This window comes from Phaethon aethereus (assembly GCF_964289735.1).
Source record: "Phaethon aethereus genome assembly, chromosome: 18".
Lineage (NCBI taxonomy): Eukaryota > Metazoa > Chordata > Aves > Phaethontiformes > Phaethontidae > Phaethon > Phaethon aethereus.
In genome coordinates, this window is record NC_138594.1 from 1,173,142 (window position 1) to 1,315,536 (window position 142,395).

The 142,395-nt window shown below is 45.5% G+C and overlaps 5 protein-coding genes across 7 annotated transcripts; 1 reads left to right on the forward strand and 4 right to left on the reverse strand.

Annotated features, from left to right (window-relative positions):
- Positions 1-5,070: 5,070 nt before the first annotated feature.
- Positions 5,071-22,094, reverse strand: LOC309411532 (myosin heavy chain, skeletal muscle, adult-like; the record flags this gene model as incomplete). Its single annotated transcript, XM_082008193.1, has 38 exons — positions 5,071-5,226; positions 6,443-6,538; positions 6,682-6,786; positions 6,875-7,045; positions 7,141-7,266; positions 7,560-7,763; positions 7,864-8,172; positions 8,368-8,492; positions 8,665-8,830; positions 8,917-9,100; positions 9,415-9,611; positions 10,166-10,284; positions 10,454-10,580; positions 10,746-11,135; positions 11,225-11,315; positions 11,401-11,546; positions 11,635-11,811; positions 11,921-12,163; positions 14,321-14,576; positions 14,678-14,814; positions 14,900-15,023; positions 15,198-15,315; positions 15,410-15,497; positions 16,179-16,249; positions 16,404-16,713; positions 17,200-17,370; positions 17,764-17,913; positions 18,011-18,129; positions 18,850-18,988; positions 19,069-19,172; positions 19,273-19,371; positions 19,463-19,526; positions 19,652-19,744; positions 19,831-19,948; positions 20,047-20,074; positions 21,407-21,563; positions 21,656-21,799; positions 21,888-22,094. The coding sequence occupies 38 exons, from the start codon at positions 22,092-22,094 to the stop codon at positions 5,071-5,073; spliced, it is 5,829 nt and encodes a 1,942-aa protein (XP_081864319.1).
- A 19,714-nt stretch (positions 22,095-41,808) lies between these two features.
- LOC309411533 (myosin heavy chain, skeletal muscle, adult-like) lies at positions 41,809-62,651 on the reverse strand (the record flags this gene model as incomplete). 3 transcript variants are annotated; one of them, XM_082008194.1, is made up of 38 exons in its annotated part: positions 41,809-41,961; positions 43,083-43,178; positions 43,322-43,426; positions 43,515-43,685; positions 43,781-43,906; positions 44,200-44,403; positions 44,504-44,812; positions 45,008-45,132; positions 45,305-45,470; positions 45,557-45,740; positions 46,106-46,302; positions 46,604-46,722; positions 46,817-46,943; positions 47,177-47,566; positions 47,652-47,742; positions 47,825-47,970; positions 48,059-48,235; positions 48,343-48,585; positions 52,539-52,794; positions 52,885-53,021; positions 53,481-53,604; positions 53,860-53,977; positions 54,072-54,159; positions 55,687-55,757; positions 55,866-56,175; positions 58,140-58,310; positions 58,857-59,006; positions 59,104-59,222; positions 60,181-60,319; positions 60,406-60,509; positions 60,611-60,709; positions 60,801-60,864; positions 60,990-61,082; positions 61,176-61,287; positions 61,386-61,413; positions 61,964-62,120; positions 62,213-62,356; positions 62,445-62,651. In XM_082008194.1, 38 exons carry the CDS (start codon positions 62,649-62,651, stop codon positions 41,809-41,811), a joined length of 5,820 nt encoding a protein of 1,939 aa, XP_081864320.1. The 3 variants fall into 3 exon arrangements, with proteins under 3 accessions (XP_081864320.1, XP_081864321.1, XP_081864322.1); XM_082008195.1 differs by having other exon boundaries at positions 55,687-55,750; positions 55,862-56,175; XM_082008196.1 differs by having other exon boundaries at positions 55,881-56,175; positions 62,445-62,630.
- A 24,442-nt stretch (positions 62,652-87,093) lies between these two features.
- On the reverse strand, positions 87,094-114,519 carry LOC309411588 (myosin-3-like; the record flags this gene model as incomplete). The annotated part of the gene is made up of 39 exons (XM_082008260.1): positions 87,094-87,108; positions 88,430-88,567; positions 88,657-88,752; positions 88,829-88,933; positions 89,024-89,194; positions 90,558-90,683; positions 90,821-91,024; positions 91,110-91,418; positions 91,617-91,741; positions 92,361-92,526; positions 92,766-92,949; positions 93,159-93,355; positions 93,858-93,976; positions 97,065-97,191; positions 97,283-97,672; positions 98,115-98,205; positions 98,297-98,442; positions 98,523-98,699; positions 99,079-99,321; positions 99,502-99,757; positions 99,834-99,970; positions 100,062-100,185; positions 101,924-102,041; positions 102,133-102,220; positions 103,230-103,306; positions 103,465-103,774; positions 104,400-104,570; positions 105,014-105,163; positions 105,364-105,482; positions 106,029-106,167; positions 106,248-106,351; positions 107,909-108,007; positions 108,082-108,145; positions 109,649-109,741; positions 110,289-110,397; positions 110,479-110,506; positions 111,276-111,432; positions 111,519-111,662; positions 114,316-114,519. The coding sequence occupies 39 exons, from the start codon at positions 114,517-114,519 to the stop codon at positions 87,094-87,096; spliced, it is 5,820 nt and encodes a 1,939-aa protein (XP_081864386.1).
- Positions 114,520-133,246: 18,727 nt separating this feature from the next.
- Positions 133,247-139,954, reverse strand: SCO1 (synthesis of cytochrome C oxidase 1; the record flags this gene model as incomplete). Its single annotated transcript, XM_082008047.1, has 6 exons — positions 133,247-133,375; positions 136,958-137,073; positions 137,187-137,279; positions 138,217-138,414; positions 139,280-139,370; positions 139,928-139,954. 6 exons carry the CDS (start codon positions 139,952-139,954, stop codon positions 133,247-133,249), a joined length of 654 nt encoding a protein of 217 aa, XP_081864173.1.
- Positions 139,725-141,954, forward strand: ADPRM (ADP-ribose/CDP-alcohol diphosphatase, manganese dependent). The gene is made up of 3 exons (XM_082008048.1): positions 139,725-140,307; positions 140,860-140,976; positions 141,235-141,954. Exons 1-3 carry the CDS (start codon positions 139,758-139,760, stop codon positions 141,519-141,521), a joined length of 954 nt encoding a protein of 317 aa, XP_081864174.1. The 5' UTR covers positions 139,725-139,757; the 3' UTR covers positions 141,522-141,954.
- Positions 141,955-142,395: the final 441 nt, after the last annotated feature.

Consider the following 142,395-nt stretch of genomic DNA (forward strand, 5'->3'; position numbering starts at 1 on the left):
AGGCAGAGCTGGGTCTCCATACCCATCACATGATAGCCACAGACCGGCCAGGGATTCACCCACGGCCCTGATACTCCAGTGGCCCTTGAGGGATCTCTGGTGTGCAGCCCTACTACCTTCCCTCAGCGAGTGCTGTGAAAGCGCAGCCTGAGCAAAGGGACGTGGCCTTCTACAAGGCTCTGAACCTCGGAGCAAGACCTGCCTCTGTCTTCATCCTCACCCAGACAGCGACACGGGGAGGCAGTTGTAAAATCGTGCACTTTCAAGAGCCACAGCCCAGCCCACCTTTTTCATTTGTCGGTTTACAAGAGAAGTGACACCCCCATCCACCCCAATCTGAGCCCCAACTGACCACTGGAAGTACCTGGGCAGCTGCTGTGTTCCCCACGGGACAGCACGTCCCAGGAGGGCAAGGCAAGCACCCAGGCACTGGGGTGGCACACCATCATTGCATGGACCTCAAAGGGTCCACGCCTGATTGATCCTCTTACCAGGGAGAGCACGCTCGGGCCTGCCTCTGATTTTTAACATTTCAGCTGAGAAAGGAGCTGTGCCAGAGCAAGTCTCCCTGGGGCAAGAATAGCATCTGCCGTCTTAGGACACAACACAGTTGTCCAGCCCCTACATGGCAGCACGTTGTGCTGAGATTTAGAAGGCAACCTACCCGCTGAGGAATGTCTTCGAGAGCTATTAGTGGAAGCGTATCATCCACACAAACAGGCGTGACCCCGTGCAGGAGTCTTGCAAGAGCAGGGCTATTTTGAGCTTTTGGCGTTGAGGATGAAGGGAGACAAATGACGGGCTGATCCTCCTGGCACGGGCAACCTCCAAAGCTCTCTGCGGCCTTGTCTCCTCCTCTGGGAATGACTCTCGTGAAGGCCGCTGGGCAACTTGGTGGGACCTCAGAGTGCAGGAGGCGAGGGCCGGGAGGGAGATGTGAATTTGCCAGGGACACAAGGCCGGACTCCAGAACCATCAGCGCCGCCCAGCCCTCCTTATGGCAAGTCCTACCTGAGGGCGAGCACCTGTCCCTGAGCTTAGGGCACGCAGCTGCCTGCTTTGTTTTCAACCACTTCCCTGAGAGCTAGAGAGATACCAGAGGGGATGTCACTGCGTGCAAGTGAAAACACGCAGGAGGCTAGAGGAAGAAACAGGTGGCTTTGCAACCCGGAGTCTAAAGAAGGCTACAGTAGGTCAGAACAGACACAGTTCTGCCAGTGGTGCAAGAGCTGCTTCTTCAGTGACTTGCCTGTTCTTTCCCACCATTGCCCTTTGTGACAGTTCTTTTGCACAAAGTCATCAAAAAAACTATCTCCAGGTGACACACTTACCAGTGCAGCCAGGAGCCATCAGCCTGCTCACTCCTCCTCACGCCTGCTGCCTTCACTCTCCCCTATGCCTGGCTTTGCTGGCTGCGTCGCTTCATTCTGCTGACACATCCTCAAGCTTCCACGGTGGAGGCAATGTGAAGCAAAGGATGGTGCAGGGTCTGTAAAGCAGGATTTCAGAGAGTCTCAGAAGTTTATGCCTGTAAAGCCATTACAGCTAACAGGCATACTCATGGATGTTGTGTGTCACCTAGACTCTACACAGCCCCACCTGAAGCCTTGGAGAAGCCTGCAGGTGTGGCCAGAGATTCTCGAGCCACCCAAGAGGAACAGTCAGCTCATAGGTGGGTTTAGGCAGGCAAGGCTCACCACAAGAGACCCCGGCTGTGGTGACACACCAATGCATGCTGTCAGGCAAGGAGAAAGACTGCAGGGGATGAGGAGAGATGAACACGGCTGGGAGGGAGCCCAACCTAGGGAGCCATGGGGAAAAGTTGTGCAGTGTCATGAGTCGGGAGGACTAGTCTGGCATCTCTGCAAGGTGTTGGGTGGCTTTCTTAAGGTCCTCGCGATTGAAAACCGAGGTCTGCTCCTGAAGAACCATCTCTATTGCTCTCTCCCGACAGCTCTGACAAAGATTCTGCTTACCAATGCTCGCTAGTGATGCCGGAAGCCGGCTGGACTTCCTTGTGAGAGCTGGCATGCTGGTGAGGCTGTACTTGGAGCCAGGTAAGGTGAGAACCCTTTGGATATTGCTGTCAGGGAGCTGTCGGTTGCAACTTCCCAGCGGTGTGAGGAGACAAAGCCACTGGCATTGACTTCTACAAGATTAAATGAAGCAGACAGTGTCAGTCCTTACCACTTCCCATCACCCCAAGGAGCTCCACTGGCAATCTCTCCCTTGAAAACATTGTAAGCAAACCAAGGTGGAAAGCATTCAGGGGCTACCTGCCTCCGGCTTGGGCACAATCATTTTCCACACAGCCTGCGTCCCTTCAGCCCACAACAGCCCCACTCCCACCCTTGTGGCCCTGCTAGGCTCAATGCTCCGTGGAGCACCCACCTCTGCTTCTGAACACTAGCGCTTGTTCAGTGTAGGCAGAGGTGGAAAGCTGTGGACTGTCACAAGCTTTCAACATCAACACGTACCCTGGCCTCTGCTCCCGAGTCTCCTGGTTTCCTTTTTGTGCCAGCTGCACCTCACTCACTGGCTGCTAATGCGTTCCTCATTCACTCCACATCGGTCTGCATCAAGCACTCCCGTAGCCTGGAGTCAGCTGGGGTGACTGGCTGTGCACGCTTCAGTCAGGCAGTGCTGCAACAGCGGCTGCAACTAAGCTGATGTTGCTGAAAGGATTTCCAAATTAACTTAATAGCCCTGAGTTACCGCTAACCTGTGTTTGATTCACTGTATGCACGGCCCTGCAGTCTTTGAGGTTTCTGAGAAAATCCTCCAAGGCTGTGTGGTCTCCCTGAAAATAAGGGACAGAAGTTACTTGGAAGCCGAGAGCTGACGGTTCTGTGAAAACATCAGCTTAGGCAGGCATCTGTGGGCGTGTCTTCAACATACCTGGGCACTGCCCGTGTGCCTTTCACCCAAGCTAGAGGCAAGGTGTAATGCGTCGGAATAATCCAGCTGAGGTGGCTGATAGAGTACATGAGACTTCACAGTTGTACATGCCCACTGTGCCTCTGCTGTTCAGATCAGGGTCTGAATGAAGGAAAAAGTGACAATCTCCTCCTTCCCTTCTTCCCTCATCCCCTTCCCTTCTTCCCAAAAAGATACTGTCTGTTTAGCCTGTAGGTAGGCCAAAAGCGACATACAGGTATGTGAGGAAGGAATGGAGGAGTACACCCATCCGTTTTCTTGTTTTCTCTTGCCCAAGGCAATGACATGTGCAGCCTGTTGTGTGAGAGGTGACAAGGCTGACCTTTGAGGTGATGTGTTAAGGGGGCGTGTTGGTGCCATGCAGTATGCGAAAAATGGGCCCTAAGGGGCAGTCCTTCCAGCATGTTTTGTTCAGCGTGTTGTCCGCTGCAGACAACCTAGGAGCAGGGGATGGCAGTAGCTGAGGGAATCTAGGGTAAGAGAGATGGCACAATTTAGGGCTACTGTCGATGTGTCGTAACAGTGTTCTGTGTGCCGAAAATTGTCTCTGCCAAGGAACTCTTGGTCCTTCACGGTGCAGTGCACTGTGACTTCTGATAACTCAGTGAATGATGTTTAGCGTTTGTGACTGCCAGGATCACAAACAAAAGCAGGGAAAGGAAAAGGGAAAGGGATCACCCTCTCTTGTCTCTCACATGGGAAGGAAGCTGTGCTGAAAGGACAGTGGGAGAAGCATTAAGAGCATGCGAGGGCAGGAGCAGGGCAAGGAGCTGCTGGAGATGGAAGAGAGCACAGGGTGCACTATCAGTAGTCTCCACAGTAATGGCCAGCCTCTAGCTTTGCAGGTCCTTTGTCCAGGGTTTGCATCCACTTGGTGGATATGTAATTGACTTGATGGTCACACTTAAAGTGTTGCAGTCAATGGCTTGATGTCCAGGTGGAGACCAGTGATGAGTGGTGTTCCTCAGGGATTGGTACTGGGACTGGTGCTGTTTAACGTCTTTGCTGGCAACATGAACAGTGGGATTGAGTGCACCCTCAGCAAATTTGCAGATGACAGGAAGGGAAGGGATGCCATTCACAGGGACCTTGACAAGCATGAGAGGTGGGCCCCTGCAAACCTCATGAAGTTCAACAAGGCCAAGTGCAAAGTCCAGCACATGTGTCGGGGCAATCCCAAGCACAAATACAGGCTGGGCAGACAACTGGACTGAAAGCAGCCCTGAGGAGGACTTGGGGGTGTTGATTGATGAGAAGCTCAACATGTTCTGGCAATGTGTGCTCGCAGTCCAGAAGGCCAACTGTATCCTGGGCTGCACCAAAAGCAGCATGACCAGGAGGTTGGGGGAGGTGATTCTGCCCCTCTACTCCACTCTCATGAGTCCCCACCTGGAGTACTGTATCCAGCTCGGGGGGCCCCAGTACCAGAGAGATGCATCTGCTTGAGCAGATGCAGAGGAGGGACATAAAAATGATCCAAGGACTGGAACACCTCTTCTATAAAGAAAGGCTGAGAGAGTTGGGGTTATTCTGCGTGGAGAAGACAAGGCTCTGGGAAGCAGCCTTCCAGTACCTGAAGGGGGCCTACAAGAAAGCTGGAGAGGGACTTTTTACCAAGGCCTGCAGTGATTGGTCAAGGGGCAATGGCTTTAAACTAAAAGGGGGTTGATTTAGATTAGCTATAAGGAAGAAATTCTTTACTATGAGGGTGGTGAGACACTGGAACAGGTTGCCCAGAGAAGTTGTGGATGGTTCGCCCCCGGAAGTGCTCAAGGCCAGGTTGGATGGGGCTTTGAGCAACCTGGTCTAGTGGAAGGTGTCCCTGCCCATGGCAGGGATGTTGGAACTAGATGATTTTTAAGGTCCCTTCTAACCCAAACCATTCTATGATTCTGTGATTGGCTTCTGCCTTCCCCAAGCCAGGAAAAGCAAGAAAACTTGTGCTGCAATGCAATATCCCAGGCTTGATCAGGAAAAAAAAAGGTGTCACTGTTCATAGAGTGTATGCAAAGGAATCTACAGTCTTTATTCTCTAGACATTGACGTGGTTACAAAGACTAATTACATAAGAAAGTGACAGAGGTGTTCACATTTTGTGCACCCCTCGGGTCACTTTGCTGCCTCATGACATCCTCACTCTTCCTCTCCTATCTTCTTGCTGTGAAACTCCCGGCTCTTTGCTCGGAGCTTGTTGACCTGTGACTCCGCAATGTCAGCCCGCTCCTCGGCTTCCTCCAGCTCGTGCTGGATCTTGCGGAACTTGGAGAGGTTGACATTGGACAACTCCTCCTGTGCGGGGATAGGGAGTCGGTGGTGAGAGTTGGCAGGGGTTTCACTCCTCCTGCACCTCGGCCTTGCAGTCTAGTAGCTGTTCCCCAGGGGAAAGCACAGACCTCCGATCTCCCATGTACCACTGTTTACACATAAGCCTCATACAGACCTCATCCTCCCTTTTTAGAATATCCCATTCAAACCAACTAAACCACGTTTGAATTGCTATCGCAGTTCTGACCTCTGGAATGTGCAAAGGGGATGGACAGTATAGCAGTATCTGGTTTTAGCCGTTGAGAAAAAGCTGTTTGGGCTGCATTCTTTACACACAAAGGTTAGGGCTAAGAAAGACCTGCAGCACCAAGAAAGAACATGTATACTCATCAGAAGTGAGTTTATACTCATGGAGTAGTATAAACTCAGGGAGGAAGTACCCGCCCCCTCCTGCCACTCCTCGCTAGTTGAGTATAGCTTTTCCTTCTTTCTCCATGTCTGCTGTGGCAGCACAGCCAGGTACCTGCACATCTCCTTCTTCTTCCATAACCATACAACACCCCCCACAATCCACCCTCCTCTTCCAGCCGCTGTCTGCAGTCAAATATCTTGTCACTTTGTCTTACAAAGAACATTGCTTTTCAGCAGATATTGAAATTTATTTCAAGTTCAGCAGATCAGCTAAGCTCTCTATCTCCTGTTCTGGCTCAGTGTCCTGCGTCTGCACTCTCAGATATAAGATGAAGAACTTAGAGGAGATGAGTCAATTAGAACCCATCCATGTCCCTCTCACAAATCATTCACTCACCATATGACAGAAAAACCTGTCTACACAGGCCTATGCAGGAAGGAACCTGACACAAAAAATTATCAGCTGGGAAGCTGATAGTGAGCCATGCCTGTCAGTTTGTCCTCCTATATAAAACAGATTGTAGGACCTCTCTTAGTTTATCCCTGACAAGACCATGGCCAAAAGCAAGCAATGTCACCATACCCTAAAGATTATGTTCCTACAGTTAAATTTTTCATGGGTAACCACTCCTTACAAGCTTTACAAGGAGGAGTTTCTTGTAGGCCCAGACTAAACCATTCCAAAACAACTGACCATTATTTCACTGCACTTGAAGTCCATCATTCTTCACCAGTTTCTATGCTTTCCAAAAAATTCATATTCATTTCCCGTATGATTTGTGTTCCTCCTCAGAGGGTGATGTTTATTACGACTACAAACAATACTTACAGCCTCCTCAGCTTGTCTCTTGTAGGATTTCACCTTCATTTGCAGCTTGTCCACCAGGTCCTGGAGCCTGAGAATATTCTTCCGGTCTTCCTCAGACTAGGGTGGTTGGTAAGCAGGAAGGAGAGTGAATTATTGGTTTCCCAACACGTGAGGTTAACAATTCCCCTTGGGGGTGGTGTCTGCAAAGTCTGACTTGCTGTGAGAAAACTCCGTCAGCCCAAGGAGGCCTCCTGCCTTACCTGGTAGGTCAGCTCCTTCACCCTCCTCTCGTACTTGCGCACACCCTTCACGGCTTCGGCGCTGCGCTTCTGCTCAGCATCAACCTCCCCCTCCAACTCCCGCACCTGCAATGAGAAGCCCATCTTTGGAGCTTCCCCGGTACCTCTGCAAGGGACGTGCTCACTCACATGCACAAATACCAGCCCTACGCACTCTGGCCTCCAGCTTCTGGATTTGCTTCTTGCCTCCCTTCAGAGCCAACTGTTCGGCTTCATCCAGACGAAGCTGCAGGTCCTTCACCGTCTGGTCCAGGTTCTTCTTCATCCTCTCCAGGTGGGCGCTGGTGTCCTGCTCCTTCTTCAGCTCTTCTGCCATCATGGCTGCCTGGAGAGAGCAAGGGGCCAAAGCCATTTTGGGGCTGGAGGCAGTTTGGGGGAGAATACATCCACCATCAGCAGCAAAAGGAGCCCCCGACTCACATCTGTGATGGCCTTCTTGGCCTTCTCTTCAGCATTGCGGGCTTCCTGGATCGTATCTTCCATCTCACTCTGAATTTGGGCAATGTCTGTTTCCAGCTTCTTCTTGGTGTTGATCAAGCTGGTGTTCTGTACAAAGAGAGAGTGCAAGACTTGTATTCTGAGGCCTGCAATTCCAAACCTACAGTGTGAGCCAAGTCTTTTCTCTTTAAGCTTGCAATTCAAAATCAGGAATTCTTTTTAAAATGATTGTTTACAAAATGTGAGTGGTGGGCCCAGGTGATGGGTGCTGAGCATGCCTTTCCTTGTGGACAGCAGTAGAGAGGCCTATCTAGACCGCTGTCCTGACCTATCCTCTCGTATACAGCAGCCCTCTGTGTTTGTTTAGTGTCAACACAACTGCTTTTGCACCATGACCTTACCTGGGTATGGAGGAGCTGCACACGTTCAGTGGCATCCAGAAGCTCCTGCTCAGCCACTTTCCTCGAACGCTCCGTCTGCTCCAGGGCTGCCCGTAGCTCCTCAATTTCAGCCTGCAGCAGGTTTGCTCTGCGCTCCACCATGGCCACCTGCTCCTTCAGGTCCTCCTGTGTCCTGAGAGCATCGTCCAAGTGTATCTGGGTATCCTGTGAAAGAGACAAGTGAAATTGCAAGGCCGCCGTGTGCGCTTGGGTGCCAAAAATGTCAGGGAAATCTTTTCCCTTTCTGTAGCTTTGCTGAACAGACCTTGAGCACTGCCTGTGTGTTTCTCAGGTTCTTTTGTGCCTCTGCCGCCACGCGGTTGGCATGGCTCAGCTGGATCTCCATTTCATTCAGGTCTCCCTCCATCTTCTTCTTCAGCCGCAGGGCTTCATTCCTGCTCCTGATCTCAGCATCCAGGCTGCTCTGCAAGGACTCCACGACTCGGAGGTGGTTTCTCTTCATCTGATCAATCTCCTCATCTTTCTCTGCTATCTTCCTGTCAATCTCAGACTTCACCTGGTTCAGCTCAAGCTGGAGGCGCAGGATCTTCCCCTCTTCATGTTCCAGGGAGGCCTGGGCAAGTGGACACAAACATTAGTAACATCGATAGGGCTACTGCTCGCTTCCTAGGTGATCACAGACTATTTCAGGAAATCTCAGCTGGCTGTGCTCCCCGGATAGAACAGAGGGGGAACAAGCATTTTTTAGCCACATTTCCCCATTCCCCTCAAATTTTTAGTGCAGACACCAGTGATTATGGGCATGTACCTCAGCTTCTTCCAGAGCAGCCTGGATTTCAGATTTCTCCTGCTCGATCTGCTTCTTGACTTTCTCCAGCTCGTGAATTGCTTTTCCTCCCTCGGCTACCTGCTCCGTAAGGTCAGAAATCTCCTCTGTGGGAACAAAGGGCAATGGCATGGTCAGGCACAGAGCAGAACGGGAAGGGCTCTGCCGCACCAGGTTGACGAGCATCTTTGCCGACCTGCAGGCACAGACCCACGTGGAGCGGTACGTAGTGGCGGATAGTGAGAAAGCCCAGCCAGTAGCAGAGGGCCAGGCACTTACGCTGCAGGTTCTTGTTCTCGCGCTTCAGTGTTTCCAGGTGGTCCAGGGACTCCTCATAGGCGTTCTTCATCTTAAACAGCTCCGTGCTGAGAGAGCGAGACTCCTTCTGGGACGCTTCCAGCTCAGCCTGCGTTTCCTCGTACTTCTGCTTCCACTCTGCCAGGATCTGAAGACAAACAGGACCTCAGCATGCATGTGGCAAGCAGGAGGGCACACTCTGCCCAGGAACCCCAGGGCTGCAGCCCAAAAGACCTTGTCAAAGTTCTTCTGCTTCTTATCCAGAGCTGCGCAGGCAGCATTCGATCGCTCCACGTCAATCATCAGGTCCTCCACTTCATTCTGCAGCCTCTGCTTTGTCTTTTCCAGGGAAGCACATTTGGCATTGACGGCTTCAACGTGTTCCTCTGCATCCTGCAGCCGCTGTGCCAGCTTCTTCCTGTAAGCACAGCTCACAGTTATCACAGAGGAACCATTGTTCTTTCTCTTTTTCCTATAGCATGCTTAATCATTTTGCAGTCTGCAGTCACACAGACTGAAGGGCTTAATTTATGCTGTTCTTAGCCTTTCACTTTACTAAACCACTAAACTGCTAAACCTTCTATAAGATAAAGATTCCCACTTTCTGTTACCCTTCCCCAAAGCAAACACATGACTTATTCCTTAGAATGTCTTGGTGTGTCTCTTCTAATGTTGCCTTTGAACTTTCAGCCTTCCTTGTCTTCTTCACATACATATCCTATCTCCACATACTTGGCCTCCTCCAGCTCCTCCGTGCGCTGAATAGCGTCCGTCTCGTATTTGGTTCTCCACTGGGCCACTTCGCTGTTGGCCTTGGACAGGGCACGCTGCAGCTCCCCCTTGGCTTCCTGCTCCTCCTCGTATTGTTCCCGGAGCAAGTCACAGTCGTGGCGAGCAGACTGCAAGGCATGGGCCAGGGCATTCTTGGCCTGGGGAGACAATGGGATTGGGACAATGAATTGCCTGTGAGACAAAAGAATGTTAACTTAGGGAAAGTTGTTGAAAACTCTTTCAACCTGACATTTGAAGTCAGCCCAAGGAAAAAATGTACCTTGATTCCATGTTCTGAGAAGCTTCTGATTGGAATCTAGAATGTTACCTCAGGAGAGATGATAGGTAATCTCTAAATGACAACTACAAAGCTGAGAGTTGTTGAATCCTTTTCAATATGTTCTAAATTTTCAGTTTCCATTATGGAAAAGTAGATTAAGAAATGCAGCTTTTTTGATATATCTCAACTTTTTTCATCTGCCATCATTACTAAGGTTGTCCTTCCCTGTCTCAGTATCCAGGTTGGAGGCAATGTCCTCCTCAACCTTTCTTCCCACACAAGAGAGGGAGTTGGCAAAATTGTCTAGTTTGAGAGCTCCCAAATTAAAATGGCATGGCTAACATATGCTGATTTTACATGAGAGTAGGAAATATCCTGAAAGAAAATGCAATGTGATTCTAAAGTCAAACCCCCTACAGGAAGTACCTTTACCTTTATTTCTTCCTCTAAATGTCTCTTTAGTTCCTCGATCTGTTGAGTAAATGCCTGTTTGCCTCTGGATAGCTGAGATATCAAAGCATCTTTTTCTTCCACCTGGCGTGAATATTCACCTGAGAAATTTTACAGATAGACCGTAATTTAAAAAGCAATACTAAGCCAATGTGTCTTTAAAGCACTGTATACCAGCTTACAGACTATAGACCAATTTGAATAAAACATCACTCATTTTCTTGTCATTATTGGCAACAGCCATTCAAGTGGGGTGTGAGAATGTGTTACCAGCTTCTGTCTGCAGACGAGCTCTTTGAGTATTGAGGTCATTGATCATGCGCTGATGCTCCTCTTCTTTTGACTTAATCTCACTTAGCTGATCTTCCAGAGTGCGACACATTTTCTCCAGGTTTGCCTATATGACAAATACATGTAAAGAGTATGATCACTAAATTCTAGCTTGTTGATCTCATGATGAAAAACAACACAACTGTGTGTGATAGCAAAATGTAACCAGAAGGTTCAAAATCATATATCAGGTCATGTATCACAGGGCAGTAACCTGACAGAAAATCTGTACCTTGGCTTTGGAGACAGACTCCATGTTACTGGCCAAGTCGTCAATCTCCATCTTCAGCTCACTCTTCTCCTTCTCCAGCTTCTGCTTCACTCGCTGCAGGTTGTCGATCTGCTCCCCAAGCTCAGCTGTGCTGTCCGCATGCTTCTTCCGCAGGGCGGCAGCCGTGGCTTCGTGCTGCAGCGTGGCCTCTTCGAGGTCGCGGCGCATCTTCTGAAATTCTGCCTCACGCTTCTTGTTCATCTCAATCTGAGCCGCGGTAGCCCCTCCGGCTTCCTCCAGGCGCTCGCTGATCTCCTCTAGCTCCCTCGAGAGGTCGGCCCGATGCTTCTCTGCTTTTGCCCGAGAGGTTCGCTCTGCCTCAATTTCCTCCTCCAGCTCCTCAATACGAGCCTGGGGAACATCAGGGACCCTTCACACCCATGCCCTCCTCCTACCTGACCTTGTGTGTGGGTGAAAGAGGGGAAGGAACAGAGACTTGCCTGCAGCTCCTTGATCTTCTTCTGTAATTGCATGCCCAGAAGTTGCTCATCCTCGATTTTGCTCTGGATCTGGCTGATTTCAAAGTCTTTCCTTTGGGCAAAGCAAACCGTGTTAGAGCTCAAAGAAGAAGGAATTGCACCAGCCCAGCACTCCAGTGCCCCACAGCCACGCTTACTTCTTCAGTTTCTCATCCAGCTGCTGCTTATCATTTTCCAAATCCATTATGCTGTCATGGGCCAGCTTCAGGTCTCCTTCGAGTTTCCTCTTAGCTCGCTCAAGGTCCATGCGTAGCTTCTTCTCTTGCTCCAGGGACCCTTCCAGCTAAAAAGAGCAAGACCATCAGAGCTCTACCAGCCGGGTCTAACTCCATACTTGCCCGTATGTTCTTGCTGTATGCCCGTGTGCTTACATCGTCCACTTGCTGCTCCAGCTTGATCTTAGCTTTGGTCAGCGTATTGACTTTGTCCTCTTCTGCCTGCAGGTCATCCAGGGTCTGCTGATGGGCCTCCTGGAGGGCTTTCTTCTCTTTTGTCAGCTTGGCAATGGTCTCGTCCAGGGCTGCCATCTCCTCTGTGAGGTTTTTCACCTTTAGGAAGAAAGGAGCAAGTGCAGATAAAAAAAAAGTTGCTTAAAACTTTATACCCTACAGCAAAACAGAAGTCTTTTCTGTGAGAGTGACATCTTCTGCCTCATACCTTGTTTTCAGTGGCATGCTTTTCCTTCTCCACTTTGGCCAATGTTAACTCGAGGTCATCAATATCTTTCTTCAGCTCTGAACATTCGTCCTCCAGTTTCCTCTTCTTGGCTGTCAGCTCGGCATTAATTTCCTCCTCATCCTCAGCCCTTTCAGTCACCTCTTTAACTTTAGCTTCCAGCTGGATTTTGGTTTTGATGAGCTGGTCACATCTTTCCTCAGCATCAGCCAAGCTATCTGCTTCCTGGTGGGGAGACATAGATTTTCCTGGGGTTTTTTCTAATCTTTTCTATGTAAGCATGTGTTAAAATATGGCCTGAATTTGGCTTCTCCTCTGCCTTTTTTTTGTCTTTTTTTTTTTTTTCTGGAGTGCATTATACAATTCCTAAACTTTTTCGAGGTCCTAAACAATTCCTGAACTTTTTCCTGTCTCCTAAAAATGTCTCACAGATGTTGTAAGTGTAGGTGTGAGAATTCTTCAATTACCTAGAGGGAATGGACTTGGAGACATTTCTCTTTACAAACACAGTATTCAATACCTTTTCTTTTGTAATTGAATCCTTCTGAGCCCATTATTATGTTGAGAGTGAAGGCTCTGGTTCTCTCAACAATAATTTAATAGAAAAAATATTATTCTTTCTAAATGTATTAAGACTGCTGCTTGTGCAAGTGGGATCTTACCCTTGTAAATCAGCTACCTATGTGTTGTCCTTCCATACTGTGTCTGGAGTTGCATATGCTGGTTTCAGTTGATAACACATCACCTTACTCTTTGGTAGGCTTTTTGAATAATACATTTGAAAGGCAAATATCTTATAAGAAAGTTCAATGGGATATTTATATTTCTCCATTATACTAGGGAAAACAGGTAACACAGGGTTCCCATTTTCTATGGGAATGTTCAAATAACTGGGTAATTAAATACAGTGATCCATTTTTAATTGGTAATTTAAGTAATTTAATGAATAGATTAAAGTGACTTTGTAAAGTGACATTTGAATATCAAATATTTTTGTGTATATTTCTAAGCAATATTTTATTTTGCAAAGTGTTGTGTGTCTACAAGGTTCATAGGACTGTGGTGGTAAAATTATTAATATTTAAGATTCTGGCTATGAAGTTATCTTTACTAAAAGAATATTCCTTTCAACTGAAAGCTAACAGTCCAGGATTGCTTCCAACACCTTACTTCTGAGCTAAGATAATACCAGGTGTGCCACTCCTATAACCTCCACCAACAGCCTGTTTCTCCATATTCTCATGTTATTTACTGTTTGATTCATTAGAATTGTTGCAATTAGCAAGCGATTTAAAGTAGAATATCCTTTCCAAGGATGGATACCTGGCTTTCTTAACATTGAAATTATAATTTTTTTCTTTCCATTTTCTTTTTTTCTGATACAGTATATAGGCTGGGTCTCTGCAATCAATTGGCAAAGAACAGGGGAGCAGAGGGGGAGAAGCTGTGCAAATGTTCTCTCACTGTGTTTATAATTAATAAAGCTCCCTAATTGACCTGTTCTAAATTGTGTCCTCCAGACTGGGTACCCCAACACAAGTACATTATGGAAAGATGGCTTTTAGTGGAAAGGAATGTTCTTTTAATAACAATAACTTCTTAGACCTCTCGATCTTAAATACTATTAATTTTACCACCATCAGATGTTGTTTGTAGTGGAACTACCATAGAAAATCCAGATTAGAGATGCAAAAACCTACAATGTTCAAAAAAACCGAACACTGCTCCTTCATTATACATTTAGTTTATGACCTTGATACATACCAGTTAAGTCTAAAGCATACAGAGCTCTTCTGTGTAATTAACAACTGAGGGAAGAAGAACCGCCCCCCGGATGGTGTGACTTTTTCTCAAAAACAGGAACTCTGTCTATATATTCTTAGACTAAGGAGAAATTTGAAGCTGTATTTCCCGCTTACTGAGTGAATGATTAACCGCTAGATATTGAGCAAAGGGTGGATGGCTTCTCCTGCACCTGAATTCACAAGTACCACTTTCAGCTCTGGCTTGCATTTACACTCCAAAATTAATTAATTGTTCTACATCCTGGTGAGATGGAGATACCCCCTACAGGACTCATCTGCTCAGAGGTACTTGGGGGTTCAGGCAAAACTTTGCTCTGAGTAGCTCATGTTGGCTAGCTATATTTGCCTTCTTCCTCTGAAGGCAAAAGCACAAAAGCACCGACTACCACTTGGAACTCCATATTTCTTTGCACTGGCTGTCAGAGCCACTGCCAGCCATTTGTTTCCTCAACTTTACATACATATGATGGGTAATTCACCAAATATCTGACTTTTGGTCTCCTGTAGCCTGACCTAAAGAACCGTTTGAATGCATAGACTCCTTTTCTGAGTGATATGTTAACAGCAATAAACTCACAGCCTGCACTTGGAGCTGCAGGTCATTTTTCTCCTGCAGCAAGGCCACCATTTTCTCCTCCAGCTCCTTCCTCTTTGCCTCAGACTTTGCAAGCTCTTCCTTGATTTTCTCAAACTCTTGTTTCATGTTGGCCATCTCCTTCTCAGATTCTGCACTCTTCAGCAAGGGCTTGATCTTGAAGAACAGCTTCATCCAGGACCAGTGCTTCACGTTCATGAATGCACGAATATTGTACTGGATGCAGAAGATGGACTCCCTGAAGCATAATTAAAATGTACATTGAATATTTTCAGTATGACAAGTGCCAACACTTTCCCCCAAGTACAGTGGCTGTAACAGAAGGTGAGGAATGTCTACCTCCTCTCCACCATCCTCTGGTACTCCACTCTCATCAGGAAGCCCCTGCACCTGGCCTGTGTGCGAGTGATGAGCTGTGCCAGCTTCTCATCCCTCATCTCCTCCAGAAGTCCCAGCAGCCCAGCTTTGAAGAACACCTTGAGAAAGGGAACGTTGCCACACATCACTGTCAGGTAGAGCAAAGCACAGGCACACAGTGAGTGAGTCAAGGAGGGCTTGTACCTTGGTGTGACCAAATTTGTACTGGGTATGGTCCACATCGATTGATGCAAGAAGCTTCTCAGAAGCCTTCTTGCTATCAATGAACTGTCCCTCTGGGATAGCACTGGCATTAAGTACCTTGTATCTGTGAAAAGAGAAAGAGGAAGATAAGGCTGTTTGTTCCTAACCAACAAACACTAGCTACTGAAACCCACCAGCTAATATATAGCTATTCTTGTCAACAGAGCCCAGCCTGAATGAACCTGTACAAATGAACCAACATTGCTTTTAATGATGCTGAGAAGTGCAGTGCTCTTACCTCTGTTTGAAGTCAGCATAGAGGACTCTGCTGGGGAAACCTTTCCTGCAAATTCTGATGCCTTCCAGCACACCATTACACCGCAGCTGGTGAAGTACAAGTTCATGCTCCATGGCACCTAGCGATTCAGAGCAGAAATGAATGCCACAGTTGCCAGTGCAGAGGGGAATGGCTGTATCAGAGGAAGTTGTCTTTCTGCTTGAGCATCTTACCAGGTGTTTTTGTTTCATTAGGGATGATGCAACGGACAAAATGGGGGTGAGTGCTCCGTAGATTGGTCATCAGCTTGTTTAAGTTCTCCTAGAGGGACCAGTTACTAATGTGAGTTTTCTATGTGCAGTGTTTAATGCATCAAGCCCATGGTAATGACTTTATGACTTCTCAGAACTAGTTGGGTTTCAGAACACTTATGTAAAGCCACAGAAACTAAATATTTATTCTATCTGAAGATATTGAACACCATTTTTTAGAGACTGAAATACTGCTATGTTGCTATTGATCCAATGGAGACTAATCTACAATTTCACACTTTCACAGGAAGTAATTAACTTTCAGGTTTTTCATGTTCTGCTTTCTAAAGTCAATCTACTTAAGTTTAAAAAAAAAAGTGGCTTTATTTTCAAATAAGATACCTAAGAAGGTTTATGAGGAGACTCTCAATTACCCAACACAGCAATCTCACAGAAATGCAGGAATGCTAAAATTATAGTTTTAGATCTTACCAAAGATCTCAATAATATCCTCTCCAAACAAAACAAAGCAAACAAAAAAAAGGATTAGATTTTCACTATCTTTGAAGACTGAATGCTTATTTTTGCACATGACATATTAGCAATACTGAAATTGATCCTGGAAAACCTGATGAGGAGTTTCCAAATAATTTCACCATCATTACAGCAATGCAAGATGGCCCTTTCAAATTTAATATTAGCTTGCCTCCTCTCCTCATACTACAAAGAGATAACAAATGCAGTGCTGTACCCGGAAAAGAGCTGAGACAGTCTGGAAAGAAGAACCCTTCTTCTTGCCACCCTTTTTGCCACCACCAGCCTCTGCAAATTGAAGAAAAGAAAAAAAATATTAAAATATAGATGTTGCACATTGGAGACCACAAAATACAAAATAACTTTAAATATTTACTTTTTACAGCTTTAATTTTGTGTCAACATTGTCCCACACTGAAAATACAATTTTCACAGAGCTGACCTGCATCTGCTCCACCATAGTTGGCAAAGAGTAAAGCCAGTGTCTTCACAGATGATTTCTGGTACAACCCGATGACAGTTTCATTCAGGGGGTCTTTGTTCTTTTCCAGCCAGCCAGTGATGTTGTAGTCCACTGTACCAGCATAGTGCACCAAAGAGAAGTGGGCCTCAGCTTTCCCTTTGGCAGGTTTGGGTTTCTGGAAGTTACTGGATTTGCCGAGATGCTGGTCATAGAGCTTGTTCTTGAAAGAGGTGTCAGTTGCCTTGGGGAACATGCACTCCTCTTCCAGGATGGAGAAAATGCCCATGGGCTGGCAGAGATTACAAGAAGCGGGAGAAACAGGTTAGAAAAGAGACATTCCTTGGTTGGAGTGTTGCTGGAGTCAGAAGAGAAAGCTGTTCCTGTGCATTTCCTTACAATAAGTCAGAGAAAATTAACTAGAGCTCAACTTTTTTTCATGTTGCTGTTTCATTTGAACCTACGTAAATGCCTTTGCTGATGAAAAAACTACAAATATGACATCATGAAATACTATCCTTTCCATAAAACGTCTTTACTGATAGGTGCTTACAGAACATGACAGTCTTTTATATAACTTCATTTTGTAATATGAAAATGAATACCCTCACCAAAAGTCCTGATATCTGAGTATGACCTCCAAAAAAAATTCCACCCTGTTGCCACTTTCACAGGGTATATATTTGGAAAAGGTGGAATATCGTCACATGATTCTTAAGTATGTCTCTTGGCAAGTATGGAAGATCCAACATATAATACACCTGAACAAGAAGGATACCTTCTCAATGAGCTCAATGCAGGCAGCCAGGTCCATCCCAAAGTCAATGAATGTCCATTCAATTCCTTCCTTCTTGTACTCCTCTTGCTCCAGCACGAACATGTGGTGGTTGAAGAACTGTTGCAGTTTCTCATTGGTGAAGTTGATGCACAGCTGCTCAAAGCTATTGAACTGCCAGACATAAAAAGACATGCAACATTTTCAAAGTTCAGCAATAATAGTAAGATGTTTTCTTGTGCAATCCTGCTTCATCATGGGTGATACTTTAAATACAAGGCCTCTTCCTGTGTAGTTTTCTATTTATTTCTCTAGGATAGACTTTGCATTTAGAACAGAGAGAAGGTTTCAATTTCAATGTAATTAGGAGATTAGTTTAATAATAGCAATAGCAATAGTAATAATAATAATAATTATTGTTGTTGTTATTATTATAATTATTTTGCTGGATTAAACCCCTGCAAATAAGTGTAGGAATATACTAACTTCTATTAAAAATGTGTCTCAAAATTCCCTTTAATCTCAATTTTCCTTCTATAAAAATGCTAGGAAAACTGTGTTCCTTACATCAAAGATCTCAAAGCCAGCTATGTCCAGGACACCAATGAAGTACTGTCTGGGCTGCTTGGTATCCAGCTGTTGGTTGATACGAACAACCATCCACAGGAACATCTTCTCATAGACAGCTTTTGCCAGAGCACCCACTGAATTGTTCACCTAAAGCAAGGAGAAAGGTCTGAAGGTTACAACACAGAGCAGAGCAGAATCAATGGGAACCATCAAAGCATGTTCCAGGTTACCACATTTTTCCTACCTGCTGCACAGTTTGACCCTTGGTCACATATTCATTCCCAACCTTGACTCGGGGATAACACAGGGCTTTGAGCAGGTCAGCTGAGTTAAGGCCCATTAGGTAGGCAGCCTTGTCAGCCACTAAAGAGGGAGGGAGAGAACTAAATATTGGACAATTCCTAAAATTTGGTCCTGTCTCAAAAGTAACAGCCATGTTCACTGTTACAGAGTTGCACAGAAATATCTGAGTCAAAGCTACAAAGCTAATTTCTCTGTTGTCTTCAGGATTTAGATTCTACAACACTTTCTGTGCTTTGGTTTCTACAAATGATCTTTGAGAGAACTCATTGCTTTCAGTCTTTTTCAGGCATGACTATGGGACTTCGCACTTTCTTTCTAGTCATGTAGCAGAAGGATTCATCACTCAGAGAGCATGGATTATACTTTCTACTGTGACAGAGACTGATTAAATACACATCTCACATCAGAGTTCCCCTCAATAAGCGAGAGTGCAGAGGAGCACAGTCTCCCATCCTGTTAGGGATGAACCACTACGGTACTCCACAACCGAGCAGCTATTGCAAGGTGTATTCCAACAAAAGTATGACTAAAAATCTTATAGGAATTGACATCCATGCATCCTGGCTTCCTGGCAGTGTACACCAGAACTCTAATTTATTAAGTAGTCACAGAATAAAGTTACAGGTATCATTAGATTAGATAGATAGATGTCTCAGCTGTCATCTTAGCCATTGAACAAATATTTTTTTAGTTTATACTTTTGCATATCCAAAGCCTGAAATCAGCCTGACTTCTTTTGGTGACAATCTCTTTTGGAAAGTTTGATGAATCTGCTGATACCTTCTGTGCCATCCGGCTCTGCCTGCTCTTCTCTTTGTTTCTGCTTGAACTTCAAGTTCCCATAGTGCATGACAGCCCCTGTCAGCTTGTAGATGGCTGTCTTCTCATCAGCAGTGAAGCCCAGGATGTCAATGGCACTCTGGTAACAGAAACAGTAAAGTAAATGTATATGTACCAGGACTCCTATCCACCAGATCACCTGTTTGGTCAGTTACTTACATCTGTAGCCATCAGTTCCTCCTGGTCATCAATGCTTGGAACAGTGATTTCACCTTGACTCACAAAGTGGAAATCATAAGGGTTGGTGGTAATAAGGAGCATGTCTGAAAGCAGGAAGAGGGAAAAAGCAAGCTTACTTTAGCTTTCTGGATGACACAATGAGCTCACAGACCTTCCTTCAAAAAAAGTTAGTGATCTTCCTACCAATTAGTTCTGGCTTCTTGTTGGAGGTGATCTGATAAAATATGTGGTAGCTTCTTTCTGCCTTGAGCTGGAAAGTGACTCTGGACTTCTCCAGAAGATCTGGCAAGCAAGGTAGGAGAGTCAGGCACAAGATCACACATAGAGGTGGAAATTTGGGAAAGAATGGGATCAGGCCAGGGGAGTCTCTTACAAGTTTCAATGTCGGCAGAAGCCAGTTTGCCTGTGGCTCCAAAGTGGATTCTGATGAATTTGCCCTGTTAAGGAGAAGCAGCAGCATTCCAGCCTAGATGCATTTCATTGCCATCTCCTTATGTGAGAATACCACTAGCCCATCACTACTATTATATGAGGAAGGATTTTGTCCAAAGCAACAACTTACAAAGCGTGAGGAGTTGTCGTTCCTCACGGTCTTGGCATTTCCAAAGGCCTCTAGCAGTGGGTTGGCGCTGATGATTTGATCCTCAAGCGTTCCCTGCAGGATGATAATTATACAGTTACAGTGTTTATTTGGCATGGCAATTACATGTCAAGCATTCAAGACTGTTCTTCCTGAATCACCTGCATTTTGCCTGACTGCTGCTCCTCCTTCTTCTTCTCCCCTCCACTGGCTGCAATTGTTGCAAAGTACTGGATGACACGCTTTGTGTTCACAGTCTTCCCTGCACCAGATTCTCCGCTGTCAAAGCAAAGAGAGAAGCAGAGAGCGTGTGGTCAGGCAGGAGGTCCCCTGGTACCTGGCAGTCGGGCAGGGACCTGAGCAGGGAGTGTACATACGTGATCAGGATCGACTGGTTCTCACGATCTGTGAAAAGACAGAGATAAGAAAGCTTTTCCTAATGCTGATGAATAACAAAACACCTCAAAAACTAGGAGAAAAATATGAACTGAAACTTCCAGAAGATGCAGGGACAAAAGACAGTGAAAATCCCTGGGAAGTCTAGAAGATAATTCTGATGCTCCCAGCAGTATTTCAGGTATTATCAACTGGATAAGTAAAAAGACATCACTTCAGAGTAGCTTTTGTAGTCTTATGCCTTTCAAGATAATGTCTTCTCATCAGGCTACTTTTTTCTCTCTTATTAAGTAAGTACATGTAACAAAAATATTGAGGTTGGGCTTTGATAGCACGAACCTTATGGAAATTTGGAGATGTCATGAACAACAGAAATGTGTGACCAAGCTCTTTTAGTATTTTTCATCTCTTCTTTTTTTGAACCACTATATATACAGAAATTATGTATTTCTGTGATCATACATAGACAAAGTTAATTTTTCATTTTTCTATTCTGGATCTACTTTTCAACTTGTAAAAAAAGAACAGGATCCTGCACATCTTTGATTTCAATGCACACATAGGGAAGAGAAAGTAAGTGGTGGAAGGAAGAGAAGGAAGCAGAAAGAACTTTTTTAAGCCATTCGATTAAATGCTAAAAGCTTTCTATTTCCTTGCCATTGTTTTCTGAGGTTTACTTTTCACTATAAGGTGCAATTGAATTACAGTTGCACAGATCAGTGTTGGGGTTGCATAGATCATTAAAGGGTCTATGTACTTTGCACCACCTGGTCATGTTTTCCATCATCAATTCCATTTGCATAATAATCAAGTGAAGCTTATGTACGTGTTCAGAGATACTCTGTTTTACGTATTAGCACTGATGCTTGCAAATTTGAGTTGACTGTACACACATTTATAGGGTATGTGTGACAATATTGTACTCTGTACTCTTCGTCTGAGACTAGTGATTAAGTTACATAAATCTATGCATATATGTAAGATCCCATCACAGTCAGTAAAGTATACACCAGAAAATAGGTGTCTTCTTTCCAGTGAATTTGCTCCTTCTAGATTATTTTCATTAGGTCCAGGTCTTTATTTATTCTAATTGGAACAGACACTCAACTCACACAGACCATTACAGTTAAGTGCATTAATCTTCCATTAATTTCACATGCACAATATTTTAAGTGTTGCACCATATCTCCAGAGAATACCCTACATTTCCCTCTACAGATAGTTCATTGCAAGAGCAGTTCAAAGGAAAACACTTACCAGTCAGCAGTGAACCGATAGGCATTGTCAGAGATGTCAGTTCAAAGGAAATCACTCACCAGTGTCTCCAAAAAAAGCACTCACCAGTCAGCATGAACTGATAGGCATTGTCAGAGATGGAGAAGATGTGTGGAGGGGCCTCCTGGCGCTTCTTGCCTCGGTAGGCCAACACCACCTCCGGGTTGTACACCGGCAGCCACTTGTAGGGGTTGACAGTGACGCAGAAGAGACCTGAGTAGGTCTGCGAGGAAGGGAGACAGCACGTTGGCTTCCACTTAGCCTGGCAGAGCAGTTCCTCCCAGCTGCCCAAAGGAAGATGCTGCTGGTACTTACGTAGATCATCCAGGCTGCATAACGCTCTTTGAGGTTGTACAGCACAGCGGGTTCATGGAGGTGGGTCATCATGGCCATGTCCTCGATTTTATCGTACTTGGGAGGGTTCATGGAGAAGATCTGGTCTTCCTTCACGGTCAGGGTCTGCCAGGGAAATGAAGGATCCATGTATGTCAGCTAAAAGCTCAGAGTGGGAATCAAATGGTGTCCTTCAGCCTGGTTTTTTGCTCACCTCTCCAGCTTCAGTCTTGACAGTGACCTTCCCCGATTCCTTGCTCTGGATTGTCCCTTTCACAAAGGATTCTTTAGGATGAGCCACAAAGACAGACGACTTTGCATCGAAAGGCTTGTTCTGGGCTTCAATTCTCTCCTTTTCTGACTTTCGGAGGTAAGGAGCTGCCTCCCCAAAAACAGCCATCTCAGAGTCTGCAGAGGCCATGTCTGCACTTTATTGAAGGTCCGTCAGCAGAGGGACTGCTGGGGAAAAAAGGGTTATGGATCACTGAGAAGAATAATATAATCTATATCAGTGAGAAAACTGCTTGCTCTTTAGCTAATAAATTGCTAGCTAGTCACCCAGAAAATTTCTTAAAAGCAACCACTGAAAGCTACTTTGATTTGAGCTTAAAAGTACATACGTCCCACTCAAGAGTGAGACTTAGTCTTCTAAAATACATACACCTTGTAACAGTAAATAGAACATCTTCTGAATATTGACTAAAGTTTGGTAACTCACCTTGATGAATTCTAACCAGATTTGAGGCCTTTACATAAAAGAATCTACAGCCAGAGAAAATCACTTTCTCTGTTCTGGTCCTTAATTATGACTGATGAATCTTCAAGAGAGTACTTTCTTTTTAAAAGTATTTACTTGTGTACTAAAAATGAAAAATTACTTCATTCTTTAGATCTTCCCCATTTTCAAAAGTCTAGCCTAAGCAAAAGTAGGCAGAAATATAAGGGGATTTACAAAGAGAACTCACGCCGCTGTATAAACATCCTGTCTCAGACTGGAGTCTAGGAGTTCATTATTCAGAGTATTACCTTTGAGACAGGCTTGTATCCTGGAAACTGGCCAACCCTGTAAAATTGGAATGGCAGTCATTTCTTATTGCTGCATGGAATTCCAGAGGCAAATTATAGATTGAAGATACAGACATGCATTGAAATTATATTGAAAATATTTGTTCACATGGGCACTCCCTCATGGAAATGGTTGCCAGAGACAGGAGAAATGGAATGGGATACTGCAAGGACATTGTCCTTTTTCTTCAAGCTCACAAAATGCATGCACTTACCTTGAAGCCTTCCGTGGAGACAGGCCAGACTTGTCCCTGGGAGATTTTATAGTGTCTCGTCTGCAAATGTTGCAGATGCTCCCCCTTTCTTCGGTCAAAACATTTCTGGCAAACCTTCTTTGGCAAAGTATTGTCTGGCAAACTAAGAGCATAATTTGATTTGAATGATATAATTAGAACATTCTTATATCTTACTGACTATGTGAATACATCTATAAATAATTTGTCAAGAGTCTTAAGGAGAGAATCTGGACTACTCAAGGCACTTAGAGAACTTGGATGCAGGGACTTATGGTTCCTATTGCTGGCTTTCTCAGTGGTTTGCTGCTTGACCCATGGTAGTTTCCTTGGTATGTTTATACCACAACTTTTCAATCATGCAATGGGCATGATAACATCTACGATGCTTTACAAACACATGCACTGAGAGGAACAGGAAAAGTATGTCAAATAACAGCAGATAATTGTTAAGAGCCACTTTTCAGTGGTATTTTCTAAAAATCAGAAAGCCAAAATGTATTACAGCTGAAGTTTCTGTATAGGATGCTCTGAATAGCTGAGATGTTTGAAATACAGTGAGTTGGGAGCCTGAACCCAAGTAATGGGAGACTCTACTTTGAAATGGAGCTCTTGAGTAGATTTCTGAGATTACTTTTGAGGTACCAAATTAAAATATATACTTGTGCATGCATGGATAATATATGGTTTTGTGCATATTTAATTTGAAAAGTGGTTCCTCAAGAAACTCTGCTTTCTCACTGTTCAGTCCCCTACACTTCTTACTTGCATTTGATGTATGCTTGCTCCTATTATTGTCTGCATAAACCAGTTCTGTCTGTCAAATCTGAAGTTCCAGAGGCTCCCATAGCCTCTATCTACCTACCTACAACTCCCCAAAACAACATGCTTTACCCTGACATGCTTATACACACAGTCACATATATCACCTCAGCATAGAGTTCTTGATACTCTGCATTCTGATAAACCCTCAATCTAGCCCTGTCATGCCATCAAAATATGCATGTTTATACATTTACAGTCCCAGAAAAATCTAACATAGTATTGCCTGTACCAGAGCATTAGAGGTAGCAGCCAGTCTTGCATAATGCTGATGGTATGGGAAAAAGAGATTTGCTGATAGTCCAAGAGACTAACTGGCCTAGTTTTAGGAAAGGGTGTAATCACTTAGATTTCTTCAGATCCTCCAGATCTAAACACATATCTAATCCTTCTCCTGGTTATTTGCATTTCAATCATTAAAATATCTCAGTGACTAACACAGGGAAGAGGTTAGAAAAACAATGTCTGGGGTCCAGTGTAATATACAGCATCAGACAATGCCTTGTGCTGCAGGAGCCCCTTCCAAGAGTGCTCTGGCACTGCAGCACCCACAGTTTGGGCCCCAAACTGGAATCCAAACCCAGAGCTCACCCTTGAGCTCACTACACAAGTTACAGGGACAGTTGAATATCTCAGGAGGCTAATCTTTTCACATGGATTAGGAAGAGCTGCCCATTACCAGAGGACTAGTGTGGTAATTTTGAATTCGTGTCTAGTGCAATACAGTAATGTTGAGGGCATTTAATATCTGATTTGAGCACGCAACCTTCAGAAAATGATTCTTCATATAGGAACAGAGTCTTGCCAAATTTCCCTGTATGTTCAGCTGCCACTCACAAATCCTCGAAGAAAGGTGAGGCATTCAGTTATTGGGAACACATACTGACAACGGCCTTGTCTTCCTTTTTGGTTGAACAGTAGACTCATAGCAAGAGATTGTATTCAAGACAGCTGTGAATTGTGAATCTAAATTCCTCTTAGCTCTTACCACATCCAGTACTGAAGTCCTGTGTTAATATTTCTCCATACTCATGCTGTTCAGGGAATTCGGGTCCCTCAAGTTTCCTGCTTCAGGCCCTTCACCAAGTGTCTCCTCATTTTTTAACAGCTGTCCTCTCAGGACAGTAACACCAACTACAATTAAGAAAGGATTACCAGACTGCTACAGCAATGAATGTAACACCACTAGGAGACCACAACTATTCCTTACAGAATGGGCAAATGTTATTTTGGGTTGTAGTACCAAAATTTGTGGACACTGTCAGTGAGTGCTTTATGAAACCACTAGTTAGGGTGTGAAGGAAAAGCAGTGTTGACTTACCTGGTTCAAATACAGCTGTGGACGTAGTTGAAAATACAGCTTCTTAAGAATTGACCTATGTCAATACATGTAATATAACATCCTTGGAAGAGTTAAAATAACCCCCAAAATCCAATATGATTGTGTTTATAAAGCACATAAAAATAGGAAATCAAAGGGAAGCAGTTCAGTTCTAGTAGACTGAAGACCACTTTAATGATACCACAGTAGAGATCTGGGGAAAAGGCATGCTAACTATCAGAAAGTAACTGATAAATGGCAACAATCACTTCATCATAGAAACCAATCAGGTTGGTCAAGCGTGATTACTTTCCTTAGTAAATACATGTGGCTGCTCTTGGTTATCTTCTTGTCCTTCACATCCTTAGCAATAAAAACAAAGAGGGTGTATTCTGTGATCTTTCAAGTAACTAAAGTGAAACTGAGCAGCTTACCATTTCACTGATCCTTCTTCTTGCCTTTTTTAAAGGCAAGCATAATATTAGCCTTTTTTCAGTCATATGGGACCTTCCCTGTGTGTCATGATTTTTCACCAATGATAAACATAGGCCTTGCAATTACATGGGCGAACTCCTTCAGCATCTTTTGGTAAGTCACACCTAGTCCCAGGGATATGAATACATTCAACTTCTCTTAGTAATTCCAGCTTCACTAAGAAGTAGGTTAGGATTTCCCCACTGTTGGTTATCCCTTTCCATCTCAAAATCTGTTGGAAGATGCAGATGCCTGGGGACAAGCTTTGCTTATGAAGACTGATGCAAAAAAGGTGCTGCATACTTAAGTGCTTTCTGTATCATCTCTCACTAGATGGACTCCCACATTCAGCAGTAGACACATATTTTCTCTGAACTCCCTTCTGCATCATCCATGCAGAACTATTATGCTTAATGTCCCTAAGTTCCCAAACAATGTTTTATACTCCTAATTGTTGCCAGTCCTTCTCTCCACCTCTTATAAACTTTTATGTTTTAGTTCATCAAGAAGTTTGCTGCTTAGCTAAGATGAAATTCCCAGTCTTCCTGCAGAACAAGGTAGTTTGTTCCTGACGTCTCAATAATTTTCCTTTAAACCCTAACCATGCCTCCTGAGCAGTCTTCTCTTTGACAGTTACTGCCCAAGGGTGTTCTAACTAGCAGTTCCCTGAATACAATGAATTCCTGTCTTACAAAGTCTAGACAGGAAGTCTAGAGTGCTAATTCTGTTGCTTATCTCCACAGCTTTCCACTAGATCCTTCACTCAGTCATCATGTGGCTGCTGCAGCCTGAGCTGCCATCTGAGATCATATTTATCAGTAGTTCATCCCTGTTTCCAGTACTCAGCATTCCCCATCCAAGTATTTACATTAGGATATTGTCATTGGCACAGTCTAAGAACTTCTGGTGTTGCTTGCCCAGTGCTGTTGCCCTCCCAGAAGATATCCACATGGTTGAAATCCTCCCTAAGGCAGATTTCTACTAGTTGTAGAAATCCTCCTTCACCTATTTTCCCCATAACTCTATTAAAAGGGCTTATGAGGAAATCAAGGGAACTACAGTGCAGTAAGACTGATGGCTATACTGGAAAAACCAGTAGAAATTATAATAATAGAACAAAATTAATGGACATAGAAAAAAAGTGACAGTCTTTCATGTGTATTTGTAAAGAGAAGTCTTACTTCACCAACCTGCTTGCTTCTTTGAAGGCCAGATGAAGCATGTAGATTTAACTATCATCAAGACTGTAATGCTAAATAAATCTGCTCCTGAACGCAATCTCTGGTATCAGACAAAATGGTGCAGGATTCCTTGCAGCTAGCCCTCAGTGCTTGGGACCACCAGAATTGTCTGGCTGCATCAGCACTGTATAACCCTTGGCTTGGGCCTCTGCTGTTTAGCAAATGCCTACTTTCCCTTTCACACCAACTAAATAAAGTATAAAGCCATAGCTTCTCCCCTGAAGTTTTTAATAGTTGACATTAAACAATGGTATGGAGAGAAAATGGTAAACTGTAGCACTGGCATCTGGGTGCACATTGTTCACCAGATATGTAGCATTAGCTGTCAGAGCAGTTTTCAAAGGGAAAACCCCTTACCGTTTGGACTAGATTTGGAAGGATTAGAAACTGAGAAGGAAACTGTGAGAAAATAGATAGAAAAAGACTGGGAGGCCAACATGGGAAGTTCAGGGGAACTTTCAGGAGAAAACAAGACATAAACTTTTACCCTTTCCTCCAGATGTTATTTCTGGAAGATAAAGATTATACTAATTCATATTTGCACATAAACTAACTTGAAGAATTTTCTTCCACAGATTTAAAAATCTTGGTCATAGGAACACTCGGATAGGTATCTTGTAAAAAGCTCTAGGATACACACCATCTGCTTTGAATTTGTTTTAATTCATAGAGATTATCAATCCCACCCAAGTGATAAATTTCTGTGACATGGCCTATTGGGCATTCTAGCTTCTTACAAAGGAGTACTCTGTAATTTGAATTACCAGATTCAGATGACACACAGATTAAGCTCCACATATCTCAGTGAGCTGGTCACAGAAAACTGGACAATTTCCTCTGTCCAAGCATGAGGCTGCTGGGATAACATCTGTCCTTGGGAAGAGGGATCTGTTGAAAGAGGCAGCAATGTCCTGATGCAAAACAAAGCAGAAAATGGATCTTGCCAGCCGTTGACTTTCTGCCACTTCTGTTTCCATCCCTATAAGGCCTGGAGTCCACTGAGACTAGAAGAAAACTGCAGCCCAGTCAGAAGAAGAAGAATGAGAGAAATCACTGGATACAGATGGTCCTACACAGACATATTGTGTGGGCAAAGTGCTGGAGTGATGACATCCAGGCATGCTGAAAACGGATCCCATCCCACTTTCTCTAAGTCCCTACAATGTGATTTCCCTTCCCTTGTGTTCAGTGACCATGAGCTGGGGAGGAAGAGGGGCACTCATGAGCACAGGTGAAATGTGAAAGTAGAACACTCTCAAAGGTTCTTGAGTTTGTGGCCCAATGCACACCTCACTCTCCGCTCTGCTTAGGGGAGCATTGTCAGACTCGTAACCTGTCTTGTTAGAAAGAAATTCCAGGACCAGTATCTCTGTGCCATTGCCATGTCAACCTCCAAGCAGGTTCAGGTCTCCTGCTTAGGTCCTCTGTGCCTTCCATCCTGGACTGAGCTGACCAGTACCTCCTGTCCAGTTGCAATAACAGGAAAATAAGCATGATTTCAAGCCTCTGGCCTCCGTTTCAGGCCCATTGGTCTTCTTTTCTGCTCAGAGAGAAACAACTAAAGCAAACCCAGTTGGACCATGTGCGAATCAACCAGCAAAGTTCAAGAAGGCATCTTCTTGGGGATTAATACATGTGGTGTAAAATTTAAGCTTGGCAGCAGTGAATTCCAGTACAAAAAGGTAGCTGAGTTGGTGACCTCCCATCTAAGTCTTTGAAGGAGCACAGCATCAAGGTCACCATCATACAGTTCATGTTTTCACAATAGTATTGGGTACCTTTGTTACTCCCATTTGATTCCTTTGGTTAAAGGAATCCTAGTGCAGCAATCCTAGAGCAGCTGTACCATGGATTGCGCAGACATTTTGAGGTGGTGTGTTCAAGTCAAGTGGGCATCCACTTGATGCATACCAAAACAGAATACCCTGATCTATGGAATCTCCCCACCAAATGGAGAGTGCTTTCTGAAAGGTGTTTCCTCCTTTGCAGAGAGCTCACCCACTCTTTCATGTGATTTTTCCTGAAGATTGGCACCAACGGTGTTAAACTTTCACCCCCTGCAAAAGTGGAGAGAATTCATTCACATAAGCAATTAGCAGATCTCAAGATGGCACTAATCTCACCCTGCCCCTTCAATGTCATGTCATCAGCAGTTACCCTGGCAGGAGGCTTGGTAAGTTTTCCTCTTGTCCTAAAGGATCTTGACGCAGAAGAAGCAGGGGAGCCAAAGACTGCCTAGGGCAGCAGCCTGCTGCTGTGACCAGGTAAGCCCACCTGTACTGTTTCTGGTGCACAGCATTAAATTCATGGTCTTCTCACCCACAAGTGATCTGTAAGCTTATGTGAGGCCCATAACATCCATTAAAAAAGAGATCCCTTTGTCATCTCACCCCCATTAGTCAGCCTTAGGAGACTGGAGAGAACTCAGAGCTGCTCAGCTTCTGATCAGGTAGGAAATCTGTTCTTAGAATCATAAAATCATAGAATCATTGAGGTTGGAAAAGACCTCTAAGATCATAAAGTCCAACTGTCAACCCAACACCACCTGCCTGTTAAACCGTGTCCCAAAGTGCCACGTCTACAAGTTTTTGAACACCTCCAGTGATGGTGACTGCACCACTTCCCTGGGCAGCCTCTTCCAATGCCTGACCACTCTTTCAGTAAAAACATTTTTCCTAATATCCAGTCTAAACCTCCCCTGGTGCAACTTGAGGCCATTTCTTCTTGTCCTATTGCTTGTTACTTGGGAGAAGAGACCAACACTCATCTCACCACAACCCCCTTTCAGGTAGTTGCAGAGAGCGATAAGGTCTCCCTTCAGCCTCCTCTTCACCACCCTAAACAACCCCAGTTCCCTCAGTCTCTCCTCATAAGACTTGTGCTCTAGACCCTTCACCAGCTTCGTTGTCCTTCTCTAGACACACTCCAGCAACACAATGTCATTCTTGTAGTGAGGGGCCCAAAACTGAACACAGTATTCGAGGTGCAGCCTCATCAGTGCTGAGTACAGAGGCACAATCACTTCCCTGTGCCTGCTGGCCACACTATTTCTGATATAGGCCAGGATGCTATTGGCCTTCTTGGCCATCTCAATGTTTTCCCTATGATTCTTCACATGAGAGGCCACTCCTATCTCAAAAGAAACACAACTGCCAGCAGCCACAAGTCCCTTCTGGAAGTGCAGGTGGCTGCCTTCTGCACCATGGGAGACTGTACAGGTGTGGCTCCAGCTTGGCTGAGTACTGCCTTTATGAAGGTAGAGACATGCAAGGTATGTATAGCTACAGTGCAGAGAGCTGCCGCCTTTTGCAGTGCTACACCCAGCCTGTCCCAGTCCCACGCAACTGGATGAGTGTTTCTCTCAGCCATGTACCTGCATTTCCAAGGGGTAGGAGTCCACAAGCTCTCTCAGCAGCTTCTACTGTATCTCATCATTAGGATCAGATCTGGGAAGGAAGGTTGAAGAGATCCACAGAATCAAAGTAACTGTGTATAGGTAAGAAACCACCTAACTGTCCTCCAGTATCTCACAGGTGATTGCCCAGATGTTCCTGTATCCCTTAATTTGTCATTGCTGTCAGTATCTTGCAGCCCCTGTACTACCTTGCCGAGGAGATTTCAAGGAGAACTGTTCCAGGAAATTGATTATGTTATTAGGAGCTTTGCACAGTGAAATGAGTGGAGCAACTGGGCAGCTGGCAATACATTCTCACTCTATTAACATGTGGAGATCGAGCACTTGTCAGCTAATTTTTGTAAGAATTATAGTTCCCTCTTCTGCAGCTTCTGAGCTGCAAGGAAACCCAAGGATTCTGGAGTCCACACATGGACTAACAAGTTGAGTTGTCAGAGGTTTTGAATGTCCCAGTACCAACTAAAGAGTAGATTAGCTGTCCCACAGGATGTATGGCATTCTGGAAATTGGGTTTAGCTTTTTGGCATCGCACTCCTGCTGTTTCTGAGAATTCCTGCAAAGTGGGAAGGGTGACAGCCAGCACAAAAAGCAATGGGTTCAGAGTAGAGCACCAAAGCCCTAGTTACCTTGTCTCCAAAACAAAGCTAGCACCACCATTAGCTACCTTCTGCTGAGCAGCCCCACAGATAGAGCGTTTGATTACAAAGTGAGAGGTCTGTGTTCTTCACTCTCCTCAGCATGGGAGGGGTGTATATTCAGCATCCTTTCCTTGTTCGGAGATCTTGATCCTTGACCAGTAGGCAAGGATGTGTTCTGGGTGGATGCACTGTCCACAGCCCTGCCTTGAAGCTTGGCCACTGTGCAGGCAGGCACACTGACCCTCTTTTGAGTTAAGTCCCCTTGGTGTGTCACCGGTTGTCTACAAACACATGTGGTACACATTATTAACAGAGATAGCAGGTTGAGAAAGTACAGTTGAAATGGTGGTTTGCTGGGATACATTTGTGAAAGTATGTGTTTTTTTCCTTAGGTTCCTCTGTTATGTTTGGTTTAGGCCATTTACAGCTCTCTAGTAGGCTATGAGATCTCTGATAAGCTTCAACAGCCTTTTCTGCTACATACTACCTCCAGCAGCATATTGAAGATTCTTTTCATAATCTTGAGGATTTTAGCTAAGAAGATAATATTAAAAGTTATATAAAGGTTATAAAAAGTTATACTTTTTCCATATTGTCTACATTGTAGCTTATGGTGAGATGAGTAATCAACTCTCACTTATCAGACCGGGTGAGAGACCCAGGTGGTGAGATAGACGAGATTATTTGTGTTCTACAGAAGCCAGAGAGAGCACCGTACAATCTGAGTTACATGAACAACATGTCTGTTCTGCAGAGGTTACTAATGAATAAATGGATACATTTAACAGTGTTTGAAGTTTTTAAATAGGCTGTTGTTCAGGACAAAAAGGTCTAATCCAATCCCTATTCATACATCTCCATAGCCCAGCTCCTGAGAAAATAATGCAAACTGAAGCCCAGGCTGGAGACTAGAGCATGATGTAGATACTTGTAAGGTATTGAAGACAGAAAGCTGAATTTGAACCAGGGTTATTTGCCCTAATTGATTGCTGATGAGGCCACCAGGTGTTTCTGCAGAGAATTCCCAACAGCATCTAACTTCTGAGAGTACAGGCAGCAGGGAAGAAATTACTCAGCTTGGGAAGCAATTTTTTTAATTTCTTTTCCTGCTTTTATTTCTGCATACTTTTTCTCTTTAGGATGCTGAGACACCACCTTGATCTCTTCCATTCCCACTGTGTCTGCATTATGCCCAGAATAGTGAATAGCAGCCGTTGCCTTAAGACCTCCTCTTAGGTATCAGTTAGTACTTGCAGGAATCTTTCAAAAAGGATGTTGTTTCAGCATGGATTGCCTAAATTCACTTCCACCAGGAAATGTGTATTTAGTAGCAGTGTCCTTATATTCTAGAAAAAATTTTTTTCTTCAGTGCCTTGATTCTGCCTTAAAAACTGTGTGGCAATGTGAGACCTAGCTACTAAAAGACCAGTTTCTGGACTAATGCTTTTTCTCCCCAGATTCTGTAACTCATACAGAGTAGAATAGTTTCCCCCAGAATAAATGGCATCATTTCTTTTCTGGAATCAGGGTATTAACATACAGAACTTTCCAGCTTAAAAAAACCAAAACATCAACATCCCAAAACAGCAGAGCCTGGGACAGTGACAGACTCTTTACCAGGAGATACAAAAATCATATGGAATAGAGCTACACTTATGACTCTTCTAGAAAGAACAATCATATAGGATGGAGTCTGAAGTTCCCTGACTTGCTAATGATTAAAAAAAAAAAACCAACCAAAACTACCTTAAATCATTCCTTGCAGGATTTTCAGATTGCAAGTGCTGTTGTTGGCCATGCTGTCATATGCTAGGGCTTGCCTAGACAGATCAGTTTGCTCTGTAGCCTGTGATGGCCAGTCTGACAGAGAATGCCCAGCCTCTGCTGTAGCAGTATTTCTGCTGCCCTCTGTGTAAAATGAGAGCTCATAGGAATGTTAGCACAGGACAAGCAGAAATGTCAGAACACTGCTCTGTAGCAAAACTGCTCATCCCTACACTTCTGCTAGGATGTGGCTGTATACTGAATCCTGGAGATGGTAAGAGCATATTTTCCATATCAAAAGGTCATTTATCAATTCAGTATAGATCTGATAAGGTGCATGCTTTCAATATTATGTACAGAATGTCCTCAGTCCATGTTTTTGATGTGTCATCTGGTTCGGAAATATGCCATTAAGCTAACATTTCTAATAAATGGGGCTGAAGGAATGGGCTGAGAGAATTGCTGGAAGCAATAGATGATTTCCCAGGAAGAACTAGCGAGGATCATAAGTAATGAGACTTAAAACCTGCAGGTTGAAAAGCAGTGTGAGCCATCCATTCTTTACCATGGCAAATGTAAGCAAGACTTTTTGGGTCTACATGTGAAGACTTGTGAAGACAAGTTGATGTCACATGCTGGCCATGAAGGGGCTATAATGGCCTTGCTATCCCCTGTCCCCTCTTCTCTATTCAGAAACTAATTTCTGCAGATCTTAATGCAGTTGTGATTTACCTTCACTACATGTCAAGGAAAGTGAATGCATCTGTCTTAGGGGGAACTTTGATGACATATTTTTTGCTAAGTAGCTTACCACAGAATGGTATTGTTGGAAGTCATCAGAATGAGTTAACTGAACATGAGAGGCAAATTAAACCCACAGTCTCATTACCCAGACTCCTCCTGTCTCCACAGCTAACATCAGTGGAAGAGATCAGGGCAGTAGGTTCTGGCCAAGGAGATGACATTCAGGGTGCCCTTCCTATTACCCACCAAAGCAGCTGAGGGGCTCCTGTTATACAGCAGGTGAGTGGGGTGGGCAAGCTGGGAGACCACTGGGTATAGAAAGGTAACTGAAACAGCAAGTACCGGAAGAAGAGGAAGGAAGGGAAGGAAAAGGAAGGATCATGGTATTAACCCCTGCAGGCAACTGTTGCATAACTTAAAATGAGCTGTACTTCTGAGATGAAAGGTCCATGCAGCCCAACTTTCTGTCTTTGAAAGTGATGCCCAGGAAGGAGCAGCATCTTGCCTAAGGCAACATAGAATGACACTTCTCTAAAACTCCCCAGACTCCCAGTAATTTGTATTTATGGAAGCCCTGAGCAGGACACAATGTCTGGGTATTTAACAGCTCATAGTGGATTTTTAACTGATGAATTTGTCCAAACACTTTTTGAAGCCATGAACTGTTCTCTGAACATATGGCATGTTACTGTGATCCTCTAATGAGGCTAACTCGCAGGAAACAAATATCCACATATGCAGTTCATTTCCCTTTGTTATTATCTTTGACTGTTACAAATATGTATCTTCATTCAAATTTTCATATGAAGTCACATACTTGAGGAAGTTAAAATAGTGATTAAACTGCAGAAAGAATCACCCAGGTGCCAAGGTAGACTATAGTTAATCCGCAGTGCATCTTTATACAACGGCAGGATATTTTTCTTGTAGTATTTTCAAGGGAAATTTTTTCCCAGACACTAAGGCTCTTGTCACTTCAGAGACGCCACGACAGCCTCCTATGTAATATTACCAGATAGATTTCCTTGGTAGTCATCCTAGATTTCCTTAATTGCTCTCTGCATCCATCTGAGATGCTGAGGGAAGGATACAAGTCCCTGATACTCCTGAAGGGCAAATCACTTGTGTAAAGCAGAACAGCTCCAGCAGAAGACAATGACGGCGGCATGTCACCAGATAGCCAGCAGCCAGGGTGTCAGGGTGCTGATGGTTCATGTGGGAGATTAGCAGCTGAGGGTTCTAACAGTGCTTGCACCCCCTGTCCTGAGGAGATTCCCTGCTCGCCCCGCTAAAGTCTACCATGGACAGACCTTTCTCTCCATGTGGCTTGTCACAAAGTACTTGGAAAGATCTGAGTTTAACGCAAAGGAGAAGTGAATGCTGAGTCCAAAGGAGGAGGGGACATTGTTTTACACCTGTCGGGACTGTAGCCTGAGAAAATGTATCCCAAATCTGCTGCAGCTCAAGATGCAGTGCCAACTTCATCACTGCTTTGCTGAGCAACGCAGATGTATGTTGCCTTCCTTCCAAATCAGTCCCTCAGCTCCCTCAAAGAGCCTGCTGCTCCCTGAGAATTGCCTCCAGGTGGACAGTATCTTGCAGGGTGCAAGGTCTCAGCACAGAGCCATCTCTTGACTGCACTGCTGTCTGCCTCATATATTTGCTAAGCCTGGATTTCACCCCTTAGTGCCCTGATATGTTGTCCACAGTCCTATCTGTGTTGAAACTAAATTGAAGAGAACTAATGCATGTAGAAATGGGAGAAATAAAGCACCTCTTTGTAGGTCCTTTCCCTGGAAGTATGTCAGATTCACTGGTAAATTCATGGAGCTCTTGAATTTATTTTATTTTATTTTCTCAAACTCCTCAAACAGAAGTTTCTTCCTTTAATACAAAATACTTTCCCAAAATTCTATAACAAGTATAGTTAGATCAGGAGATTCAGATGTCCTTCTAGTCCAGGAGTTCACAGATCTGAGATCCTCTACAGTGGGGCAGCAGTTCTGTTGGAACACATGTACTGTATCTATTTTAAACTTTCTCTCCAAGATGGTCCTTTCTGGCTACTATGGAGCAGTGTTTTCCCCATTAAGCACTTGTCAGCTGACAGGTAGCCCAGCTCCACAAACAGTGTGTTAAAGCAAAAGGCTATAATTCTGCAGTTATGGCAATAAATACCCAAGAGGAAGGAATCTTTGGTTTTCCTCCCCTTAATATGCTATTTGGATCCTGGTAATTTATCATAATTTATGGTCTCTTCAAATGTTGTTAGTTCAGCATGAAAGAAAACCTGAGAATGCAATTTTTTTCTGTATGTTCTAGCTATACGTGATGTATCTTGTTTAGGCTAGCACATTGCTATAGTTTATATTGCACCATTAGAGAGGTATTTTTTTACAAGTTAAAAAATTCTGAAAAAAAGGTCTCATAATAGGTCCATAAAAATAACAAGAATTCTCATTTTTAAAGGATATTTACAGTGTTTCTTATATAAAAGACAAATTATTTATTTATCAGTTTTGGAAAATCAATGTTTTTATATACCTTACAATGTATTCCCCAAACTAACCTCATTATTCAGGGAAGTAAATAAACAGAACACTAAAATGGGAATTCTTTTCAACTGCAAAAAGCAGCTTTTAATAGATAAAAATAATATTTCAGATATTAACACATCTATACAATTTTGCTGGGTATTATGAGGCAAAGTGGGACTGATCTGGAAGGAAGGCAACATATATCTGCGTTGCTTAGCAAATATATCAGGCAGAAATTATAGCACCTTTTCCAGGCAGAATCAGTAGCTGACTGTGATGTCTATAAAAATAGACATGACGATCATCACAGTTTCAGTTGCAAGAAAGCTATTGATATACTTGGTATTTTTCTATATAAGTGCATATGATGGCATCCTTATCTAGACAGTCCCTGGGAGATACTTGTCTAAAATAAATCCTTAGAAGCATGGGCTAAAGAAGATCATGCAATATTTTAGACACTCTGTTCTACCATACAGTTTTTCTCATTCAAATATTTCCTTAATATTTACTCCACATCTTTTTACTTCAAATTAAGCAGTTAAAGTCCTAGTGATAAAGTCCCCTATGTTTCTATAATGAAAATCTTTTTATTTTAACACAATTATTTTCATACTTCCACACATAGTCTTTACTTTTCTCATCTCTTGACTTAAATAATTAAGTTCTATCCGTACCTTTTTTGAAGTCATATTCTTTATACGTCTCATTCTGGCTCCTCTCCTCCTTACTCTACAGAAAGATTATACTTATTTCAGGAGACGTCAACAAAATGTGCTCTATTAAAAGTACTGCAGACTATCGCTAAGATTACCCATTGTTGAGGAAAGCGAACGTTCATATCCTGCACCATAAAAAAAGTACTTATTCTAATATTTGCAATAATTAGATATACCGGTTTTGCAACTGTTTGACATAGTTGAGTGTGTATAAACATGTACCCCAATTCCTTTTCTCCCTGGCTCAGATGAAAAACGCCATGAATTTATCTGCTGTATTTCATCCTCCCAAAATACTTTGTGTCTCTTCATTAAATTTCCTTCTGAATATTAGAGACATTTTCACCAATAGTCCAGAGCTACTTTTAAGAATGATGCCATTCACCCTGCCAAAGGGCTTGGATGTCCCCCTTCCAAAAAGACACACCACCGTGGGCTGCTTCTGTCAGCTCAGCGTCTTTTCTTTCAGCGTTGATGACCTGGACGTTTCCAGGCCGCCTCTGGCCCATTCCACCTGTCCTTCCTCCGTCCCAGTGGTGAACACATGAGACTGGGTGACCCACCTGGTTGGATTTTAACTCATTTGCCGTGTTTCGATCATAAGACGTGGGCCAGGAAGTTTCGGTGGCTTTAAAAGCACCCATTTTGAAGTGAGACTTAGCTGCGGGTCTGCGGCAGGCCAGCCCCCCCGCGCAGGGCCCGCCCCGGCGGCTCTGTGCTGCCACCCCCCGGCAACGGGTGCCTTGAGCAGTGGGCCCGGCCGGCTGCTGCCTGGCGGAGCTCCCTGGGACTGACAGGAGTCTGCTGGAGCCCTGTGACCGGTACCCCCTGCTCCCGGCCCCCGGTAATAATGCCATCGTCCTTCTGCCAAGGATACCTAAAAGAACTTGTCTGTCCCTTTAGTGCCAGGTGGCAAGACCCAAGATGAGAATAAAGCTGATGGGGGCTGCGTACTCTGAACAACAGTCCAAGTGGTGAGGCAAAAGGCACAGCCACTGTCCCAGCTGATGTCTCTGGGCCTCCGTTTCCTCTGCCCGATTGCTTCTGGTGACTGTACAGGGCAGTGACACCGGTTTTACTGAGCTCTCCAAAAGTCTAGTGGAGTCAGGCTGCAGGCAGAGCTGGGTCTCCATACCCATCACATGATAGCCACAGACCGGCCAGGGATTCACCCACGGCCCTGATACTCCAGTGGCCCTTGAGGGATCTCTGGTGTGCAGCCCTACTACCTTCCCTCAGCGAGTGCTGTGAAAGCGCAGCCTGAGCAAAGGGACGTGGCCTTCTACAAGGCTCTGAACCTCGGAGCAAGACCTGCCTCTGTCTTCATCCTCACCCAGACAGCGACACGGGGAGGCAGTTGTAAAATCGTGCACTTTCAAGAGCCACAGCCCAGCCCACCTTTTTCATTTGTCGGTTTACAAGAGAAGTGACACCCCCATCCACCCCAATCTGAGCCCCAACTGACCACTGGAAGTACCTGGGCAGCTGCTGTGTTCCCCACGGGACAGCACGTCCCAGGAGGGCAAGGCAAGCACCCAGGCACTGGGGTGGCACACCATCATTGCATGGACCTCAAAGGGTCCACGCCTGATTGATCCTCTTACCAGGGAGAGCACGCTCGGGCCTGCCTCTGATTTTTAACATTTCAGCTGAGAAAGGAGCTGTGCCAGAGCAAGTCTCCCTGGGGCAAGAATAGCATCTGCCGTCTTAGGACACAACACAGTTGTCCAGCCCCTACATGGCAGCACGTTGTGCTGAGATTTAGAAGGCAACCTACCCGCTGAGGAATGTCTTCGAGAGCTATTAGTGGAAGCGTATCATCCACACAAACAGGCGTGACCCCGTGCAGGAGTCTTGCAAGAGCAGGGCTATTTTGAGCTTTTGGCGTTGAGGATGAAGGGAGACAAATGACGGGCTGATCCTCCTGGCACGGGCAACCTCCAAAGCTCTCTGCGGCCTTGTCTCCTCCTCTGGGAATGACTCTCGTGAAGGCCGCTGGGCAACTTGGTGGGACCTCAGAGTGCAGGAGGCGAGGGCCGGGAGGGAGATGTGAATTTGCCAGGGACACAAGGCCGGACTCCAGAACCATCAGCGCCGCCCAGCCCTGCTTATGGCAAGTCCTACCTGAGGGCGAGCACCTGTCCCTGAGCTTAGGGCACGCAGCTGCCTGCTTTGTTTTCAACCACTTCCCTGAGAGCTAGAGAGATACCAGAGGGGATGTCACTGCGTGCAAGTGAAACACGCAGGAGGCTAGAGGAAGAAACAGGTGGCTTTGCAACCCGGAGTCTAAAGAAGGCTACAGTAGGTCAGAACAGACACAGTTCTGCCAGTGGTGCAAGAGCTGCTTCTTCAGTGACTTGCCTGTTCTTTCCCACCATTGCCCTTTGTGACAGTTCTTTTGCACAAAGTCATCAAAAAAACTATCTCCAGGTGACACACTTACCAGTGCAGCCAGGAGCCATCAGCCTGCTCACTCCTCCTCACGCCTGCTGCCTTCACTCTCCCCTATGCCTGGCTTTGCTGGCTGCGTCGCTTCATTCTGCTGACACATCCTCAAGCTTCCACGGTGGAGGCAATGTGAAGCAAAGGATGGTGCAGGGTCTGTAAAGCAGGATTTCAGAGAGTCTCAGAAGTTTATGCCTGTAAAGCCATTACAGCTAACAGGCATACTCATGGATGTTGTGTGTCACCTAGACTCTACACAGCCCCACCTGAAGCCTTGGAGAAGCCTGCAGGTGTGGCCAGAGATTCTCGAGCCACCCAAGAGGAACAGTCAGCTCATAGGTGGGTTTAGGCAGGCAAGGCTCACCACAAGAGACCCCGGCTGTGGTGACACACCAATGCATGCTGTCAGGCAAGGAGAAAGACTGCAGGGGATGAGGAGAGATGAACACGGCTGGGAGGGAGCCCAACCTAGGGAGCCATGGGGAAAAGTTGTGCAGTGTCATGAGTCGGGAGGACTAGTCTGGCATCTCTGCAAGGTGTTGGGTGGCTTTCTTAAGGTCCTCGCGATTGAAAACCGAGGTCTGCTCCTGAAGAACCATCTCTATTGCTCTCTCCCGACAGCTCTGACAAAGATTCTGCTTACCAATGCTCGCTAGTGATGCCGGAAGCCGGCTGGACTTCCTTGTGAGAGCTGGCATGCTGGTGAGGCTGTACTTGGAGCCAGGTAAGGTGAGAACCCTTTGGATATTGCTGTCAGGGAGCTGTCGGTTGCAACTTCCCAGCGGTGTGAGGAGACAAAGCCACTGGCATTGACTTCTACAAGATTAAATGAAGCAGACAGTGTCAGTCCTTACCACTTCCCATCACCCCAAGGAGCTCCACTGGCAATCTCTCCCTTGAAAACATTGTAAGCAAACCAAGGTGGAAAGCATTCAGGGGCTACCTGCCTCCGGCTTGGGCACAATCATTTTCCACACAGCCTGCGTCCCTTCAGCCCACAACAGCCCCACTCCCACCCTTGTGGCCCTGCTAGGCTCAATGCTCCGTGGAGCACCCACCTCTGCTTCTGAACACTAGCGCTTGTTCAGTGTAGGCAGAGGTGGAAAGCTGTGGACTGTCACAAGCTTTCAACATCAACACGTACCCTGGCCTCTGCTCCCGAGTCTCCTGGTTTCCTTTTTGTGCCAGCTGCACCTCACTCACTGGCTGCTAATGCGTTCCTCATTCACTCCACATCGGTCTGCATCAAGCACTCCCGTAGCCTGGAGTCAGCTGGGGTGACTGGCTGTGCACGCTTCAGTCAGGCAGTGCTGCAACAGCGGCTGCAACTAAGCTGATGTTGCTGAAAGGATTTCCAAATTAACTTAATAGCCCTGAGTTACCGCTAACCTGTGTTTGATTCACTGTATGCACGGCCCTGCAGTCTTTGAGGTTTCTGAGAAAATCCTCCAAGGCTGTGTGGTCTCCCTGAAAATAAGGGACAGAAGTTACTTGGAAGCCGAGAGCTGACGGTTCTGTGAAAACATCAGCTTAGGCAGGCATCTGTGGGCGTGTCTTCAACATACCTGGGCACTGCCCGTGTGCCTTTCACCCAAGCTAGAGGCAAGGTGTAATGCGTCGGAATAATCCAGCTGAGGTGGCTGATAGAGTACATGAGACTTCACAGTTGTACATGCCCACTGTGCCTCTGCTGTTCAGATCAGGGTCTGAATGAAGGAAAAAGTGACAATCTCCTCCTTCCCTTCTTCCCTCATCCCCTTCCCTTCTTCCCAAAAAGATACTGTCTGTTTAGCCTGTAGGTAGGCCAAAAGCGACATACAGGTATGTGAGGAAGGAATGGAGGAGTACACCCATCCGTTTTCTTGTTTTCTCTTGCCCAAGGCAATGCCATGTGCAGCCTGTTGTGTGAGAGGTGACAAGGCTGACCTTTGAGGTGATGTGTTAAGGGGGCGTGTTGGTGCCATGCAGTATGCGAAAAATGGGCCCTAAGGGGCAGTCCTTCCAGCACGTGGCCCCAGGCAGGGCTCAGCGTTTTGTCCGCTGCAGACAACCTAGGAGCAGGTGGTGGCAGTAGCTGAGGGAATCTAGGGTAAAGAGAGATGGCACAATTTAGGGCCACTGTCGATGTGTCGTAACAGTGTTCTGTGTGCCGAAAATTGTCTCTGCCAAGGAACTCTTGGTCCTTCACGGTGCAGTGCACTGTGACTTCTGATAACTCAGTGAATGATGTTTAGCGTTTGTGACTGCCAGGATCACAAACAAAAGCAGGGAAAGGAAAAGGGAAAGGGATCACCCTCTCTTGCCTCTCACATGGGAAGGAAGCTGTGCTGAAAGGACAGTGGGAGAAGCATTAAGAGCATGCGAGGGCAGGAGCAGGGCAAGGAGCTGCTGGAGATGGAAGAGAGCACAGGGTGCACTATCAGTAGTCTCCACAGTAATAGCCAGCCTCTAGCTTTGCAGGTCCTTTGTCCAGAGTTTGCATTAGTTTCTCCCTTCCCCCAGACAGAAAAAAGCAAGAAAACTTGTGCTGCAATGCAATATCCCAGGTTTGATCAGAAAAAAAAAAGGCGGCACTGTTCATAGTGTGTATGCAGAGGTATCTATGGTCTTTATTCTCTAAATATCGGGGTGGGTACACAGACTTATTGCAGATGAAAGTGACCGAGAGCTTCACATTTTGTGCATCCCTCAGGTCACTTTGTTGCCTCATGACATCCTCACTCTTCCTCTTCTATCTTCCTATGAAACTCCCGGCTCTTTGCTCGGAGCTTGTTGACCTGTGACTCTGCAATGTCAGCCCGCTCCTCGGCTTCCTCCAGCTCGTGCTGGATCTTGCGGAACTTGGAGAGGTTGACATTGGACAGCTCCTCCTGTGCAGGGAGAGGGAGTCGGTGGTGAGAGCCCAGGGCAGGGGTTTCACTCCTCCTGCACCTCGGCCTTGCAGGGCTGTAGCTGTTCCCCAGGGAAAAGCACAGACCTCTTATTTCCCACCTATCTCTGCTTACACATAAGCCTCACACAGACCTCCTCAACCTCCCTTTTTAGAAGAGCCATGGTAGACTGAGCACAGCAGGGTTTGAACATAATTCTGCTCTGGACCGTGGGAAGGAAACAAACCGGGCAGCTGGAAATCAGAATTTTTTAGATCTGGAATTAAATGTTCAACTATGTCTGCAGACTCTAAGATGGAGTTAGGAATTTATAAGAGATGGTGAATCCATGAGATCTCCTCAATGTTACTTTCACAAATCCTCTTATCTGAGGCCCAAAGCCCTTGTCTGTAATGGACTGTTTGCAGCAGCAAAGAAGCCATGGTCAGACATTCATGAATTCAGGGGTGGCAGGAGTTCCCTCAGTTCATCCCTGATCGCAGCATGCCCAGAAAAAGGCAACAGCTCATTGAACAATTCTAAATGCAGTGCACCATGTTGCTTCGGGATGTACTTCCAATACCTTCTCTATCTGCTGAAATTTCCCTGGCCCTATCCAAAATGTGGAATTCCCTGTAGTAGATAAGCATATGCTGAATCAGAATTTCTTATACAACATTTTCTCTGTTCCTAGGCACAGGATACTGGAGTTTTGGCAGGTCATTTTCTTCCACATAACTACAAAGCTTCTCTGAACTGCAAGGGTCACAGGCATATTTCAAAAAGATAGTTATATGAATATTAAAATTCAGAAAATATGTTCTTTTCAAAACATCTTAATATATTGTACTATCAGTATTGTTAATAAAAACTCCTTCTTACAGATTGCTTTGTTGTTCGAATGCAAAAAAAGTTACGTGCACTTGCCCTCCTCATTAGCTTTCTTATTAGCTCATTGATTTCATTCTCAAAGGCTAGGGTAATTTGTAAGCATCTCAAAGAACTTGAAGCCCTTCATTATTGACGAGTGGCACTTTCCAAGTTTCTTGTATTCATCTCCTCAATGTCCACACTACCCACTTGGAAAGTATTCCTTGCCAAGCACTCGGAGTGATACTTACAGCCTCTTCAGATTGCCTCTTGTAGGATTTCACCTTCATTTGCAGCTTGTCCACCAGGTCCTGGAGCCTGAGAATATTCTTCCGGTCTTCCTCAGACTAGGGTGGTTGGTAAGCAGGAAGGAGAGTGAATTATTGGTTTCCCAACACGTGAGGTTAACAATTCCCCTTGGGGGTGGTGTCTGCAAAGTCTGACTTGCTGTGAGAAAACTCCGTCAGCCCAAGGAGGCCTCCTGCCTTACCTGGTAGGTCAGCTCCTTCACCCTCCTCTCGTACTTGCGCACACCCTTCACGGCTTCGGCGCTGCGCTTCTGCTCAGCATCAACCTCCCCCTCCAACTCCCGCACCTGCAATGAGAAGCCCATCTTTGGAGCTTCCCCGGTACCTCTGCAAGGGACGTGCTCACTCACATGCACAAATACCAGCCCTACGCACTCTGGCCTCCAGCTTCTGGATTTGCTTCTTGCCTCCCTTCAGAGCCAACTGTTCGGCTTCATCCAGACGAAGCTGCAGGTCCTTCACCGTCTGGTCCAGGTTCTTCTTCATCCTCTCCAGGTGGGCGCTGGTGTCCTGCTCCTTCTTCAGCTCTTCTGCCATCATGGCTGCCTGGAGAGAGCAAGGGGCCAAAGCCATTTTGGGGCTGGAGGCAGTTTGGGGGAGAATACATCCACCATCAGCAGCAAAAGGAGCCCCCGACTCACATCTGTGATGGCCTTCTTGGCCTTCTCTTCAGCATTGCGGGCTTCCTGGATCGTATCTTCCATCTCACTCTGAATTTGGGCAATGTCTGTTTCCAGCTTCTTCTTGGTGTTGATCAAGCTGGTGTTCTGTACAAAGAGAGAGTGCAAGACTTGTATTCTGAGGCCTGCAATTCCAAACCTACAGTGTGAGCCAAGTCTTTTCTCTTTAAGCTTGCAATTCAAAATCAGGAATTCTTTTTAAAATGATTGTTTACAAAATGTGAGTGGTGGGCCCAGGTGATGGGTGCTGAGCATGCCTTTCCTTGTGGACAGCAGTAGAGAGGCCTATCTAGACCGCTGTCCTGACCTATCCTCTCGTATACAGCAGCCCTCTGTGTTTGTTTAGTGTCAACACAACTGCTTTTGCACCATGACCTTACCTGGGTATGGAGGAGCTGCACACGTTCAGTGGCATCCAGAAGCTCCTGCTCAGCCACTTTCCTCGAACGCTCCGTCTGCTCCAGGGCTGCCCGTAGCTCCTCAATTTCAGCCTGCAGCAGGTTTGCTCTGCGCTCCACCATGGCCACCTGCTCCTTCAGGTCCTCCTGTGTCCTGAGAGCATCGTCCAAGTGTATCTGGGTATCCTGTGAAAGAGACAAGAGAAATTGCAAGGCTGCCGTGTGCGCTTGGGTGCCAAAAATGTCAGGGAAATCTTTTCCCTTTCTGTAGCTTTGCTGAACAGACCTTGAGCACTGCCTGTGTGTTTCTCAGGTTCTTTTGTGCCTCTGCCGCCACGCGGTTGGCATGGCTCAGCTGGATCTCCATTTCATTCAGGTCTCCCTCCATCTTCTTCTTCAGCCGCAGGGCTTCATTCCTGCTCCTGATCTCAGCATCCAGGCTGCTCTGCAAGGACTCCACGACTCGGAGGTGGTTTCTCTTCATCTGATCAATCTCCTCATCTTTCTCTGCTATTTTCCTGTCAATCTCAGACTTCACCTGGTTGAGCTCAAGCTGGAGGCGCAGGATCTTCCCCTCTTCATGTTCCAGGGAGGCCTGGGCAAGTGGACACAAACATTAGTAATGTCGATAGGGCTACTGCTCGCTTCCTAGGTGATCACAGAATATTTCAGGAAATCTCAGCTGGCTGTGCTCCCTGGACAGAACAGAGGGGGAACAAGCATTTTTTAGCCACATTTCCCCATTCCCCTCATATTTTTAGTGCAGACACCAGTGATTATGGGCACGTACCTCAGCTTCCTCCAGAGCAGCCTGGATTTCAGATTTCTCCTGCTCGATCTGCTTCTTGATTTTCTCCAGCTCGTGAATTGCCTTTCCTCCCTCGGCAATCTGCTCCGTGAGGTCGGAAATCTCCTCTGTGGGAACAAAGGGCAATGGCATGGTCAGGCACAGAGCAGAACGAGAAGGGCTCTGCCGCACCAGGCTGACGAGCATCTTTGCCGACCTGCAGGCACAGACCCACGTGGAGCGGTACGTAGTGGTGGATAGAGAGAAAGCCCAGCCAGGAGCAGAGGGCCAGGCACTTACGCTGCAGGTTCTTGTTCTCGCGCTTCAGTGTTTCCAGGTGGTCCAGGGACTCCTCATAGGCGTTCTTCATCTTAAACAGCTCCGTGCTGAGAGAGCGAGACTCCTTCTGGGACGCTTCCAGCTCAGCCTGCGTTTCCTCGTACTTCTGCTTCCACTCTGCCAGGATCTGAAGACAAACAGGACCTCAGCATGCATGTGGCAAGCAGGAGGGCACGCTCTGCCCAGGAACCCCAGGGCTGCAGCCCAAAAGACCTTGTCAAAGTTCTTCTGCTTCTTATCCAGAGCTGCACAGGCAGCATTAGCTCGCTCCACGTCAATCATCAGGTCCTCCACTTCATTCTGCAGCCTCTGCTTTGTCTTTTCCAGGGAAGCACATTTGGCATTGACGGCTTCGACGTGTTCTTCTGCATCCTGCAGCCGCTGTGCCAGCTTCTTCCTGGAAGGTGGTAAGCACAGCTCATAATTGGGGCCTAAAATGGACATTGATTTTTCATTGTCACCACAGTACTGAGGCACTTTGCAGTACTTGGTCCCCATGCACACATTGTAGAGTCTATCCCAGACAGTAATTTTTCTTCCCTTTTTCTTTCCCCAGGGTCTAGCTACCCCTCTGCCCCCTGCCCTCTTCTCACACCACACATTGCCTTTTGCTTTTCAGAACCACAGCCTACATAGTACGTATTTCTCTTTCGTATAACTCCTCTCCAACCTGCTACTAGGTTTTCACCTTTCAGTATCTCAGTGGTCTCTTAAAATTTCTGTTATTGGTTTCTGCCAGCCTTCCCCACATTCCCCACGTACTTGGCCTCCTCCAGCTCCTCCGTGCGCTGAATAGCGTCCGTCTCGTATTTGGTTCTCCACTGGGCCACTTCGCTGTTGGCCTTGGACAGTGCACGCTGCAGCTCACTCTTGGCTTCCTGCTCCTCCTCGTATTGTTCCCGGAGCAAGTCACAGTCGTGGCGAGCAGACTGCAAGCCATGGGCCAGGGCGTTCTTGGCCTGGTGATAAAAACGTTGCAATAAGGAGTAGATGTATCCTGGGAAATTTTCTCTTACTGGCACTTAGACACTGGAATATGTCCCAGAGAAATAGTGATTAACTGACTGCATGAAAAAAAAAAAAGCCAGAGCCTGATATACTGCAAAATGCTGGGAGACCTGCACTGACATGGCCTAGATTGCATGACCTAATGGGACTTCTTGAACTTTTAATTAGATGACCTTTTGAACCCTTAAACACTTCATCAAAAACAATGTGATTTAAAATATTTATTTAATATGTAACATGAAATATGTTCACCTTTATCTCTTCCTCTAGCTGCCGCTTCAATTCTTCAATCTGCTGGGTGAAAGCTTGTTTCCCTCTAGAAAGCTGAGAAATTAAAGCATCTTTTTCCTCCACCTGGCGTGCATATTCACCTGGAAAAGTTTGTAATTGAAAAAATATTTCAACATCCACAAGAGTCATTTAGGGTATACTCCCGTTTCCAAACTAGAGATGAAATTGCTGTACCAGATTCTGTCTGCAGACGAGCTCTTTGAGCATTGAGATCACTGATCATGCGCTGATTCTGCTCCTCCTTTGTTTTAAATTCACTTAGTTGGTCTTCCAGTGTGCGGCACATCTTCTCCAGGTTTGCCTAGGTGTCAATCACACATAAGAAAATAGTTAATACCTCGATTCTGCCTTAGTAACAGCAGGAAAATGTGTCTAGAGATGCAGTCCCCAGTATCTGGGGACTATGTGCATATGCCTACAGTTCTATATATTAGACTTAGAGAAAACAGTTATATTATAACATGATAATAGTTAAATAAGATTAAACACAAATATCACATTGTTTTCAAATTATTAATAAAAGTATTTATGTACCTTGGCTTTGGAGACAGACTCCATGTTACTGGCCAAGTCGTCAATCTCCATCTTCAGCTCACTCTTCTCCTTCTCCAGCTTCTGCTTCACTCGCTGCAGGTTGTCGATCTGCTCCCCAAGCTCAGCTGTGCTGTCCGCATGCTTCTTCCGCAGGGTGGCAGCCGTGGCTTCGTGCTGCAGCGTGGCCTCTTCGAGGTCGCGGCGCATCTTCTGAAATTCTGCCTCACGCTTCTTGTTCATCTCAATCTGAGCCGCAGTAGCCCCTCCGGCTTCCTCCAGGCGCTCGCTGATCTCCTCTAGCTCCCTCGAGAGGTCGGCCCGATGCTTCTCTGCTTTTGCCCGAGAGGTTCGTTCTGCCTCAATTTCCTCCTCCAGCTCCTCAATACGAGCCTGGGGAACATCAGGGACCCTTCACACCCATGCCCTCCTCCTACCTGACCTGTGTCTGGGTGAAAGAAAAGGAACAGAGGCTTGCCTGCAGCTCCTTGATCTTCTTCTGTAACTGGATGCCCAGAAGTTGCTCATCCTCAATTTTGCTCTGGATCTGGCTGATTTCAAAGTCTTTCCTTTGGGCAAAGCAAACCGTGTTAGAGCTCAAAGAAGGAATTGCACCAGCCCAGCACTCCAGTGCCCCACAGCCACGCTTACTTCTTCAGTTTCTCATCCAGCTGCTGCTTATCGTTTTCCAAATCCATTATGCTGTCGTGGGCCAGCTTCAGGTCTCCTTCGAGTTTCCTCTTAGCTCGCTCAAGGTCCATGCGTAGCTTCTTCTCTTGCTCCAGGGACCCTTCCAGCTAAAAAGAGCAAGACCATCAGTGCTCTACCAGCCGGGTCTAACTCCATACCTGCCCATATATTCTTGCTGTATGCCCGTGTGCTTACATCGTCCACTTGCTGCTCCAGCTTGGTCTTGGCTTTGGTCAGCGTATTGACTTTGTCCTCTTCTGCCTGCAGGTCATCCAGGGTCTGCTGATGGGCCTCCTGGAGGGCTTTCTTCTCTTTTGTCAGCTTCACAATGGTCTCATCCAGGGCTGCCATCTCCTCTGTGAGGTTTTTCACCTTTGGGAAGAAAGGAGCAAGTGCAGATAAAAAAAGTTGCTTAAAACTTTATACCTTACAGCAAAACAGAAGTCTTTTCTGTGAGAGTGACATCTTCTGCCTCATACCTTGTTTTCAGTGGCATGTTTTTCCTTCTCCACTTTGGCCAACGTTAACTCGAGGTCGTCAATATCTTTCTTCAGCTCTGAACATTCATCCTCCAGTTTCCTCTTCTTGGCTGTCAGCTCGGCATTAATTTCCTCCTCATCCTCAGCCCTTTCAGTCACCTCTTTAACTTTAGCTTCCAGCTGGATTTTGGTTTTGATGAGCTGGTCACATCTTTCCTCAGCATCAGCCAAAGCATCAGCTTCCTGGTGGAAAATACCATTTTTAGGGGTATGGTTTTTGAGGGACTGTTGAGAAGCTTACCTTCATAATTTAGAGTCCTGAATAGCCATTTTGTAGTTAAAAACTTGATTTATGTTCCAACAGAAGGAAATATAATATAGAACTGATTTTATATTGTTGGTTTTGAAAGAGGCATGTTTAGTTTTAAAGCTAAAACCAAATAAAATTCTTTTTAATCTACGTGAAGGCCCAAGTATTTACATATTTGTGCAAGGTATAGAATCCAATATTATCCCATGATATCAAACATTAGAACGAAGTACATAAATTTGTGTTTAATCATAGGAATATCTCCCACATTCATGAAGTGCCAAGTGATAACCATATGTCAAGATACATATTAATACCAAAGTCACAGTTATGCTCACATCATTCCTGTATTTCTCTTTTTTAACACTTCTGTCTATTTGGAGCAACTGTTTCTGATTTAGATTTTTATCACCACAGCCAAAAAATACTCAGCATCTAGTAGCTCTGCCTTTTCTCTGTGAGATGCTCACCAGTTCAGAAGAAAAGGAGTTACTGGAAAATTTGTCACGAGGCTTTTTTTGCAACAGATGCCTTGTGATATTTGTTACATTTTGTCTCAAGTTTCAGTCTAGCAGAAATATATGAAAGAAACATGATAATTTTAGCAGTGAGTGTTTTTTTTCATCTTTTTACAGTTCAAGATTCTTTAAAAACAGGGGCATGTAAATTTTCCTATATAGCACATATGCTACCCAGTATTACTTTGAGGATACAGTCTTTTCTATTCTGTGAATGATTTAATTTAGGAGCCACAGCATTACAACATTGGAGATGTCCGCACGATTTTATGTAATAATTATGAGTGATTTAGGGGGGTGAGTGATAATATTAAATCCTGTTTCCTTTCAGTTTGTACAGTATTACAACATAATAATGTTTGGAAAATCCAAGCCATGACCTACACTGGCAAGAAACAAGTTATCATCTTGTTTAATTGGAGAATGAAGAGAGGAAAGAAATGTCCTCTTAACTTGGCCTAAGAATTCATAATCATGTGTGTATAACGATAGGCTTACGCAATTTTGGAGAGATAGGAAAAAATTACTGGAAGAATAAACATTATACTAATAAAAGTAAAGTTTCTTGATTGCTCTCATGCAGTTTAACTTAATGTAAATGCTAGACACTTCAGCATACATCACAGAAAATGTCACCCAGGTAATATCTTGACTACAGCCTCCTGACAGTCCTTATTGAAGCTAGTTATACCTTTAAAAGCAGAATTAAGGAAGTGCAGAAACATTGCACTCTACGTCAAGAAATGGATAGAGTGTGAAGAGCTATCTCTGGAGAATAGCTACAAGCAGCTTGAAAGCTTATGAGTAAGAATCATAGACTGAGGCAACAACGGGAACCTTGTGGTTGGTATCTGTTACAGGCCACCCGAACAATGGGAGTCTATTGATGAAGCCTTCTCATTCCAGCTACAGGAGGCATCGCGCTCACAGGCTCTCGTCCTGCTGCGGGGCTCCAAGCACCCCAACATCTGCTGGAAAAGTAGCACAGCAGGCGGTAGGCAATCCAGGAGACTCCTGGAGTGCATGGAGGATAACTTCCTAAGTCAGGTAACAGACAGCCCTACTAGAGCAGATGCCATACTGGACCTGTTGGTCATCAGTGCAAGGGACCTAATTGGTGAGATCAAGACTGGAGGCAGCCTGGGCTGCAGTGATCATGCACTGGTGGAGTTTGCAGTCCTGAGGGATATGGAGCAGGCAAAGAGTGAAGTCAGGAGCCTGAAGTTTAGGAAAGCAAAATTCCAGCTCTTCAAGGAGTTACTCAATAAGACCCCCTGGGAAACTGCCCTCAGGGACAAGGGAGCAGAACACAGCTGGCAGATCTTTAAGGACGCTTTCCATAGACCACAAGAGCTCTTGATCCCCAGGTGTAAGAAATAGGAAAGGAAGGCAAGAGACCAGCATGGCTGAGTGGAGACCTGCTGGGCAAACTAGAGGGCAAGAAGGAAACGCACAGGCAGGGGAAGCAGGGACAGGGATCCTGGGATGAGTACAGGGACGCTGCCCAGTTGTGGATGGGTGGGGTCAGGAAGGCCAAGGCACGGCTGGAGGTGAACTTGGCAAGCGATGCAAAGAATAATCAGAAGGGCTTCTACAGGTATGTCAGCCAGAAAAGGAAGGTCAGAGAAAGCGAACCCGCCTTGATGAGCAAGACTGGCAAGTTGTTAGCAACAGAGGAGCAGAAGGCTGAGGTACCCAATGGCTTGTTTGCTGCAGTCTTCACTTGAGGGGATGGACTGCAAGATGGGGACTGGAGGAGCAAAGTCCCTCCCACTGTAAGAGAAGATCAGGTTTCAGACCACCTGAGTAAACTGAACATGCACCAGTCTGTGGGACCTGACAAAATGCATCATAGACTCCTGAGGGAATTGGCTGATGTAGCTGCTAAGGCACTGTCCATGATGCGTGAAAAGTCCTGGCAGTCAGGTGAAGTCCCTGCAGACTGGAAAAAGGGAAACATTGCACCCATTTTTAAAAACAGTAGCAAGGAGGACCCTGGGAAATACTGATCTGTCAGCCTCACCTCTCTGCCTGGAACAGAGCCTCCTAGAAGCTGTGCTAAGGCACATGGAGGACAGGGAGGCAATTTGGGACAGCCAGCATGGCTTCACCAAGGGTAAGTCCTGCCTGACCAACCGAGTGGCCTTCTGTGATGGAATGACCACATCAGTGGAGAAGGGAAGAGCTACCGATGTCGTCTATCTGGACTGCTGTAAGGCCTTTGACACGGTTCCCCGCAACATCTTTCTCTCTAAATTGGAGAGATAGGGATTTGATGGGCGGGCTGTTGGGTGGATGAGGAATTTATTGGATGGTCACATGCAGAGAGTAGAGGTCAATGGGTCAATGTCCAGATGGAGACTGGTGACAAGCGGTGTCCCTCAGGGGTATACACTGGGACCAGTACTCTTTAAAATCTTCATCAATGACACAGACAGTGGGATCAAGTGCACCCTCGGCGAGTTCGCAGATGACACCAAGATGAAAGGTGCTGTTGACATGCCTGAGGGACAGGATGCCATCCAGAGGGACCTGGAGAAGTTCAAGGAATGGGACCATGTGAACATCATGAGGTTCAACAAGGCCAAGTGCATGGTCCCGCCCCTGGGTTGGGGCAACCCCCGGTATCAGCACAGGCTGGGGGATGAAGGGATGGAGAGCAGCCCTGCCGAGAAGGACTTGGGGGTACTGGTGGATGAAAAGCTAGACATGAGCCGACAATGTGCGCTCGCAGCCCAGAAGCCAACTATGTCCTGGGCTGCACCCAAAGCAGTGTGGCCGGCAGGGTGACGGAGGGGATTCTGCCCCTCTGCCCCGCACTGGTGAGGCCACCCTGCAGTGCTGCGTCCAGCTCTGGAGCCCTCGGCACAGGAAAGACATGGACCTGTTGGAGCAGATCCAGAGGAGAGCCACAGAAAGAGTCCGAGGGATCTAACACCTCTATGAGGACTAAGAGAGTTGGGGTTGTTCAGCCTGGAGAAGACAAGGCTCCGGGAAGACTTATTGCAGCCTTCCAGTACTTAAAGGGGGCTTACAAGAAAGACGGGGACAGACTTTTTAGGAGGGTCTGTTGCGGTAGGACAAGGGGTATTGATTTTAAACTAAAGGAGGCCAGACTTAGACTAGATACAAGGAAGAAATTTTTGACAATGAGTGTGGTGAAACAGTGGCACAGGTTGCCCAAGGCGGTGGTAGATGCCCCATCCCTGGCAACATTCCAGATCAGGTTGGACGGTGCTCTGAGCAACCTGATCTAGTGGAAGATGTCCCTGCTCATTGCAGGTGGGTTGGACTACATGATTTTCAAAGTTCCTTTCCAACCCAATCTGTTCTATGATTCTGTGATGAGGCACACTGGTGTTACTCACAGCCTGCACTTGGAGCTGCAGGTCATTTTTCTCCTGCACCAATTTCACCATTTTCTCCTCCAGCTCCTTCCTCTTTGCCTCAGATTTTGCAAGCTCTTCCTTGATTTTCTCAAACTCTTGTTTCATGTTGGCCATCTCCTTCTCAGATTCTGCACTCTTCAGCAAGGGCTTGATCTTGAAGAATAGCTTCATCCAGGGCCAGTGCTTCACGTTCATGAATGCACGAATGTTGTACTGGATGCAGAAAATGGATTCTCTGAAAGGTAAGTCAAATTAATATTAAGCATTTAGACCATGATGACACAATAAGCCAAATACAGCGAACGTAATTTGAAGAAATGTCTACCTCCTCTCCACCATCCTCTGGTACTCCACTCTCATCAGGAAGCCCCTGCACCTGGCCTGTGTGCGTGTGATCAGCTGTGCCAGCTTCTCATCCCTCATCTCTTCCAAGAGGCCTATCAGCCCGGCTTTGAAGAACACCTTAGGTAAGAACATGAAAATAAGTGCATTGTATGTGCTTGTTGTTCCGTGTAGCCTGGTACCATGTCCCCCATGGCAGATAATATGGCAAGTTAAGAGAAAGAGCAAAAGCACAAAGAATGTATGTAGTGATAGAGCCTCTTTTATATCTCCAAGCTTCCAGCTACCTGCGGTTGAGGAACTATAATATCCAGATATTTTGCCTTTGTTTTTATTAACCCTTGATCCTTCTAGTCTACAATTTTTTTCTTAAATTAGGAACCCTTAATTAACCCTTAATTAAATCATCCTATGGCAATGAATTTCAGTTTTTTTCAAGTGTTGAGTCAGTAAGTACTTAGTTGATTTCTTTTAAATACACTATTTGATGATTTCACCTACTATTTGGATAATCTAAGTATCTTTCTCAAGACATGCAAACCAAAAACACATAGTACTTGAAACAAACAGTTCTTGTACCTTGGTGTGACCAAATTTGTATTGAGTGTGGTCTATATCTATTGATCCAAGAAGTTTCTCACAAGCCTTCTTGCTGTCAATGAATTGTCCCTCTGGGATAGCGCTTGCATTTAATACTTTGTATCTGAAGGAGAAAATGGAAGGGCTTGCATTGGACTCGATGTACCAACATAAATGATTCTATGATTCTATGAATGTAAAGAGGTCTGTTTTTGAGACCAGTTGTCTGGTACACTGCAAGAGTCTAAGAACTGTTGGGAACATAACAGTGCTGCTAAACATAAACTGTAGAGAAGGCTTTAGTTATCAGAGGTGAAACTTAAATTTCACAAGCTGCTCAAGATGGATGAAATTAACCAGTAAGTGGAAGAAGTCTGACCTCTGTTTAAAATCTGCATACAGGACTCTGTTGGGAAATCCTTTCCTGCAAATTCTGATCCCTTCCAGCACGCCGTTACACCGCAGCTGGTGAAGCACCAGTTCATGCTCCATGGCACCTAGCAATTCAGAGCACAAATATATGCTGCATTCTGTAATACTGAGGGGAGAAGCTGAACCATACTGAAAACCTTCTATATGTGAGTCTCTTACCAGGTGTTTTTGTTTCATTTGGGATGATGCAACGTACAAAATGGGGGTGGGTGCTTCGCAAATTGGTCATCAGCTTGTTTAAATTCTCCTGAAAGAGTCATGAACAAAAATTCATATTAGCAAGTATAATTTCCACTATAAACATCAAGCCTTCTGAAATGAGATAACGAGATATCAGACAAAAATCAGCTTGCAGAATCCTGAACTGCAGCCACCCTGCACCAGTTTTTCTGACATTCTACAGATCTTTGTTGTTACTAACTTAATGTAGAGTTTTCTGCAGGATCAATCTGTAGGAAATATTATACTCTTAAACATACAATTTTAATACATTTCACTGACTCTAGTGGAATTCCTTAATTCGAAATTATATCCATCTTCCATTGGATGTACCCAGATGATAAACTGGTACCTCTATGAGGCAGTTTGAAGCATATTACAGTAGGCATTTAAGATGGGTCTTAAGGAGCATACTACATAGAACCTTCCTGTTTTCTCCACTTAAATGAAAAGGAACAAAAACGACGAGCTGAGTTTTATCTGTCTAGATTACATGTTTATCTGGTAAAGTAAGATGAGATGAATCCCAGCCTTGTTTTACAATTAATATCTGTATACTTATTTATAAATAATTATTGCCTATATGTAGTGGAGGGAAGCTCCACTAAGAGGAGAGAACATCTCAGAGTATGTAAATTAAGCAGCCAAAGCATTAAGGTGTCTAAACATTAACATGTCTAAAGAAGAGGGATAGTGGAAGAAAGTTTGAAAACATAACAGAAATGCAACCTAAATGCAGCAAATAATATTTCTCCTATAACATTATCTCTTAAAGTCTTATGACCTTTGAAATAGGCTTATTGCATTATTTTTGAATGATACATGTTGGCAATAATTTCCCACTTGCAAGGCCAAGGCACTACAGTTAGGATTATTTTTCTTGGGACTTATACACACATGCCCATGTTCCGTTTCAGAGCACTGGCTGGAGGCTGTCAGGTGATCAAGAATCATATGACAGCAGATCTGTAGAAGAATTTAGGCTATATCAAGAAGGATGAATATGGTAATAAATAACCTCAGGAGAGAGACTAGGCATTTCACCTGGCAGAAGTGTCTGCAGCAGCCAGTCAGCAAGACTTGGTTACAACAAAGAATTGTCAAGTATCTGACATCTTAGAAATCCATAACCCAAGGAATGGTGGTATTTCAACTATAAGAGACTGATCCCTGGATCATGGAGAAAAACTAGAGATATAAATGGAGCAAAGAAGTCATCCTCCAGACCAGTGGGCAGAATGTTGTTAAAGGGCAATAAAAGGTTATGAAGCCAAAAGTGGGCTTCTAAAGGAAATCTGGTATGTTTTAGGAATATTTTAGAAGTTTTCTGTATGACATTCTTCCCTCTGGAAAGATCATCCTGGGACATGTGGACAAAAAGAAAAGCTGTGCAGTCAGTGGAATGGAGCATAAGCAGATTACAGTGCATTTATTCCTAGCAAAATATGGCCCAAGAACTTCAGGGACTTTTAACACAACTAAGCCAAAAAAAGACTAGCCATTTTAAATGGCTTACTCTTCATCTTAGGAAGAAATAGTGAACTCTCTACTGTACCCGGAAAAGAGCTGAGACAGTCTGGAAGGAAGAACCCTTCTTCTTGCCACCTTTCTTGCCAGCACTAGCCTCTGCAAAATTGAAAATAAATAAAACAGGTTTTTGATTTTTGCTTTTGCCATTTATGATTCCTTTTTGTAAGCTGTACATCAGTGAAATATGGGATTCACAGAACCAACCTGCTTCTGCTCCACCATAGTTGGCAAAGAGTAAGGCCAATGTTTTCAGTGATGATTTCTGGTACAACCCGATGACAGTTTCATTCAGGGGGTCTTTGTTCTTCTCAAGCCAGCCAGTGATGTTGTAGTCCACTGTGCCAGCATAGTGTATCAGGGAGAAGTGGGCCTCAACCTTCCCTTTCGTAGGCTTGGGCTTCTGAAAGTTACTGGACTTGCCCAGATGCTGGTCATAGAGCTTGTTCTTGAAAGAGGTGTCAGTTGCCTTGGGGAACATGCACTCCTCTTCCAGGATGGAGAAGATACCCATGGGCTGGAAGAAATGCACAAGAGAGACAGATTGTAGTTTAGTTTTCAGAGCAATAATGACCTTCACCTAGGCAAACTAGTCGAACACAGACTGAGATAGATACACATCAGAAAAGGTCATTATTCAATCACATTTTCTGCTAGAAAGTGAGATTAAACATATCTACTCTGCTCTGGTGAGACCCCTTGCAGTGCTGCGTCCAGCTCTGGAGCCCTCGGCACAGGAGAGACATGGACCTGCTGGAGCAGGGCCAGAGGAGGCCCCAGCAATGCTCTGAGGGCTGGAACAGCTCTGCTGGGAGGACAGACTGGGAGAGCTGGGGGCGTTCAGCCTGGAGCAGAGAAGGGTCCGGGGAGACCTTATTGCAGCCTGCCAGTACTTAAAGGGGGCCTATAAGAAAGACGGGGACAGACTTTTTAGCAGGGCCTGTAGTGATAGGACAAGGGGTGATGGTTTTAAACTGAAAGGGCAGATTTAGACTACATATAAGGAAGAAATTTTTGACAATGATTGGGTGGTGGAACCCTGTCCCAGGTTGCCCAGAGAGGTGGTAGATGCCCCATCCCTGGAAACATTCCAGGTCAGGTTGCACGGGGCTCTGAGCAACCTGATCTACTTGAAGATGTCCCTACTCATTGCAGGGCGTTGGGCTAGATGACCTTAAAGATCCCTTCCAACACAAATATTCTATGATTCTATGTTATTGATACTTAGATTTTTTAACACCAAATGAATCATAAATTGGAATTCATTTAGTTTGTGTTGGGAACATGCTTTATGAAATCAGAGCATTACTTTCTTATCCAGAGGGACTCAAAGCACACACAGATGTCATAGAAAAATTGAACATGAGCCAAAAGTGCACCCTTGTGGCAAAGGCAGCCAACTCATCCTGTGCTGCATTAAGAGTGTTGCCAGCAGCTCAAGGGAGGTGAACCTTCCCCTCTGTTTAGCTCTGCTGAGAAACACTGGAGTGCTGTGTCCAGTTCTTTGCTACCCAGTATAAGAGAAACATGGACGTAGTAGAGTGAGCCCAGTGACTGGCCACAAAGATATTTAAATGACTGGAACACCTGACATGCAAGGAGAAGCCGAGAGAGATGGGACTATTTAGTCTGGAAAAGGCTCTGGGGAATTTTATCAATGTCTACAAATACTTAATGGGAAGGGATAAAGAAGACAGAGCTAGAGGCTTCTCAGTGGTTTCCAGCGACAGGACAAGATGGAACAACCATGAATTGAAATACATGAAATTCCATTTAAACAGAAGAAAAAAGCTTCTTTACTGGTAGTGTGCTCAAAAATTGGAATAGGTTGCCCAGAGTATCTGTGGAGTCTCCACCCTTGGAGATATTAAAAATCCAACTGTGCATGGTCAGGAGCAACCTGCTGTAGCTGACCCTGCCTTGCCCAAGAGGGTTGGACTAAGTGATTTCTGGAGCTGCCTTCAAACCTCAGCAGTTCTGTGATTTTGTGTTTCTAACTACTTATCATCCCGCCAGCCACTGAATTTCTCATCTCATGTGCAGTGTGACTGCCTTCTCACTGTCAGTCAAAGGATGCATGAGCAAGTGTGACTCTGTGCTGACAGCTATGTATGTCCATCTTTTATGTTAATTTTATAAAGATATAGTTATTCTGCTGCACAAGCACAAGTCTGTTGGAGCTGAAAGTTTAGGGGGGACATGCTGACCTGGAAATTGACTTCAGCTGTTTTGGAAGAACACTCTTATTGGGAGTTTAACAATCTTTTGGCACTTGAAAAGAGATCAGTAAGACTTGCTACCACAAAGCTGTGTGAGATCTCCTTCATGTCTCACTTGACAGAAAAAATAACCTACAAGGCAAAGTATTTTGAATAACAAAAGCGGAATATTTGGACATGAACATAGGAGATCCCTTTGAAAAATGAGACCAAGTAATTATAGAATTTCCACACACTTAATACATTTGAACAGGAAGGATACCTTCTCAATCAGCTCAATGCAGGCAGCCAGGTCCATCCCAAAGTCAATGAATGTCCATTCAATTCCTTCCTTCTTGTATTCCTCCTGCTCTAGCACGAACATGTGGTGGTTGAAGAACTGTTGCAGTTTCTCATTAGTGAAGTTGATGCACAGCTGCTCAAAGCTGTTAAACTGGAAATAAAATAAGAAAGACCCATATTTGCAAGATGCAGCAATAATTGCAAAACATCATCCTTTAAAAATAAGGTACGCAGTTATCTTGGCTTCATTGTCAAGTCTGTGCATTTCTTCAGTCTGCTTTATGTCTACATTACAAAACAGAAAAATGCATCAAATTAATTGTCCACAAGGAATTATTTTTCATTGATAAAAATGTGATGATAAAATATAACTCCTGTATAATCTGAGGCTCAATTACAGGGAGGAAAAAAAAACAAATTTAAGCCTATCATGATATACATGGTTTTATACTGTCTTGTCCTTGATCATGTAAACCAAGGAATTTTTCTGACTGGGACATTCTGTACTTTTGAGTTTGCACAACTTGAAATAAGGCAAGTCCTTTGAAAGGTAATTTTTTACTTCGTGACAAAAAAAGGCAAATAGGTGGAAATAATTATGTGATGCTATTACATCATCTTTCAAAATATGTCTCAGAGTGAACATAACATCCAGTTGTCACTTCTGAATAACTCTTACCAAATCTTTGTTACTTACATCAAAGATCTCGAAGCCAGCAATGTCCAAGACACCAATGAAGTACTGTCTGGGCTGCTTGGTATCCAGCTGTTGGTTGATGCGAACAACCATCCACAAGAACATCCTCTCATAGACAGCTTTTGCCAGAGCACCTACAGCATTGTGGACCTATAAAAAATAAATGTCTGGAGTTACCATACAGAGCAGAGGAGAATCAAAAGGATCTTAATTCAAACATGGTTCGAGGTTGCCACATGTTTCTTACCTGCTGTGCAGTTTGACCCTTGGTCACATACTCATTTCCAACCTTGACTCGGGGGTAGCACAGTGCCTTGAGCATGTCAGCTGAATTCAGACCCATAAGGTAGGCAGCCTTGTCAGCAACTAAAAAGACAGAGGAAAAAGGAAGAACATAGACTTTGAGTCCTGGAGTATTCTCTAAAGGCTGCAGGGTTCAGATTTCTGTTCTTTAAAACCTTTTGATAGACTCTCACAGAGGGAATCCTGGTAACACCAAAGTCATCATTATGCACATTGAGCTTTTCTAAAATAATTTATGTTTGAAAACCTTCACTGAAGCACGTAGAAAGTAATGATGTTTTCAAAAATCCCCTGTCACAAAATTGAAAGCTGCAGCTTGCCAGTTTGAATATTTTTAGTACATGTGTAGCTCAGGAGTTGCAGTGACAACAGTCAGGTATTGAGCTACATGCAGGTCATCAAAACCACACAATATTTACGGTGGAACACGGAGAGGGGTCTAGAATCTACAACCCTTTATGAGCTTTGGCTTCTGATGTTCAGTAAAACTCACTGGGTTTCATCCTTTTACCTATGGTACTTCTCATCTTCTGCCTAGTCCTTTAGCAAGAAGAGCCATTGCTCAGAGAGCTGGAGACATGGGTTGTAGGTCCTGCACCAACAAAGGAGAGGAATCAAATACATCTCTCATACCAGACTTCCCTGGGTGTCTGACAGGTGAGTGTGAATGGGAACATGGTCCCCCACCCTGCTACAGCTGAACCACTTGGCTGTTTCACAATTGCAAGCCATACTCCAACAAAGGAGTGACTAATAATGTTACAGGAAGGACATCCATCACTCCTGGCTTCCAGGATGTGTATAAAGGACAGTTTAAACTATTAATCGTTCATAGCAATTAATGCTAAGATACGAAAGCCCTGAGATCAGGGAACGTGACATACTGAGAATAGGACAAGGGACAGGTTTTTTCTGGCTTAATGTTTCCCTTGGGATCCTAAAGTCCAACAAAGAACAACTTTTGCTCTCTTCCACATCCATAGTAGCTTACAGAGGGGTTAATTATTGAATTTGATAATACCTTCTGTGCCATCCGGCTCTGCCTGCTCCTCTCTTGGTTTCTGCTTGAACTTCAAGTTCCCATAGTGCATGACAGCCCCTGTCAGCTTGTAGATGGCTGTCTTCTCATCAGCAGTGAAGCCCAGGATGTCAATGGCACTCTGGTAAGACAATCAACAAAGTCAAATATTTGCATGTTATGTGATGTATGACCTGTGACTGTTGACCTGTTTTGTAAGTTACTTACATCTGTTGCCATCAGCTCCTCCTTGTCATCAATGCTGGGAACAGTGATCTCGCCTTGACTCACAAAAGGATAGTCATATGGATTGGTGGTGATGAGGAGCATTTCTGAAAACAAATGGGTTCATGGGTTAATTATCATTGTTTTTGTAATATAGTTAAATGTTGCTCAGTGATCTTCCTCCAGTAAGCTCAGTGATGCCTCCTACCAATTAGCTCTGGCTTCTTGTTGGAGGTGACCTGATAAAATATGTGGTAGCTTCTTTCTGCCTTGAGCTGGAAAGTGACTCTGGACTTCTCCAGAAGATCTGGCAAGGAAGGTAGGAGAGTCAGGCACAAGATCACATGTAGAGGCAGAAATTTGGGAAGGAATGGGATCAGGCCAAGGGAGTCTCTTACAAGTTTCAATGTCGGCAGAAGCCAGTTTGCCTGTGGCTCCAAAGTGGATTCTGATGAATTTGCCCTGTTAAGGAGAAGCAGCAGCATTTCAGCCTAGATGCATTTCATTGCCATCTCCTTATGTGAGAATACCACTAGCCCATCACTACTGTTATATGAGGAGGGATTTTGTCCAAAGCAACAACTTACAAAGCGTGAGGAGTTGTCGTTCCTCACGGTCTTGGCGTTTCCAAAGGCCTCTAGCAGTGGGTTGGCGCTGATGATTTGATCCTCAAGCGTTCCCTGCAGGATGATAATTATTGCTGGTTATCCTTTCCAAAAATCATGTCAGGGACAGAGGAAAGTGTTGACTCAAGCCAGCATCTATTGATTTACCTGCATTTTGCCAGACTGCTCGTCCTTCTTTTTATCCCCACTGGCTGCAATTGTTGCAAAGTACTGGATGACACGCTTTGTGTTCACAGTCTTCCCTGCACCAGATTCTCCGCTGTCAAAGCAAAGAGAGAAGCAGAGAGCGTGTGGTCAGGCAGGAGGTCCCCTGGTACCTGGCAGTCGGGCAGGGACCTGAGCAGGGAGTGTACATACGTGATCAGGATCGACTGGTTCTCACGATCTGTGAGAGAGGCAGAACAAAAGATAGTGTTAGCAGTTGTCCTGAATAACACTAAGCTGAATGAGAAGTAAAGCTGTAAATGTAAGTTGGAGCTTCTTCAGAAAGAAGATTCCCTTCTTGATCCTAAGTGGTAAGTATAAGCCCAAATGGATGTATAGAGCTGTCAGAGGCATGTGATCCTGAGATAAGCTGTGCATCCACTTGCCCTTCACACAGTTCTCATCAAGTAATCTAATCAAACTGCCTACCTGTGTTCAAAATAGTGGATTATCTGGAATAAAAAGTTTTTACTTCCTATCAGTGAAAAAAGTAGCACACTGAGTCAAGTACTATTTCTGCAGTGGGAGGGTGTAGGATTTCGTACAATAAAGTGCAAATAATTCCCAGTGCTGAGTCCATGCATGCTTCTGGGTCAGTTTCACTTGAAATTAATTCCTGCATAACTCAATCAAGTTCTCAGTCATGGTGTTTTTAGCTGGCTTGTCACATGCTCCAGTGAGATCAGTGGGCCTTTTCGTTTAGATTGCTGTGAGGGAGGTCAAGCACTCACCAGTCAGCATGAACTGATAGGCGTTGTCAGAGATGGAGAAGATGTGTGGAGGGGCCTCCTGGCGCTTCTTGCCTCGGTAGGCCAACACCACCTCCGGGTTGTACACTGGCAGCCACTTGTAGGGGTTGACAGTGACGCAGAAGAGACCTGAGTAGGTCTGCGAGGAAGGGAGACAGCACGTTGGCTTCCACTTAGCCTGGCAGAGCAGTTCCTCCCAGCTGCCCAAAGGAAGATGCTGCTGGTACTTACGTAGATCATCCAGGCTGCATAACGCTCTTTGAGGTTGTACAGCACAGCGGGTTCATGGAGGTGGGTCATCATGGCCATGTCCTCGATTTTATCGTACTTGGGAGGGTTCATGGAGAAGATCTGGTCTTCCTTCACGGTCAGGGTCTGCCAGGGAAATGAAGGATCCATGTATGTCAGCTAAAAGCTCAGAGTGGGAATCAAATGGTGTCCTTCAGCCTGGTTTTTTGCTCACCTCTCCAGCTTCAGTCTTGACAGTGACCTTCCCTGATTCCTTGCTCTGGATTGTCCCTTTCACAAAGGATTCTTTAGGATGAGCCACAAAGACAGATGACTTTGCATCGAAAGGCTTGTTCTGGGCTGCAATTCTTTCCTTTTCTGACTTTCGGAGATAGGGAGCTGCCTCCCCAAAAACAGCCATCTCAGAGTCTGCAGAGGCCATGTCTGCACTTTACTGAAAGTACGTCCCCAGAAGACTCTAATGGGGAGGAACAATATGGCACTGATTATTTACATCTATTCTGTAAGGTAAAAATTTTATATCCTGTACCTTGGTTTCTCTTCATACTCAGAGTATTTGGAACATCTAACATGACCTAACTAGAGACTTAATTTTTAGGTCAACTTAGAACATAAGAAGTTTTTCATTGATGTAGTCTAGATCTTCAAATATTTAGGAGAGCAACTTTTAATCACCTTCCAGAGCTGTGGGTTTGGTGCTTTAAGAATACTCTATCTATAAGATAAGAGAGACATCACTATTAGGAATGGAAATACAGTTAGGACATTTTGTTAGAAGGGTGAACAGTGAAGCAACATTTCTTAAAAAAACTATTAGTTTAGGCAACATACTGTCTTAGAAAATGTTGAACCTGTGGGACATTTACCTATTAAATATAATGGTAACAGAAAGGCAGTGGAAAATTAATGAATTTTACTAATGAAGTTCTCAACTGAAACAAAAGGACAGCCTTTGTGACTATTTAATATTCTGCCATAATTTAATTTGTCGTATGCATTTATCATTCTTCAGTACAATATTTAAATAATCTCAGCCCCAAAGTTCTGACTTGGGTGAAATAAAGTTCAAGCATTGAAACTGGAATTGCCAAGCCTGCATTAAGATCTCAAATAAATACTTACTGAAAAAAATCTAGGACCAGGTCAGTTCTCAAAATTAAAAAATTTTTAAAAAAAAAGTATTTCTTCAGATGCTTTATTAAACATGTAGGTAGCTAAATTTAGCCAACTGCACTTGAAAATTCTCTATCTACATTACTAAAATTTACTCCTTCTTTATTCATTAGGTAATATTTTTTGTCTGGAATAAGAAAATGGGTATCTAAGAGAGCTCTGGCATTTTACAAAGGTGGTTAGAAGGTCTGTATGCTCAGATGATTTACTAAGCCATACATTCTCAGGGAGAATGCAGAATTCTGCACTTTTTCCTGCTGTGCTTATCTTGGCCCAGTTCTACTGCTGCCATAGTAAAGATGGGAAGCCAGCAAGCCAGCATCCCTGTTAGGTCAGTTAAGCAGAAATGAAGAATTTCCCCATGGGGATTTTCTGGTCTGCCATCAGTGGTCAGAGACTTCAAATGCAGACACTTGAAAACCTTGGGCACCCCACCGTCTTCTACTGTAACCACACTATGTTTGAATATAGCGTGAAACAGTGACCCTTCCAGAAACCCCACCCAAAAGGATCTTCCTCTGCCCTGTAGCAATTAATAAATCAGGTTCTTACCTCTCGTGACACCAGATGGGTGGCTTGCAGGCTGGCAGCTGGTCAGTACTGTAAAACAGAAATGGCAACTCCCTACTTGTTGTTGCACAGAAATCCAGAGTGAAAATGTGCAGGTGCCTTGAAAGCAGCTTTTAAGCCTGAGCTGATAAATTGACTCCCCTCCTGGAAATGAGCACTGGAGGCAGCAGGAATGATGCGGCACATAGGGGCACCATCCGCTTCCTGCAAGCCTGCGGACCGCGTACACTTACCTTGAAGCTTTCCGTGGAGACAGGGCAGACTTGTCGCAGGGGCGTTTTATAAGATCTAGTCTGCAGATGCTACAGATGCCTACTCTTTCTTCGGCCAAAAAATTTTTGGCAAACCTTCTTTGGTAAAGCATTGTCTGGCAAACTGAACTAAGGGCATAATTGTCATTTGACATGACTAGATATAATTAGAAAATTTTGATGTCTTACTGACTATATGAATACATCTCCTATAAACAATCTGACAAGGGTGTTAAGGAGGGAATCTGGACTAGTTAAAGCACTTAGAGAACTTGGATGCAGGACTTATGGATTCTATTGCTGGCTTTCCCACCGACTCACTGCATGACCCAGGGTGGATTGTATGGTATGTCTGCACTGCAGATATCCCAGCTGTACAATAGATAAAACAGGATGTTAAAAGATAAATTAGCATTAATAAAAGCTTTTGGCAGCTGCAATGGTAAAATCCTGAAAGCAGAAGTGCAGATGTATAACAGTTCATGAAGGTTACAGGCACAGCAAGGTGGTCAGCCAAACACCACAGAGCCTCCGTTCTACCTGGGCTTTTAAGCTGGTGCCTCTGACAGAGATGTGAGGCAGCTCCAGGGATATCAGGATGAGTGCACACACACACAGAGGCATGTGCATGTGTGCCTCTGTACACACTTCAGATTGCAAGTGGGAGATTCTCCAAGAAACGTTGTTGTGACCCTGTGCACCATCTTGTTCTATGCTGAGACTTCTGATCTGCAGGTCAGTGCCAGTGAGCTGCAGATGTTCCCATGCCTGTCACCCTAGGAAAGATAACTCTGATCTAGGAATGGCCCCCACAAGTTTTTTTCCTACCTACAACTGATAGAAAAATCCTCTTATCAGACATACATGCACAAAGACATCACCTCAGTGTGCAGTCCCAGATGCTCTGCACCTAATACAGCCTCAGTCCAACACTTCTGTTTCACCACACATATCTTGCACACTTACACATTTTTACAGTTCAAAAAAACACAGTGATACCTTTACCAGAGCATTGGGGGTGGCAGGCACACCTGTATGATGCTGAGAGTGGCGGGAAGGGTGATTTTCTGGTAGTCCTGGAGAGAGACTGATATAGCTTTAGGAAGAGGGAACTGTCATGTCAGCTGTTTTAAAACCTGTCAGGTTTAAACACATTCTTCCCCTGGTCATTGGCATTTTGGTTATTAAAAGAGCTTAGTGGATAACATGTGGGCAAAGTTAGAAAAGTGGTGCATGGAGCTGACGTAATATCCAGCATCAGGCAAAGTCCTGTGCTTGTAAAGCCCATTCCAAGGAGGGCTGCGGCACTGCAGTTTCTGCAGCCCAAATCCTGAGCTCGCTGCTGGTGTCCACGCGCAGGGCATGGGCAGGCTGATGGAAACAACCTTTACTCGGCCCAGGAGGAGCCCCGCGCCAGCCCATGGGAAATGGTGAGCGCAGGGGTGCACCTGAAGGCCTGCCTCTCTGGGGAGCAGGCACCAAGGGGTGCTGGTGGGGGCACCTGCCTCCAGCGGGATCCAGAGCGCAACTGTGCTCCCCAGCATGGGGCCAGCAGGCGTTGCTCTGAGGGGCTCTTGCAGCTGAGTCCCCAGCGTGCTGGAGTGCCACGTGGTGTCCAGCAGCCCCATGGCTATCAGTCCTGACCGAGGAGGGGACAGAAAGGTCTTGGCAGCTCAGAGCTCGGGGTTTAGAAGACCAGGGAAGAAGAGCAAGGGATGGCTGAGGCCTCTCCCAGGGCACGAGGGCTGGGGGTTTTCTCCCATCAGGTTGGGGAGGGAGGTCTGGTCTCCCATTCCCAGGGAAGCTGTAACTTCTGCACTGTAAAGGCAGCATCCTCTGGCAGCAGCAGCTTAAGTATTAAAAAGCTGCTGTTGCTTTTCTGTGGGGCCCTGCTCTCAGTGGTATGCAGCAAGCCTGTCTTATGCAGTGCTATCAGGCTGGGACAAAGTGCCCTCAGGACGTCCCAGGGGCTATATGGACAGTTTAGCTGAGTGTACTAGGCTAGATCCCTGACTTTGGCGACTGAAAATCTTTGACTTCCCAGTGGTCAATGACAAAGCCAGTCTTCTCAGTAGAGCTCTTCTGGGTTTTTGCTGTTGTGTTGTTTAGGATGTGGACCCAGCTGTGTAACAGGCAGGAGGCACACGGCAGGCAGCTCTGGGCATGCAGTGAGCTGAGGGAAGGTCTAGTTTGAAAGGGAAGTAGCCACTGAGCTGATGTGTCTCCAGGTGTGGACAGTCATTCAGCAGTGCTTTGGCGATTGAACTTAGTGCCAGTAGGTCCCCATAAACCATTGTTAGAAACCTAAATTCTTTTCTTGAAAGTGGTCCAAATCTCAGAAAAGGGTTGTGAAGCAGGGCATAGCAATGGAGAGGCTTTTATCCAGATGGCTTTTGAATATCTCCACGGATGGAGACTTCATAACAGCTCCAGGAAACCTGTGCCAGTTCCTGGTCACCATCACAGTGAAAAAGTGTTTCCTGATTTTCAGAGGGAACCTCCTGTGTTTCTGTTTTTGCTCACTGTTTCTTGTCCTGTCACTGGGCACCACTGAAAAAGCCTTGCTCCATCCTCTTTGCACCCTTCCCTCAGGTATTTATAGACATTGGTGAGATCCCCCTGAGCCTTCTCTTCTCCAGGCGGAATGGTCCCAGCTCTCTCAGCCTTTCCTCATAGGAGAGATGCTACAGTCCCTCAGTCATCTTAGTGGCTCTTTGCTGGACTCTCTCCAGTAGCTCTATATCTCTGTTATACTGGGGATCCCAGAACTGGACACAGCCCTCCAAGTGTGGCCTAACCAGTGCTGAGACAAGGGGAAGGATCACCTCCCTCAACCTGTTGGCAATGCTTCTCTTAATACAACTCAGGACACCATTCACCCTCTTTGTGGCAAGAGCAAATTGCTGGCTCATGTTCAACTTGGTGTCCACCAGGACCCTCAGGTCCTTTTTTGCATGGCTGCTTTCCAGCTGGTCTGCACCCAACAGATACTGGTGCATGGGGTTGTTCCTCCCTAGGTGCACGGTTTTGCTCTTCGTTTGCACTATCGGACCCAGTATTGACCTCTGGGTTTTGCCTTAGTACCCAGTTGTACACTATCCTTAAGAGAGAAAACACTTTATGTTAAGTGGGCCCTAGGAATTGCAGAATCACAAAGACTTCAAGCCTTACTGCCATGTTTACCAGTATTGCTAATTAACTAAATTGTGTGCTAAGACTGTGACATTAAAGCAAAGCAACTAAAGAAGTGCACAGGCACCTCTACATTCCCCCAGTAAACTCCATGCTTTGCATGCAAACAGGGTTATTCCTACAGGTTCAACATAATGTCCACAGAGGCAAGAATACATATGCTGGCTTTGAGACCAAAGCATTTGCCATCACCTTCAGGGACATGGACTTCACTATCTCAAATATTAGACTATCTAGGTCACTGAAGCTAGTCTGTGCTTGATCCTTGGAGGAGAATCTGGATGGTAGGACTACCAGCCAGCAGGATCTTGTTCTAATAATGGTTCTGGCCCACTCTAACTGAAGCTGTTTTCAATATGGGGCCATAACAGCCATGTGGAAATAGACATCCTGAAGGTCGAGGGGTAGGAGCTTGTGACCCCATTCAGCAGAACTAGCATCATTATCTTGAAGGTGTGAATCTGGCATCTTTCCTATCACCAGAAAGAATCTCTCCATTCCTGGGCACAAAGAAACGTCAGCTATAGAGCTCTTCCACTGAAACGGGAAGGGGCAGGTTCCCTGACCCCAGAATCAACAGGGAAGAAATTCTGTCAGTCTATTCTCCATGGTCTGAGACTGCAGACCTTGGTCTCTGATAGTCCAGGCATGCTATCGCTATCCTATTCCTTAGGAGGGAAAACAACCTTGCGTACAGAGGAACGATACAGGATTTACACAAGAGAACTCAGAAAACTGCAGACAATCACATCCTACAAGGAAGACTAGGAATGCTGCCTGGTTTCCCAGGCAGGAAAATCTGTAGAGGGGCTGCAGAACATATTGTCCCATCTAACCCTGCATCAAGTGTTGGAGGAGGTCCTATTTTGGCCGAAGATTTTTATGCTCATGTGCAAATCCACAGTGTGAATATATATGCTGGCTTAAGTTCAGAGAAGAAGAAACTGTTGTTAGTGTGGATCCCTAATTTGAATTTCTGTGCCCATCAGAAGTATTAGCCTATGTCTACATTAATAGTTCTGTATTAGTACTTCAGTACCGGTATAAGTCCCAACGTTAGCATAATGTGACTATGGGTATGTGAGCTTTGCTTGGTATCTTGGGGTGAAACCCCTGAAAGGTACTTGGTATTAATCATTCAAGACTCTGAAGGATTACTGAAATCTACAAAAACTCTCCAGAATCTTGTATATGGAGATGTGGCCCTCATGCTAAGAATAATTTGCATACTGAGTTCAGCTAAAACTTATATACTTTACATTAAATAATACTGGCTTCACCATGAAGCAGCATTTATAGATGACACCAAGCGTGTCTGCTTACTTTTCTGTCAGCTGCACTGCAATACAAAAATAATCCTGGTGGCTTAGACCAGCAGGGGTGAAGGGGCTTGACTGAATTCAGCATTAAACAGTCCAGTGCCATTCAAACTGAATATCAAGGCTATTCTAGCAACTCCTCTGGAAGAATCAGCATTAGAAAAACTCTTTCAGAGAGTCAGAATAAGAAGATAAAATGTTAAAACATTGACTACTTTCACTGGAAAACTCTAAATTCGGATCAATTTCCCTTTTTCCCCTTTTGCATTAACTAAATAAAACATGGAAAACAAGAACTTCTCATTCAGTGTTTTCAGTAGATGTTTTCAAAATATCTTTTTGAAGGAAATTATGAGCTAAAGCAATGGCAGGTGTAATAGCACGTGTTGTGAACACAGGTATGAATTCAGTGAATGTCTACAGGCGAAAGATACCAAACTATTGGACTAAGTTTGTGGAGGCTGGAAGAGAAGGCAGGAGAAACTGCAAAAAAGTTTGGGAGAATAACCCAGTGTTCAGTGTTTTAGTGTATGACATAAAGCTCAGAAAAGAAAAGTGAAGTGTTTGGTCAGCTGGCATAAGCATCCCTCAAAAGGCTTCTAAGCTACTGAGCATCTGCTTTGGATTTGTTTTAAATTATAATGCTCATCTATCCGACCCGGGTATCACTTATACGACACTGGCATAGCGGCTTCTTACAAAGAAGCAGTCTCTAATCTGAAGTAGATGATCCAGATTTCACTGTAGTTTAACTCCGTAGATGGCAGGAAGTTACACCAGGGAAAACTCTGCCCTGTTTCCTGTATCCAGGCGCCAAGGAAAAATCTCCCCAGGAAGGAATCTCAATGCACAAAGAAGAATGCAACGTTTCCTGCCAGCCATTAATTTTCTGTCAATCCTATTTCTATTTATGCAGGGCTAGACTCCATTGGGAGCAGAAGCAAAGCACAGCACAGTTAAAAGAGAAGAGGCAGGCTGAAAGCCATTTCTGGATACAGACTCTCCTGCACAGCAATGCAGTGTCGGCAAGGTGCACATTCCCCACAGAGGAGAAAGGATTCAGTTGTGCTGAAAATAGATCCTTCTTGAGACAGAGATCAGGCAGTTGCCTCCCATTCTGCCAGCCCTTAAGATGTGTATTTTCTTCTCCTGATCCCTGTGGTTAGCTGAGAGACAAGGAGTGAGAAGGCATTTTTTAGCTAAGCAGCACAGCCAGACTGAAGCAGGGAAATGGAAGTGCTGTATGTTGGCTAGTGGGAACCTCCGTCTCATGCATGTTCAGGGTTATCAAGCTCACGAATTGGAAACATGAGAATGTACCTGTCTGGCAGGAGGTTTTGCAGCAGGAAAAGGAATCTTTTACTGTAGTCTGGTGACACCCAACCTTTCACCCTGCGAACTATTCTCAGGCCCTAACTAGAACAGACCGCTCTCCAAGAGGAAGGACTTTGGGGTTATGATGGATATGAATATGAGTGCTCTCACTGCAAACAGGACAATCCAAGTACCGTGTAGTGTTAGAAGTGTAGTCAGCTGATTGTAGGAAGCTATTATCCTTTTTGCTTGACACTGGTGAGTCCTCATTTGAAATGGTTTGTTCAGTTTTAGGCTCCCCAGTTCAAAAGGGATGTGAACTAGTGAGAGAGGGTCTGGCAGAAGGCTAGTGAGATGACCAAGGGCCTAGAAAACTTGTTCTATGAAGATAGTTTGAGGGCATGTTTAATCTGAGGAAAAAAGGGCTAATGTACATGAGGGGCACTTACAAAGACAATGTGCCAATCTTTTTTCATGACTAGTAGACAATGTAACAAGGGGCAATGACCACAAATTGTGGCTTGAAAGTCTCCAGTTAGACATTAAGAAAATTCTTGACTACTGGGTAACGCAGAAATGGCACATGCTACCCAAAGAGGTTGTGGAGCCTCTGTCCAAAAAGCTTAGCTAATCAAAGCCATGACTGATCTGGCAGTAGATCTGCTTGAAGTTGGAGACTGAACTAAAGACCTCCAGATGTTACTTTGCAACAGCATTTCTGTGGCTTTAATGTAGAGCTTCCCTCTATCCATCCAAAATGCTCAAAGTTAAGCAGAGAGGGTATCTGCAGCTTCATGTCTTATGCTAAGAAACAGAAATTTTCCTGAAGTCCTGAAAAGCAGCTTTTCTCCAGTGGACCACTGGGCATGAATCTTTGATCTCACTGCACTGTTGGACACAGTTAATCCCATGCAACTTGTCAAAGCATATCCCTCTAGAGTACCAATTCCAGAATACCGCTTCTCAAGTATGTCATCTGGAAACATCCTCAGAAGCAGTAGGCTTCGGTAGCACTCAGTCCTTGAAAAACAGCATGACATGCAGGCAGAGTCAAGAGCTGTGGAGCTAACTGGGGCAGCAAAGTGCATCACGTCAGAAAGAAGTTCCACCAAGTGAGGAGCATCAGGGCAGGCAGAGTACAGGAGAGTCCTCTTCTTATCACAGGATGGACACATTCACAGTGGTAATTGCATGCTGGTAAGCATTTCCCCAGCCCTGTTACAGGAATTTAGGGATCTGGTACAAACCTTTTTTAATTCTGAGTCACTGGGTACGATTTGTCAGAAAATATGTGTATGATATAGCGAACAGCAGCTAACATTACCACTGTGTATTATTTCTGACCATAACATAACATTAAAGGAAACAAGATTATGCAATGTCCTTGCCAATGGCAAGGCGGGGTTTGACTGGATGATCTTTAAAGGTCCCTTCCAACCCAAACCGTTCTGTGACTCTGTGTGATTCTGTGAATGACTGTACTGGATCAAAGGAACATGTAGAATCTCACACTTGAGACATTTCTCAATCTCCCCAGATACCCACCCTCCGCATGATGTCCCACCCACGTGATGAAGCCTTCTAGAGCCCAAACCACCTCAAATTGGTGAAAAATGTTGTGACTGAAGCAAAACCAAATAAGGCATACATGGGAAACTACTGAAACATCAATATATTTTCTGCATCACTGCCAATAATGAGACACAGAAGCACAAACATGTTCCTACTATCTCTGTATGAAGCCTAAGAAGCCTTTGGCTTTCTCAGGTCTCAGTGACCTACTTCTCATGGAGCCTGTAATGCTCATGGGATATAGCACACATTCCCTTTAACAGGGACCCCTTTGCACACCCGGCTAGTGAGCCCTGGGAGTCTGGAGAGAACCCAGAGCTGCTCAGTTTCTGCTCCGGTAGGAAACCTCCTCCTGTGGGTCGACAGCCTGGAGAGCAGGCTCAGGTGCCTGCTCAGACAGCAATGTCTCCTGTGCTTGGGGACAGGTCAGTTCAGATGCTTCTCCTCAGGTGGGTGGGGTCCCTGATGCCCCGACCAGGAATTGGGAGGTGCTCAGGACCACAGGAGGGGCTGGGAATGTCTGCATGGATGTGCTGCTCCTCTGAGCACAGATCAGTGCTAAGGCGAAATGAAGTCAGCCCTGCATATGGTAGGTAATTACTGGTGAGTACGCTGCCCTGCTTCAACCTAATCAACTTGCTGGGTGACTGGTCTCCAGATCCTCATAAAACATTGTAAATATTCCACAACATAGAATTTATATACATCTGTTCAGTTTTTATATACACATCAATGCTTGATGTGTTACCAACTGTCTCTAAACACTACGTCACACAGCTGACAGACTTGGTGACAAGTAATTTTGCTTGGACATGCTTCTGAAGTTAGGTTCTTCTCATTTATAATGACCAAGTATGACCTGGTGTTGAGAAATTCAAAGATTTTTGTCCATCTGCTGCATCTCTTACTTATTTTCAAAGGAATTAACATATATTCCCTCAAAATCTCCAGAGGAAGAACATCCTGCCTAGTCACTAGTACAAAAGAAACTGGTTGCACAGCAAACCCATTCAAAACAGACACCAGTTTCGCTTTCTTTTTTTTCATTTGACAAAACTCCCTCAGATAGGCCTATAACACTAGGATGCTTCCTAGGTAAAAACAGTTTGATGCTCTTTCAGGCTATCTTCTCCCTTGCATTGCTACCTGTTACCTGATAAACAGCACTTGAGGAAAGAGGATTTTTAATAATTTTGATGCCAGGCATTGGCACCAGCCTGTTCCTGCAGAGGGAGGTGGAAGTGGCTGAGCTTGAACAGATAAGTGTAGGAAGATCGCTGACTTTCCAGGCTTGTAGCTGCTGGGACGGATGGGGAAAAGCTGTGGCTGTGGTTTCTGGGAGCAGCTATTTAGCACTACCCACGGCTCCAGTATGCTTTCCTGCAGTAGTAATGTGGCCTTGCAGAGCTCTGGCATAAGCAAAGTCGTTTTGCTGTGATCATTATGTGATTATTATCCGCTGCTTCTGAACACTGCTGGCTACAGGAGGCTTTTCTTAAACAGTAGGGTTTTGTTTTACTCCCTTCCTTCCCTTTTCCCAGGTCTTCAGAGAACTTTACTCCTAAATAATTTGCTTTTCCAGCTGATATACAAAACTTAACCTCAGCCCATTTAAGAGGGTATGAAACAGCAGCTGTGTATCCATCTCCCAGATGAAAACAATGGGGATCTGTAAGGCTTGCTCAGCTGTGAGAAAGCCAGAGTAGAAAAAAAACATCATGCAGAGATAGTTTCATAAATTTGAGAATAAGCAGACAGCCATATCAGCCTAGAGCAAAGGTCCAGCTGTTATTTTGTGCCTGAGTGTACATTGGATGCTTGGTGAAAATCCAATTTTATAATATTATGTAAGCATATCATCTTCCCACCTGGTTGTTGCTTTCCCACAGTGAAAGATCATAGTCTGGACAGCTTATCTCTCCAGTGCTCCCATCAATTTTGTCATTTTTCTCTGTACTCTTCCTAATTGCACAGGCCAAAACTGCAGAAAGCAGGTAGCCTGTTAGAGTGATTTCTGTTTTTTCTCAGTTGATCCTGATAATTCCTGATACTCTGTTTGCCTTTTGTGGCCACCAGTGAGCACTGACTTGATATTTGGAGGCAACCATTATTATGGTAGCCTTCCTATCTCCTAATTCTGGTCCTCCTTTCAGAGACTGAATTTCTATAGGGTTTGGTCTATGTATGGCTCAGAGTCATCGTATGGACAGAGAAGTTGATGTTCTGTTTCGTCTGCATAAAGGGTTTTTACGACTGATGATTATAGTGTCTGCCTTACAAGGATGACATCTTTCTTAGTGGCTTTCAGCCAAATGATAGTGAGTGAGACTCAAGCGTGGCACAGCCGAGCTAACAGAGCAATGGGGAGACAGGTAAAGCAGCAAACTTTTATTTGGGGGCAAGCAACTCTTCACTGAGTACCAGAGTTGTGCCATTACTCAGACTCCTCATGTTCCCAGCAAACATCAGCGGAAGAGCTGACCGAGGAGGTGACATTCAGGATGCCCTTTCTATCACCCACCAAAGCAGCTGAGGAGCTCCTGTTTCAGAGCAGGGGAGTGGGGTGGGCAGGCTAAGACGCCTCTGGGTAAGACAAAGAAAAAAGAGAGCAAGTGGCAAAAGGGGGAGGGAAGGAAAATCAGGATTAGGTGCACAATATTAGCACTAGCAACAACTGTATCCTAAAAAAGAGAGCAATGAGGCGATATCTTCCTCGGCTGACGCTCATCTGTGACAGATGCACAAACTCCACTTTTGGGCAGATTTCAGTGCTAAAAATGAAAATATACTGGTATGGAATTTGAATAAACCTGTTCACTTTAAGCATTGGGCTTTTCAAGGTTAAGACAGCCCACTGGATTACTGTAGGATTTTCTGAGTGCTAAAGTCACTGCAGTGAAGTTACCAACAGGAAACATAGCAGAATTTTCTAGTGACATTTTCTGAACTCTTTATGTTGCTGAAAAGTTCCCTTTCAATTCTCAAGAAATTTTTCAACAACCTCATTATTTTATGTTGGCAGGTAGATTTCCTTGGTGGTCAGCCTAAACATTTCCTCAGTTGCTCTCTGCATCCATCTGAGATGCAGAGGGAAGGATACAGGTCCCTGCCCCCTTGAAGGGCAAATCAGTTGTGTAAAGCAGAACAGCTCCAGCAGGAGACCACGATGTGCCACCAATAGCCAGCAGCCAGGGTGTTTTACATCTCAGTCAAGAGTGGAGCCTGAAAAAATACATGCTAAATCTGCTGCAGCTCAAGATGTAGTGTCACCTTCACTCCATAGCTGCTTTGCTGAGCAACGCAGATGTGTGTTGCCTTCCTTCCAAATCAGTCCCTCAGGTCCCTCAAAGCACCTGCTTCTCCCTGAGAATTGCCTCCAGGTGGACAGTATCTTGCAGGGTGCCTCGTAAGGTCTCACAGCAGACTCGTCCCATGCTCCCACACTGCTGTCTGCTTTACTGCTAAGCCTGGCCTTCACCTCTCTGGGCTCCAATCCCAAAGCCTTCATGATGTGCTGACATCGGGGATGTGCTGCTGGTAAGGGGGTGGGTGTGAGGGGAGGCAGGGCCTGTAAGACCACACTTGTGAGACCCTAACAGCAAGGCTCAGATGATTCCTCCTCTCCTGGCGTTCCTCACAGGAGCTTACAGTGCAAACTGTTGAATTTGACTTCACTGACAAAGAGTTTCTGAAGGGGAGTGTTTCCAACCATTTGCTCTACACTTACTGGAAGGCTGCATTTGAGCTCAGGAGATCGCTGGCTGTCCATATGGGACAGCAGCTCTATATAAGCCCATCAGCTGCATCTATTTTAAACTTTCTCTCAGAGATGTTCGTTTATGGCCACTATGGACTGATGTTTTTCTCAAGGCCTTTGCACAAGCCCGTATCAGGTGACAGGCAGCCTCACTCCACAGATAGAGTGTCAATGCAAAATGACCCTCATTTTCCATAAAGCAGTGAGTAATTAATCTTCCTCACATCAGTGTCCCACTTTGATCCTGATAATCCAGCAGGCTTTATAGTAGTGGCTGTCAGTGGGGATTTTTTCCAAGCTTCTGCTCCTTCTGCATACATCCTACTGCAGCTCAGAACCACTAATTTGTCCCTTTCCCCATTATGTTTCTACCCCCTCCTCCCAGGACAGGTAGGAGCAGCTAGTACCGCTCAGAGGTTCTTAGCTTCTGCTCCTATCTCCTCCTCCACTTCTGGGTTGGTTGATTTTTTCCTTGGAAGACTCTTCAGAAAACATATGCATGCTTGGTAGCCACAGAATGACAAGCTAAGTCCCTATGGGGTGGGCCACAGCTGCAGCTGACAACTTGGGCCACTCTGCAACATCCCCAACCCCTTACCTACTGCCAAAGAGAGCAGAAGCTCCTGGAGCCGGTGCACCTCCACCTGGGCTGCCTTCCCTGCCTGGGGAGCAGGCTGGGGCAGCTGAGGTCTGGCCACGTTTAGGGACTTCCAGACCCCTTCCAGACCCCAGCTAGTAGTCCCTGAAGTCTTCAATCCTCTGGTAGGTATATCTTTGCACTGCCTCCTCCCAATACAGTTTGTGCTCCTCGGTTTAGGAAATGCTGCCTGAGGACGTTTTCTTCTCTGCAGCGCAGCCAGCTGCCCACAGCATGGTGCGCAGGCATGAGCGATAAGCCATGTGCCCTGTGCAATAGTAATGAAACTGCATACCGCTTTACTTTACAGATTAAACAGAGTAAATTATTTCTTAAAAATTAAAATTAAGCTTTATGAAGCTCTGTTGAGGTGGGCTATGAGTTAGACTCTGATTTGCAGATTATCATTGTAGTATTTCCCACCAGTTTCCCCTCAGATTTCTCCTGACCTTTCTTCCCCAAACGTGATCCTGAGTTGTCATTTCTTCCACCCCCACATCCTCTACCATCTTACCACTTACCCATTTTCCTCACACTCATCCATCTCACTTTCCTCCTCCCAGACTTCTCCCTTCACTCCCCAGCACAATTTCAACCCCACCTCAGCACTGTGTTCACTCTTACTTCCACTCTCTCTCACTTACCAGCTTACTAATTTTTTCTGCAACAAGAGTCACACGAAGGTGAGTTCAGCTGCCCGTATCACAATGCACTGGAGCCCCAGTTCTGTATTTGATCTGAACATGTTCATGGGCTGCTCCTGCTCTACTTGGCTGAGAGAGGGGACATGGCTTTCTGCAACACTGCTGGTTCTGGAGCAAGCTTGGAGCAAGCCCTGCCTCTGCCTTCCTCACTAGGGAAGGGATTCATGGATTTGGGCCTCTTACTGATAGCAAAAATTGGCTTTCAGGTACACAGGCATTCCTTTCTTTTACTGGTTTACAAGAGAAGTGACACCCCCATCCACCCCAATCTGAGCCCCAACTGACCACTGGAAGTACCTGGGCAGCTGCTGTGTTCCCCACGGGACAGCACGTCCCAGGAGGGCAAGGCAAGCACCCAGGCGCTGGGGTGGCACATCTCATTGCATGGACTTCAAAGGGTCCACGCTTGATTGATCCTCTTACCAGGGAGAGCACGCTCGGGCCTGCTTCTGATTTTTAACATTTCAGCTGAGAAAGGAGCTGTGCCAGAGCAAGTCTCCCTGGGGCAAGAATAGCATCTGCCGTCTTAGGACACAACACAGTTGTCCAGCCCCTACATGGCAGCACGTTGTGCTGAGATTTAGAAGGCAACCTACCCGCTGAGGAATGTCTTCGAGAGCTATTAGTGGAAGCGTATCATCCACACAAACAGGCGTGACCCCGTGCAGGAGTCTTGCAAGAGCAGGGCTATTTTGAGCTTTTGGCGTTGAGGATGAAGGGAGACAAATGACGGGCTGATCCTCCTGGCACGGGCAACCTCCAAAGCTCTCTGCGGCCTTGTCTCCTCCTCTGGGAATGACTCTCGTGAAGGCCGCTGGGCAACTTGGTGGGACCTCAGAGTGCAGGAGGCGAGGGCCGGGAGGGAGATGTGAATTTGCCAGGGACACAAGGCCGGACTCCAGAACCATCAGCGCCGCCCAGCCCTGCTTATGGCAAGTCCTACCTGAGGGCGAGCACCTGTCCCTGAGCTTAGGGCACACAGCTGCCTGCTTTGTTTTCAACCACTTCCCTGAGAGCTAGAGAGATACTAGCGGGGATGTCACTGCATGCAAGTGAAACACAAATCCTTTGCAACCAGAAGAGTATTCACCTCTTGCTGCCTGAAGCTCTATTTCTGAGTGGTTTTTTTGGCATCATGGATGTTTTAGAGGCCCCTTTTCCTCTTCCCAGCCATCATAAATCCCCTCCCTGACTTATTCCCATCCTTGTAACATCCTCTTTCTTTTTCTGCTATGGATTTGTTTAACTCAAATTTATTTTTATGTCTCGTTTATTTTTTATTTCTGTTTCAATTTCATTGCTTTGCGAAAACCAGACCTGCACATTAAGCTCTATGGGGGAAAAAAAAACTGTCCCAGAAAAGTTTTCCAACTGGGTCAACTGGCCAAGTCATTCTCCCTCAGGACTCCACATTCAGTTGAACCGATGCACAGGAGCAGCGTTAGCAGGCAGGAACAAGTGGTCACGGGATTGAATGTGTATTAATTAGTGTATAAAATGCTGTCACTAAATGCAATCCCTCACCCTTAGGGGATGGATCTGATGCTAGCTCTTGGAAGAAGGCCCCTTGGCACAGTCCCAGCCTCCTGAGCCATTCCCAGGAATGTCTAGCACTCCTGCAGATGAAGATTCAATTGGTTCAGCTGGCAGACCAGAGGCACTACTATTCATTCATGGGCAAGTTATTTTTCCAGCAGCCTAATAAGTTAAACTGATTCCTCCTACAACCCCCAGCAGTCTGGCTTTGCCAGGCACCTCTACGCTAGTTGGGCATCCCCTTGTGTCTATCACAAGACAGTAGCACTGGGTGTGGGCAGTGTGAACAGCCCCTCCTCATCTGCTCACCTAAAGATGAGGCTGGTGGTAAAGAGAAAGGCTTTTCTCCCCCATCTTGGTGCCATGTGATGAGGCTCAGGTTCCTACAGAGCAGCCTTGCTGGGTGAAGACTCAGCCAGGATCTTAAAACCTTCTCCCTGGTGTAGCAGGCTGTGTGATGGGGATGTCGGACAGGGCTGTGTGCTCTTCTGAGGCTGTCTAGCAGTGGAGTGCTCCCATTCATGCTGCCCTGAACCATCACCGCTCAGCACGGGCTAAGCTTCCTTGCAGTAACTCAAGCTGTGAAGCTTTGTGACCAGGGCCATGCATTTCTTTCAATTTGTTTTATTCTTATTGCATGAAATTGGCAGTACACAAAGCAGACCACAGGCTTTCCACAGAGCTGCATTGCTACCAGCAGGCCTTGAGCCCGGTTCTGTAGTCGTGCTCTTAGGATCCTCAACTCCAAACTAGCCCGACCGACCTACACGCATGGCATTTTATGCCAGTACAGGCACCGTGGTCTCCAGATACATTCAGCCTGGGACTCAAGCCAGGCTCCCCCACTTGCCATTCAATGAACTTCATCATGAGTCAGCATTTAAGCAAAAGTTAGTTCCCTTTTTTGAAATGGGAGAGAGCTCCACTGCCAGCAGAAAGGAGCTGGGGGTATGAGGGTAGTGATTATCCTGCTAAAGCCACATCCCTGCAGAGCCCCATTCCCCAGGTACTGCCCAGTCTGCTGTGCACTGTGCTTGAGTAGGTGGGAAAGAGTCTCAGAAGACCAGGGACTTATGTAGCTGGGGCAAGAGCAATTAAAAAACTTAGTACCAAAAGCAGGAAAGAGGGATGGGAGGATTACATGACATATCCAAGCTGATGCCTGGATACTTTGGAATGACAGTCCCTTGACCAGGGTTGCTAGACTTTTCTAGCAGGTATTAATTTCCCATTGATTTTGCACAGCTACTTCTAAGCAAATGGTCACTTGGGAGGACCATGGGAATGTTATCAGGATATGCAGGGGTACAACAAGGAAGGCCAAGGCCCTCTTGGAACTAAGACTTGGAAGTTTTACTTTTACTTGGAAATAAAAGAGAACAAGAAGGTTTCTTCAAGTATATCACAGAATCACAGAGTCATTAAGGTTGGGCCCAGGCTATTAATATATGACTCCATGACTGGTGTCACCAGTCAACACAATTTCATGGTTTTTGATAATGGGATGGTCTACACAGCACCTGGCTTGCTAGCATCAGATGGGATTAACCTTTCTCAAAGAGGGGAAGAGGATCTCTGCTTGCAATATGGCGGGGCTTATTGACAGGGCTTTAAACTAGACTCAGTGGGGGAGGGGGATGACATCAGGCTTACCCATGACAATCTGTGGGATGATGTGCCAAGGTTAGAGGGACAGCATGCTAATGAGGCCCCTCAACTTCTTCACTGGCAAAAGACCTCAAAGGAAGTAGGGGGTGTTCCTCTAAGAGAGTGACATGGCTGACAGCGCAGCTGAAGTGCCTCTACACCAATGCATACAGCATGGGCAACACACAGGAGGAGCTGAAAGCCACCGTGCTGCTAGAAAGCTATGACCTGGTTGCCATTACTGAAACTTGGTGGGATGAATCCCATGACTGGAGTGCGGCTACCAATGGCTACAGGCATTCACAAGGGACAGGAGAGGAAGGAAGGGCAGAAGCATTGCTCTCTACATCAGGAAATGCATAGAGTGTGAAGAGCTGTCTCTGAAGAATAGCCACAAGCAGGTCGAAAGCTCATGGGTAAGAATCAGGGACTGAGGCAACAACGGGAACCTTGTGGTTGGTATCTGTTACAGGCCACCCGAACAATGGGAGTCTGTTGGTGAAGCCTCCTCACTCCAGCTACAGGAGGCATCGCGCTCACAGGCTCTCGTCCTGCTGCGGGGCTCCAAGCACCCCAACATCTGCTGGAAAAGTAGCACAGCAGGCGGTAGGCAATCCAGGAGACTCCTGGAGTGCATGGAGGATAACTTCCTAAGTCAGGTAACAGACAGCCCTACTAGAGCAGATGCCATACTGGACCTGTTGGTCATCAGTGCAAGGGACCTAATTGGTGAGATCAAGACTGGAGGCAGCCTGGGCTGCAGTGATCATGCACTGGCGGAGTTTGCAGTCCTGAGGGATATGGAGCAGGCAAAGAGTGAAGTCAGGAACCTGAAGTTTAGGAAAGCAAAATTCCAGCTCTTCAAGGAGTTACTCAATAAGACCCCCTGGGAAACTGCCCTCAGGGACAAGGGAGCAGAACACAGCTGGCAGATCTTTAAGGACGCTTTCCATAGACCACAAGAGCTCTTGATCCCCAGGTGTAAGAAATAGGAAAGGAAGGCAAGAGACCAGCATGGCTGAGTGGAGACCTGTGGGGCAAACTAGAGGGCAAGAAGGAAACGCACAGGCAGGGGAAGCAGGGACAGGGATCCTGGGATGAGTACAGGGACGCTGCCCAGTTGTGGATGGGTGGGGTTAGGAAGGCCAAGGCACGGCTGGAGGTGAACTTGGCAAGCGATGCAAAGAATAATCAGAAGGGCTTCTACAGGTATGTCAGCCAGAAAAGGAAGGTCAGAGAAAGCGAACCCGCCTTGATGAGCAAGACTGGCAAGTTGTTAGCAACAGAGGAGCAGAAGGCTGAGGTACCCAATGGCTTGTTTGCTGCAGTCTTCACTTGAGGGGATGGACTGCAAGATGGGGACTGGAGGAGCAAAGTCCCTCCCACTGTAAGAGAAGATCAGGTTTCAGACCACCTGAGTAAACTGAACATGCACAAGTCTGTGGGACCTGACAAAATGCATCATAGACTCCTGAGGGAATTGGCTGATGTAGCTGCTAAGGCACTGTCCATGATGCGTGAAAAGTCCTGGCAGTCAGGTGAAGTCCCTGCAGACTGGAAAAAGGGAAACATTGCACCCATTTTTAAAAACAGTAGCAAGGAGGACCCTGGGAACTACTGACCATCAGCCTCATGTCTGTCCCTGGGAAGACCATGGAGCAGATCCTCCTAGAAGCTGTGCTAAGGCACATGGAGGACAGGGAGGTGATTGGAGACAGCCAGCATGACTTCACCAAGGGCGAGTCCTGCCTGACCAACCGAGTGGCCTTCTGTGATGGAGTGACCACATCAGTGGACAAGGGAAGAGCTACCGATGATGTCTATCTGGACTGCTGTAAGGCCTTTGACACGGTTCCCCACAACATCTTTCTCTCTAAATTGGAGAGATAGGGATTTGATGGGTGGGCTGTTGGGTGGATGAGGAATTTATTGGATGGTCACATGCAGAGAGTAGAGGTCAATGGGTCAATGTCCAGATGGAGACTGGTGACGAGCGGTGTCCCTCAGGGGTATATACTGGGTCCAGTACTCTTTAAAATCTTCATCAGTGCCACAGACAGTGGGATCGAGTGCACTCTCAGCAGGTTCACAGAATCACAGAATAGAATCATAGAATCATTAAGTTTGGAAAGGACCTCTAAGATCATCAAGTCCAACCATCAACCCAACACCACCATGCCCACTAAACCATGTCCCAAAGAGCCATGTCTACATGTTTTTTGAACACTTCCAGTGATGGTGACTCCACCACTTCCCTGTGCAGCCTCTTCCAATGCTTGACCACTCTCTCAGTAAAGAAATTTTTCCTAATCTCCAATCTAAACCTCCCCTGGTGCAACTTGAGGCCATTTCCTCTCATTCTGTCACTAGTTACTTGGGAGAAGAGATAACACCCACCTCATTGCAAACCCCTTTCAGGTAGTTGTAGAGAGCGATAAGGTCTCCCCTCAGCCTCCTCTTCTCCAGACTGAATAACCCCAGTTCCCTCAAACGCTCCTCACAAGACTTGTGCTCCAGACCCCTCACCAGCTTCACTGCCCTTCTCTGGACACGCTCCAGCACTCCATGTCCTTCTTGTAGTGAGGGGCCCAACACTGAACACAGGATTCGAGGTGCGGCCTCACCAGTGCCGAGTACAGGGGCACGATCACTTCCCTGCTCCTGCTGGCCACACTAGTGTTGTGGATGGCACTAGTAGGCCAGGATGCTGTTGGCCTTCTTAGCCACCTGGGCACACTGCTGGCTCATGTTCAGCTGGCTCTCAGCCAGCATCCCCAGATACTTTTCCACCGGGCAGCTGTCCAGCCACTCCTCCCCAAGCCTGTAGCGTTGCATGGGGTTGTTGTGACCCAAGTGCACGACCCGGCACTTGGCCTTGTTAAGCCTCATACAATTGACCTCGGCTCATCAATCCAGCCTGTCCAGATCCCTCTGCAGAGCCTTCCTGCCCTCCAGCAGATCAACACTCCCACCCAACTTGGTGTCATCTGCAAGTTTACTGGGGGAGCACTCGATCCCCTCATCCAGATTATTGATAAGGATATTAAATGAGACTGGCCCCACAACAGAGCCCTGGGGGACACCACTTGTGACTGGTCAACAGCTGGATTTAACTCGCTCTCTGGGCTTGGCTGTCCAGCCGGTTCTTTACCCAGCGAAGAGTACACCTGTCTAAGCCACCAGCTTCTCTGGGAGAATGCTGTGGGAGATAGTGTCAAAGGCTTTACTAAAGTCCAGGTAGAAAACATCCACAGCCTTTCCCTCATCCACTAGGTGGATCACCAGGTCATAGAAGGAGATCGGATTGGTCAAGCAGTACCTGCCTTTCATGAACCCATGCTGGCTGGACCTGATTCCTTGGTTGTCCTGCACATGCCCTTTGAGTGTGCTCAAGATGAACTGCTCCATAATCTTCCCAGGTACTGACATCAGGCTGTAGTTCCCCAGATCCTCCTTCTGGCCCTTCCCGTAGATGGGCATCACATTGGCAAGCCTCCAGTCGTCTGGGAGCTCCCCTGTTAACCAAAACTGCTGATAAATGGTGGAGAGTGGCTTGGCAAGATCTTCCGCCAGCTCCCTCGCTACTCTTGGGTGGATCTCATCTGGCCCATAGACTTGTGGGTGTCCAGGTGGCATAGCAGTTTGTTAACTGCTTCTTCCTGGATTATGGGGGGATTATTGTGCTCTCCATCCCTGTCTTCCAGTTCAGGGGGCTGAATACCCTGCGGATACCTGGTCTGGTTATTAAAGACTGAAGCAAAGAAGGCATTAAGTACCTCAGCCTTTTCCTCATCCTTGGTGACAGTGTTCCCCAGTGCATCTAGTCAAGGATGGAGATTCTACTTGGCTCTCTTTTTATTGTTAATATATTTGGAAAAACATTTTTTATTATCCCTTACGACCACGGCCAGAACTCAATCAAGTTCTAGCTGGGCTTTTGCCTTTCTAATTTTCTCTCTGCATGACCTAATGAGATCCCTGTACTCTTCTTGAGTTGCCTGCCCCTTCTTCCAAAGCTGGTAAACTCTCCTTTTTCTCCTGAGTCCCAGCAAAAGCTCCCTGTTCAGCCAAGCCAGTCGTCTTCCCTGCCAGCTCTTCTTAGACACATGGGGACCCCCTGCTCCTGCACCTTTAAGATTTCCTTCTTGAAGAATGTCCAAGCTTCCTGGACCCCTTTGCCCTTCAGGACGGTCTCCCAAGGGACTCTCTCAACCAGTGACCTGAACAGGCCAAAGTCTGCTCTCCGGAAGTCCATGGTGGTGGTTTTGCTGACCCCTCTTGTTACTTCATCTACCAGGGGAGGTGCCCCGCTTGACATGCTGTTTATGAATAGAGAAGGACTGGTGGGACATGTGGTGGTCAGAGGCTGTCTTGAGCTTAGTGACCATGACATGATAGAATTCTCAACTAGAGAGTAGGCTAAAGAACTCAAACTGAGCTTGTGCTTGTGAATAACAGAAGGGCCCAAGCAGCAGGGAGAACTATCAGTGACAAGAGAAACATCTGTGCTAGAAAATTCATTGCCATCAGCTTTTGCTAGAATGAATGAAAAACCAGACACTTTTTGAAGTGTGTGTACATTGTGTTTCTACTGGGGGCCAGAGGAGAGTGATGGGGGAGGTGGGGCTTGGACCAAATGAGCTCCAGAGATCCCTTCCACCTTCAACCATTCAGTGATAAGTGGAAAATAGAGAAATATTAGAGGCCTTTGATCTCTTAGAATCCAAGCAATGATGGACTGCTCTGTCAGTTGGCTTTGCTGTGTTCTGCAGGCATGACAGTGTCTTTGCCAACCTGGGGAGCCATGCCACACCACCTTAGTTTCTGTAGTGGTTCCTAGCTGGTACCTGTGGCACTGAACTCTCAAAGTTTTTGCTCTCAAACTGAGAAACCATTTGTAGCTCATGCAGCCTGAACTAGGGATGTGAATCTCCAGACTATCTGATGCAAGGAAGTGATGTACTAATGGGCTGCAACAGGGGACTGTTCATTTGGACAAGGCTGTGTTCAGCAGTGGATCCCATCTATAGCACAGCTCTACCTCCTTTTCTGCACACTGAAGTATTAATCCCAGGTCAGGTGAGCCAGATGTGTCTGGCACGTATGATCTCAGTGCAAAGGGGTACAGTGCAGTGCTACAAATGAGTGAATTGTTGACCTGGTGTGGTGGCAACCAAGTGATTAAGGCTGATGATTATTTTGTGGTAATGGAAGAAACGGGTCTGCCATCCAGCAGGAGCGGCCCATACATAGGTAATGTTGGACCAGCAAGGATTAGGCAGAGACATTGACCATGATGGTACGGCCATCCTGACTCTTTGCCAAGGAGCATGAGTGCACTGGATGAGAAGGAATAGAAAAAATTGGGGGTCTAGTAGGGAGCCATGGTGAAACCTTCAAAGGTATCATGGGAGGGACAAGTATTGTTGGTTTTATTAACTTCTTTGCAGTAGAAAACTGAGAAAGAGGTGACGCCCATCTCTTTTTCAGACAGGAGTGACAGAACATCTTGGGTTTCTCCTCTCCCATCCTTGTTACTGACAGCAAAAGCAGGCCAGACTGCTTCCTGGGTGCTGGTATGGCTGTGTCCTGGAGCCAGGTAAGGTGAGATCCATTTGGATATACCTTTCTTAGGCACGCAGACATGAAGAGGTCAGCTGGAACTTTCCAGCAGTGTCAACATCCTATTTGACCCAGCACTTAGTGCTGTGCACAAATTCATCTTCTCAGAGCACTGGGATGTCTGCACAAAGGTATGCCATTCACTCTCTAGCCCTTACTGTGCTGCCAGGTATGTCTCCTCAGCAGTCTTCACCAGTGCCAAAATATCCAGGCTTTCTCACTACCCAAGATCCTGCAGTTTCAACTATACCACACATACACCACAAAGTAGCTGAACACACATTTCTCTTTGGGAAACACCAAGCAGAATTATGGTGCCCAGTACCACTGGTGAGATAAGCTTCCAGCAGCTACTCAGATTTTGCTGCTAACATTACAGACCATTTGATAACTATTTCCAATGTAACAAGCATGTGAGACACCTAAATTCAAGTTCTCATCTGCTCAGAGCTGTAACACTGCATAGCTCAGAAGTGGGACAACTTTCTGAAGTGTGGTTTGACTACAAGCAGATGAGAAATACTTGATTTTTAATCCATGCAGATGGCTGTAGCTCACAGGCTGGACCAGTCTTGTTCTCCCATGCAGCGATACAGCAGTGAAACTAAGCATGAAAGCTGTAATGTTGTTCCCATTGCATGTTTCACATACCACATCTGCTCACACAGTAGTTTATCCTTAGCTTCATTTAACAAGGTCAGGATATCTGCTTTCAAGCAGAAGGTATGGAGGAAGTCTTGTCAAACGCCTAGATTTTAAGTCTGGACAAAATTGCTCAAACACGATCATAGCAGCAATCAGACAGTTTTGACTATGCTTAATTTAGAAAGAATATGACTCTCATCTGAACATCAACATTTGGAGCATCTGAAGTTGCAGATATCTACTTTATTAACACTGGTACAGCAGCAGAATGACAGAAAATGCTTATGTCCATAAGCCAATGGAAGAATACTTCCTATCAGTGTAGCTCTAGCTATTTCAAATCCACAGCTGGAAAGATATTTTCTGTAAGTTCTGGTTATCCCAGAGGAAACTCATTTTTCACTTCCTAACATCACCTGAAAAGGAGAGGCTTTGTTTAGTTCACACATGTCAAGATGAGACTTTTGGTCCCTAAAATCATCTACCTCAATGCACCATCCAGCTAGGATGTACAAGTGGAGGCCAGGTCAACGTAGCAGTGTCTGTAACCCTCAAGACCACACATCATCAAATGTCATGCTGTCGAATTGATGGGTTGAAATGGAGAAACATATCTGTTGGCTTTTCTGAAGTGCTACTTTACTGTTGCAGTGCTTAAACAAACCACACCACCACCCTCTGGGATAAGGAGTATCCCAGCATTTCCAAAGTGAATATAAAGCATGGAAAGAAGTAAAAGGATGTATTGATCCATTGGATCTACTAAAATTTTTGGCATTACAGTGCTTAGTCTTTAGGCCTTCCAGAGCAGAATCCAGAACTCATGCCAGGTGCCCAGACTCTGTTTATACTGTACAGTATCATGCACCTCAAAGTAGGATCTAAAATAATAGCCTATTGCAGAGTTGCCCATAGTCAGCACGTTCAACCTCCCTTTACCTGGGGATACCCAATAGAAGGTAACTGAAATCTTGACCCTGTCTGGGCTTTGAATTCAATTAGAGATTCAGCATTCCCTCTATAAAGTAATCTCATGTCTAGAGACTTTGCTCAGGAACCTGGGACTCAGCCTTCCAAGTGTTTCCCCTGGGGTATTCGCAAGATACCCTGACAAGCACCGAGTCATCAAGGCCTTTTACTGGAATATAGCATTGAGTGACTCACTGAAAGTTGCACACCAACTTCTGGCAGAACCAACATTGTCTATTGAGTCTCACGCTAGAGCCTTCAGGAGAAAGCATGTTATCCATAGCGTCTCTTCTAGAGTTAAAATGCTGTATGAGTAAGAGGATGCTGTGGGTAAGCAGAAGGCAGCCTGGAGCCGAGGTTCTCCATTTCTTGCATACATGTTCTAGACACTAGTAATTTTTCCAAAACATGGACTAAGGGTATTTTACTTCCAACCATAAACTGAGCTAGACTAGTGCAGTCAAAAGGTGTTATACCTGCTCAGATCACACTAGGAAAAATAGGCTCTAGATCTTGTACCAAGTCTTGGGTTGGAGATAGACAACTGCCCAGGAAGCTCAGCAAAGGACAGAGTGTCATGGCATATTCTCAACCAGAACGTTAATTCTGCCTAATGCTCAGAGGAAGGTTGTTTTAGGAATGTTCAGAGTTAGATTGGCGCTCATTACTTCCATTTTATGTGGCAGTTTCTCAAATCTGAAACAAATGTGATGAAACTAGTCAGAAGGCTTATGCTTGGCACCAGAGCCTGAAATGCAAGAGTCATAGAATCACAGAATGGTTTGGTCTGGAAGGGACCTTCAAAGATCATCTAGTCCAAAACCCCTGCCATGGACAGGGGCACCTTTCACTAGATCATGTCGACCAAAGTTCCATCCAACCTGATCTTGAACACTTCCAAAGATGGGGTATCCACAACTCCTCTGAGCAACCTGTTCCAGTGTCTCACCACCCTCATTGTAAAATATTTCTTCCCTATGTCCAGCTTAAAACTGCCATTTTTCAGTTTAAAACCATTGTGCCTTTTCCTGTCACTACAGGGCCTGGTAAAAAGTCTTTCTCTGTCTTTCTTATAAGCCCCTTTGATATAATGAAAGGCCAGAATAAGGTCTCCTTGGAGCCTTCTCTTCTCCAGGCTGAACAACCCCAACTCTCTCAGCCTTTCTTCAAAGGCCCTTCTTTCCAGAACTGTCCTCTCTGAATGATGGCTATACCCATCAGCAAGGCACTGCTTGACTTGCTTGAGCAAACGCTACAAAGTGCACACTTGCCTCTTGCAATAAAGACTTACCTTTGTAGAAGGGACTTCTCGAGTTTTAGCTCTGAGCTTGTTTACTTGACTCTCAGCAATATCTGCCCTTTCCTCAGCCTCTTCTAGCTTATGCTGTGCTTTTCTGAATTTGGACAGATTAGTATTGGCTTGTTCATCCTGAAATGGCAAAACAAAGAAACTAAAAGTGTTAAACTGACAGTCCTAGAAAATAGTAAACAAGTATTTGCTTCAGTTTAGTGACTCACAGCTTCCTCAGCTTGTCTTTTGTATGATTTGATTTTCGTCTGCAGTTTATCTACCAGGTCTTGTAACCTCATCATGTTCTTCCTGTGTTCTTCATTCTGTGTAAAGGGAATGTGCAATTATACATCTGTGGGAGACAAAACATCAGGAGAATTGCTTTCTATTTATACCCACCTGGAAAGTAAGCTCTTTGACACGCCGTTCATATTTGCGGATGTTTTTCATAGCCTCTGCCGATTGCTTATGTTCTTCTTCTAGCTCAGCTTCTAACTCTTGGATCTGGTGAATCAATCAACAATTGGCTTGAGCCCTCACACAGGACTCTGAGAAAAAAGGTATCTGACACTCATGTTCAATGCTGGTACCCACCCTGGACTCCACCTTCAAGAGTTGTTTCTTGCCTCCCTTCAGTGCCAACTGCTCAGCCTCATCCAGACGGTGCTGCAGGTTCTTCACTGTCTGGTCTAGGTTCTTCTTCATCCTCTCCAGGTGGGTGCTGGTGTCCTGCTCTTTCTTCAGCTCTTCTGCCATCATGGCTGCCTTGGAAGGGAGATGACACAAGAAACTGGAAGAATGTGAACAAACAGTGCACACTGTGCATCATCTGAGGATTTATTCCTGATTCCTGCTGACCATTCCTGCTACCGCATTTCCTCTTCATTTTTTTCTGTGACATGATAGTGGCAGAAACACGATAGGAAATAGCAGAAAAAAGGATCGGAAAAAATCTGCCTTGCTGCACACACAGAGTTTGGAATGACAGAAAGGGTAAATGCTCTGTCCCCCTGTATGGTCATTATTGTGACCTTCATTGACACCCAGGTGCTGAGGGGTAGAGCAGGAGCCACAGAAAAGCTTGGGAGAAGAGCATGGCACAGCTGAAAGGCTTCTCTGCGTAACGCACGTGGAGTGTGGTGGAGTCTGCGTGCTGTGCCTTAGTGCATTCCCTATTATTGCCTGGATGGCTAGTGTTACAAGGCAGAAAGTAGCTTAAAACTATCTGAGTTATTGAAGACAAAACTAGAATATATTTTGCTCTCAAACGTTTGGTTCCTACACAATCAAATTAAGCAGTTTGGTAGAAAATTGAGTGACATTACTTACAGATAATGTAAAATTCAACAAATTGCTTTGGCAGCAACATACCTGAAAAGGTCTAAATTGAAAAATGTGCAAATAAAATTATGCCATTAGAAATTTTATATATATATATACATACGTGTGAGTGTGTGTGTGTGCATAATTCATTGCAATGCTTTATTTCTGTTTTATTATTTATTTCTGTATTTATTATTTATTTATAAACAGAATACAAATTTATGCAATCTTTTTTTCATTTTCATGAGCAAGTGGAGAAGTTTTCCTTCTATTTTAATTCCAAATAATGTTTTTAAGTGTTAAGATTTTGTTATGACCCTATGAATCAAAAATCACTAGCAGGTTAGGTCCCAAGATACAGCAGCCCTGTTGCCTGGCTGAGCTTCACTGGCCTTGTGCAGGAGCATATACCACAAATTTTGAATCAAAATTCACAATTCTCATTTTAAAAGTTCTTAAATAGGATTTTGAAAACAAAAATATTTAAATATATTAGACACTTTGTTGGTTACAATACTGCATGATTTTTTTGTGTTTTACATTTTCATGCAGCATTGTAGAAATGTATTTGTTTCAGATTGACTAAATGTGGGTTTAGTTCATTACGATGACAACAGCCCCAATAACTCATCTGTCAGCAGGACAGATGTTGTTCTAACCCTCCTCTGACACGTAGGCTCTGCAATCTCTTCCACAGATTGGTTCTTTGTCCAACTTGTGACAAGAGTATTTACATTAACTTCCAGCAGCAATGCTGTTGTGAAGCCCTGAAAATTCAAAGAGAAAAACACAGTAACATCCTCACATCTGTGATTGCCTTCTTTGCTCGCTCTTCAGCACTTTTTGCTTCATTAGTAATATCTTCCATCTCAGTTTGGATTTGTGCCATATCAGTTTCAAGCTTCTTTTTTGTATTGAAAAGGCTGGTGTTCTATGAAGAAGAAAAAGAGAAGCTTTGAGTGTCTGTCTATGGTCTCTCACACATAAAGACCATTACTATTACTATTTATTCTTACTCTGTGAATTTCTGCACCCAAAAAACACGTCTGTCTTAGCAAAGCAAAATACCTGGGTATGGAGGAGCTGCACATGTTCAGTGGCATCCAGGAGCTCCTGCTCAGCCACTTTCCTTGACCGCTCCGACTGCTCCAGGGCTGCCCGTAGCTCCTCAACTTCTGCCTGCAGCAGGTTTGCTCTGCGCTCCACCATGGCCACCTGCTCCTTCAGGTCCTTCTGTGTCCTGAGAGCATCATCCAAGTGTAGCTGCATGTCCTAAATATGAAAAGCCAGTTTTGTCCTAATGAATTTCTCAGATACTGTGCTTAAAAATAAATCAACCAGAAAGGTAAACCAAGACCTTGAGGACTCCCTGGATGCTGTGCAGGTGTTTCTGTGCCTCAGCAGCCTGGTGGTTGGCATGGCTCAGCTGGACCTCCATTTCATTCAGGTCTCCCTCCATCTTCTTCTTCAGCCTTAAGGATTCACTTCTGCTCTTGATCTCAGCATCCAAAACACCCTGCATTGTCTCCACAGTCCTTTGATGGTTCTTTTTTAACTGGCTGATCTCCTCATCTTTCTCAGCAATCTTTCTGTTCATTTCTGATTTAACCTCAGTCAGTTCTCGGTTGATACCAAGGATTTTGACCTCTTCATGCTCAAGGGATGCCTTTAAAAGAAAAAGGGAAAAAAACTCACAAACTAACATTTCAGAGAACATTAATCATTGTGTTGTTACTCAGTGACTTCATACAAACTCCTGATGTTTGTGGCAATCAACCTTGCACACAGCCACTGCCCAGGAGAGAGAACAGAAAGCTATTCAGACTGCTCTCTACTTTTTCCAGCAATATTTAAACTAACTCACCTCTGCCTCTTCCAGAGCTAACCGCAGCTCAGATTTTTCTACTTCAGCTTGCTTTTTGGCTTTCTCAAGGTCTCTGATCATTTTGCCATTTTCAGTAATTTTTTCAGTCACATCAGTTATTTCCTCTGAGAGATAAGAATGACATCAGCCTGGGGTAGCCAGAGAAGCTGAACTCCATGCTTTGTGACTTGTGTTCAACATCTCTTTTGTATACCTGCATATATACATATGTATACACATATATACATGTGTACACAGTTGTATATGTATATGTATGCACAGACAAAAACAGATACAGCCAACTCATGCAGGATGACATAATCACAGGTGTGGTTCCATAGCCCACCTTACCTGCAAAACCTGGAAGATACCTACATGTGTTTATGTCTCTGAGTAGGCCATCAGGGTGACAGTATAGCTCTTGTCATTATATGTTCACAGTGCATCTATAAAATTCACTCTCACAAGCTGTACAGCCTCTTGAGGGCACCACCTTTATCTGGGAGTGGTACCTAAATGCCCTTGATCTTACATCTTTGCAGCAGATAATGGAAAGCCAAGACATTTATTAGGTTAGTCGCTTTACAAACTTGCTCGACACCTTTTTGGTGAGACATTTATATTCTCCATTAAAATGGAGAGAATAGTAATGACAGAGTCCTGTAACTTAGGATTCGCGCTTGTAGAGCATGCCTCATGGTAGGGCTGTGAACAGCTAATGGGAAACCAGAGCCAAACACTTACGCTTGAGAGTCTTGTTTTCCCGTTTGATGGTTTCAAGCTGATCTAAGGTTTCCTCATAAGCATTTTTCACTTTGAAAAGCTCTGTGTTCAGCGAGCGCGATTCTTTACAGAGAGCTTCCCGCTCCAGCTGGCTCTCCTCATACTTTCCCTTCCATTCTGCCACGACCTGAAAGACATCATATTTCATTCTCTGCTAGTACTGAAAATGTTTTTTTGTGTGTGTGTTTATTTTCTGGACTAGATAAATACCTCAGTCTCTGAAAACAGGACGAATTCCTATTGCCATGCTCTAGAGGAGCTTATAACTGTTAGACTCAACTTGATTTCAGTATTGACTTAAATAGAGAGTATTAATTTGGCCTTCTAGGAAGGCTGGACTTAAAAGATACTGTGCTCACTTATCACCTTATCAAAGTTCTGCTGTTTCTTGTCAAGGGCAGCTGCCAATGTGTTTGCTCTCTCTATGTCCACTGTCAGATCCTCCACCTCTCCCTGCAACTTCAACTTCATCTTCTCCAAGGAGGCACACTTTGAATTCACAGTCTCTACCTGCTGCCCTGCTTCCTGGAGACGCTGAGAGAGTTTTTTCCTTAAGGAATATAAATTAAAAAAGCATATTATTCAAAAACTGAGTGTATTATGTACATAATTTAGTGAGTACAATATCAGAAGTAATTTTTTTAATTAAGTGTATATGCAAACCCCAATAAAATAATTTAGGACAGGCTAATAAATGTAGGTCTGTGTTCTGCACAATGTACATTAACGTCTGGACAGTTCATCCTATCTATCATGTACTTGGCCTCCTCCAGCTCCTCCGTGCGCTGAATAGCTTCCATCTCGTATTTGGTTCTCCACTGGGCCACTTCGCTGTTGGCCTTGGACAGGGCACGCAGCAGCTCCCCCTTGGCTTCCCGCTCCTCCTCGTATTGTTCCCGGAGCAAGTCACAGTCATGGTGAGCAGATTGCAAGGCGTGGGCCAGGGTGTTCTTGGCCTAAAAATTACCCATAATATCATGTAGTTATGTTAGCTATGACGAGCAGGTGACCCCATGACCTTGCAAACTGAAAATATGGTCACTGCAGCTTGGGCAGAAGACAAAGGGACAGATGTTTATAAGTGTTCAGGCAGCTATCTTCAGCTGCAAACAACTTTTTGCAGATCTACCACCAGAAAAGACCAAGACTGGTGCTCTCACCTTGGCATATGCTGTAGCTTTTCTTCCCTATAGAAGCAAAAAATCACATTGACCATGGCTTTAAAGTTAAAAAACACGCAAACAAATTAACCAAACATGAAACCACTTTTAATGTGTCAGAGACCTCCTTAGCAAAGCACTTAAACACAGTGCTCACTGTGCACATTCTGCCCAGTAGCAATTTTATTGTGTTAGACTGTAGGCAACAATACCTACAAACTTCCCAAAGTGTTTTTTAAACAAACTGAGGGTCTGATACATTTTGAAGCCTTAGCATGTGCTCGGTAGATAGCACTACCTTGATCTCTTCCTCTAGCTGCCTTTTAAGTTCTTCTATTTGCTGTGTAATTGCCTGCTTGCTTCTGGACAGTTGCAATGTTACGGTTTCTTTCTCTTCAAGTTGACGGCTTAATTCACCTGTGACAAGAGAAGAGAAGTTTCATAATGTCCAGTTTAAGCAACCTGAAAACATTCATATACAAATAATAATCAGTAACAGACAAGTGGAATCACACAACGATGTTTATCTTGTCAGTTGTTACCTCTATGTATGTACTTTTACCATTCTTATTTTACCATTCTCATTGCATATATTTTTTTCCATGTCATCTTTACTCTTAGATGATTTCATTATTAATGCAGGGCTTAGTAATGAAATTATGAGACAGATATGTCTCCTCCAACACTTATCTGTTCTATCATCTCCTTCAACATTACTTTTATTCTGCTTCAATCATGTGTTTTACTCTTCATTCAGACTTCTATATACACATGCTTAAGCCACTATTGTCTCAGCTTGAACTACTTCAGTGAATAGCACTTAGTTTCTCTACAGTTTCAAACATTCCTTTCTCTCTCCTTTCTTGTTTGTTACACCTAAATTTCTTCTATACTGAAATCCTTTTGTAAAAGAACATTAGGGAAATTGGCAAACCTGTCTCTAGGTCTAGATGTTTCTCTTCAAGTTGTATCACTCTTTCTAGCTTATTCGGTGTCTTTTTCCTATTCCATTTTACCATATCTTCTATTAGAAACTTTAATACTCTCTACTGCATAGCACAGTTTTAGTAATTTCTTCTGCTTTCTTACGCCTGTTATCAATGTTTACTTGACCTCTTCTTTCTCTATTTGTCTGCTCTGGAAACTTCCTCTTCTCTGCTGTTCATCTGCTGGGTTACTTGGCCCGCATAGGGAACTTTCATTTTTTTTTCTTTCTTTTTTCATTTTCTTCCTTTTCTCCTAAACCCACTTCATAACATTTAGTAATATTCTTACCAGCTCAAGGTAGGTTTCCCTACTTTTTTCCACACAGGCATTTGCAATATATAGCACAATATATAGTTTGGGCATCCAGTGCTACAAGGAACTTGATTCATCACTGCTGCCAGAGGACCAGAGCTACCTGTGCTCCATCAGGACTGGGTGACTGGCACATGGTATTTTCTCCTGCCCATATCTGAGCGACTCCCCATCGTCTCCTAATTTAGGGATTAATGTTAGTGCTGCCAATGCCATTTTTGCCTGTTGGGCAATTTGACTTAAGGCAGGCATCAAGGAGGCCATCCTTTAGTGCTAGCTAAGAGCTGATGTAGCACAAAGGCTATTTAGTTTACCTGTCTCATTCCTATTCTATTAAATATTTGAAGCAGATTGTAGAAGTCCAGCCCACAACTGTTCTTCCTTCCAGTGGCCCAAGATCTGCAGCTATCTGTCTCACATCTTCTGGTGTCATTTCTTTCAGTGTAACAAGACTAGTTTAATCTGCAGTACCTCTTTGTCAAGGGACAGTGGTAATAGTCATTATATATGCTGCTATTACCACCTCCTCTTCTTTTTTGCATTCATATGCATTATCCCAATAAGTGTTTTCTCCTGACTCGCGTTCTAATTTTCCATCACTTCCTGAAGATCAGCAGGTTTTTTTTATTTTTGCATCTTGATCTGCTTTTTGCAAGCATCTAATTTTAGTTTCACACTGTTTATGATCTGTTCCCTTTAGAGCTCTCCCTTGCTCTGAGGCATTGCACAGTGTATTTTAATCCTTCAAAATGCTTCTGTTGTTTTTCTTTCTTTTTCTAAATTCGCCTGATTCTTTAATTCCAGTTGTATCCCTTGGTACATTTCTGAGCCATTAGATGATATTTCTTTTCTAAAAACAAATTTGCTTTAGAAAATTTGCTTTATTTTTTCTTCTAAAACACAGTTTTCATATTGAAGAAGTATGATTTTACACCATCAAACTAGCTCAGCTGACACAAAATGCTTTAGCGGCTTCCCCTAATCGATTCTGTGATACAAGAGTTTTATCCTAAAGTTTCATTCCATAAGCTTTACAATAACTGGAAAACGTTTATTCTACATCACTGTCTCTCCTGTGGGCTGAACACCTCTCTCATTTTTGGAGAGGTGCTTATAACCCATGCTGTCATCTCTAGAATTCTTGGGTCTTCTTGTAGCCCTTCAGTATCATCTTTTTCAGACTTTTCCTGAGCCATTTGAGATTTTTCTTAAGCTTTCAATTTCATTCTAAGGTTCCTCTTGAGGAATTATTCATTGCATAACGAAATTACAACAAACTGGTCAGATTTATAGAATCACCTTGCAAGCATGATCACTTCAAAAAGATCACTCAGAAGAAAAGAAGAAAGAATTTGGTTATGGTCTGTGTGTTCCCACATTATATTCTCCATCAAAAGGCATTGTAAATTCCCTTTTCCCTTATAAAGGATGAAGATGAGGGAGTCACAGATCACAACCAGTATTTATTTGAACACCTTTTATTAATTAAGTTGCTATAGTTATTAGACTTAAGCTGTTATTATTAATGCCAGGCAACTTTGAACACAGCACATTCACATATTTCTTCACAGCTCACTCACACAGATACATTCACCCACATCTCCCTAGTAGGAGTAACACCCGAAGGCCAACCCCAGTTCCTTGGTCAGAAGCAGAGGATCACACTGATGGACCAATGCTTGGTCAGAAAGACCCTAAGGGGCTCCTGTTTTCATCAGGTGCTATGTATAATCCTGTAGTCTTTGCATATGGCAGCTACCACCCTCTTGGATATGGTCCCAGTTATACAACTCGTTGTTGATGCTGGTGTTTGCCAGTGGCCTTGGGCTGATTTGGCAGGTCTTGGTACAGATACTGTACACACAGAGAACATGTGCACTCTTGAAGGAGAAAGTGCAGTTCTAACAGGTTGCTCAAGTAATTTGGGAATGTCCCAAATTCATAGAATGAATCACCAAATTCCTAGACCCCCTGCATGGAATCAGCGAGCTATGTCACAGCATTCTGGTAATTATTTACCTAGTGTCATTCATGAACTCATCTCCTTTCATTTATTTCTAATGATGTCTGTGCCTGTACCAATGAGTCTGGAAGTAGAATACACACTTTGGGAACAATTAGGTCTCACTCATGGTTGATGTTACAGGGTCTCTCTGCTACTGAAGGGAAAAAATATCCCCTCATCAGATCTTTGTGCCTTCCTTACCAGACTCTGTCTGGAGCTGGGCTTTTTGTATCACCATCTCATTCATATTTCTCTGGTTTTCCTCAAATTTGGCTTTCATATCTCTCATCTGGTCTTCCAGGGTGCGGTACATTTTTTCCAGATTAGCCTGAAAGAGAGTAAGTGGAATCTGTGTATGCGTGTTTGTATCACATTAAACTCCCATTGCCAATTCAAGTATTTCATTTATAAAGAAACACCTTAGACTTAGAAACGGTCTCTGTACTATTGGCCAAGTCTGCAATCTCCATCTTCAGCTCACTCTTCTCCTTCTCCAGCTTCTGCTTCACTCGCTGCAGGTTGTCAATCTGCTCCCCAAGCTCAGCTGTGCTGTCTGCATGTTTCTTCTGCAGGGCGGCAGCCGTGGCTTCGTGCTGCAGCGTGGCCTCTTCGAGGTCGCGGCGCATCTTCTGAAATTCTGCCTCACGCTTCTTGTTAAGTTCGGTTTGAGCAGTGGTGGCTCCTCCAGCCTCTTCAAGTCTTTGGCTAATTTCCTCAAGTTCATTAGCCAGCTCGTCACAACGCTTCTCTGCTTTTGCCCGCATCGCTTTCTCACTCATAGTCTCCTCTTCTAGCTCTGCAACACAGGCCTATATAATCAGGAATTAATAAGGGAACAGATAATTCAATGCTTAGGTTAATGTATAACTGACATAGCAGAATATCAAGCACATTGTTTTGGAGACTATAAGCAAAACAAAGTCCCCTTGAATTTTAATGTTTTGCCATTGTAGGCAAAGGCAAAACATATTCCAACAGGAAAAGACCTATGGATCAACTCATACTAATCATAGTAACTACAATCATACTACAAACTACAATACTACAATCAATCCAACTACAGTACTACAATCATACTAACTAGATCACAGCTTTCTGTTGTGTGGAGAAAAATACTACAGTGTATCAAGATAATTACTGTGACGGCGTCAGAGATTTTATCTGTGACCAACTGTAGATAAGCATTACTAATGTTACTACAGTTTAAACAAGTGAACAGTATTGATGAAGTAGTTACATAAAGTCACTTGCCTGTAATTCTCTGATCTTCTTCTGCAATTGAATAACTGAATTCTGCTGTTCCTCAATTTTATTTTGCATCTGGTTAAATTCAAAGTCTTTCCTGTGAAGGAAATGTTGTTTTAATAAAAAGAAAATATGTCCAATTAAAAACAAATAGTAAATTTGTCACTGAATTTTTTTTTTCCTCATACTTCCTTAATTTCTGATCTAGATGTTGTTTATCATTCTCCAGCTCCACTATGGTTTCCTGGGCAAGTTTCAAGTCTCCCTCAAGCTTTCTCTTTGCTCGTTCAAGATCCATACAAACTTTTCTTTCCTTTTCTAAAGATCCTTCAACCTGTGACATAAACATATGTAAAGATTACTGACAGAACAACTGAAGAATCTGCCCCTTCTCCATGTGTTGAACATGCTCACGTGGTTCACTTGTTGCTCCAGCTTGATCCTGGCTTTGGTGAGGGTATTAACTTTGTCTTCCTCTATTTGCAGGTCATCCAGTGCCTGCTGGTGGCATTCTTGCAGGGCCTTCTTCTCCTTGACTAACTTCACAACAGTCTCATTCAAACCTGTCATTTCTTCAGTTAAATTTTTAACCTATTGTAAGGAAAAGTACTTGAAGGTCACTAATAATTTTGGCTTTTATATAGGCAAGTGATCACACAAAGGCAATAAACTCATTGCTAGACTACCAAAGAGACTTAATTAGTTGTGTTATATGGTCAAACTATAAACCTCTCTGCTTATGTATCCGCCCATCTGAGGTCCCAAAGCAATTCTGAACTTTGATTTTAATGCATTTTTGTATGCTTATGAGTTGGTTTTCCTGCACAACAGAGGTGACCGAATTTAACACAAGGCCAATAGATTTCCTTATACAACATCATGTTATTGTTTAAGTTGACTACACCTTTACATCCTATATATAGCCTGAGCAACTATTATTAAACATGCAAATAGCAGAAATTAAAAGTACCTTGTTTTCTGTGGCATGCTTTTCCTTTTCAGCCTTGGCCAATGTTAACTCAAGGTCATCAATATCTTTCTTCAGCGCAGAGCATTCATCCTCCAGTTTCCTCTTTCTGGCTGCCAGATCAGCATTTATCTCTTCTTCATCCTCCAGTTTTTCCACTACTTCCTTTATTCTTGCTTCCATCTGGAATTTTATTTTGATCAGTTGGTCACATCTTTCTTCAGCATCAGCTAAATTTTCATTTTCCTTTTTAGAGAAAACAGAAATGTGTTTCATTGTCACACATTGGAACTGACACTTGCAGAAATCACCTGTTCATTATGCAATTGGAACATGAAATAAAAGAATCTCCACTCAGCCCTTTCCTGAACACTCAGACAAAATTGATATAAACTGAGGAGTCAAAAATGGTTTTAAATCACGTACAGTCTGTACTTGGAGCTGCAGGTCCTTCTTCTCCTGCACCAGAGTCACCAGTTTTTCTTCCAGTTCTTTCCTCTTGGTTTCTGATTTAGTTAGTTCTTCTTTCATTCTCTGAAACTCTTCCTTCATCGTGGCCATTTCTTTCTCAGTTTCCACACTTTTTAAGAGAGGTTTTATCTTGAAGTACAACTTCATCCAGGGCCAGTGCTTGACGTTCATGAATGCACGGATGTTGTACTGAATGCAGAAGATGGACTCCCTGAAATCAAAGCGATCCATCAGTACTGTGAAAAAAGCACATCTTTGAGAATCAAGACCTCACAGAAGACACACACTTTCGGTATAACATTCTTTTCAATTCAAGTCTCCTGAGGTATCCCCTGCATAAAGCCTGTGTCTGCATGATCAGTTGTCCTAAGCAATCATCTCGCATCTCTTCCAGGACACCTAGCAAACCTGCCTTGAAGAACACCTGCAATCAAAGAACAGAGATCAGTCATTGCTGGGCTTATATTTTAGTGCAATGAATGATTTCTCATTGTGTGGAAAAATCAAATGTTTACCTTAGTGTGTCCAAATTTGTACTGAGTATGATCTATCTCAATTGAAGACAGCAACTTTTCACATGCCTTCTTGCTATCAATAAACTGTCCTTCTGGAATGACACCAGCATTCAGAAGGCGGTATCTGACAAAGTAACGGAAAAAAGCTTAACTTAGTGTCGGTATCATTTTAGTGCAGAGGATGCTACAAGAACAGCTGTCACTTTGAAGATGCAGAGGAAGGCTGAGTCTGACTCACACCTCCAGCCTTAAATAGCAAACTAGTAAGAAGCGGGTCAGTTCAGTAGGTTCCCAGCATGTGTTACAGCCCTCACTGAGACTGCACGGTCTGTTCTCCAGACCTGAGACACTCTGCTCATCTGTGTCAGTCATTTATAGAAATCTAGGGTGCCAGCTCACTGTGTTAGCTTTACATTCAAAAAATTAATGGATTTTAAGAATAGGTGGGCTGCTGCAATTATCTAATCTGAACTCCTGTATAAACACAGACACATAGTCCTTCCACAGTGCCTTGTTTATGCAGCCCCCATCTTGTGATTAATCTAGTACATATTTTTAAAAAAAGAAATTTCAATCTTATTTGAAGCCTTCAAACCTTCGGAGTGTCCCAGGTAAGTTATTCACCCTCACTGTAGGAAACGTATACTTCACTTCTACCTTGACAACATCCTTTTTCAGGTCCCACCCTTGGACCTTTGCTTTGAGTCTGTCTCTTAGGTGACAGGTTCCTGCATATTCAGAAATCTTTACACCTGTAGGTTCTCTACACCCGAAGGATCTGTTAACATACAGTTTCATGAGTTAAATAGTTTGATTTAACTCTCTCACTGCACTTGAGTTCACACTTATCCTGTAGCTCTTTTCTGAACTGTATCCAGCTTCTTGCATTCCTCCTGAATTACGTAAAACAGAATTAGACATAGTATCTAGCAATGGACTTCCTAATGCTACATTGAGAGATTATTCCACCCCCTATTCTTTTCAGCATGCCTCTGTTTACCCATACACAAATCTGCCCACCCACATCACTGCCTTGGGAAGTCTTCAGTTAGTGCCCAAAATGCCACTTCCACCCTTTTCAATGTCCCTGCTGTCCAGCATACCCTGTTCAGTGCTGTAAGCATGGGGTACGTACTTTGTTAGAGGTCTGACCCTACATTTGCCTTTGTTCAAATACAAGAAGCAGATGAACCCAGATGGGTTGCCCTAAATTTAGCAACCCTTATGTCTTATTTGCATGGCAGTTCCTCAGTTAAAATTGTTTGGCTGTTTGGTTTTTTAATCTATAAATTACTGTAGTTAAGGTGCTATAGAAATGTTACCATGTGGAAACATTAGCCCTGTACAAAATCAGAGTGCCACATGGAACTAATTTAGATGTCCTGCTGAAGTCTGTTTTGTTAATGCAGCTACATTTGCCAGTCAAGTTTGTAATTTCATAAAAAAGTGGTATCAGGTTTAACACAACTTCCTCTCAGTAAAACCATTCTAATTAGAATTATTTAAACAACACTCTTCAAACTTCTACTAGATAGCAGTTAAATATAGGATGTGGTATAGACCACCCTCCATATTTTTGCTGAAACGTGCTTGTGTCAAATTTGAGAATTTAAGCAAAGAATACCCAAACATTCAGATGAACATGAACGAAGTGAAGATAGGTTTTGGCATACAGTATTCCGGAAGCCATTTGGGTGGGCATTGCCCACACAGACCCTGCTATTAGGTATGTCTTCATACTTTCCACAGTTGTTATATATTAAAATAGTCTTTTCCTAAGAACTATATCATTGACTTGTTTAGAAAGACTCTTGTCTCAAATGAATTTGGCTCGATGCAAACTCAAGAAAGTTATTACACACCTTTGTTTAAAATCCCCATATAATATCTTGTTAGGAAATCCTTTCCTGCAGATTCGAATGCCTTCCAGAACACCGTTACATCTCAGCTGGTGCAGAACAAGCTTGTGATCCATCAGGCCTACAACAGAGCAACATGGGAATATATTGATTTTTCTGGCATTGGTCAATTGGTCATTCTGCCAATTTCTAATCTATGTTTTATGCATTACCTGGAGTCTTTGTTTCATTGGGAATGATACAACGCACAAAATGAGGATGAGTTGTTCGCAAGTTGGACATGAGCTTATTTAGATTTTCCTGTAAAAAACAGATCACTTGCAATCTCTATATTACTTCAAGACAAAATGCAAATATTCTCAATACAATTTGACCCTAATGAAAAATAAAAATTCAGAAGTTTTTCCTTACTCTTCTAGTGAATATTCTACAATCCCGTATAGACATCAGGATAGTAAATAGCTACAATACAATTGATAAGCTTTCCTCCTGTCTTAAAATGGAAACGTGTCCTTAGTTGTTAGAAGTTAATCATAAGAGCTGTTAAACCGGATGAGGATGGAAAGAAATGAATGATATTCTGGGATATCAATAATGGTCTTTCTTGATCAAATGAACTGTTGGTGAAATGAATGAATGGGTTGATTTGTTGTTTTTATTACTTTGATATATTAGTTATGCATAAATAAAAGAGAATTGAGCCACAAAATCCATGTTTGTCTATGACATCAGAAGTCATCTTCTCTGCAGGATAGTTTTTGTTAGCATTGCATTTCTTTAATCATCCCATCCAGTAATGACATTATCTGAGTATGGTCCACATCACAGCCAGGTGGATGCTGCACTCCTCACCCTGCCAGGAAGGGCTGAGCCTGTTCCCGGCCCCAGAATATAGATGTGTCACAGCAGCATCAAGAGGCTGCAAAATGTAGTTTGTGTTGCCCACAGTGACTGCAAGGCACTGGTTGCCACACAACGCCCTGTACTCAGAGAGACACATCCTGGAAGAAGCCAATTACAGCCAAATAAGGGAATGATGCTGTTAGCACCAAAGGTCAAAGCCGAAACAGTCTTCGGGCTGTCTTGAAACTGTGCAACCTGATCAAAGCACTTGACTTCCCTTCTCCACCATCATCCTATTGGACCTCATCAGCAAAGCAGAATTCAAATTAACCTTTACCCGATCCCAAAGGTAACTTTCCACAGTATCATATGGCAACAGAGAAAGTGGGAATGGTGAACTAGTGACAGGACTGCCTTCTTGGTGTCTTCTGCAGCTGACCCATGCTGTGCCAGAGAACACACCTACCCGAAAGAGTACAGAGACCGTTTGGAAGGAAGAGCCCTTTTTCTTGGTTCCTTTCTTCTTAATACCACCACCTTCAGCTGGAAAATGAGATGACAGTCCAACTGAGGTACCGCTGCAGATCCCTTTGACAGCATTATAATAAAATAGAGCATGAATGCTCAACACTGATTCAAGTCAGGTGATTGCTACCGTTGGAAACACAAAACAGGAGACATAGATAATCCTCTGACCTTACCTTCATCTATGGAAGCAAAGGTGGCATAAAGATTACATAGAATTTTCATAGACGATTTCTGATACAGTCCCACAACAGTTTCGTTCAGGGGGTCTTTGTTTTTCTCAAGCCAGCCAGAGATGTTGTAGTCCACCGTGCCAGCGTAGTGCACCAAGGAGAAGTGGGCCTCAGCCTTGCCTTTGCCAGGCTTGGGCTTCTGGAAATTGCTGGATTTGCCCAGATGCTGGTCATAGAGCTTGTTCTTGAAAGAGGTGTCAGTTGCCTTGGGGAACATGCACTCCTCTTCCAGGATGGAGAAGATGCCCATAGGCTGAATAGAAAAAAGGTTTTCAAAAGGGATTCATTCAAGTCATAATAATATGGAGTGAAAGAAATGCTAAAATTAAAGTATTGGAGGTATTTTATGGAGAATTAGCTTGGGAGAAGCAGGTAAGTAAGATTTTTTGTGAACAGCTGGGAAGATATTCAAAAGCACCAGATTTTTGTAAATAGGGTTTTGAACTATGCAGACGTCGTCTGGGAAACAAAGCAAGCCGAGCAAAAACTCCTAGAATAGAGTAGTGACTTCTCCTTATCCAGAGGAGCAAAAAGCAAGCAGACATGAGGCTTTCTAACATTTGAATTTAACTGAAAGGAAAACCTGAGGAGGAACCAATATGCAAAGACAGAAGACAACAGGGGAAAATATGACAATTGAAATGACAATTTATAATTATGTGGAAGAAAGAAAGACAGAACAGAGAAATAAAAGCAAAATCTTTTTAGAAGGCAGAATACATTTCCAGTCAGTGGATAATTAATCAAAAGGGTTATGTTTAAAGGAAGGGAAGAGGTAAGGAGACCTGGAAGCTTCACAGAGACTGTACTGAAGGAACTCAGTACAAACATTCTCAAGAACCCCCTCCAGATCTGATTTGTGCGATTACAAAACTCACCTTTTCTATAAGCTCAATGCAGGCAGCCAAGTCCATCCCAAAGTCAATGAACTCCCATTCAATTCCTTCCTTCTTGTACTCTTCCTGCTCCAGCACAAACATGTGGTGGTTAAAGAACTGTTGCAGTTTCTCATTGGTGAAGTTGATGCACAACTGCTCAAAGCTGTTGAACTAATATTTGAGTAAATGTGTTTATATTGTTGAATTGACTCTAATCAATTTATTTTGTAGAGTTGTCAAAGCAAGGTCAGCCAGACTATCCCTGAAGGGTTTGAATAATAGCACAAAAGATATATCATGAGTGGTCCAGGCCTAGAGAAAAGTTGTGCTGTGCAGCACATGATTGATGTAGCCTGCATTGGTGTTGTTTTTGGGTGACCCTAATGTCACTAAACACAGATTCTGTGGGGAGGGAGACAGCAGCTTCATGGCTATGCTTCTGCCGTTTCTTTCCTCTCACAAAGTGGGTAATGGATCTACAAAGGCAGAAGCAGCTTCAGGGAGATTTGCCCTGTTCTTGAGGGTGAGGAGGAGGAAAGGTTAGAAAAGTCAAACAAAAGGAAAAAAACATTTAAAGACAGCCAGAAGTCTGAGAGTGCTATGTAAAACCAAACCTCAAAAATTTCAAAGCCAGCAATATCTAAGATCCCAATAAAGTGCTGTCTCGGTAGCTTCGTATCCAGTTGTTGGTTGATGCGCATCACCATCCACAAGAAGAGTTTTTCATAGACTGACTTGGAAATTGCATTCACTGCCTGGTGCACCTGCAGGGAGATGGTTCACACAGCTGTGTCAGGGCACTGCTAGTGCATGACCAGAATAAAATGCCCCTCCACCATGCAGATACTGTCAGCCCACAAAGCGCACTAATAGGCCTTAATGGTCCTGACCACCCTCAGCTGTGACCTGCACCCACTCCTGTCCCTTAGGGAGAGGACAGTCCCTGCTGCTCCCTGACACTCACCTGATCCACTGTTTGGCCCTTCATGACATATTCATTTCCCACTTTCACCCGGGGATAGCATAAAGCTTTCAGCAAGTCTGCGGAGTTCATGCCCATCAGGTATGCTGCTTTGTCAGCCTCTGCAAAACAAAACAAAAAGCTGAAAGTCTTCTTAGCTGGGACTGACAGAATGCATTGGAGCCAGCCAGAGCTCATTCTGAAACCTGGCAAACTGGTTAGCTTTACCTTACCCACAAAGCTTGACCAATGTTCTCATTTACCTTTCCAAACAGCCTTGTAGGGCTGGTCCTCATGATTGAGTAGCTACAGCAGCCCCAATAGGTATGGTAAAACCAGTGAGTGCATTGGTGATGGGAAAACAGAGTGTCTTCCCTTTGAGCCACTTCTCCACAATGTCACCCAAGCAGAACAAGTCTGGATGTGTTACCAGAAACTGGGGAACACTACACTAACATGTCCCAGGCACAAGGTCTTTCAGCAGAGTCATCGGGAATAAAGTGGATGCAGAAAGTGGCTCTACAGAAGGCAGTAAGTTGAAGGTTGAACCTCCTTTTTATGTTCATCAAGGAACAACTGCTTCTTTCCTGGAAGACTCTTTGCATTTCTAGTGAAAAATGATATAAAAACAGTTGGAAATACGTCTCTCCAAGCCATTAAGGTATTACCTTCCGTGCCATCTGGCTCTGCCTGCTCCTCACGTGGTTTCTGCTTGAACTTCATGTTCCCATGGTGCAGGATTGCCCCTGTCAGCTTGTAAATCCCCATTCTCTCATCGGGGCTGAAGCCCAAAATGTCAATGGCTGCCTGCACATCGGATAGATCAGCTGATTATAATGGTGGTCATGGTAAAAGTGACACTCTCTCTCCTTGCTAAATGTACTCACATCTGTGGCAACAAGCTCCTCCTGGTCATCAATGCTGGCCACAGAAATCTCCCCTTGGCTGATGAAGGGGTAGTCATATGGGTTGGTTGTGATGAGGAGCATCTCTGTAAGGCAAACAAAGGAGTAAGCACCAGATCCTGGCAGTGAAACTGGAACAACAGCTCAAGGTTTCACAGGCTCTTTTTCCTTCTGCATTCCCAAACTCTTGGTTTTCTATTAAGAGACAAGAAAGACAGAGTAAAGCCATTCATCTGCCTTCCACTGGATGAAAAGAAAGTCCCAGGCGGGTTCTCAGTCCTACCAGTTTAATATGCTGTGAACTGGGAGCTGAACATTCAGCACTGGCAGGTTCTGTTCAGCACTTGCTGAACATTCAGCAAGGGCCATCCAAAGAAACAGCTTTTAAGAAAGATACTTTTAGGTAAGACTCATACGTGCTTATCCTCACACATGGAATCATAGAATCATTAAGGTTAGAAAAGACCTCCGAGATCATCAAGTCCAACCATCAACCCAACACCACCATGCCCACTAAAGCATGTGCCTAAGTCTACACGTTTTTTGAACACTTCCAGTGATGGTGACTCCACCACTTCCCTGGGCAGTCTGTTCCAGTGCTCGACCACTCTTTCAGCCAAGAATATCCTAATATCCTATCTGGGGTTGTGTGCTGGTGCACATAAGCAATACAAACATGTGTGTTTATCATCATCTAATTGAGGCCAAAATTCACAACTCATTTTCAGTCCTGAATCCTATGGTAGAGTAAGAGCAGAAGTGAAGGTGTGCAGATCTGCAGTGGGGTTATGCAGCATGCGGGAGAGGAAACCCTCCATACATTGAAGATAAATATGTCTGTTTCCTTGTGCAGACGTGCAGTCCCCTGGCACACAGCAGTCTCTCTGGGAAGGGAAGAAGGAGGTGGTAAAGGTCAGGAGGGCACATAGTGGGAGGACGGGAGTAAGAGCTCCACCTTGGGAAATGTTCTGTGGATATCTGGGAGGGATGGGCAGAGTGGAGTGAAGATGAATGCAATAGTTGAGTGTGTGGCAAAAGGGTTTTGGACAGATGCAAAGCATGGTTAGGGTATGCCATGGCAGTGGGAAGGGGGAAAAGGCTGGAGGGTCTCTACTGGAAATGGGGAAGAACTTTTGCCCATATGATGAAGAGTTCAGATAGATGGTTTGTAGATCAGGGTATCAGGCCATCCTGCACCCAGGGAATTTCTCACCTTTGTATTGAAGATTTTTCATAAGATCTGGCTCATGTAAGCTTGACTTTCCATACTAGCAAGAACAGGAAGGTGCAAGGCAGAGTAAATTAGCCACCGTCGCACCTCACCTGCACTCGGTTTGCATTAGAACTTACCCAGGGAAGATAAATTGGAGGTGGAGTAACCCCTAGTGTAACACTGTTTACAGAGACAAAAGTGCAGCTTTGGTAACCCAGCCATCATCGATGCTGGAATGCGGATGACAAGCACATGATCAAAGCTTCAGTGCTCTCAAGGCACCTGCCGAAAGGGGAAGTTGGGTGCTTGTGACACATGGCGCTAGGCCAGCAGGTGCCACTGGACCCTCCATCATGAGCTGGCATATTTAGGGAAAAGTTTCCCATATTGACTTTACTGTAAAAAGTCACCAGGTGATGGCTGTCCTTACCAAGCAGTTCAGGCTTCTTATTGGAGAGGATCTGGTAGAAGATGTGGTAGCTTCTCTCAGCTTTCAGCTGGAAGGTGACTCTTGACTTTTCCAGCAAGTCTGTAACATGTATGCACATATAAATTTTTCAAGCTGCTTTATAGTAAAACAGTAAGCCCACCTCATTTACTCACAGGTCTCAATGTCACCAGAAGCCAGTTTTCCAGAGGTACCAAAATGAATACGAATGAATTTACCCTGGCAAGCAGACAAAAGGTAGTGGTCAGTGCAGCATTCTCAGGGTAACATGTCAGAGTGGTTTTCTCTCTTGAATCTCAGTGACAGCATCTCCAAATCAGTCTGAATTATCTTAGATATTCAAAGACAGATAAAGAGGAACAGTTTGTTGCAGCCCACTCAGCTTTGAGCATGAAACGGCTGTAAACACATTGGCACCCAACAACCAACCAAGAAGTTTGTCAGCAAAAGCATTTCTCCCAGCCCAGTGGCTCCCAGATGCAAGTATATACAGGGTTTGCCTGACAAGGTTTTGGTAGCGGTGGGGGCTGCAGGGTGGCTTCTGCGAGAAGCTGCTAGAAGCTTCCCCTGTGTCCAATAGAGCCAATGCCAGCTGGCTACAAGACAGACCCACTGCTGGCGAAGGCTGAGCCCATCAGCGACGGTGGTAACACCTCTAGAAGAAATGAGTTAAGAAGGGGGGAAAAAAATGGCACGCAGCATTTGCAGCTGGAGAGAGGAGTGAGAATGTGAAAACAGCCCTGCAGCCACCCAGGTCAGCGAAGAAGGAGGCAGAGGTGCTCCAGGCGCCAGAGCAGAGGGTCCCCGGCAGCCCCTGGGGAAGCCCACGGGGAGGCCGGCTGTGCCCCTGCGGCCATGGAGCTCCACGGGGAGCAGATCTGCACCCGCACCCGGGGAGGGCCCCACGCCAGAGCAGGGGGATGCCCGAAGGAGCCCGTGACCCTGGGGGCAGCCCGCGCTGGGGCCGGCTCCTGGCAGGGCCTGTGGCCCCGTGGGGAGAGAGAGGAGCCCCGGCTGGAGCAGGTTTGCTGGCAGGACCTGGGACCCCGCGGGGGCCAGGCCGGAGCAGCCTGTTCCTGAAGGACGGCACCCGTGGAGGGACCCAGGCTGGAGCAGCCCGTTCCTGAAGGACAGCACCCGTGGGGGACCCGGGCTGGAGCAGCTCATGAAGAGCTGCAGCCCGTGGGAAGGACTCAGGTTGGAGAAGTTCATGGAGAACTGTCTCCCACGGGAGGGGCCCCACACTGGAGCAGAGGAAGAGTGTGAGTCCTTCCCTTGAGGAGGAAGAAGTAGCAGAAAAAAACGTGTGATGAACTGACCACAACGCCCATTCCCCATCCCCCTGCGCCGCTCGGGTGGGGAGGGAGAGAAATTGGGACCGATGTTGAGCCTGGATGGGAAGAAGGGAGGTGTGGGGGGAAGATGCTTTAAGATTTGGTCTTATTTCTCATTATCCTACTCTGATTTTGATTGGCAATAAATTAAACTAATTTCCCCCAGTTGAGCCCGTGACAAAAACTGCTGAATGATCCTTCCCTGCCCTTATCTTGACCCACAAGTTTCTCATTGTGTTTTTCTCTCCCCTGTCCAGCTGAGGAGGGGGAGCGATAGAGCGGCTTTGGTGGGCACCTGGCATCTAGCCAAGGTCAACCCACCACAAACTAACAAGCAAACAAACAGGATTAGAAACGCAGGGGGGCAGAGAGAAACACGACGACTCACAAAGCGTGAAGAGTTGTCATTTCTCACAGTCTTGGCATTCCCGAAGGCCTCCAGCAGTGGGTTAGCACTGATGATTTGATCCTCGAGCGTACCCTGTGAGAACATTTGAATAATTATTGAAAAACACCATGGACTATGTAGTATGAAAAAGTGACTGCATTGCAGCTTGCTTGATTACATGTGCAACCACGTGCCCCTCATTCAGCACGTACAGCATTACTTTAGCATCTTCTTGAGTACAGTGCTAAGAAGCAGCACTGTGTGTAAATGGTAAACAATTCATTTTTCTCTCATTCAGAACTTCTCCCATGGTCAGGGCAATCATCTCTCAGCCACAGGGACTGTCTGGTCCATGTGAAGAAACTGGAGCTTCCGATTCTTCCTGGACACAATGCCCCAGACCTGGTTTCAGGCAAGGTGAAGCTACACCTGTGCAGTGACAGTGGCAGCTCTGGTGGCTTGTATTTGTTGTGGTCCTGACTGCATATCAGCCCCTGGTCTTACTGCGTTTTGAGAGAGTGGCTGAAGCTAATAAAAGACATTTCATATTTTAAGGTAAATGTTTGTCACCAGTGATTTCTGCAGCCACAAGTTGATAACACCTCGAACTGCCCCTCTGCCAAGCCTTTCTTCCCCACACCTTCATCCAGGACTCTTTCTTCTTGGCTAGGTCCCCACTGGCTGCAATCGTTGCAAAGTACTGGATGACACGCTTCGTGTTCACAGTCTTCCCTGCACCGGATTCTCCACTGTTGAAAGAAAGCACAGAGTGAAGAATTATCTGCCCACTTTTTGTTGGAGACAAAGTTCAAAGTGAGAGATGTACTTACGTAATCAGGATAGACTGATTTTCACGATCTGTCAAAAGGAAAAATAAGTGCAGTCAGAGGACCTGTAGGGAAAATTGCTTGTTCTCAGGTAACTTGTGACCTAATGTCCGTTGAAAGGAAAGAAACAAAATCTCTGCAAGCAAAACTGAAAAGATGCATGGTCTTTTTCTCCTCCTCTCTTCCCCTCCCTGTACTCCACTTTTTGTCTTCTCTCCTCTACCTTTGCTCCAGCCTGCACTCTCTGTTTTGCTTCTGTCTTTACCATTCTTTACCTTTATTACTATTTAATGTGGGACAGGACTTGATTCAAACTAAAACCATGTATTTTGGTGAAAATTGTCTTCCAGCTCTGTTCTGAACCTACCTTCTGTCGCTTGAAGCCACTTGCTGGTGTGTTGACTGAGGACTTCCCAGATATGGTGTCCTATGCAACTGCAACTGCCCTTTGCAGTGGTTCCTGTCATGGTGCTTAGCTTACTACTTAGACCAGAAATACAGATAATGTGCAGTACAACAGCACAGCACTTCAAAAATAAAAAAAGTATTTCAGGAGAAAACTGTCTGGAGCTTGTTTTGCACCACCTAGAGATAAAATAGGAACATCTAATTCCACAGTACAACAGTTAGGAGCCCCAGCAGACAATCTGAAACATGACACAGAACAAGGAATTCAGGTAGCACACTGTAAGAGATGGCAAAGGCAACTGAGCCCATGGCAGATAAGGAATAGCGTTTGGCAGAAGCAGTTGTTTCTGACAGTTTTTTTCTACGAGTCTGATCAAAATAGAAAAGCTCACCAGTCAGCATGAACTGATAGGCGTTGTCAGAGATGGAGAAGATGTGTGGAGGGGCCTCCTGACGCTTCTTGCCTCGGTAGGCCAACACCACCTCCGGGTTGTACACCGGCAACCATTTGTAGGGATTGACAGTGACACAGAAGAGACCCGAGTAGGTCTGCGAGGAAAAAACACAACAGAAAAGTCACTGAAGTCCATCTCCTGGCAGCTGGATTTTCTCCTTTGCCATGAAAGGGAACTTACATAGATCATCCAGGAGCTGTAGCGGTCCTTGAGGTTGTAGAGGACAGCAGGTTCATGCAGGTGGGTCAACATGGCCACATCCTCAATTCTGTCAAACTTAGGTGGGTTCATGGCATATACATCATCAGGTTTGACAGCAACCGTCTATAATTCAGAAATAAAGAGTTAATCTTGATTCAGCAACCCTCAGTGCTCCTTCCATGTGTACACACAGAGACACAAACACAGAGAAGTAATAACATCTGTAAGGCTGCTCTAATTCAGATTCTTCTTTCTGTTTAACTGTGCAAAACAAGATATGGCTATTACAGGGCAGACACTGCTGCCAGCCAGGAACTCAGCAACACTGGCAAATTTACAGGATGTAGATTTACTGTCCTGGAATTGCTACAACCACACAGACAGGATTTGTGCTGGACCAGATCTTTCTACACATTATCGGTGCTTATGAACTTCAGGTTGCTGCTGCTCATGGCTAATAGCCAGGGGCACAACTGCTGGCCAATCTACCTTTCAGCCTCCAAGATTCACACTGCACAGTGCCAGAGATTCAGGACACTAACAGCACAAGATTCATCAACAGCAAATCCCTCCTTGGAACAGATTTGTTCCACTCCTGCCTGTTGCCATTCCTAATCAAACAAAGGCTCTAGCCCTACCAAATAGCACCGTCTACTGGCTCACATTGAGGGTGACCATCCCATCACAGAGCCAGAGCCTGTGGGTGCATTGGGGTGGGGGGCAGATGCACAGGAAAGCAGATGTACACAGATGGCAGCAGCTTATCCTGGCCACACTGAACCATGAAGGAGCTTGAAAATCCTGTTGTCTCCGCATGGCTTTTCCCATTGCTTTTATCCATTGCTTTTATGCTGTGATTGCTGCACCCATGGACTGGTCCAAGCTGACTAGTCCAATCCAAGGAGGAATTAGTGTTACTGCAATCATATTTGATTCAGAAAGATTGAACGCTCTTTCCAAGCTCAAGTCCTGACTGGTGGAATGATCTTGGGCTTCTTTTGAGAAAGCAAGAATTACAGGCACAGTTTTCAAAAGCAGCTTTGTGATATGCATCCCTAAATACCTTTCTAAAGCATTCAAACACTTGAGCAATTACGATTCACGGAAATTCTCTGTATAGAACAAGAGATCGCACATTAGCTGCTACTCACAGGACATATCTGGGAGTCACTATAGAGGTTTCTAACATAAAGTCAGTTCAGTGCTCATAAGAGGGCAGGAAGCTGTAAAGTATTTGTTCAACCTGGAGAAGAGAAGGTTCTGGGGACACCTTATTGCAGCCTGCCAGTGCTTAAAGGTGGCATGTAAGAAAGACGGGGACAGACTTTTTAATAGGGCCTGCTGCAATAGGACAAGGGGTAATGGTTTTAAACTAAAAGAGGGTAGATTTACATACAAGGAATACATTTTTGAGAATGAGAATGGTGAAACGGTGGCACAGGTTGCCCAGAGAGGTGGGAGATGCCCCATCCCTGGGAACATCCCAGGTCGGTCTGGACAGGGCTCTGAGCAACCTGCTCTGGTTGAAGATGTCCCTGCTGACTGCAGGGGGGTTGGATTAGATGGACTTAAAACGTCCCTTCCAACCCAAACTATTCTATGATGCTATGATTCTATGACTCTATGATATTAGGAATTATTAGAAAAGAAAGGGAGAAAAGAAGACAGTGTTATGTAGGGTGTTTGTCAGTTCATTCACACCTTCATTACTGATCATACCTCTTAGGAAGGATATAATTGTACTAGAAATGATCCAGAGAAGAGAAACAAAGAGGGTCACAGGTATGAAAGAGCTTTTCTATGAGGAGGGTATAACTTGATTGGGATTTGGGGGTGAAAAGGAGACACTTTTGAAGTCTGCAAAGTCACGAATAGCAGAGAGAACCAACGCCATAGCAAGGAAGAATTATTCACTTTTTCTCCTTGTGAAAAAATAAGCTGAAATTACCAGGCTGCATACTGCAGAGAAAAGGAAGCACTCTACACATACATCAATTTTAAACTGTGGCAATCTTTCCCACAGGACACTACAGAAGCAAAAGGCTCAAATGGATATAAAAAAGCCAGCCCCCACGAAAGCAGGTCCTTATACACACTAGCCTGCTGCAGCCTCTGCTCAGTCACATTCCTGTGATTGCTGGAGGCTTGAGGTGAACCAATGGATGACTGCTTTATTCATTATTCACTCTTAAAAATCTTGTAGCACCTACTGCCAAGATGTTGGTTGAGGTGGTTCTTTGGGCGGCAGCAAGCTATTCTGACAAAAGTTATCAGGACACGAGCTGCTAAGACATTTCAGCATTTTTGCAAGTTTAACAACTTGGAGGCTCCTCTAGGAAACTGTCTGCAGCCAGTGACACTGACAATAATTTCAGATGCAGAAGGGACTTTCAAAGTACCTGCCTGCTCTGCTACTAGTAAAGGAAAGAATTTATCAGTGGATATGACAGTGTAGATGAGAAAGGGTTAAAAGCAGTGATTGAGGAATGTCAAGACTGTCAAGGCTACAACCCAACCTGTTTCAGAGCATTGCCTGATCTCTAAAGCCTAAACCAAGAATAATTATCCATTATACTTTCATATAGACCTTCATGCCAGCATCCAGAGCAATACCTTCCTCTGCAGGTTGTGCTGGTTCCAGTCAGAGGGCAGATTCTGGGAAGGGCTGATTTCTCACCTGAGCTAGTCTAGTGCTTTCTGTGTTCCTTGCCTTCCCTAGCAGATGTCCTAGGGCCCTCAGCAGGGCAGGGATGTGGGCTGGGAGGAATGTGCTTACCCTGCCGTCCTCTGTCTCAACAGTTATCTTCCCATCCTGTGCAGCCTTGATCTTCCCTTTGGTGTACTCCACCTCGGGGTCAGCCACAAAGCAGTAGGTCTTGGCGTCAAATGGCTGGTTCTGGACTTCTATTCTCTCCTTCTCTGATTTGCGCAGGTACGGTGCAGCCTCACCAAAAACCTCCATGCCAGCGTCTCTGCTCATGGCTGAAGCTGAAAGACAGACCCTGCTGTGCTTGGTCCCTGTGCGGTCCTTAGAGTCAAGCACAGCGGAGCTGAATGTCCACCAGCCCTCCCAAGTTGGGAGGGCTCGGAGAGCACCCTTCCCATCTCTTGAATGCCTGCCACAAGGGCTTGAGGGAGATATTTGCCTTTCAAAGCTGGAATGTAAAAAAGCAACAAAGAAGAGCTGCTGTCCTTCATGGCCCCGAGGAAAAGGGATCCACGCCCAAAGGAGCAGGAGGGCTCCCTGGGGAAGTGGGGCAAAGGGGAGGGATCTCTGAGGGATTCACATAGACTTTAGTAAGATTGAAGCCCCAAAGCCTGTTTTTCTTCCAGTTCTCTTCATTCATGGTTTCTTTCATTCCTTTTTAACATGGAGCCTGCCCTAGGCCTCCGGTGGGCAGCCGTTGCAGGTAGGAATGGACACGTGCCACGGCCTGTTAGAGCAGCTCACGCAGGGGGAGAGCAGGGACGTGCCCACAGTGAGCACAAGGGAAGAGCCCGCTCACGCCAGTTTGGGCAAGCTATTAGTTTTCATGCCTAAAATTCTCACCTTAACAATCAGTCGACAGAAAGAAGGAAGGAACGGGATGACATCTCTGATCTCTGAAAGAGAAAGAGTAGAAGGTCAGATCTCAGCTACGCTACAGCCTCTCCGAGGCCCAGCACCTCTCACTTGCTTACTGCGAGCAACCGCTGCAGCTGAGAACGAGCGCAGTAACCACAGATACCAGTCCTCCCCCACCCAAGGACTGGCCCAGTGGGGAATCAACAGCGGATTTCCCGCTGCGGCGCTACAGCCTTGTGAAGCTCCAAGCACAGGGAACAGCACCTGCGGCAGGAGCCCTCCACCCCTCTGCGGGTCGGTCACAGCATGGCCACAAGCACAGCCAGGGCATCAGGAGCCACCAGCAAGGACTTTGTCCCTGACAGCTTTTACAGGCTCAGCCCCTTCCCTTAGCTCAGCCCCTTCTCTATATTTGGAAGGAAGGGATTGGCAGTCCTGGCTGCTCACCAACTCATGTTCATTTTCTGCCATATACAGTATGTTAAGGAAGGAGCTGCTCTTTTTTTCCAATTTTAGTAACTCCGGGACCTAACTGTGGTTTGTAGACTCTTTGGTGTGAGAATTTCCTCTACTGGGAACATGCTCTCCTTCCAGCTACCACCATGGCTGGCACTTCACTCATACCTGCTCTCACCTATATGTCAAAGAAATGATAGTCCAGAAGGCACCTACCCCACTGCTCCTGCTCACGGGGTGCCTGGGCAGCGTTGCGCAGTGGCAAGGGAAAACAAAGCAGCTACCTGTGGGGTGGGGGCAAGGCCACAGGAAGGGAAAAAAGTGATGAGGATTAATGTAGGATCAGTTATGGCAATGCTTGTGGCTTCCCATCACTCATGGGTCAAGGAGGATGGGAGGAAAGGCCGTGACTGAAGTACGATGTGACAAACCATGGTAAAATAGAGGCTAATCAGAAAGAACAACGCCCAAATCTAGCCAGCGATGGATGTTTCATGAATGCCAAGCCCTGAGTATGCTACAGCAATTTCGCTTCAAATACCACTTTGGCTGGCTAGGACATCCACTACCCTTGCTGCCAAAAGGAGCTGCAGAAGCCAGGCAGGTTCTTAGACACAGTTGATTGCAATTTCCAGGTAAGAAGGATATTGGTAAGGGGACATAGTAGCCACAAAAATGCTGGGCACTAGCCACCTTTGCCTTTGTCGGCTAAGACAGTGCAGCTCTGCTCAATTCTGAGCACTTGTGACCCACAGCACCACTTTCACATGAATCCCTGGGGCTGTAGGCTCAGCCATGCCTGGAGAAAGGCAGAGCTGTGTCTGGGGAGAAGCAGGCTGTGCAAGGATACGCTGCACCTATGCAACCCTTGCTTGCGCAGCACAGACCAAGGACTGGCAGCAAGGCACGGCCAGCATCGGCTCAGACACCCCTCTCCCTTCCCCAGCGCAGGGCTGTGCCACAGGCTTCCAGGACCACACTGCTGAACCATCACCGAATCTACCTTAGCCTGAAAAGCATAGGAAGCCAGTGGGAAATAGCACTGGGAGAAAAATAAAAACGTAGCTAAATTCTCCAGCTCTGCAGGAGAGGTTGGGGGTCAGGCAGAGCCCAGAGCTGAGCTCTCCCATCTCAAGGCAGAGCACCATGACCAGCAGGCAGCACAGCCAGGCTTCTGCTGGGTTTTGCTGGCCCAACAACCTGTGCACATTTTCAACAAGATAAAACTCTCAGACTCTTGCAAAACTCTTGCAAAGCTGACTCATAAACCCTTGCAAAGGGGGTGTGAACCCCTTTTGGTCCAAGGTGGGCTTTGAATGGGGGTCTTTCAGTCCTGAATGCTCTATTTAGTTGGTACAGAGCAGACTGGCAATGGCTGCAAACTGAGCTCACCTGGCAGAGCAGGTGAGGACGGCAGTTGGCAGGAGCAATGGCAGCCTTCATGCCTGCATGGATAGAAGTAGCTCTTGGTGCATGAACGGAAGGGTCTTCTCCACCTCGAGGCACCCTGCCTCTTTTGGCCATCTTCTGTCACTGTTCCCTATCACCTGTTCGCCCTCTGCACTGCATGGACACTCATCCAAGGCTGCAGCACCAGCCTTCCCCCACCAGAATGAAGCCTACAGGACTTGTGTGAAGGCAGAAGCCTATCCCAAATAGGTCCTGCCACCATCCAAAGCACCACTCCCAGCTGGAACACCCTGGGGTACCTGCAGCTGTCCTGCAGCATGGGGGACATTACCTTATCTTTCGGATACAGTGGCTGGCCCTGCTTGTGTTTGCCCAAGGAAAGATGACCCCAGGATCCTGCAGGAGCGTCACTGTCACTAGTGTTTTGACAAACATGTTCCATGTTGCCCTTAATTTCATTTAAGGTCACTAAAAATGGACACCACAGCCACATATCTCATGAACCATGAATTCCTAGAATCCCCCTAAGCCTGGAGGATGAGGGAAAGCTTTTTTTAGTAAACATCCCCTGTGATCGGCCCTTTGAACTCAGCACAGTGGACGCATTGAGTGTCTGCAAAAAAATGAGACACGCCAGACCTACTACCAGTTTGGGGCTTTGTCCTGACACCGAATTGTCAGTGTGATTCAGACAGGGCCTTTCCTGCCCCCAGGCATGCCCAAAAGCAAGAGGGCCAGACCCTACTCCCCACACCCAGCTGTAGGATCAGAGCAAAGAGCACATGCAGGCAGCGAGAGCCACTCTCCCTGTTCCCTCTCGCCGGTTCAGGTGCCCAGCTGGAAGCAGAGTGCAGGAAAATACTTGGCAACGAGCAGTGACCCCCAGGTAGCCCCTGCTTCCAACTAGTCACAGGCATCTGCTAAGCGCTGCACCAAGAACATACAGGACTGTTTAAAAGCATTTGCACGCAGCCATTGTCTCAAATGCTCTAAATCAGGGCCATGCAGCATATCCACAAGCTGTAGGATCATTTCATGTTCTCCCCAGGGAGAAGGGCTAGTAGCTAAAAAGATACACATTCATAACTTTCAGATCTCTAAGGAATTCTGATCTGTGAACTACGCAACCTGCTACAACAGCCATTGCTATTACATGCCCACTATTTGAAAAGGCCCCAGTTTTCATTATAAGTCATGCTCTTATTTCTAGCAGTACTCCATCATTATATGAAAACATTTCTCATGATAATAGTTGCTGTAAAACCTTACTAGAAGGTAGCCTGGAGCAAAGGCTGAGATATAAAAATGTGCTTGTTATGCTGCAAAGCAGGACTGCTGAGAGACTCAGGGAGTGCAAATCAATCTGTGCATGTAGATTTTGGGGTTTTTTTCCATTGGTCTTAAGGACATGCGTTAGATTTTTCCGGCTCAAAAATAAGTGTACAAACCTTTCTATGTTTAGACTTGTCTGTGCTTTGGAGACTTTGAATGTTTGACAAGCTGTATGAATAGGGATGACAGAGCTTCATGCAAATGAAAATCACAAAGTGCCATGATAGATGTACAACTTAAATCTCTTTTTATAAACGACAATGGGAGTTGAATGAGTGGGACACTGCAGGTCTTTCAACCCGACTAAGGAAATCCCAGGATTTCAGCAAGCTGGAGAAAGATTACTGCTTTTATTCCATATGCCTGAAGATTTCCAGAGAGCAACTGACTTAGAAATACTCCATATTTCACTCTGGCAAGGTGGCTATTCTTCCCACTCTGCAGAGGAGATCACACACAAACGATTTGCCTCCTCTAATGGAAAGAGACTGGGCCAGACTCAAAGCACGCTGTGGACGTCTGGGTGCCAGCTTCTGAGTGCTGGATTTCAGGGTGAAATCCAGGCTCCAGGGACTTGGCATTTAAGCTCCTTGCACTGTGCAGGGGGTTGTTAAGTACCTCAGGACAGTTCACAAAACTCTGCTAAAAAAAGGGAGATCTGCTTAGCCTGAGCTGACTGACGATGCTGAGCACCCAACATCGGTCCTGGAGCCTGGAGCTGCCTTTGGAGGGCTTGAGCAGAGCTCAGTCCCTCTGACCACGCTGGATCTGGTCGCTCCCAGCAGGACCAGCAGCCAGGAAACAGGAGACCTGAAATCAAACCTTTTCTTAGCGTAGGGATTTTCAGCTGATGTCTCTCACCTTCCCAGAAGAAGTGGAGACAGATGTTAAGAGTCAGTGTCAGAAGCAAAGGCAGCAGAAGGAAACTTGGCTGCAGCCTGGAGGCTCTAGGGCTCAGCTGGGGGACACCTTGCTCCCGGTATAATGTCTGGTTTTTGGTCCTATTCCTGTTGAGAGATACCTCTTATTGCAATCCCAGGGCTGAAAGCATCTTGACTATTTCACCTAAAACCCAGGATCATGCATCATCCTACCCACAAAGCCGTTACCTGCGACAGGCCACACACAAGTGCCACCTCTGCACTTGTGGAGGATCCAGCTAGCCCTCAGGAAAACCAAAATCTGCATGTTCTGAGGCCGAGTGGTCTGAGCAAGACGAGCGCAGGCCTTGGGTTGTTGCTGTGAACCCAGGTCATCGTGGTCCACCACATCTCGACTTGGGTGCCTGTGGCCTGGGAGTGAGGATTTAGCTGCACACCCGAGCTCAAAGCGATGGCTTCCTTTAAAAGACACCTTTTCAAATGCAAACAAAATGCACTAAAAATATAAACTAAGTTAAGAAATGGTGTGGTACAAAGGGAGAGATCAGTGGGTGAGGAGGGATGTCTTACCTTCTCATGAGCCTGTATCTGGCACATGGACTCCCAGGCGCCATCGCTGCGGCTGCGAGCCGGTGCGGCAGGAGGCAATGGTGCTGCTGGCAGCCCAGAGGGCAGCTGTCAGACAAGGTTCAAGCCAGCAGCGTCCCTCCGCTGCTGCAGGGCACCTGGAGCAGCGCAGGCACAGCCCAACGTGAGCAGGTCCGTATATGCAGCACCGGCAGGGATGGGGCTACCGGGCCTTTCTAAAACCAGTCTGGTCTTATGGGGCACAGGAAATTACTCCAGTGAAGGTAAAGGTCTAATTAAAGAGCTTATAAGTAAATCTGCTCTTTTTTTCTCAGAAATATACATTGTCTAGAAATGAGCACTCTAAGAAAGCCAGAAGCTAATGTCACTCCCACCTCTGTACTGCAGCTCTGCATTACAGCTATTGCAAAAGTCCCAGGTACTAAAAACAACTGGAATAAAGTACATAGATTGTATGTGCATTAAATTGCAGCTAAGCTAAATGATCACTGCAGGTAAGTCTTTTGTGACACAAGGAATGCTGCTTATTCATTGCTGCATTCCTCCTAATGTTCACCAGCTGCTGGTTTCAATTACTTTCAGCTTCACTGAATATAAAAGCACTGGACTGACCTCTTCCCTGCCAGTTGTCTATGGTGAAAGGGTGAAAGTTTTCATGAAATTAAAATTTTATGAGTTCAGCAAAATACATCCATGATTTCTGGGACCAAGGCTTGAGGCGTGGGTAATGCAGGGAGCTGCAGCGGGCACATTGCGCACATGCACAGCTGAGAGCAGGCCAGAATATTTTCAACAGGGGAAAATAGACCCAAAACCAGAATGAAGACTATAGAGTCAGTGCCGATACCAGACTGTGCCACGCTCAGCTCCCTGCAAAGCCCTTCCCCCTGGTTTGATCATCCAACCCAGAGCACCAGCCTGGAACCCAGAATGGGGAACAATCACGCAGCCCTCCTCCGGAGACCTCACAGTGTCTCTACCATGCTCTGGGGTTGCCCCTCTTTTTCCAAGAATATCTCCCAGGCTGATACGTGCATCTGTGCCTCACTTCACAGACCCAGGCTTGGGTGCAGGGGGTAGGTCTCATAACCCTGACCCAGGGGGAGAGTGCAGAACAGCTCTGCATGCATGTGGTGGGCAAGGGAATGGTGCCGTGTCTCCTCTGCCCTGCAGCCAGTGGGACTTGGCCAGGCGAGAGGCGCATCAGCTGGCTGAGGCTGACCCCAAGAGTCATGGCTGGCAGTGGGGCATCTGTTGCGCCTCTCCCAGCAAGTGCTGGGAAGATGCAGAAAGGCCTGCAGGGACCACAGCTTGCTGGAGGACTTGCAACAGTGCCCACCCAGGGTGCTGGTTACTGCAGCGTGCCCCCAGTAGGTATGGAAAATGAGAGGGCCAAATCCCAGCAAATTACACCTCAGGCTCCACAGTTAAGATGTGAGGGCTCCCACTCTCCATCATTTATCAGCAGTCCTGGTTAACAGGGGAGGTCTCAGAAGACTGGAGGCTTGCCAATGCGACGCCCGTCTACAAGAAAGGCCGGAAGGGGGATCCTGGGAACTACAGGCCTGTCAGCCTGACCTCTGTACCGGGGAAGATCATGGAGCGGTTGGTCTTGAGAGTGCTCACAGGGCATCTGCAGGACAACCAAGCGATCAGGCCCAGCCAGCATCGGTTCATGAAAGGCAGGTCCTGCTTGACCAACCTGATCTCCTTCTATGACCAGGTGACCCACCTAGTGGATGAGGGAAAGGCTGTGGATGTTGTCTACCTGGACTTCAGTAAAGCCTTTGACAGCGTCTCCCACAGCATTCTCCTGGAGAAACTGGCGGCTCGTGGCTTAGACAGGTTTACTCTTCGCTGGGTGAGGAACTGGCTGGATGGCCGAGCCCAGACAGTTGCGGTGAAAGGCGTTAAATCCGGCTGGCGGCCGGTCACAAGCGGTGTTCCCCAGGGCTCGGTTCTGGGACCGGTCTTGTTCAATATCTTAAATGATGATCTGGATGAGGGGATCGAGTGCTCCCTCAGTAAGTTTGCAGATGACACCAAGCTGGGTGGGAGTGTTGATCTGCTGGAGGGCAGGAGGGCTCTGCAGAGGGATCTGGACAGGCTGGATCGATGGGCTGAGGTCAACTGTATGAGGTTTAATAAGGCCAAGTGCCGAGTCCTGCACTTCGGCCACAACAACCCCATGCAACGCTACAGGCTTGGGGAGGAGTGGCTGGAGAGCTGCCCGGCGGAAAGGGACCTGGGGGTGCTGGTTGACAGCCGGCTGAACATGAGCCGGCAGTGTGCCCAGGTGGCCAAGAAGGCCAACAGCGTCCTGGCCTGTATCAGGAATAGTGTGGCCAGCAGGAGCAGGGAAGTGATCAAGCCCCTGTACTCGGCACTGGTGAGGCCGCACCTTGAATCCTGCGTTCAGTGTTGGGCCCCTCACTACAAGAAGGACATTGAGGTGCTGGAGCGTGTCCAGAGAAGGGCCACAAAGCTGGTGAGGGGTCTGGAGCACAAGTCTTATGAGGAGCGGCTGAGGGAACTGGGGTTATTTAGTCTGGAGAAGAGGAGGCTGAGGGGAGACCTCATCGCTCTCTACAACTACCTGAAAGGGGGTTGTGGCGATGAAGGTGTTGATCTCTTCTCCCAAGTAACCAGCAATAGGACCAGAGGAAATGGCCTCAAGTTGCGCCAGGGGAGGTTTAGATTGGATATTAGGAAGAATTTCTTCACTGAGAGGGTGGTCAGGCATTGGAACAGGCTGCCCAGGGAGGTGGTGGAGTTGCCATCTCTGGAAGTGTTCAAAAAACGTCTGGATGTGGCGCTTCAAGACATGGTTTAGGGAACATGGTGGCGCTGGATTAATGGTTAGACTTGATGATCTCGAAGGTCCTTTCCAACCTTAGTGATTCTGTGATTCTGTGATTTGGGAATGAATACATAACTGCAATCATGATGAAGAAAAGTCTAAGCGCAAGCAGGCCATTTCAGAGGATGCGGGAACCAAGGGTGTTAGACAGATTGGGCAACATTCATTCCCAATATTTTCTATTAAAAGCAAAGAATGCTTATTTCTTGGCCTCACAAGAGCTGGATAGGGAAAAGCAGCCTTTTTGTTTCCCTTGTTGAGTGCCTGGATCTCCTTTCTTAGCTCAGAGCTCTGGACTCCTTGCTCCTCTGGACTCAGTGCTACTTGTGCCCAAGGTCGCCCTGCCTCTCCCGCACCACAACAGTCAGGGGCAGTGCTCGCAGACTGCTCCTGCGAACGTGCCAACTGCACAGGGACAAGGGGGCTGCTGCTTCACAACAGGGTACAAGATTGCCCCTTGTGAGGAAGCACTGACATCATCCCACCACAGCCAGGACTGGGAATGAAGAGGCACGAAGAGCTCTGCTGCGTGGTGCTTGGGCAGGCATGAAATGATGTCCCAGGAAAAGGTGAGAGTCGGCATGGATGAGTCCCAGGCCAACGACACCCTGCTTCAGCTTCTCCCAGGTGGAGGACAGTGAAACACCTTCCTTTACCACCAAAACCTTCCCAGGACACTGCAGAAAGGCCCCAGGGCACACAGTAGGTGCACGCCTACTTGCAAAGAGCCCTGGGCAACAGCAGCTGCAGTTATATCTGTTGCTCCATGCTGCCAACATCATTTGCAGACACAAAGCTGTCCTGAGGTGAAGGTCGCAAGGGTGCTATCACAGCGAGCTGCATTGCCTTGCAAGGCTCTCTAGTCCTGATGTTGCCAGGGAGCTTTTATTACTGCCCTTCATTCAGAGAAGGGCACTCATGGCTCAATATACCCCCACAAATTAAAGGTGGATTTACTGGTTGGTGTCTATCTATTTTTGCACCAAGAACTTTGGGAGAACAAGGAGGTTTTATAAGCTGTAGTTCCCTGGCATGCTGAAGGGACCTACTTTATTAAACTAGTAATACACAGCTTAAAACATGGAATGAGCTGGCTCTTGCACAGAGACAGATGCATTCCTGCCCAGGTTTCCCCAGCACAGATCCTCATACTCCCAGAAACATGTACAACTGATGCAGAGCTGCTAGAAGTCAGGGGCTAGATACTCCACGAGCAGTATAGCTTGCTTTAAAAAAATCAATTTCAATTTGAACCAAACCTTTTAAATTCTCTTCTAGGGGGGAAATAGTTAGCTTTTTCCTTTTCTTTTTAGGACATCAAACCTAAGAGCTATCCAGTAAAACTGACCTGCTTATCAGTTCTCATCTAATAACAAGGACTGTAGCTTCACAAAGTATATACTCACCACTCCAAGGCTGGGAGCTCCTGAGCAGCCCCAACACACACCATCCTGAAGCCACAGTTCAGGGGTCTTCCAGGTGAGCATCCTATGCCAGCAGCAGGGACTGGAAAGCCTTGGCTGCAACTGGCAACCTCAGTGCACCATGGCAGGCTGTCCATAGCTCTGTTTGACTCCTCAGCAGTCTGCGCATCACTTGTTTCACCTGACTGAGGATACATACTGATTTGCAGCTAGGTGGTAAAGAGCCCAACTCAATGCTTAGCCTTCAGCTCCATCCTGTAGCCCACCAAAGCGCACATGAGACCCCTCATTCATCCCACGGTCCTGGCTACAGGCTGATGGGAGCGCATATTCGTAATGCGAGGTCAGTGCTTGGACCATGCCAGTTCAAGTTCAAGTATCTCAAACCACACACAGCCTTGACCCATGATAGGGATGAGGAAGACTTGCTTTCTTCCTCAGGCTGCTAATACTTAACAAGCAGCAAGGATTAAATGGTGCTGGGTGGCTGCAGGTGGATGCTAAGTTTCAGCCAGTTTTCTGCAGTGGCCAGGCACTGAAGGTCAGTGCCACTGGCTGCAGTTTCTGAAGGACTGCCATGACAGCAGCCTCATTGTACCACGGCCTGCAGTGCTCTGCGACGCTGGCTAACAATGCTGCTCAGTCTGTCATTGCCAAAATGCCAACAAGCAGGACTGTCTGCAGCGTTTCTGTCAGCTGAAGAGCCTGAACCCCGAGTGCTTCAAGAGCCTGAGTCTCCATCAGCTGAACCCTTGCGTGAGCAGCACAACACTGCTCACGCCAGAAGAGGGGGTCAGGGAAAAGCAATAGGGCTGGGAAAAGCCTGGAGGGATGCAGGGCATGTGGCAGCCATGGTGGAGGAGACACCAGCAGAGTGACAGCCACATGGCCAGGTGACAGCTCAGGTGCACACCTCAGTCTTCCATGCACCTCACTGTTGCCCCTAAGTCTGTCCCATCCCTTGGCCTCATGTCTTCATTTTTTGGTGCCCTCTAGCCTGTACTTAAGCCTGCTGTGCCTGCAGCAACCTCCCTGCTCCCTCCCTGTACCCCCAATACCCAGGAAGAGGGACCCGATACACAAAGGCAGCTTCCAAACAAGGAGCCACAGCAACAAGCACAGAAGAGCTGCCCTGAGCCCTGCAGCCCTCTTCCCTGCCCTCTCTCACTGTCACCTGAGTCAAGGTGACCTTGACCCTGAGTCAAGCTGGCTGGTTCATGCTTTGGAGTGGCTTGGGAGTGCTCCTGAGGTTGTCTTTGTCTCAAAGAAGGCGCTGGTACAAATCTGTGCCGAGCGGAGCATGCCTGGTCATGGCTCAGCCAGCAACCCAGGAGGACCCCGCAGGCCCCAGGCCAGCAAGCTCCTAGTCAAGAGACTCACCAAGTCTTGAAGCACAGGGGCTCAGCTGGCACCACCAGGAAGCATTTGCCAAATATAAATGGTCAAGGAAGATACCTGACATCTGTGGATGTGGAGCCTACCAGGACACTGTATCTTATTTCCAGACAGCAGAAACATCTATTTTTTTCTCCCTTGTGTCAGTTACTCCATCAGATAGGGAGTTTGTTTGGAGGCAGCAGGTAAATCCAGCACTGTGGGAAACACCTGCCCTGAAATTGTCCTGGACAGTCCCTCCAGGGCACCCCAGGTTGCTCTGCTTGGGGACAGCCACGAGTGATTAAAGACACTACCATCATTCAGATACATCACAGGACTGCACCCAAAACACTGTGTGAACACATGTGACCCAGGTAGACCTCACTGCCCAAGCGCAAGACATAGGCTGAAGCAGGAGATCCACTCCAAAAGCACCTGGCCCCATGCTGGGGCACAGCTCAAGCTCAATCCAAGTGGAGAGCAGACCTGCTCAGCAGCTCCTGATCAAAGTAAGTTTCTTTGAAATGAACACTGGGGAACAGACACTGACTGGATCGGGCCAGGGAGCCATGTCCTCTCTGCTGCATTCACCTACTCTGGGGACAAGCGAGCTTGTCAGCTGCAGCGCACGTGGTTTTGGAGCTGGGGAGCAGACAAATTCCCATGTCGCAGGCCATTTGATCTTGGTCAATTCTCCTTAAGATCAAAACTGGATTTGGACTGAGCCCTTTTGGCTATCATGGCAGGCACACGGAGTATTTTCACACTGGCAGTACACGTGACAGAGTACGGAAAAATAAAACCCGATTTGGATTTTGCCCTGATGACTGTGGACTGATGCCCAGCCTGGATCCCGCATCCTCTCAAGAGACACTAGCCAAGATAAGGGCTTGCCTTCCCGATAGGTTTCTTTTTTAAGTGAAAAAGAAAAAAAAAAATCAATGAAGAGGGGAAAAAACACAGAAATGTTTGGAACACGTTTCTGGGCACATAAAAGAGGTGACTAGGAACAGTCAGTACGGATTTACTAAGAGGTAAATCACATCTGACCATCCTGGTTGCCTTTTATGATAAATGACCAGATCCCTGGATGTGGGGAGAGCAGTGGATGCTGCCCAACCTCAGCTCCCAAAACTATCTTCCATAATATCCTTGTGTCCAAGCTAGGAGTTTATGGTCTTCATGGGTGGGCAACAAGATGGGTTAAAGAGCCTGGCTGGGCGATCAGACTCAGAGGACAGTCGTTAATGGGTCACATGCATGGGTCAGTCCTGGGAGTTTTCCTCTTTAACACCTGTATCAGTGACCTGGCAGAGGCAACAACACACTTGCTTATGAAGTCTGCAGGTGGCAACATAGTGGGAGGGAGCAGCTAATACCCTCTAGGTCAGAGCTGCCATCCAGAGGGACCCAGATAGGCTGGAGGGATGGGCCGACGGGAACCTTATGAAGTTCAACAAGGACTAATGCAAAGCCCCGCACCTGGTAAGGAAAATGACCCTGCAAAAACACATGCTGGGAACTGACTGGCCAGGGGGCAATCTGGAGAGAAGAATCTGCGGTCAAGATGGTCAGGGGCCAAGAGCTGGCTGTCGCATCCAACACAAGGAGAGGCTGAAGGAACAGGGTTTGTTCAGTCTGGGACGGAGAAGGCTTGAGGAGGACCTAACAGCAGCCTTGCAATACCTGTGATGAGGTTATCAAGAGGATGGAGTGAGGCTCTTCACCCTGGTGCACGGTGAAAGAACAAGAGCTAAAATGCTGGCTGAAATGAAAAGTTCAGACTGGATATAAAGAAAAAAAATTGCTCTAGTAGGACACTTATTTTTTTATCCATTTAGAGAGGTTGTGCAGCCTCCATCCTTGGAGGGTTTGAAGCCCTAGCTGTTTAAAACCTTGAGCAACCTTTAAAGCCTAACAGTTGCCTAAACAAACCTGACCCAATAGCTGCCCTTGCTTTGAGCAGGAGGTTGGACTACAGATCTCCTGAGGCTCCTTCCCTTCTGAATTATTCCATGATCTGGAATGCAAATGCAACACTGGGCTTTGCAGACATTTAAAGCCACCTCTGTACCTCTTCAGTCCCTGACTCTGCCCATGCTGGTGGTGAAAACATTCCTAAAATGGCCAGCTTCACCCGTGTGGCTTAAATATCACCCATTATTTCAGCTAGGAGCTACGTGAGCAGCACATGAGGGATATATTGCCTTCCTTAAGTAGACAAATGGAGCCGTCCCTCATTGCTCAGGCATCCCAGTCCCCAGCCTGGGACAGCATCAGCTCTGCAGTCAGTACTACAGATGCCAGCCACTCTCAGAGAGATGCTATTTCCCACCGGTATTTTACAGGACAAGTAGGCTGGGGCTGAGCATGGTGTGGGCACACACAGCAACGCTCTGCAGATTGGCCTCTGCTGGGCATGTACTCTACCATCCGTCTGTCCACGGGGTACCCAAGGGTCCCCATTTACCTGAGGTAACAGAGGCTCACCTTCACAGCACCAGGCTCCAACAAGTTTGGTTCCCAAATGAAACCTATAGTCCAGTAATGTTTCCACAGGGGAGACTCACTTAGGGGGCCAGGCACCCCTCGGCCCCAGTCCAGCACTTGGGGCAGCCACAAGCAAGGAGTCGTGTCATCAACTTTCCCCTGCCAGACCTGAGCTCCCTTTGTGGGCCGGGCACTGCACTCTGGGCTACAGGGCATTTGGGTACAATGAGTACAGAAGGAGTTTGCTCTAATACCGAAGAAATACTGGACATCCACTGACAAAGGGTCTCCAAGACCACCCAGCTTATTCCCTTTCCCCAACTACATAGCCACTCCTTGAACAGCTCTGCCTTCTCTTGGTGAGCATTCAGCACAGCCTTTGGTCCTTCTAAACATGCAGGGAACAGAGCTGTGCTCTCTGCTGTCATCAAGGCAAGGCAGTGAAAGCCTAACAGTTGCCTAAACAACAGATTTAGTTTCTTTAAAAAAAACCCAAACAAACAAACAAAAAAAAACCCCAGAAAAACCTCACTTCCAAAGAATGTTTTCCTTCTGTCTCCTGGGAAAGGCCAATGGAAAAAGAGATGGGCAGGGTCAATCTGAGCGGCAGAAAGAAGCAGGACATCAGCTGCTCCCACTGCCAGGAGGCAAGGTATGTGCTTGAGTGCCATGATGTGGCCCACAGGCCAGTCCCTCCACCCTAAATATTTCTGTGCCCTTCCCACAAGCCCCCCAGTCTGCTACAAGCTTCCTGTGTTAGTTGGTTCTGCCTTTCAGGGTGCATGAAAACAAGTTAAAGGACATGAAACTTATGCCAACACATTTGGGAGAAAACAGAAATCTTTATTTTTCTCTGTAGTGGGACTCAGCTGTAAATTAGCTTTAGGAAAATAAATGTAAATGGGGTCAGCCTTGACACCCTGCCGTCCACAGGCTTTGTACCAAGTTTGCAAAGCCTCAGGACAGAGGCTTGGTAGCCTTGCCTCATCCGAATTTCTACTTACTTCTACTTTCTTTTAACTTGGCTTAGCCAATTTTTTCTTCTGAGCAGGTGGTTCTGTCTGATTTATTTTTGCTTATAATTGCTTCATACAACTCTAGTTTTATACAGATTGTACTCTGTGTAAAATAAACTATTTGTCATTAACATGCTGATGCAATATAAAGAAATTCAAGCCTGATATGACAGCAGAGACCTTGAGAAGTGCAGACAAAGGATGCTGTGTAGAGAAGTACAGCCATGGGACGATAAGAGGTGGGGCAGAGACTTGGCCCTTGATAATCCACAGCCGTAAACAACTCACAAGTGGTCAGATAAGGAAATACAGACCTGCAGGTGTTACCCATAAAAAACAGTTTTGTCCAGAGACCAAGTATCCAACATATGCAAAAGCGCACAAGAGGCGCAACTTGGAGTCACACAATGGAAAAAAAAGAGCATCTTGGGGTATGACTGACTTCTTTAGAAACAGTTTTTGTTGCACAGATAAGAGAGATGAGCAGGTGTTTAATGGCAATCTACTGTTATCCAGTAATCCTTCAGGAACAGGAGTCAATTTTTCACTATTTCTGTCCTGCTGCCAGTAACAACTGAGCGTGGTGTGGGCACTGAATCTACTGAAGATTACTGCACCAAGCAACCCACCTACCTGACCCCTCTCATGGCATTTTTGCATGAGCGTCTCCTTTACCTCAGTTAAACCTACTCCCTTAAAGCCACCTCCTGCTGCAGAGTGGGCACAAGCCCCTTCTGTGCTTCCATTATATACAAAACACCACCAGCACAGTGATTTAGGGGGAAACTCAAGGAAACTGCCATGCTTTTCATGCATGCTCTCCTGTGAAAAATGGAGGGGCAAACCTCAAACACAAAGGGAGGGCTCAGTCCCAGGAGGTTGCATACTGGCATGACAGGGAGAAACCCCACATGGCACAATCCACAGTCCTGGCATTTCAGTGACTGCTGCTGGCAGAGATCCCCCACACCGCCAGAAAAGACAGGTGCCCAGAGCAAGCCCTGTTCCCGGCAGAGGCTACCACATCCACCAAATTTGAACCACTCCTCTACTTAGTGGTCAGTTAAGTAAAAAGGATTTTAAAAAAATACACCCTCTCTCTCCCTTAGCCCCACAACCAAACGGGTATTATGAAACTTTTCAGTCCCTAAAGATTCAAATTACAGTATTAAAATTCATCTTCTCTCCACAGGGTATCTTAAGCTCTTGGGTGTAATCAAGAGAAGCACAAATAGACTTTAAAGAGGCAAACAAAATATCCTCTCGAATCAGGTGGCCCATTTCTTAGTCACATTCCCACCAGGTCTTCTACATCAGTCTTCTCAAAAGACACAGAACAGATATAGGAATGAACTCTTCAATACAGAAGGAGCAGCAAGACAGGCAGGACAAATTCCGCCCCAACCCCCAGCACCCAAGGAAAATATTCAGATTGCTTCTGACTTGTTCAAGAAGGAAAAACGTATTTCCCCTACGCAAGTAAGGGGAATAACAATTTGGGGACTTAGAGCACATGAGAGGGCATTAAAAAGGCTGCACAGGCCTGCACTTCTAAACGTTGTCTCCACCAGCAGTACTCACTGCTAGTTTCTGTTTGTTACCAGTTAATATGCACAACTTGTCCACTACCGATAGAGCCTATTGAATGGCCAGTGTTGGGCCACTGAGACCCCTAAGAGGTGGTATTTCGATGTTGCTTTTATCACAAGAGCAGATAAATATAATTTATTGCTTTCTATACCCTAATGCACTGTATTGCACAAGTTATCCCCAAAACAACCGCATTCAAAGTTCAAAAAGGAGGTGGCATTCCCTGGTAAATGTCCCAATGGAAAAGGCAACAAAAACACACTCACCTGGAACAGGGAGGCTCAGTGCACTGAGTACAATCTCAACAAGACAAATTTCATAGAAACACAGAAGTGCTGGTTGGAAGAGAGGTCCAGAGGTCTCCAGTCCAGCTTCCCACAGGACACCTCTCTTATGAGGACAGGCTGAGAGCTGGGGTGTTCAGCCTGGAGAAGGCTCTGGGGACACCTTATTGCAGCGTGACAGTCTTAAAGGGGCTGATAAGAAAGATGGGGACAGACCTTTTAGCAGGGCCTGTAGTGGTAGGACAAGGGGTAATGGTTTTAAACTGTAAGAGGGCAGATTTAGACTAGATCCAAGGAAGAAATTTCTGACAATGAGGGTGCTGAAACCCTGCCCCAGGTTGCCCAGAGAGGTGGGAGATGCCCCATCCCTGGAAACATCCCAGGTCAGGTTGGACAGGGCTCTGAGCAACCTGCTCTGGTTGAAGATGTCCCTGCTCACTGCAGGGGGGTTGGACTAGATGGCCTTAAAGCGTCCCTTCTGACCCAAACTAGTCTATGATAGGACTATCACCACGAGGTCAAGCCGTTCCCTGTTGTTTCAAAACGAACTGGTGCACAGCCACCTGGACAAAGAAATGCAGAGCTAGTAGGTGCCAGAAGTCAACACTGTAAGGAAAGTTTTGAAAATAAATTACCTCCAGGATTGTGGGGAAAAATAAAAGGTGAGGAAGGACTCTTTAGATAGAATGCTGACACTTGCAACCACTCCATGAAAATAAAATTATTATTGCCAGGGTGCCACTTATCACAGACAGTAATATTATTGATAACACCTTGGATCTGACACAGCTTCTAATTGATGGAAAACTTAAAGTGTGGAATTTCCTTTGGAAGCCACTCCTATTGCCTACTGCAATCAAGCCAGTCAGCACAAGGAGGAAAAAAACCTAACTTCCTTTTCAGACTTGAGTTTAATTCTACCAAGACACTCCCACTATAACCTGATACAGAAAAATTCTTGCTGATCCTTTAAAACAGAAAAAAACCCTTCTATAAACTATCTACTGTTTGAGAGGGAAGGAAGAAAAAAAAAACCCACCACACTATCTTGCAACTTCAGAAATCTTCCTTCCTTGACAGAGCTTTACCAGAAAAGTGCAGTCTTAGACATACTCTATCACAGTAACCTTCCCAACACCCTCAGAAGGTCACCACAGGATAGGGAAGCTGATGTGGACATAAGCTACTTTATCATGTTTTATAACTGTTCTGGAACAGGCTAGGTTTACTGTTTTTCAGGATTTTTGAAAGATGGAAATCTACCATAGACACACTGCACCTTCCCTCAGACAGGAACATTCTCTTCCAACCCCCACACTCAGAAGAACACCAATGCTACGAGTAGGAACACTTGTGTTCCGTTTGAAACGCTCTGGGGCTTGCACCAAGAACTTCTCTGTTTTGTCTCCTGTAGACCATTCTCTGGGGTTCAGCTACCTTAAAAAAGCACATTCAGCTTATGGTTTTGCACTACTATAGATAAACACTACTATCTAAAAAGAGATAAAACAGAGCAAGAATATGAAACTTGAGCAGTATACAAAGTTCTGATGATATTCTAGTCAAACCTAACCAAGGAAAAAAAAAATATATATTGCTTATACAAAGCAATCTTTATTTTCAAATGCTGCACTGCATTAAATTTATCTGATTGACAGCATGGACATAGACCCCCTTCATCCTCCCCACTTCACTATTCAGCACAGCACAATCAGGCTGACTATGCATAAAATCATATAGACGAGAAGAAAAATCTATTTGCAACCCATTACTCATTTCCTTCTAAGTTAACAGCATTCACCTGGAAAAATTACCAAGAAAAAACAACATTTCATTTCTGCATTCAGATGAAGAAGAGATCAGGCACACTACGGGGCTGGTCCCATGCGTGGAAGCTGCTGATGCTTTCAGTGCTCTTCACCTTCTTAATCTTGATAAAGAAGTACTCTTAAGGCTGTCCTGCTTATAATATTATAACTGCCTCTCCCAGAAGGCAAAACAGTGCAGAAAAAAAAAGAGGGCAGGAGTCCTCTGAGAACGCCATGGCCCACATGGCTTTTCACCAGGTAATCATCCTCCTGCAGTGACCGTCCTTCACTGATGTCTTGCCAAGAGATACCAATTAATTTTACCAGCAATACACACATTCTTCCCACATGAAAAGTGTTTTCCATTTTTTGCTCCCAATGTTTCAGAGAAGTCCCAAATTTCATTCTGTAGTCTATACCTTGCCACAGATAATATCCATGAGGAAGGCTCTATAGAGATTTTTGATAATGGTATTTTGTAGAAGTATGGTTGCCTTTCTTATGTGGGAGAAAGGAGGCATGTAGTAACAAGATGTTATACTTGCATGCTTCTGCTTTAACTCCAGTGCCCAATTACAGCCAAACCTACAGGTGATGTTCACGCCAATCTTTGAAGACCTTGTGTTTTAGGATCTGTATTTTCTCATGTGTGCAGCAATAGAAGCAGAAATCTCAGTGCTCCTCTTATTCTGGCCGTAATAGTCCACAAAGTCACCATCTGGCCCGAGAAGGTACATTATTATTGTGTGATCCACCTGCAAGAGAGCACATTGTGGCTCAGTAAAAAAAAACCCTGCGTACCTCTTAAAGTCAGCAGCAACAGCGTCCCATTCAGCCTTTGGTTTAGCTGTCTAAGAAGACTTCTCACCAACAAGCCAAAGCAAGGTAAGGAAAACCTAGGCACCACCTTGGCAACCTTTTCTGGTTTTACCCAAGAAAATAAAGAGAGAAAACCAGCTGCATACTCGGAACATGTGAAGCAGACTGTAAGCAGACGAGTCTTCCCTAAGCTGCTAGCACCCTTCCCACAGCACAGACAAGGCTGGTGCAAACCTGTGGCTAATGGTTTTTCCTCCTCACTTTTCCCATTTTCCCCCTACTTCTCATGATGCTCCATGACCCCCACAAGGCATTCAAGCTCCTGCTGCTAATATGATGTAAATCCAATATAAACAGATATATTTCACCAAAGCAAGTTCACTGTCAGTGCAAACAATGGGACGAAGAGCATCGCTGGTGCAGAGGGAAATACATCTGCTGGGAGGGGGCTCCCTCTACTGTCCGAATTGAAGTAACCTAAAGAAATGTGCAAAGTAACAACTACATTTGAGGTATTCTGACTTATTTACACAAAAATTAACTCCACTGTAAATTTATTTTTAACGCCACTCCAAGTACTATCTGCATCTGTGATGCCATCTTTATGAGCAAAGACATAAAATACTGAAAATGGAGGCCATGAATCTGCAACTGCAAGTGACTACATCACCTCACCGCCACTGGAGAAAAAGAAATTAAATGTACTGAAAGTACAACTGTGTTTGAAATGAAGAAATAATTTCAAATGATTTCTTCAATGATCAAACAATCAAAGAAATCACATAAACACTTCCAGTACCAAAAGCTAAAAGGATGCATTAAACTTAATGGGATTACTGTCACTGAAAGAACGTTTCTCAAAATTTTACTGAAGAAGGTTTAATTCAAATATTTTAATCTAGTTTCAAATGTTCAAGATAAGACCACAAAATCAAGTTTTGTAAGACAATTTTTTTTAAGGAACTTGAATTACAATTTAGATCCTTCAACTGGAAACTATCGTGGAAAGCAAAAAAAAAAAAAAAAAGGCAGCCTGCTCAGAGCATCTCCCTGCCTATGGAAAATGAAATACAGTCAGGATGGAGTGCACTTTGTGTGCAAAAGGCCACTGTTTTTCAAGCTGTGCCTGAAGCCTGCTCTATTCCCACTGTATGCACAGAAGATCATCATTTGAGTTTCAATGTAATCTGGTAAACCACAGAATAAAACAAGTAAATTGGATGTTTTGGTATTCAGGGTATTTGCACGACAACCAAGGGATCAGGACCAGAAAGTACAGGTTCATGAAAGGCAGGTCCTGCTTGACCAACCTGATCTCACAGAATCAGAATCACAGAATAATTAAGGTTGGAAAAGACCTTTAAGATCATAAAGTCCAACCATCAACCCAACACCACCATGTCAGGGCACAAAACCAGCCTCAAGCTCTCCTCCCAGGTCTGCTGTTGCTGCTATCCTCTTTCCATTTTCTTAGAGACCCGTGTCCTCTGGCCTTCCTGCTCTGAGCACACAGAGCTCACTGCTTCTCAAAACCAAGGGCCTATGACAAATCCTGAAGAGATGCAGGTACACTTTTCCTCCCTGGCACCATGTCTGGGGCTTCCAGGTTGCTCTCCTGCTCTCAATTCACTGGCCTTTCTTCCTCGCTGCACTTCCCTTCTCTCAGACTTGCAACCCTAGCACAGACCAGTCGTATTTTCCCTGGATCCTGAATCCCTTCTCGTACTTTATTACATCTGTAGACTCATTCTCCAGTTTGGTTTCACCCTCCAGTCTCCCTTGAAGCTGCTGTCATCTGTAATTATTTTCCTTGGCCAAACACCTGTACTTCCCCTTCACATCCATGCCAGAATCCAAGTGTGGTTTGCTAGAATCCATGTGTGATTTACCTCATAAGCAGCAGCACTCCTTCAGCTTTTCTGGCTTCTTTCCATCATCTCTCCTCAACTTCAGTTCACCCATTTAGTGTCAGATTCTACTGATTTTTTCCCTTTTCCTGAGCAGGCATCCTTTGCCAGTCCTGTTCCTATCACCTATTCTTGCATTTACACCAATCCCCTTGTAAAAATCTGATTTTAAGCAGTATCTTTAGATTGATTTCAGATTGATTTGGTGTTGAATTTCTCCAGTAAGCTTCTCTGCTCCGTTCAAATACAGTATCTTAGACACAGACTTCTTCAGCTACTGACTTGCCACTTTAAGCGAAAACAAGTTCTTTATGTCCCACTTCACACCCCTTTTAGTAACGTGGAGTAGTGCACATCACCAGTATGATTCTGTCTCCTCTTTACTGAATCACGTGGTGCTCTTGCTGTTTCTTTCTATGCACCATTTTTGTTCCACCAATCTTTTTGTCCATGAGGATAATTTATTTGCTGCAGTCAGGTGGTTTTAAAAAACAGATTAAGAATAGACAATAGTGGATTACACCAAAACTAATCTGCCTCAGCATCCTACCTCAAACAGTGGCCAACAATGGTTGTTTTAAAGAAGAATACAAAACCGGCACCAAAAATATGCTATCTTCCTCTACTACCTCCTAGTTTCCAAACATTTTTAGCTCACAGGCTTCCTGAGCTAGGCAAGATTTCTGTGCATTTCATAATCCTCAACAGATTGTTTTTTCCAAAGACTAACAAGTCTCCCAGTGGACTCCCGTAAACTTCTACTATTTGCATCTGCAGCAAGGGATTCTACTTCTCACATGCCCACTACAGAAAGAACCATCACCTCTCCTTTCGAACCTGTTTTTAGTTTTCTCTGATGCCCTTAGTTCTTGTGTGAAGAAAAAAAAAAAATGAAGATCATATAACATATGTCGTCACTTATCATATCACTTGTACCTAATTTACTCTTCCAGTCTGCTCAGGGTGTGGCAAGTCAGGAAGGCCATGGCAGCATGTCTGAGCTACACTTCCAGAGAGTAAGATTTGACTACCCAGTTTAACCTCACTTAAACTTCAGTTTCCTCCTTCACACTATTACTCTACGTATTTTATTCCCACTTAATTTAGTATTAACATGCTCTCTCTTCCAGGTCATCTGACACAGCAGGAAGATCCCCACAGTATCTGCAGGAATCATTCAAGTCTCTTGGCAGGAAAACCCCGCTCCTTGGTGTCAGTCCACTTTTACCTCTCATTTCTCCCTCTTCCTATTGCCTTAATTTCCCAGTTCCATTTTCACTTTGGAGCACATAGGAAAACAGCCAGACAAAAACATTACATGATAAAAAACAAAGTGCAAATTACTGCCAGGCTTGCTAGCTCATATGTTATTCTGTATGCAGGCCTGGCATTGCACACTTTTAGAACACGCTTCAGTGAGGTTCTGAGCTTGTAAGAGGGCCCCTCGGTTCTGACTGAGACCCCTAAAACACAGCTTAACACATCAGTGCAACAAGACTCTGTCATGTAGGACTTCAGCATAGATTGCAAAAGCTGCCTTCTGATTTTAAAAATCTATATTCTGCTCTTACCCCAAGTCTTTCATTAGGCAAAGGCCCTACATTTACTTACTATGTAATCACTGTCTTCATCTTTGGGACCTTCACTGTAATATACACGGTAAGCTTTGGCCACTTGGTCAATCTGTGCCTTGCTACCAGTCAATCCAACCAGCTTTGGAGAAAATTCTAGACAGAAAGAAGACATTTAGACATTTTAGTGAGAAGAATCCCATCAAGAGCTTCCTTTTCAGTGCTCTGTATTACATGCCGTAAGATACTGAGGAATAAAACAGTAATACCTTTAACATATCTGGCAATGGCTGCTTCGTTGTCCCTCTCAGGATCAATGGTGATGAAGAGTGGGGTCAGATTAGGCAAAGATGGAATTCTATCTGTGACATTAGCAACTGTTATTTTTCTTAGAAAAACAGAAGTAATTTCTCACCTCCCTTCAAACAACCTCACCGCCAACCTACCATAACGGCAACCCAAGACCACCCTAAGTGACAAAAAAAAAAAAAAAAAAAGCAGCCATTTTGTGCAGCTTAATTCATGTAATTTGTGAATAAAGCAAATGACATGAAGTCAAATGCTCTGTGCTTGTGCTGGGTGAAGCTACACTTCCAGCCTCTCAGCTGGAGACCCGTCCCTGCTTAGGAGAGATGACAAATTGGCTCCGACGCAGAAAATGCCAGGTCATGATGCACGTACCAAAGCACAATGGTAGATATAACGAAAGCACACCTGTGTCGGTGGAGCAGGAGGATAGGCGAAGACACAATTCAGGCTATTTCCTTCCTGTTCCAGACATAGCCTTCACTATATTTTCTTCACTTTAGTCCCTGCTCCCACCTGCTTGGTTACTATTATCTGTAACTCTTCAGGGCCTGCAGGCTGAGAAAACCACCTCTATCATACATCCTTCCCCCAACCTCCATTCCACAGCACAGTCACTCTCAGAAGAGACTCTCAGAGAGATTTGTTCTCAGAATGAATAAAAGAGAAGGAAAAAAACCCTAATACACCCCACAACCACTTCTTGGCAAAAATACAATACAATGGCACCATGCCCTGTAACCTGCCACCATCACATTTTATTACTATGAAGTCTCTTGTTGCAGAAAGATCAGTGCTGTCATGCTATAAATATCAGATCCTAGTGATGGGCAGATTGATGTATGTATCACTTAGCAATTAATTCAACTACAGAATAGTAGTCAACAGCATTTTTTAAAAAAAGATCACAACTTACTACCATTTGCGGTATTTTATCACAGTAAACCTGGACCTCCCATAAAAATCACCACTATGCCAACTGAATTCCCATACCAATTTCATCTACCACTTCTATCATTTTCTCCAGTTCATCAGGACAGATGTCAGGGCAGTGTGTGAAGCCAAAGTAGATCAGCACCCACTGGCCGATGTAGTCCTTGCTGGTCTTGGGCTGTCCCTCATGGCTGATGAGTGAGAAGGGTCCTCCTAGCAGCGGTTTCCCAATGCCTCGGTTTCGTTCCTTCTCCAGCTCTACAAAAAACAAGAGGAGATCAAACACATCCATGCCACAATCCATGCTGCTCCCCAGGCGAGCCTCAGAAGCAGTTGAGAGTCAGGCAACCTCACAGACTCATGGCCCAGGGCATCGATATGTCAGGATCTACCAATACCCACCGTGCAGAAGCCCAATGTGGACAAGACTTCCAAAAAGCATTCCATTTTGGTCAAAATAAAATATATCACTGAATGCCTTTGAAACATAATAATTGTCAACTGATTGTATTTTTATTTTAAAAAAGAAAAAAAAAAAGAAAAGAAAAAAAAAAGAGAAAGACAGGTACCTGGCTTGGTGTGAAGCAGAAAAATTAGCATCCTTTGCAAACTGAGCATATCCTAAAAGTTGTAATACCTCTGATTTTCAGCATTACAAACATGAAAATTAAACCAGTGCGTAGTTACCACAGGACAGGGAAACGCACACACACGCTACACAGTGGGAAACCGACGAGCACAGAAAACCCCACCTCTGTGTCAGCATTGCATCGACTGGCAGGGAGCAGCAAGCACAGCCAATGTAACTATTCCTGCAGCAAAAGCATATTTAGGAATGTGAAAAATGCTTAACCATGAAGGTTTGTTTTTGAATCTTTGAAAATTGTCTGTGTCATTTATATACACACAGGCGAGAAGTGGCACTGCGCGAAGCATGACGTGATTCAGCGGGATGCCGAATTGGGTAAAACGTATCTGAATGCCAACAATACATCATCTCAATACAAAACACGACGCTCCTGCTGCTTCTCCCGTCCGGCAGCACGCCGGCAGCCCAGGCCGGGTCCCGCCGAGGCAGCGCGGCCCCGAGGCAGGAAGGGCCCGGTCACGCCCCCCCACTCACCCTCCTCCTTCCGCCGTTTCACCTTCTTCATGACGGCCAGCAGCCCCCCGCACAGTACGAAGGTGGCCGCCAGCGACCGCCACGACACCAGCTGCTGAGAAGAAGTTGTTTAGTGACTAAAAAGGGTGGGCGGCTCAGCCCGTCCCGCCGCCCTGGGCTCCCCCGTTGAGGAGGAAGGCGGGTCCCTCCCTCCTTCGCTCGCTCGCTCGCTCACTCACCCTCCTCTGCGCGCCCGTCCGCGGGCCGCTGCCCGGCGGCAGGCGGGACAGCAAGCGGCTGCCGGGCGCGGCCAGCGCCGCCCGGCCCCTCACCGGCCGCCCTCCGGGGCAGCAGGTGAGGGGCCGGGCGGAGTTGGCCGTGCCCGGCAGCCTCCAGTACAGCACCGCCCGGCAGCAGCGGAGCGCCGCCGCCGCCGCCATCTTGTTGCCCGCTCTTCCGTGCCCGCCCCTTCCGCCCCCCTCACCCGGCAGCGGCCGCCATGGAGGCGGCGCCGCCGCTCTTCGCCTTCGGTGTCATCGCGGACATCCAGTACGCGGACGCGGAGGACGGCTACGACTTTGGTGGGTTCCGGCGGCGATATTACCGGCAGAGCCTTAACCTGCTGCGGGACGCTGTGGAAGCATGGGCCACAGAGAGGCCACCGCTCGCCTTCGTGCTGCAGCTGGGTGACAGCATCGATGGCCTCAATGCCCACAGTGGCGAGGCCAAGGGTGCCTTGGAGCAGGTACTGGCAGCACTGAGGCGGCTGCCGGTGCCGGTGCATCATACGTGGGGCAACCATGAGTTCTATAACTTCAGCCGGGCCTGCCTGGTGCATACTGGCCTCAACAGCCGTCCCGCCGGGGCCAGCCCACCGGCTGGGGACTGCCAGGCCTATCACTTCAGCCCGTCTGCGCAGTTCCGTGTCGTCGTGCTCGATGCCTACGACTTGAGCATCCTGGGCAGGGAGCCGGACAGCCCCCGCTACCAGGAGTCCCTGCGGCTGCTGCGGGAGAAGAACCCCAATGACAACCTCAACAGTCCCGCAGGTACCCCCCAGCTTGACCCTTCAGCAGGGAGTGTGGGCAGCTGAACATCCACTTCCCAGGGTGATTAGGCTGACATCTGGTTTCCAGGGGGCTGAGATACGTGCCCTACTCCTGCCCACCTCGTCTGCCTCCCTGCTGTTAGCTAAGAGCTGGTCAGTGGGTCTCTAGGCAGGCACAGGACATGCTCCCCCATGCCCGTCATGATGCTCTGGTGGGATGGGTTTATGTTGTGCTGTGTGTTCTGCCGTACCAGAACAAAAGGCAGCTGTTGGTGCAGCTGCTATCACAGAGCACCGAGTGATGCACACCCTATCCCATGCCAGGGTGGAACCCGAGTGTAAATCCTGTGCATGCAGCATGACCAAAGCCCCTGAAAACACTAACAAATAATTTTCTCTTGTTTGTCCAAGGAGGCTAGAATTTTGATCCAAGACATGCAAAAAAAGGTTGTAAGACTAAATCATCTATCGTAAGCAGATTTACACATGGCAAGGAAATAGGGGAGCCACAAGAGGGGTATACACCTATGCCTAACCTTCTTCTTCATTGCAGGACTCAAAGAACCTCAGTTTGTAGAGTTTAACGGAGGATTTAGCCAAGCCCAGCTGGACTGGTTCAATGAAGTCCTCAAGTTCTCTGATGAAAACCAAGAAAAAGTTGTAGTTATGGGTAGGTGGATGGGGGGGATATATGGGGATAAATGCAAAAAAAAGTTATGTAGCCAATGTATGTTAGCTGAGCAAAATACGCAGCAGCTTTGTAGCTCCACTGAGGTGTCCATGTAATCTGTGAAGTAGGAGAATAGCAACTATGTGTCACACTCAGGTGAACTTTCTGTGTAGTTAGATGTCTGAACTTCCCAGTAATGAAGACCGAGTTTGGTTATGCTTAAAGTAACTCTCCTGCTTCTTTCCCTCTCAACTGCAGGTCATCTGCCCATTCATCCAGATGCTTCAGACAGAGTTTGCCTAGCCTGGAATTATGAAGATGCCCTTTCGGTCATACACTCCCATCAGTGCGTGGTCTGCTTTCTTGCAGGGCACCTGCATGATGGTGGCTATTGTTTAGACTCTCATGGAGTTCATCATCTGACTTTGGAGGGTGTTATTGAAACTCCACCAGAAAGCAATGCCTTTGGAACTATTTATGTCTATGAAGATAAAATGATACTAAAGGGAAGGGGCAGAATTTCAGACAGAGTTATGCATTTCTGAAAATAGTAAGCAAATACAAATTGCTCTTCAGGAAGTACTTGGACAAAAAAGCAGGGGATCCAGCTTATTATTTGGTTGTAGAAAGATGTGCGTGGCTGATCCTTATAGCTTTAACTCAAACACTTTTCTCTCAGATACAGAATTTTAGGTATTGTTTCTGTAAGAAAACAGACCTAGTTTCTTTGTGGAGAATGGAGAAGGCCAGTAACCATGTTTGAAATAAATATACTTGAATGCAGAATGTTGACTTGAAACACCCAGTCCTGACTGGATTGTTGTACTTACTGTGAAAAAATGCAAACCACATTATGAGTATCATCCAAAAAAATCAATTTTTTTTAATAGTCAGAATTAAAGCATGCAGAATTGTACCTGCCCAGCTGCATTTCAGTTTTTTTTTTTTTAACATCATAGTCAGTAATGTCTCATCTCTGGCAGAATTAGTCCACCCTGTAGCCTAATGCAATCTTCTCAACATTGCTTTAAAAGACTAAAGTAATCTTCAAAAAAAGCTAAGGCCAAGGAAAATGGAGATCATCTATGCTACATCAGGTAATGCTGCAGATACACCCTCTGGGATCTACGTGTGCACAGCTGTACTAGCCTGCAGCAGTACTGAGCAAAGAAGCCCTGACATGGGAGGATCTAAAGCATGTTGCTGTGCTGCATCTGGACCTGTTCTGGCTCTTTCCCAGCCAGCTTGTGTGTCCAGTGTATTCACCTGTACCTCCTCCAGGATTAGTAGCAGTGGAATGTGCTTACGGTTGCTGGGCTGCTCTGGGGGTTCTGCTTTCCGGGAAATAGAAATTCTATGAGAAGCAGAGTTGTGATAATGGTCGTGTCTGCTAGTGGCAGTCTTGACTACACATTGCAC

What these genes read in the sequence shown, in the direction of transcription:
- ADPRM (XM_082008048.1), top strand. Translation starts at nt 139,758, where the DNA reads ATGGAGGCGGCGCCGCCGCTCTTCGCCTTCGGTGTCATCGCGGACATC. An exon ending in CAACCTCAACAGTCCCGCAG is followed by an intron (nt 140,308 to 140,859) that starts GTACCCCCCAGC and finishes TCTTCATTGCAG; the next exon opens with GACTCAAAGAACCTCAGTTT. An exon ending in AGAAAAAGTTGTAGTTATGG is followed by an intron (nt 140,977 to 141,234) that starts GTAGGTGGATGG and finishes TCTCAACTGCAG; the next exon opens with GTCATCTGCCCATTCATCCA.